This window comes from Plectropomus leopardus, chromosome 13 (assembly GCF_026936395.1).
Source record: "Plectropomus leopardus strain MGB_pleo_1.0 chromosome 13, ASM2693639v1, whole genome shotgun sequence".
Classification (NCBI taxonomy): Eukaryota; Metazoa; Chordata; class Actinopteri; order Perciformes; family Serranidae; genus Plectropomus; species Plectropomus leopardus.
Genome location: NC_142188.1, coordinates 26,765,219 through 26,890,417, shown reverse-complemented (window position 1 = coordinate 26,890,417; position 125,199 = coordinate 26,765,219). Strand labels below are relative to the sequence as shown.

Sequence of the window (125,199 nt, the reverse complement as noted above, 5' to 3'; positions counted from 1 at the left end):
AATACTGTAGTAATGCATTTTTTTGTCATTTTTTTGACAAGCTAAATTACGATGTTTTTGGCCTTTTTCGGCTTTTATTTCCACTTTGTATACTATGACACATCTCTACATGCTATAATATGTTGTTTTCAGCCATTTTTAAGTCATGTCAATTTTTGACATTTGTCAACATACTACATTATGGCCTTTTTGGCTATTTACTCAACATGCTAAATTATGATGTTTTTGGCCTTTTTTGGCTTTTATTTCCACTTTGTATACTATGACACACCTTTACAAGCTATAATATGTCATTTTCAGCCATTTTTAAGACATGTCAAAATTTGACATTTTTCAGCATACAATTCTATTTTTGGTCATTTTTTCAGCATGCTAAATTATGACGTTTTTGGCCTTTAATGGCTTTTATTTCCACTTTCTATGCTATGACGCATCTCTATATGCTATAATATGTCATTTCCAGCCCTTTTAAGACGTGTCAAATTTTTGCCATACTATAGAATGGCTTTTTATGTCATTTTTTTCAACATGCTATTTCAAGGTATTTTAGGGCATTTTTGCAGCATTCTGTGCTCTAGTGTACCTCTACATGTTATTTGAAGTGGTTTTCAGTTCTTTTTAGCCTTTTTTGGACGTGTCAATTTTTGACAAGTTTAGCCATACTATAGCCTTGCCTTTTTCTGTCATTTTTTTCAAGATGCTCTTTCAAGGTGTTTTAGGCCATTTTTGCAACATTCTGTGCTATGGCGTGCTTTTGCATCTTAGTGGAAGTGGTTTTGTGCTGCTTTTACTCTTTTTCGGAGCTGTCAGATTTTGACATTTTTTGACTTACTATAGTATACCTTTTTTGATCATTTTTTCAAAATGCTATTTCAAGATCTTTTAGGCATTTCTTGCAACATTCTATGTTATGGCGTGTCTTAGCAGGCTGTCTTATGCTGTTTTGACATCTTTTCAACTGTTTTTGGGACATGTCATATCTTGACATTTTTGCCATACTATAGCCTTGCCTTTTTCGTCATTTTTTCAACATGCATTATTTTGGTGTTTTTGTGTGTTTTTGCAACATTGTTTGCTGTGGCGTGTCTCAGCAGGGCATTTTATGTTGTTTTGAGGTGTTTTCAGCTGTTTTGGGGACATGTCATATTTTGACATTTTTGCCATACTATAGCCTTGGTTTTTTTGTCATTTTTTCAACATGCATTTTTTTGGTTTTCTTCTCTGTTTTTGAAATATTCTTTGCTTTGGCATGTCTCAGGAGGCTATTTCATGCTGTTTTGACGTCTTTTTGACTGTTTTTGGGACATGTCATATTTTGACATTTTTGCCATACTATAGCCTTGCCTTTTTCGTCATTTTTTCAACATGCATTTTTTTGGTTTTCTTCTCTCTTTTTGAAATATTCTTTGCTTTGGCATGTCTCAGCACACTACTTTATGCTGTTTTGAGTTGTTTTCAGCTGTTTTTGGGACATGTCATATTTTGACATTTTTGCCATACTATAGCCTTGCCTTTTTCGTCATTTTTTCAACATGCATTTTTTTGGTTTTCTTCTCTGTTTTTGAAATATTCTTTGCTTTGGCATGTCTCAGCACACTACTTTATGCTGTTTTGAGGTGTTTTCAGCTGTTTTTGGGACATGTCATATTTTGACATTTTTGCCATACTATAGCCTTGCCTTTTTCATCATTTCTTCAACATGCATTGTTTTGGTTTTCTTCTCTGTTTTTGAAATATTCTTTGCTTTGGCATGTCTCAGGAGGCTATTTCATGCTGTTTTGACATCTTTTTGGCTGTTTTTGGGACATGTCATATTTTGACATTTTTGCCATACTATAGCCTTGCCTTTTTCGTCATTTTTTCAACATGCATTTTTTTGGTTTTCTTCTCTGTTTTTGAAATATTCTTTGCTTTGGCATGTCTCAGCACACTACTTTATGCTGTTTTGAGGTGTTTTCAGCTGTTTTTGGGACATGTCATATTTTGACATTTTTGCCATACTATAGCCTTGCCTTTTTCGTCATTTCTTCAACATGCATTTTTTTGGTTTTCTTCTCTGTTTTTGAAATATTCTTTGCTTTGGCATGTCTCAGCACACTACTTTATGCTGTTTTGAGGTGTTTTCAGCTGTTTTTGGGACATGTCATATTTTGACATTTTTGCCATACTATAGCCTTGGTTTTTTTTGTCATTTTTTCAACATGCATTTTTTGGGTTTTCTTCTCTGTTTTTGAAATATTCTTTGCTTTGGCATGTCTCAGCACACTACATTATGCTGTTTTGAGGTGTTTTCAGCTGTTTTTGGGACATGTCATATTTTGACATTTTTGCCATACTATAGCCTTGCCTTTTTCGTCATTTCTTCAACATGCATTTTTTTGGGGGTTTTTTCTCTGTTTTTGAAATATTCTTTGCTTTGGCATATCTCAGCACACTACTTTATGCTGTTTTGAGGTGTTTTCAGCTGTTTTTGGGACATGTCATATTTTGACATTTTTGCCATACTATAGCCTTGCCTTTTTCGTCATTTCTTCAACATGCATTTTTTTGGTTTTCTTCTCTGTTTTTGAAATATTCTTTGCTTTGGCATGTCTCAGGAGGCTATTTCATGCTGTTTTGACGTCTTTTTGACTGTTTTTGGGACATGTCATATTTTGACAATTTTGCCATACTATAGCCTTGCCTTTTTCGTCATTTTTTCAACATGCATTTTTTTGGGTTTTTTCTCTGTTTTTGAAATATTCTTTGCTTTGGCATGTCTCAGCACACTACTTTATGCTGTTTTGAGGTGTTTTCAGCTGTTTTTGGGACATGTCATATTTTGACATTTTTGCCATACTATAGCCTTGCCTTTTTCGTCATTTTTTCAACATGCATTTTTTTGGGGTGTTTTCTCTGTTTTGAAATATTCTTTGCTTTGGCATGTCTCAGCAGGCTATTTTATGTTCTTTTGAGGTGTTTTCAGCTGTTTTTGGGACATGTCATATTTTGACATTTTTGCCATACTATAGCCTTGCCTTTTTCGTCATTTCTTCAACATGCATTTTTTTGGTTTTCTTCTCTGTTTTTGAAATATTCTTTGCTTTGGCATGTCTCAGGAGGCTATTTCATGCTGTTTTGACGTCTTTTTGACTGTTTTTGGGACATGTCATATTTTGACATTTTTGCCATACTATAGCCTTGCCTTTTTCGTCATTTTTTCAACATGCATTTTTTGGGTTTTCTTCTCTGTTTTTGAAATATTCTTTGCTTTGGCATGTCTCAGGAGGCTATTTCATGCTGTTTTGACGTCTTTTTGACTGTTTTTGGGACATGTCATATTTTGACAATTTTGCCATACTATAGCCTTGCCTTTTTCGTCATTTTTTCAACATGCATTTTTTTGGGTTTTTTCTCTGTTTTTGAAATATTCTTTGCTTTGGCATGTCTCAGCACACTACTTTATGCAGTTTTGAGGTGTTTTCAGCTGTTTTTGGGACATGTCATATTTTGACATTTTTGCCATACTATAGCCTTGCCTTTGTCGTCATTTTTTCAACATGCATTTTTTTGGGGTTTTTTTCTCTGTTTTTGAAATATTCTTTGCTTTGGCATGTCTCAGCACACTACTTTATGCTGTTTTAAGGTGTTTTCAGCTGTTTTTGGGACATGTCATATTTTGACATTTTTGCCATACTATAGCCTTGCCTTTTTCGTCATTTCTTCAACATGCATTTTTTTGGTGATTTGGCCGTTTTTGCAACATTCGATGCAATGGCGTGTCTCAGCAGGGTATTTTATGCTCTTTTGAGGTGTTTATAGCTGTTTTTGGAACATGTCATATTTTGACATTTTTGCCATACTATAGCCTTGCCTTTTTCGTCATTTCTTCAACATGCATTTTTTTGGTTTTCTTCTCTGTTTTTGAAATATTCTTTGCTTTGGCATGTCTCAGGACGCTATTTCATGCTGTTTTGACATCTTTTTGACTGTTTTTGGGACATGTCATATTTTGACATTTTTGCCATACTATAGCCTTGCCTTTGTCGTCATTTTTTCAACATGCATTTTTTTGGTGATTTGGCCGTTTTTGCAACAATCGATGCGATGGCGTGTCTCAGCAGGGTATTTTATGCTCTTTTGAGGTGTTTATAGCTGTTTTTGGAACATGTCATATTTTGACATTTTTGCCATACTATAGCCTTGCCTTTTTTGTCATTTTTTCAACATCCATTTTTTGGGGTTTTTTCTTTGTTTTTGAAATATTCTTTGCTTTGGCATATCTCAGCACACTACTTTATGCTGTTTTGAGGTGTTTTCAGCTGTTTTTGGGACATGTCATATTTTGACATTTTTGCCATACTATAGCCTTGCCTTTTTTGTCATTTTTTCAACATGCATTTATTTTTGGGTTTTTTCTTTGTTTTTGAAATATTCTTTGCTTTGGCATGTCTCAGCACACTACATTATGCTGTTTTGAGGTGTTTTCAGCTGTTTTGGGGACATGTCATATTTTGACATTTTTGCCATACTATAGCCTTGCCTTTGTCGTCATTTTTTCAACATGCATTTTTTTGGTGATTTGGCCGTTTTTGCAACATTCGATGCAATGGCGTGTCTCAGCAGGGTATTTTATGCTCTTTTGAGGTGTTTATAGCTGTTTTTGGAACATGTCATATTTTGACATTTTTGCCATACTATAGCCTTGCCTTTTTTGTCATTTTTTCAACATCCATTTTTTTGGGTTTTTTCTCTGTTTTTGAAATATTCTTTGCTTTGGCGTGTCTCAGGAGTCTATTTCATACTGTTTTGACGTCTTTTTGACTGTTTTTGGGACATGTCATATTTTGACATTTTTGCCATACTATAGCCTTGCCTTTTTTGTCATTTTTTCAACATGCATTTTTTTGGATTTATTCTCTGTTTTTGAAATATTCTTTGCTTTGGCATGTCTCAGCACACTACATTATGCTGTTTTGAGGTGTTTTCAGCTGTTTTTGGGACATGTCATATTTTGACATTTTTGCCATACTATAGCCTTGCCTTTTTCGTCATTTCTTCAACATGCATTTTTTTGGTTTTCTTCTCTGTTTTTGAAATATTCTTTGCTTTGGCATGTCTCAGGAGGCTATTTCATGCTGTTTTGACATCTTTTTGGCTGTTTTTGGGACATGTCATATTTTGACAATTTTGCCATACTATAGCCTTGCCTTTGTCGTCATTTTTTCAACATGCATTGTTTTGGTGATTTGGCCGTTTTTGCAACATTCTATGCGATGGCATGTCTCAGCAGGGTATTTTATGCTCTTTTGAGGTGTTTTCAGCTGTTTTTGGAACATGTCATATTTTGACATTTTTGCCATACTATAGCCTTGCCTTTTTCGTCATTTTTTCAACATGCATTTTTTTGGGTTTTTTCTCTGTTTTTGAAATATTCTTTGCTTTGGCATGTCTCAGCACACTACTTTATGCTGTTTTGAGGTGTTTTCAGCTGTTTTTGGGACATGTCATATTTTGACAATTTTGCCATACTATAGCCTTGCCTTTTTCGTCATTTTTTCAACATGCATTTTTTTGGGTTTTTTCTCTGTTTTTGAAATATTCTTTGCTTTGGCATGTCTCAGCACACTACTTTATGCTGTTTTGAGGTGTTTTCAGCTGTTTTTGGGACATGTCATATTTTGACATTTTTGCCATACTATAGCCTTGCCTTTGTCATCATTTTTTCAACATGCATTTTTTGGGTTTTCTTCTCTCTTTTTGAAATATTCTTTGCTTTGGCATGTCTCAGGAGAGTATTTCATGCTGTTTTGACGTCTTTTTGACTGTTTTTGGGACATGTCATATTTTGACAATTTTGCCATACTATAGCCTTGCCTTTTTCGTCATTTTTTCAACATGCATTTTTTGGGTTTTCTTCTCTGTTTTTGAAATATTCTTTGCTTTGGCATGTCTCAGCACACTACTTTATGCTGTTTTGAGGTGTTTTCAGCTGTTTTTGGGACATGTCATATTTTGACATTTTTGCCATACTATAGCCTTGCCTTTTTCGTCATTTCTTCAACATGCATTTTTTTGGTTTTCTTCTCTGTTTTTGAAATATTCTTTGCTTTGGCATGTCTCAGGAGGCTATTTCATGCTGTTTTGACGTCTTTTGACTGTTTTGGGACATGTCATATTTTGACATTTTTGCCATACTATAGCCTTGCTTTTGTCGTCATTTTTTCAACATGCATTTTTTGGGTTTTCTTCTCTGTTTTTGAAATATTCTTTGCTTTGGCATGTCTCAGCACACTACTTTATGCTGTTTTGAGGTGTTTTCAGCTGTTTTTGGGACATGTCATATTTTGACATTTTTGCCATACTATAGCCTTGCCTTTTTCGTCATTTTTTCAACATGCATTTTTTTGGGTTTTTTCTCTGTTTTTGAAATATTCTTTGCTTTGGCATGTCTCAGCACACTACTTTATGCTGTTTTGAGGTGTTTTCAGCTGTTTTTGGGACATGTCATATTTTGACATTTTTGCCATACTATAGCCTTGCCTTTGTCATCATTTTTTCAACATGCATTTTTTGGGTTTTCTTCTCTCTTTTTGAAATATTCTTTGCTTTGGCATGTCTCAGGAGAGTATTTCATGCTGTTTTGACGTCTTTTTGACTGTTTTTGGGACATGTCATATTTTGACAATTTTGCCATACTATAGCCTTGCCTTTTTCGTCATTTTTTCAACATGCATTTTTTGGGTTTTCTTCTCTGTTTTTGAAATATTCTTTGCTTTGGCATGTCTCAGCACACTACTTTATGCTGTTTTGAGGTGTTTTCAGCTGTTTTTGGGACATGTCATATTTTGACATTTTTGCCATCCTATAGCCTTGCCTTTTTCGTCATTTTTTCAACATGCATTTTTTTGGTTTTCTTCTCTGTTTTTGAAATATTCTTTGCTTTGGCATGTCTCAGGAGGCTATTTCATGCTGTTTTGACGTCTTTTTGACTGTTTTTGGGACATGTCATATTTTGACAATTTTGCCATACTATAGCCTTGCCTTTTTCGTCATTTTTTCAACATGCATTTTTTTGGTTTTTTCTCTGTTTTTGAAATATTCTTTGCTTTGGCATGTCTCAGCACACTACTTTATGCTGTTTTGAGGTGTTTTCAGCTGTTTTTGGGACATGTCATATTTTGACATTTTTGCCATACTATAGCCTTGCCTTTTTCGTCATTTCTTCAACATGCATTTTTTTGGTGATTTGGCCGTTTTTGCAACATTCGATGCAATGGCGTGTCTCAGCAGGGTATTTTATGCTCTTTTGAGGTGTTTATAGCTGTTTTTGGAACATGTCATATTTTGACATTTTGCCATACTATAGCCTTGCCTTTTTTCGTCATTTCTTCAACATGCATTTTATGGTTTTCTTCTCTGTTTTTGAAATATTCTTTGCTTTGGCATGTCTCAGGAGGCTATTTCATGCTGTTTTGACATCTTTTTGACTGTTTTTGGGACATGTCATATTTTGACATTTTTGCCATACTATAGCCTTGCCTTTTTCGTCATTTCTTCAACATGCATTTTTTTGGTTTTCTTCTCTGTTTTTGAAATATTCTTTGCTTTGGCATGTCTCAGGAGGCTATTTCATGCTGTTTTGACGTCTTTTTGACTGTTTTTGGGACATGTCATATTTTGACATTTTTGCCATACTATAGCCTTGCCTTTTTCGTCATTTTTTCAACATGCATTTTTTTGGGTTTTTTCTCTGTTTTTGAAATATTCTTTGCTTTGGCATGTCTCAGCACACTACTTTATGCTGTTTTGAGGTGTTTTCAGCTGTTTTTGGGACATGTCATATTTTGACATTTTTGCCATACTATAGCCTTGCCTTTGTCGTCATTTTTTCAACATGCATTTTTTTGGGGTTTTTTTCTCTGTTTTTGAAATATTCTTTGCTTTGGCATGTCTCAGCACACTACTTTATGCTGTTTTAAGGTGTTTTCAGCTGTTTTTGGGACATGTCATATTTTGACATTTTTGCCATACTATAGCCTTGCCTTTTTCGTCATTTCTTCAACATGCATTTTTTTGGTGATTTGGCCGTTATTGCAACATTCGATGCAATGGCGTGTCTCAGCAGGGTATTTTATGCTCTTTTGAGGTGTTTATAGCTGTTTTTGGAACATGTCATATTTTGACATTTTTGCCATACTATAGCCTTGCCTTTTTCGTCATTTCTTCAACATGCATTTTTTTGGTTTTCTTCTCTGTTTTTGAAATATTCTTTGCTTTGGCATGTCTCAGGAGGCTATTTCATGCTGTTTTGACATCTTTTTGACTGTTTTTGGGACATGTCATATTTTGACATTTTTGCCATACTATAGCCTTGCCTTTGTCGTCATTTTTTCAACATGCATTTTTTTGGTGATTTGGCCGTTATTGCAACATTCGATGCAATGGCGTGTCTCAGCAGGGTATTTTATGCTCTTTTGAGGTGTTTATAGCTGTTTTTGGAACATGTCATATTTTGACATTTTTGCCATACTATAGCCTTGCCTTTTTTGTCATTTTTTCAACATCCATTTTTTTGGGTTTTTTCTTTGTTTTTGAAATATTCTTTGCTTTGGCATATCTCAGCACACTACTTTATGCTGTTTTGAGGTGTTTTCAGCTGTTTTTGGAACATGTCATATTTTGACATTTTTGCCATACTATAGCCTTGGTTTTTTTGTCATTTTTTTAACATGCATTTTTTTGATTTTCTTCTCTGTTTTTGAAATATTCTTTGCTTTGGCATGTCTCAGGAGGCTATTTCATGCTGTTTTGACGTCTTTTTGACTGTTTTTGGGACATGTCATATTTTGACATTTTTGCCATACTATAGCCTTGCCTTTTTCGTCATTTTTTCAACATGCATTTTTTTGGGTTTTTTCTCTGTTTTTGAAATATTCTTTGCTTTGGCATGTCTCAGCACACTACTTTATGCTGTTTTGAGGTGTTTTCAGCTGTTTTTGGGACATGTCATATTTTGACATTTTTGCCATACTATAGCCTTGCCTTTTTCGTCATTTCTTCAACATGCATTTTTTTGGTGATTTGGCCGTTTTTGCAACATTCGATGCAATGGCGTGTCTCAGCAGGGTATTTTATGCTCTTTTGAGGTGTTTATAGCTGTTTTTGGAACATGTCATATTTTGACATTTTTGCCATACTATAGCCTTGCCTTTTTCGTCATTTCTTCAACATGCATTTTTTTGGTTTTCTTCTCTGTTTTTGAAATATTCTTTGCTTTGGCATGTCTCAGGACGCTATTTCATGCTGTTTTGACATCTTTTTGACTGTTTTTGGGACATGTCATATTTTGACATTTTTGCCATACTATAGCCTTGCCTTTGTCGTCATTTTTTCAACATGCATTTTTTTGGTGATTTGGCCGTTTTTGCAACATTCTATGCGATGGCGTGTCTCAGCAGGGTATTTTATGCTCTTTTGAGGTGTTTATAGCTGTTTTTGGAACATGTCATATTTTGACATTTTTGCCATACTATAGCCTTGCCTTTTTCGTCATTTTTTCAACATGCATTTTTTTGGGTTTTTTCTCTGTTTTTGAAATATTCTTTGCTTTGGCATGTCTCAGCACACTACTTTATGCAGTTTTGAGGTGTTTTCAGCTGTTTTTGGGACATGTCATATTTTGACATTTTTGCCATACTATAGCCTTGCCTTTGTCGTCATTTTTTCAACATGCATTTTTTTGGGTTTTTTCTCTGTTTTTGAAATATTCTTTGCTTTGGCATGTCTCAGCACACTACTTTATGCTGTTTTAAGGTGTTTTCAGCTGTTTTTGGGACATGTCATATTTTGACATTTTTGCCATACTATAGCCTTGCCTTTGTCGTCATTTTTTCAACATGCATTTTTTTGGTGATTTGGCCGTTTTTGCAACATTCGATGCAATGGCGTGTCTCAGCAGGGTATTTTATGCTCTTTTGAGGTGTTTATAGCTGTTTTTGGAACATGTCATATTTTGACATTTTTGCCATACTATAGCCTTGCCTTTTTTGTCATTTTTTCAACATCCATTTTTTTGGGTTTTTTCTTTGTTTTTGAAATATTCTTTGCTTTGGCATGTCTCAGGAGTCTATTTCATACTGTTTTGACGTCTTTTTGACTGTTTTTGGGACATGTCATATTTTGACTTTTTTCCATACTATAGCCTTGCCTTTTTTGTCATTTTTTCATCATGCATTTATTTTTGGGTTTTTTCTCTGTTTTTGAAATATTCTTTGCTTTGGCATGTCTCAGCACACTACATTATGCTGTTTTGAGGTGTTTTCAGCTGTTTTTGGGACATGTCATATTTTGACATTTTTGCCATACTATAGCCTTGCCTTTTTCGTCATTTCTTCAACATGCATTTTTTTGGTTTTCTTCTCTGTTTTTGAAATATTCTTTGCTTTGGCATGTCTCAGGAGGCTATTTCATGCTGTTTTGACGTCTTTTTGACTGTTTTTGGACATGTCATATTTTGACAATTTTGCCATACTATAGCCTTGCCTTTTTGTCATTTTTTCAACATCCATTTTTTGGGTTTTTCTCTGTTTTGAAATTTTCTTTGCTTTGGCATGTCTCAGCATACTACTTTATGCTGTTTTGAGGTGTTTTCAGCTGTTTTTGGGACATGTCATATTTTGACATTTTTGCCATACTATAGCCTTGCCTTTGTCGTCATTTTTTCAACATGCATTTTTTTTGTGATTTGGCCGTTTTTGCAACATTCTATGCGATGGCGTGTCTCAGCAGGGTATTTTATACTCTTTTGAGGTGTTTTCAGCTGTTTTTGAGACATGTCATATTTTGACATTTTTGCCATACTATAGCCTTGCCTTTTTTGTCATTTTTTCAACATGCATTTATTTTTGGGTTTTTCCTCTGTTTTTGAAATATTCTTTGCTTTGGCATGTCTCAGCACACTACATTATGCTGTTTTAAGGTGTTTTCAGCTGTTTTTGGGACATGTCATATTTTGACATTTTTGCCATACTATAGCCTTGCCTTTTTCGTCATTTCTTCAACATGCATTTTTTTGGTGAATTAGCCGTTTTTGCGACATTCTATGCTCTGGCTCGTCTCAGCAGGGTATTTTATACTCTTTTGAGGTGTTTTCAGCTGTTTTTGGGACATGTCATATTTTGACATTTTTGCCATACTATAGCCTTGCCTTTTTCATCATTTCTTCAACATGCATTTTTTTGGTTTTCTTCTCTGTTTTTGAAATATTCTTTGCTTTGGCATGTCTCAGGAGGCTATTTCATGCTGTTTTGACGTCTTTTTGACTGTTTTTGGGACATGTCATATTTTGACAATTTTGCCATACTATAGCCTTGCCTTTTTCGTCATTTTTTCAACATCCATTTTTTGGGTTTTTTTCTCTGTTTTTGAAATTTTCTTTGCTTTGGCATGTCTCAGCATACTACTTTATGCTGTTTTGAGGTGTTTTCAGCTGTTTTTGGGACATGTCATATTTTGACATTTTTGCCATACTATAGCCTTGCCTTTGTCGTCATTTTTTCAACATGCATTTTTTTGGTGATTTGGCCGTTTTTGCAACATTCTATGCGATGGCGTGTCTCAGCAGGGTATTTTATGCTCTTTTGAGGTGTTTTCAGCTGTTTTTGAGACATGTCATATTTTGACATTTTTGCCATACTATAGCCTTGCCTTTTTTGTCATTTTTTCAACATGCATTTATTTTTGGGTTTTTCCTCTGTTTTTGATATATTCTTTGCTTTGGCATGTCTCAGCACACTACATTATGCTGTTTTGAGGTGTTTTCAGCTGTTTTTGGGACATGTCATATTTTGACATTTTTGCCATACTATAGCCTTGCCTTTTTCGTCATTTCTTCAACATGCATTTTTTTGGTGAATTAGCCGTTTTTGCAACATTCTATGCTATGGCTCGTCTCAGCAGGGTATTTTATACTCTTTTGAGGTGTTTTCAGCTGTTTTTGGGACATGTCATATTTTGACATTTTTGCCATACTATAGCCTTGCCTTTTTCGTCATTTCTTCAACATGCATTTTTTTGGTTTTCTTCTCTGTTTTTGAAATATTCTTTGCTTTGGCATGTCTCAGGAGGCTATTTCATGCTGTTTTGACGTCTTTTTGACTGTTTTTGGGACATGTCATATTTTGACAATTTTGCCATACTATAGCCTTGCTTTTGTCATCATTTTTTCAACATGCATTTTTTGGGTTTTCTTCTCTGTTTTTGAAATATTCTTTGCTTTGGCATGTCTCAGCACACTACTTTATGCTGTTTTGAGGTGTTTTCAGCTGTTTTTGGGACATGTCATATTTTGACATTTTTGCCATACTATAGCCTTGCCTTTGTCGTCATTTTTTCAACATGCATTTTTTTGGTGATTTGGCCGTTTTTGCAACATTCGATGCAATGGCGTGTCTCAGCAGGGTATTTTATGCTCTTTTGAGGTGTTTATAGCTGTTTTTGGAACATGTCATATTTTGACATTTTTGCCATACTATAGCCTTGCCTTTTTTGTCATTTTTTCAACATCCATTTTTTTGGGTTTTTTCTTTGTTTTTGGAATATTCTTTGCTTTGGCATATCTCAGCACACTACTTTATGCTGTTTTGAGGTGTTTTCAGCTGTTTTTGGGACATGTCATATTTTGACAATTTTGCCATACTATAGCCTTGGTTTTTTTGTCATTTTTTTAACATGCATTTTTTTGATTTTCTTCTCTGTTTTTGAAATATTCTTTGCTTTGGCATGTCTCAGCACACTACTTTATGCTGTTTTGAGGTGTTTTCAGCTGTTTTTGGGACATGTCATATTTTGACATTTTTGCCATACTATAGCCTTGCCTTTTTTGTCATTTTTTCAACATCCATTTTTTGGGTTTTTTCTTTGTTTTTGAAATATTCTTTGCTTTGGCATGTCTCAGGAGTCTATTTCATACTGTTTTGACGTCTTTTTGACTGTTTTTGGGACATGTCATATTTTGACATTTTTGCCATACTATAGCCTTGCCTTTGTCGTCATTTTTTCAACATGCATTTTTTTGGTGATTTGGCCGTTTTTGCAACATTCTATGCGATGGCATGTCTCAGCAGGGTATTTTATGCTCTTTTGAGGTGTTTTCAGCTGTTTTTGGGACATGTCATATTTTGACATTTTTGCCATACTATAGCCTTGGTTTTTTGTCATTTTTTAACATGCATTTTTTGGTTTTCTTCTCTGTTTTGAAATATTCTTTGCTTTGGCATGTCTCAGCACACTACTTTATGCTGTTTTGAGTTGTTTTCAGCTGTTTTTGGGACATGTCATATTTTGACATTTTTGCCATACTATAGCCTTGCCTTTTTTGTCATTTTTTCAACATGCATTTTTTTGGTTTTCTTCTCTGTTTTTGAAATATTCTTTGCTTTGGCATGTCTCAGGAGGCTATTTCATGCTGTTTTGGCGTCTTTTTGACTGTTTTTGGGACATGTCATATTTTGACATTTTTGCCATACTATAGCCTTGCCTTTTTCGTCATTTTTTCAACATGCATTTTTTTGGGTTTTTTCTCTGTTTTTGAAATATTCTTTGCTTTGGCATGTCTCAGCACGGTATTTTATGCTCTTTTGAGGTGTTTTCAGTTGTTTTTGGGACATGTCATATTTTGACATTTTTGCCATACTATAGCCTTGCTTTTGTCGTCATTTTTTCAACATGCATTTTTTGGGTTTTCTTCTCTGTTTTTGAAATATTCTTTGCTTTGGCATGTCTCAGCACACAACTTTATGCTGTTTTGAGGTGTTTTCAGCTGTTTTTGGGACATGTCATATTTTGACATTTTTGCCATACTATAGCCTTGCCTTTTTTGTCATTTTTTCAACATCCATTTTTTGGGGTTTTTTCTTTGTTTTTGAAATATTCTTTGCTTTGGCATGTCTCAGGAGTCTATTTCATACTGTTTTGACGTCTTTTTGACTGTTTTTGGGACATGTCATATTTTGACATTTTTGCCATACTATAGCCTTGCCTTTTTTGTCATTTTTTCAACATGCATTTTTTGGGGTTTTCTTCTCTCTTTTTGAAATATTCTTTGCTTTGGCATGTCTCAGCACACTACTTTATGCAGTTTTGAGGTGTTTTCAGCTGTTTTTGGGACATGTCATATTTTGACATTTTTGCCATACTATAGCCTTGGTTTTTTTGTCATTTTTTCAACATGCATTTTTTTGGTTTTCTTCTCTGTTTTTGAAATATTCTTTGCTTTGGGATGTCTCAGGAGGCTATTTCATGCTGTTTTGGCGTCTTTTTGACTGTTTTTGGGACATGTCATATTTTGACATTTTTGCCATACTATAGCCTTGCCTTTTTCATCATTTCTTCAACATGCATTTTTTTGGTTTTCTTCTCTGTTTTTGAAATATTCTTTGCTTTGGCATGTCTCAGGAGGCTATTTCATGCTGTTTTGACGTCTTTTTGACTGTTTTTGGGACATATCATATTTTGACAATTTTGCCATACTATAGCCTTGCCTTTTTTGTCATTTTTTCAACATCCATTTTTTTGGGTTTTTTCTTTGTTTTTGAAATATTCTTTGCTTTGGCATGTCTCAGGAGTCTATTTCATACTGTTTTGACGTCTTTTTGACTGTTTTTGGGACATGTCATATTTTGACATTTTTGCCATACTATAGCCTTGCCTTTGTCGTCATTTTTTCAACATGCATTTTTTTGGTGATTTGGCCGTTTTTGCAACATTCTATGCGATGGCGTGTCTCAGCAGGGTATTTTATGCTCTTTTGAGGTGTTTTCAGCTGTTTTTGGAACATGTCATATTTTGACATTTTTGCCATACTATAGCCTTGCCTTTTTTGTCATTTTTTCAACATCCATTTTTTTGGGTTTTTTCTTTGTTTTTGAAATATTCTTTGCTTTGGCATGTCTCAGGAGTCTATTTCATACTGTTTTGACGTCTTTTTGACTGTTTTTGGGACATGTCATATTTTGACATTTTTGCCATACTATAGCCTTGCCTTTTTTGTCATTTTTTCATCATGCATTTATTTTTGGGTTTTTTCTCTGTTTTTGAAATATTCTTTGCTTTGGCATGTCTCAGCACACTACATTATGCTGTTTTGAGGTGTTTTCAGCTGTTTTTGGGACATGTCATATTTTGACATTTTTGCCATACTATAGCCTTGCCTTTTTCGTCATTTCTTCAACATGCATTTTATGGTTTTCTTCTCTGTTTTTGAAATATTCTTTGCTTTGGCATGTCTCAGGAGGCTATTTCATGCTGTTTTGACATCTTTTTGACTGTTTTTGGGACATTAACATTTTTGCCATACTATAGCCTTGCCTTTGTCGTCATTTTTTCAACATGCATTTTTTTGGTGATTTGGCCGTTTTTGCAACATTCTATGCGATGGCGTGTCTCAGCAGGGTATTTTATGCTCTTTTGAGGTGTTTTCAGCTGTTTTTGGAACATGTCATATTTTGACATTTTTGCCATACTATAGCCTTGCCTTTTTCGTCATTTCTTCAACATGCATTTTTTTGGTTTTCTTCTCTGTTTTTGAAATATTCTTTGCTTTGGCATGTCTCGGGAGGCTATTTCATGCTGTTTTGACATCTTTTTGACTGTTTTTGGGACATGTCATATTTTGACATTTTTGCTATACTATAGCCTTGCCTTTTTCGTCATTTCTTCAACATGCATTTTTTTGGTTTTCTTCTATGTTTTTGAAATATTCTTTGCTTTGGCATGTCTCAGCACAATACTTTATGCTGTTTTGAGGTGTTTTCAGCTGTTTTTGGGACATGTCATATTTTGACATTTTTGCCATACTATAGCCTTGCTTTTTCGTCATTTTTTCAACATGCATTTTTTTGGTGATTTGGCCGTTTTTGCAACATTCTATGCTATGGCGTGTCTCAGTAGGCTATTTCATGCTGTTTTGATGTCTTTTTGACTGTTTTTGGGACATGTCATATTTTGATATTTTTGCCATACTATAGCCTTGCCGTTTTTGTCATTTTATCAACATGCATTTTTTTTGGTTTTCTTCTATGTTTTTGAAATATTCTTTGCTTTGGCATGTCTCAGCACACTACTTTATACTGTTTTGAGGTGTTTTCAGCTTTTTTTGGGACATGTCTAATTTTTCCATTTTTGCCATACTATAGTATGGCTTTTTATGTCATTGTTTCAGCATGCTATTTCAAGGTGTTTTAGGCCATTGTTGCAACAATATATGCTGTGGCGTGCCTCTGCATGTTATTTGAAGTGGTTTTTTGCAGTTTTTTGCCTTTTTTGTATGTGTCAAATTCTTAATTTTTTGCTATACTATTGTATGGCTTTTTCTGTCATTTTTTCAACATTCAAATTTAATGGTTTTTTGCCTTTTTTCTACTTTTATTTCCACTCTATATACTATGACACATGTCCACAAGCTATAATATGTCTTTTTCAGCCATATTTAAGACATGTCAAAATTTGAGATTTTTTGACATACTATAGTGTGGAATTTTTGGACCGTTCTTGACATGCTAAATTATGTCATTTACTGCCTTTTTTGGATTTTATTTCCACTTTTTATACTATGACATGTGTATAAAAGCTATAATTTGTCGTATTCAGCCATTTTTCGACATACTATACTATAGCCTTTTCAGCCATTTTTTTGACATGTGAAATTATGATGTTTTTGGCCTTTTTTTCCATTTTTTATACTATGACGCATCTTTTAAAGCTATGATATGTCGTTTTCAGCCATTATTTAAGCATGTCAAAATTTGACAGTTTTCGACATACTACATTTTGGCATTTTCAGACATGTTTTGGACATGCTAAATTATGAAGTTTTTGGCTTTTTTACAACATGCTCTAAAAAATGACCGAAAACATCATACCTATAGTATGTTGAAAAATGTCAAAATATGACATGCCCAAAAAACAGCTGAAAACTACATAAAATAGCATTTCAAACCAGGTCATAGTATAGAAAGTCAAAACACATCATTGTGAAGAAAGCCAAAAAAAGTCCAATAACATCATAACTGTTGTAGAACTGTTGTATGAAAGCAATATCACACTTGAGGTCGTGTTGTGCTGTCTATCCTCACGGCTGTGATTATATTCGCCTAAGACCGAATCATAGCCGTGATGATATACAAAAACAACGTCACTCCCTCTACTGTGATATTGCTTAAGTATGTCATGGAAATTATGACAGAGAATTCACAGAATTGAATTACATTAAAAAAAAAAAATAGCATGCTGTCCAAAAAAGTCATAGACATATAATAGTCATAAACTCTTTTGTCCAAAATATGCCTTTAAGTAATATTATAAAATGCCATCCAAAATGTGAGAAAAAAAGGCATAGTATAGTATGTCATCCAAAATATGACAAAGAAGTCATTGTATAATATGTCATCCAAAACAGCATGAAAAATTTAGTCGAATAGTATATCATCAAAACTACAAAAAACAACTCACACTATAGTATGTTATTCAAAATAGCATAAAAAAGATATACTAGAGTATTTAGTCTAAGTTGGCATTGAAAACATCATGTATAGTATATCTTCCAAAATGGCCTAAAAAACTCATACCAATGTATGTCATTCAAAATACCACAAAAAAAATCATAATATGGCATGTTGTCCAAAATAGTATAAAAAAAGTCATGGTATAGTATGTCATAGTATGGCATGTTGTAAGATATACGTAAAAAATGTCCTAGTATGTTATGTATATGTTGTAAAAATATCATTGTATTTCTTCAAAATATTGTCGCCATTATTTTTTTCAGTACTGAGTGTTTTTTTTTAATTCATAGGGCCATAGGGAGTTTTCCAGAGATCTACAAAACCACATGGCTCCATCCAGAGAAGATCGCAGATTAATACAATGACATTTACCAGAGATGAAAATAAGCCTGTCTGATTCCCAATTGGTTTATTTCGTGTTATTTTTCCTGAATTTTGATTTTTCTTTTTTTTCACTTTTATTTTCTATTCATGTAGTTCATTGTAGGAAGACAAATAATATAACTGTATTATGCCATTTGTATTAAATTAAACATACAAATGAGCTTGTAGATTCAAAGACGCTTAAAGTGTCTGACATTACATGTTTATAGTATAAATTACAGAACTCAAAGTATGTATCATCAAATCATGTGCAAACAGTGACAGAAATGACTATGACTTAGCAGCAGTTAATGCAGTCTTCTGTGAGTTTTATTTAATGGCCAAAATTTTTAAAATAAATCATTTCCTTGCAGTTTTTTTTTCTGTTTGAATTGTTCAGTTCAGCGGAGAGAAGGACGCATAACATTTCTCCTGCAGGGTGAGGAGGCCGAAAGACTATCTACAAAAAGCTGTAATATTAGCAAAAATATGGATTAAAAAAAATTACAGTACAGCATGAGATGCAAGAATAACCTGCTTTCATTGTGAGAAAAATAAAGCACTTCTTGCCGGATCTATGTATGATTTGGACAGCTGTATTCATCAAAATTACATCGCTAACCTCTGTGACTGTTCAGCTGTAACATCCTCTCACTATGAGATGGAATAACATTTCAAAAACATTTCCTGTCACACTGAAGCATGTAGGCACGTACGACAAAAGTATTCAACTCACAAATAAAGAAATATTAGAAAACTATTTACAAGAGTGGCTGTAACATTCAAACTCAGTCCAGTATTATTAGGAATCATAAAGTGAGTCATTCTCACCGGGCATAAATGAGTAATCTTATTAATTATGTTATTTAGACAATAATACTGGTCCTCAAAGACCTGATATCATAGCGCTGCATGCGAATAACACATCTTTGCTCCTGGCTCTTTAACTATTTAATCAGCATGCTTCTCTGTTGAATTCATCACTTATGAGCTGTCATCAGCACAGGAGGTCAGTGACTGATTGTCACATTAAACACACAAAAAAAGGTCCCTTTTTAAAACATTGCCAGCCTGAAACAACCTATAAATATAATACTAAAAGAACGGCTCCTCACAAAACTGCCAATACACTGACGTTCAACTTGCCGACAGCTGTCAGAAGAAATGTAACTGGTTCATGTGGGGACAACTTTTCTTTAACTTCCATTTCAACAAAGTGCAACTTCTTATTTTTCCTTTTGTACACAGTAAATAAATAGTTGGACTTTATTTTTTAAAATCCTTTTGTAACTGCTTTCTTTCTTTTAAAAAAGCCACTCTACAGTATTTGATTATGTTTGATATTTTGGGGGGATTGCAGAAATTAGCTGTAACAGCTGTGGTCACATTCAGCAGTGAAATGTAGTAAAAGGGATAGTTGAGACTTTTTTAAGTGAGGTTGTTTGAGGGACTTGTCCATAGTTAATGTATTACAGACAGTAGATGGCAGTCAGCACGCCCACCGGTTAGGAGAAACGCGGTGGAGTCCGATGTGAAACCTAAACTTTGTGCTGCTGTGGTTTTGCTGGAAACAAATCATATTTTAGCTACCTAAAAAAAAATTACACCCAAAACAGTCAGAATCAGTGTACACTATATTGGGAGTATTTCACTGCTTAACCTTTTCATCTGACAGCAATTTCCAATACTAATTTGCAAGCCGCTGTATCGCCCTCTTCAATGCCAGAGTCCATTTAGAAAAACAGTGATTTGACATTCCTAAAAGCAGGAGCTGTTAGTCTACTGCTACCTCAATCACTTTGTGTTACTGTGTGACTTTGGCTTTTAAATTGGCTAAATTAGATTGCGTTCACCAAAGTCACACAATAACACAAACTAACTGATAAAAGCAGCAGTAGAGCAGCAGCTCCTGTGTTCAGTGAGCCAAAATGACTGTTTTTGCGAAAGGAGTCCGGCTTTACAAAAGAACATAGTTGGGGAACTGAAGTTGTTTAAAGCCTCCTCACTGGGATGGGCTGTCTGATATTAAGGTAAAGCAGTGAAAATAAACTCAATATCGCGCACACTTAAACTGATATGCACTGTTTTAGGCGGGACTTTAAGGGGGCTAAAATATATTTTGTTGCTGGTCCTCACCCACTGCAGAAAGTTGCTCCGTTTCCATGTCGGACTCCAGCCTGCTTCTCTAACCGGCTGAAAACCAACTGACATCTACAGTCGGTGACACACTGATTGTGAATAAGTACCTCACATAACCCCAGTTCAAAATAAATCTGAACTATTACACAGAGGAGAAGGTGAAAATGGTGAAAACCTTTTGCATGTCAGGTGCTGTGTTTGAAGCCGGTGGGATGGCTTAGTGAGAAGTCGTTTCCAAAGATAATAACGGCATGCTTACTGAATTAAGTATGAATATGTAAAATATAATGCCAACCTAAATCCAAAGGATACATTACTTGTTTTACATAAGATTATCTGAGTCTTACACTGCTGTAGCTCTTCACTAAGAGTTGTACCGGGTTGTGAAATTTCACATTGATCAATGCTCGTTTTTGTACATTCATCTGTCTACAGCTGAGCTGTGAAATGCAGAAAGATCCGTGTAAACATGTTGTTGCTGTAGTGCGATAATAATGATGTCAGCACCTCACAGTCTTAACGTCGGAATGATGATGGGTGTGTAGAGGCTTACTCAGTCCTCTGTTTTGCTCTGAGTCTTGAAGGCTTGTTTACGTAGGTGAGCCTCAATCTCGTCTCGGAAAACCAGCATGCCCAGGTGAGAGTGGGACGCCTCGTTCATGGCTTTGGACTGGATGCACATGCGGTACTGCTCCGGCGTCAGCTCGTCCGCACACTGCTTCTCGTGCCACAGGTGGAAGAGACCAGACACCGGCGTCCGAATCACTATCAGCTCACTCCGGAGGTACTTCCTGTACAAGTGGACGTCTTCCACACCCCAGCCTTTGACTTCAAGATCAAACCCACCTGGAGGAATAAGATTCAACCAAAAATGTTACAGTTAATGTTAAAGGTTGCTTATGAATATTTATTAATATATTAATTACATAAACTGATCGCTGCTCACCAATATTTAGGAAATCTGAGCGATACTGACACGTCATTCCAAAGCCAAAGTCTCTCCAGAATCCAGCATCTTTTTTGTGAATCTATGTCAAAAGATATTTTTAATTACAATAAATAAAAAAATGGTACCTTCATATGTTTGGTGGAACTGAAATTAACTTTAAATGTTATGTAAGCACCTGTGTAAAGCCCTATTTCGCCCTAAAATGTGTTTTAGTTATTGTTCACTTCTCTCTGGTGTTTAGGCTTCAATGTGACACCAGAGCGCTGTGTTCACCTTAAAGGGACAGTTCAGCCCAAAACCAAAAATACACATTTTTCACTTTCATTTCCTCACTTCCATGGGTAGATGCACACTTTCCTCTGCGTGGTGATACGCCTGGCGAGTGTAAGTGCAGTAGAAAGAAAATATTTCCAACATGAAATTGTTCACAACAAGGTCTGTGGATTATCTTGAGTAACCAGGTCATGATTTTTGGAAAGAAACATTGTTACTTAGTTTTTCAAATGTATTTTTGGGCGCTCTGAGCACTACAAGCCTTCTACTGCCATTTAGTTTCATTATATTGGAGAGAAAGGCGGACATCTCTGCAGCCGATCTCCAACACTCATCAACTCACGACAAAACTGTCTAGATTTATGAACAGCACTACAGATCAGAGGGAAAACATGTATTTTTGATTGTGATACTGTCCCTTTAAATCTGAATTCAAGATGTGAATGATAAAGATGATTTTATTACATCACAAGTTTATAGTTTAGAAGAAAAATTACACAAGTGCAATGTGTAAACTTAAACCACCAGTATAAATCAGTGAGAATGGACTTTTCAGTGACATAAGTAACATCTCTGACCAGGAGTTAAACTTTTAAAATGCACGATATTTGTGTATTTAGAGATTCTAGATTTTACAATGCAGGCGAAAAAGTAGATGCAACTTCATTTTTTTTTGTGTGTGTGTGTGTGTGTGTGTGTGTGTGTGTGTGTCAAAGCAATATCAGATGCAAATTATCATTCCAAGCAGAATTTTTTATGTCCTAAAATGTGTAATGGGGATCTTTAACGAACACATATTAAATCTTTTTTTTTCTACAAAAACTCTTCAGAGTTAAGTGTTCAGTCCTCACCAGTTGGAGTTCAGTAGGTGGAGCCAGCTCCAAATTTCCATAGACTATGGCAGGATTGTACAGACTGAACACCACTGGATAGAAGACTTTCTTATCTACAAAACAAACAGTTAAGTACAACTCAGTCATTTGGTGACAGTCTACCTGTACACAAAAGTTCACAAAAGCTACTAACACAAGAATCTGGGCACTATTATGTGAAAACATACTTGGAGCAGCGTTGAGACGACAGGTGTTGAGGAAGTCGAGGGTAAAATGGATGTCAACGTCACAGAAAAACATTAAGACGTCGCCTTTCTTCCAGGCGTGCGCTCCGATATCCAGACCCCGACCTCGTGAAAACTCCTCGTCCACTGGGATCAGAGTGTAATTGGAGAAGTTCTCCTCCCTGAAAAACAATGCATGCAAAAGTTTTCATTGACATGACACAGAACTACCACGAAACTACTTCAAACACATCAAAAGCTCTTTCTCAAAGGACAAACCTTGACATTTTTTCCAAAGATGACTTCACCTCCTGTCGGCCCTCTGGCCCAAAATAAACCACCGTGAGATGTACTCGTCTGTCCTGTTGTATGCACACCTCCCTAAAAACATAATAGTAATGTTTGTGATTAATTCCAACATTAAGGGTGTATCTTATTGCACAATAACAATTAAACTCTGGGCATTGCGTCAACTGAATGCAAATTTGAAATGAGCGTGCTGGGTCACGTCTAACAGACATACAGACAACACTTTCTGGTTCATTCTCACCTGAAGTTGTGTAAGAACTGTGAGAAAGTTTCTACTCTGCCCGCCAGTGGCACGATGATGTTAATAATCATTCCTGATGTTTCTACAGATGTGCTCCTGACTTTCATCAAGGGACCAAAAGGTCTGAAGAGCGTGACGTGGCGGAAGCTGCTGGAATCCTCTTTGGCAAAGAAGAGTTCGTAAAGCGTCCCTTTGTCTCGCTCTGTCCTGTACAGTCCTGTGGAGTATGAAAAAACGATGCTAAACTGAAAAAACGCACCACGTGCAGTCATCATTCATCTGTCCATAGTCAGGCGGTGTAGATCTTACCTTCAGTAAAGTGACCCTCTGTGTAGGTTTGTCTCTGCATCGGCATGTCTTCCTCCACACCGTCCTCCTCATCAGGGTTATTAATAATGTCCAGCGCAGCCTCCATGACCTCCACCAGCTCGTCCCTGCGGTCTTTGCGGACAGGTTTCTCCTCTGGGTGCCGCGTCAGCCCCATCTCCAGCTGGTACACCTTGGACGAGGTAAAACTCTCAAAGGGCACCAGGGCATACTCGCTGGGGAGGCGTGCCCCCGTGTTGACCTCAGCCTTGTCGATCTGAGAGTGCAGGTACTCCAGCAGATCTCCCGGCTCTTGGTCTTTCGTCTCGGTCAAACCCTGCACCCCAGGGAGCTCCTTCTTGTCCTGCAGGAGCTTCAGCTTCTCACTCATTTCCTGCAGCTCCTGCTTGAGCTGGGCGATCTGGCGCTTGAGACTGGCGGCACGGTTCAGGTGGCGCTCCTCCTGTTCCTGCAGCAGGGCCTGGTAGTACTCCTTCCCGTAGCTCTCTCCTGCGAGGCCGGGCAGGGCCAGGCTGACGTCTGCCGGAGGGGTGCACTCAAGCAGGTATGCGAACAGCAGGAGCACCAGCAGCAGGAAGAGGCTCAGGAAGAGCCAGCGGACCCGGCCCTGGAGCGTCAACCCCCGCCTGGGCATCACGCTCACATACAAGCTATAGCTGGCAAGGCTGCATTTCCTTCTCCTTCTGATCACATTACTCACAATTTGCTCCTGCACGTCATCTTAGAGCTCTGGAAGGGCCTTTAAGGTCATTTTGTTGTGAAAGTCTTGTTTCTTGGTGTCTTCATACATTTGTGCTGTGTAAATCCATGCAATGATCACCTGGGAAAATCACAGAAATCCACAGTAAGACAACAAATCTTTTACTATACACAGACACTTTCAGATGACTTATTCTCCTTCAGATTTAAACATTAGGGATAACTACCAGATAACAACACAATATTACTTACTACTAGATAACAACACAATATTACTTACTACAACACTGTGTTACCGTTCAAGAAACCTTAGTATTTTTTAACAAAACTGGCGATTTTAATTTAATTCGGTCAATAAATAAAACATTTTTCTGTGATTACATTTTAATTATGTGTCCAACTACTAGGATTTGGCCTGCTAAAGACTGAAGTGAAACCTGAAGAAACGCGGAGGGCAGGAATTAGCTTCACCTGGAGGATAACACACGGCTGAGCTAAACAACAGCTCAGAGGAAAACTGCTGCGCGAGCTCCACAGCACGCCACTGAAGACTGACTTCCGGATAAACGGCTTTCTCTTCAAAATAAAAGCCCTACAATCTCCAGACCAGCTATGCAAAACAACCGTAGAGAGCCCAAGTGAAGTTTAGGTCACATGGATGATTAGAGGGTGGGATTTGTTGTGTATTTGATAGGGACAATGCAAATACACAAAGTACAAGCTGTAGTAACTGATGCTTCACATATAGAGATTATAACTTTTGCTAGTTTCCAACTCCAGTCCCTAGTTAGGCTTTTAGTGAAGAGAAAGAAGAGAAAAAAGGATAAGATATTAAGGTTACATACATACAATAACAGCTATGGTAAAAATAAGACAAAAAGTGAATATTTACATTAAGATACATACACAAGTACAACATACAGTTACAGTGAAAAAAGAAAAATAATAATAATAATAAGATAAAATAAATATATACAGTATAATAAATATATATTTTAATATTTTTAACACTTGGTTGTACAAAGATGCTTAATGCAGGCGTAATTATTGTTAGAGGGGCTTGGCTCCCCACTGTTCCTGTTTATTATGTGACTTAAATGCTAAAAAGATCTTTATACAAGACCAGACACAGGGCCCTTTACACCTCATCTTATACACCACATACCACACTCAATTTTTTCATGAAGGTCACACAGTCAAACCTTCAGCTCCAAACCCAAGCACACAATGTAGATGCTGTTTTTCTATCCTGACACACATAGTCTTCACCTGGTCTACAGATGTAAATCAGGCTCTAGACGGCTATAATGAAAACCAGCGGGGCTCCGAGTCCAAAGGCCAGAGCTGGAACCACTGCGATAATGTTTCAAAAAACTATGGTAGCAATCAAACTTTTTTTTTCTTCCCTCAAACATGTTATTTTTACTCTTAGGTTCCACTTTGTGTATCATCTCTCTGCTTGAAAATTACTATGAATTTGCAACACCACACAGAAATCCAGCAGTTTCATGTTTACATGCCATAAATCAAAAGTAAAACTAAAACATGACTTTTGGAGATCATAGCTCATTATAAACAAATATTCACAGAGGGCCTTTGCTGATTGACTGTCATGGATTTAACCAGTCAAAAAAGTGGAACCAAAAACAAAAACTGTACGTTGAGAACTGTTGTCTGATTTGTCTTTCTGTAGAATTTAACAGAGCAAGATGTTTGCCCCAAAGTTAGGTCATGAAAACAGAAACAAATACTAAGCTTACAGTGTGAACCTCAGTTTGAGAAATCTGAATTTACTGAGCTGGAACAATTTCATCGAATTCAAAGATGCTTTTCTTTTATATAAGACTCTGACTTGGCCCCTTCCTACTTTAGAGCTTTTTATAAAACAGTAAACAACTGACAATAGACACACAAGATCTGTGGCAATAGGGGATTGTGTAATGCCTATGAGAAGGTCCGCTTATTTTTGGACAGTCAGCTTTCTCAGTGAGAGCAGTTCACACATGAAACAGTCTGCCTAACCTAAAATAATGGCTAAATGACGTGTTATAAAGATGTGACCACCATACTGTGTAACTTATTCAAAAGCTGAAGTGTGCTTTTTTTGTTTCATGTGTTGTTCCTGTTTTCATGTATTTTATGCAATCTGTTATATGTACAGTGTTGCCATATTAAAATGTGAGAAACATTTATTACTGAGCTTTGTCACTTGTAAGATCTGCTCACATGCAAAGAAAAAGTCACAACAAACTCCTGCTAGTCATCACTTTGACATGATAAGAAATGCTTTACAGACAATGTCCTACATTTATCTAAGTTTTGTCTTTTTTCTGGCTGCCAGGGACTATGCTCAAGGATAAATGAAACACAGGAAAGTCTGAAACCTACAGTGCAAGTTTCACATTGATACATTAGTCTTGGTTTGGATAAACCTCATGTCTAAACTAACAGTCTTGTAAAAACCCATAAAAACTACACACTGGTATATCAACAGGGACTTGTAAATTCGGGTGAATGCAACTGTTACTAAAGAATGAGACTACCTAATCAGGTAAAAGTTGGTTGTGTTTACAGTATGACACTCTGTCTGTTATTTCTCAACATGTCTTTGAAATGATCGGAGTTGGTTACTCTTGTGTTTTAACTGGAAACAAACTTGTGACAGCAGCCTGGTGAAGTCTTGAAGAGCACTAGTTTACATTAAATTTTAATTTAAATTCGGCATGTAGATCGTGTCCTGCATGCACAACAACGTGCACTGTGCTAGCTAAAATATTACGTTGTGTTGTAGCAATTTAGCACACTGCTTTATAAAACCGTTGCCTAAATCTCAGCGCATTAGCCCGTGCACCTACTTTGAAAGCTCCAGGCCGGATATTGGCACGGTTCTGTAGCTAGCTTAGCGATGCTCGGAGCTTCACTTCGCGTTCACATTATTTTATGTCTCTCAGAGAGCCTTCGAAGCCGTTTTTGTATTATAAAACCAACTGCTCACCTATTGCCGTCTTTGTCCATTCCTGCCCGCGTTGAAAGCTGCGGTTATGTGTAAATCCAGCAGCAGCAGGTAGCCTGTGTTGCAAAATGCCACGGAGCACAGAGAAAAGAGTGGGTCGTAGTCTACTTCCGGTCAACAACTAACCAATGAGAGCTTTGCTAACCAGCGTCGTCATCAAACACGCTGAGGCTTCTTGGTCATAATAATAAAGCTTTAATTATCAGCAAAATCTACATATTATTATTATTATTATTATTATTATTATTATTATTATTATTATTATTATTATTATTATTATTATTATTATTATTATTATTATTATTATTGAAAGCTGGACCATGTATTGTTATGCCACTTGTTTATTAATGCACGCACCGAAAAAAACAATGTTTTTGTAAATATTAATTACAAGTTCATTATTTAGTGGGGTTTTTTTGTTCCTGTTTTGTATTTCTCTGTCCCAACTGGTAAATAAAACCTCTTATCTGTGATGATAAACTTGCTGACATCTCTGAATTGAATTACTACTGAAGTGGGCCCTAACTGGAGACAGATCACTCGTTTAGTGCTCAAACATGGGATCTGTTATCGCTATTGTGCATTCAGTAAACAAGGAAATGTTCGTATGAGGTTCTATTTTTAGTCATTTATTCATTTCCTTTACTAATTCCCATTAAGGGTGGCAGCAGTCTGGAGCCTCTCCCAGCACACATTATGCGGAAATCATTGAGACACTGTGAGCAGGTCACCAGTCTGTCACAGAGTTATTTTAATCAGTTTCTTTCTTTTTTTTCTTTTGTGAAGGATGCTGTGATGGTGTTTTAGTCACAAAGGAGTCAACCAGCTAATTCAGAACTGTAGAATTAAGAGTTTCAAAATTCACCTATCATAAAAACTACAGAGCATGGTCAGCACTGAGATAAGGAAGAAAGGGGTTATATGTATAATGTTTTGCCTACATCCTAGAACCAATATATCACCCTGTCTACTTCAGACATCCTTATTAAAAGCTTTATTTTAAGTTTTACAGTGTGCTTTAAAAAGTAAACGGGCTATTGAATTTTGAGCTGAAACTAAACTTGAATACAAATTTCTTCCTCCAAAACCCAACAAACTAAAACCTTAATCAACACCTCAATATAAATATTTGCTTACAGCAAAGCCAAGAGTGGAGACTCAGGGGTAATAAAAGGGCTCACAAAGTTTGCATTATACTGTGACATTGAATATTTACACATGAAAAGGCATCTGAGAACAAATGTTTGCCAGAACACTCCTGCCAATATTTAATAATAGTAAGTCAATATATCTTAAAACTAGACTGCATAATGAACAAATTATGTCTGGAGGTAAACTGAGACTCAACCTAATATCTACGATCTATACAAGCAACAAAGTTTCAATGTGGGCACACAAGATTTTCATCACCAGTTCAGTATCTGACCAAATCTCATCTGCTCCTGAGATATGACATGCCTGAAAAGTGTTTTTGTAGCCCAATTTGACCTTAGACCTTTTGGATATAAAATGTCATCACTTTATCCTTTCAGACATTTGTATAAAATGTTGTTATATTATCAATTAATTCTTAAGTAATGGCCAAAAACATGTTTTTTTGAGGTCACCGTGACCTTTGACCACAAAAATATAATCAGTTCATCCTCGAGTCCAAGTGGACATTTAAAATAAATTGATTCTAAAGATGTCGTGTTCACAAGAATTAGACAGATGATGTCACTGATGATTGTCTCAATGCGTTCCTGAAATATCATGTTCACGAGTGCAGGATGGAAGTTAGTGAACAAAAGCTCACTATCAATTTGAGAGAGATGAGGTGAAGAGACATACTGCACATTTTCAACGTTTATTATTAATTGGAACTTAATCAAATAATAACAACATAACAATGATAACACTCATTAGTTTACATAATCATATTTTTTCCACAAAGATTGCCGTTACAGTGAATCCAAAAGTGAGTTTTAGTCTGACACGGGACATGGTCACAACTGACATTAAGTCTCATGTCATTACACTGGAGTAGCACTTACTAGTTGATATTTTTCATGTAAAAAAAATAAAAATAAAAGCAAAAGCAAATAAACTGTTCACTGAACATGTCTGTGTTACTTTTCTTTGGCAAGAACAGTTTTTAAAACATCTTGTGGGAGAAACACAAAATGGGTCTTTGACATTTCGAGGAGCAACAATCCTCTAAAGTAGAAAATGTACATTTTCAGAACAAGTTCAGCATTTCGCTTCTGTCCACTCAATCCCAGCTGTCTATAACAGGTGATGGTAAAGACGTCCCCTTTAATTCCTGGGCTGGAACAAGATCTTCACAGTCGCACATTAATAATCGGAGGCTATTGTAGAAGCGGCACAGGCACTTAAAAGACATCAACAACTGGCATACAATCTGGTACAATAGTCATGCAGTGATACAACTTGGCCAACATGACCTGTGAGGTAATAATTAACATACTGAAGAGCTGAATGAAGCGTGGTCTACATTGATCCTGCCGCTTTTGCAGCAAAAAGACCCCAGTTTTTAAAACGTTGAATACCCGTGCAACAGAAAGAAAAGGGAACCAACTTTAGCATCAGATTGTATATGTACAGTCTTATAGAAATATACACATCTACCAATTAGTCATCTTTTTCTACAGTGTTGGTTTGTCTTTAGCTATCGAGCTTGTCCACAGCTTTTGCGGGTGAAGGCAAAGCCATCCAGTTTGCATAAACACTATCATTGGCATATCTTGTAAAGACTGGATTAGTGGCATCATGTCTGTTGAGCGGTACCGGGCTCTTCTCAGGCCAGTTCGGGTATGACATGCCTAAAAATGAGAACATATCATTTTTCTGCACTCAGTGAAAGATAAACAGCGTGCAGACAGTAAGGCTCTCAAATCAAACTCTGTAGTGCCCGTCTCTGAAACAAGTCCGGATTTGACTCTCAGAGGTGTAGAGTTATGGCTTTGTATATGTTAGATGAAGTAAAATAGTAAATATTGTATTATTTATTGAGTTTTTTGTAATGTATCAAGGCTATAATGTTGCTCATGCCTCTATATTTAACCTATGGCTGCCTAACTGTAAAGAAGTGCAGATTAATGTCACCTGAGAGTTGTGTTCAAAAGCCTTACTGTTTCTCTGTTCAGCATTGTCAAATCATTAAAGATCAATAGCTAATATACATTAAAAAGTCAGGAAATTTAAGACAATCTGGAATTTAGAAAACACAGTGAGTGATTGATTCAGCAAGGACCTGTTTCAAATGTTACACACTGTTCCTTCCAATGCAAACAAATAACGAGACGATGACAATGGAGATGGGATGGAGTGAAAACTATCTACAAATGAAATGCAGACGAAGCATGAGAATGACGTGCCATATAAATAAGAATGGAGGCTATATTCAGTATTTACAAATGTATTACTTTTTGGTCAGCATTCATGTACATTAGAAGCAGGTCCAAGTCAAAACAAGAAAACTCAAGACACAAGATCTTCTTTTTTTTTTCACTGAGCCTCTCATTTACGATGAAATGGGAGATATGTCAGCATTAATCAGCGAAAGGCATGCCTAGATCACAGTCACGCACACTTGACTACGGAAAAAAAGCCAATCACAGCTTGCCAAAAAAGAGAGCTTGTGTTGTGTGTCCTGTTTCTAAAATCTAGTAAATGCATGGGAGATTCTACCATAGAGCTTGTTTTCAATCCATGTGGAGGGGAGGGTTCGAGGGAGAGGGGCGTTATTACAGTCCACTAGTGGTGTGTCCTCTTCAGAGAGGGCGTCATCGTACAGCAGGGCGTCGGCTGGCGTGGACGCCGCCAGGTCCAGGTAATCCTGACAAAAGCAGATGAAGGTGTGATTACGCTGATTACTGAGGTGAGGAGTCACAGCACTCTAAAGCTGAGTGTGCTAATGGCTAAAGGTCAAATGTGCAATGCAGTGAAAGATCCTGAGTAAACGGGTCCAAAATTTACTCATATCACATCAAAGGAAGCTTCTTTTCTGATAACAGGGAAGAGCTAGCATGCTGTATTCTGGGATGTCTGCATTCCCCTGCCCTTGTATGTTCTATATTTAGCCTCACTTCAGCAGCAGGAGCTTGACTGGTATGCTCTGTGATTATGCTGCCCAAGGCCACATTTTAGGATTGCTTTTCAAACACTAATTATGGTATCTAAAGCATTTGGGGAGAGTGACAGATCATACGCTGAGGCAGCGTAATGGAGCATGTGTGTATGTGACTCTAAACAGCACAATAACAGTACATGATGTCCCCCAGAAATGACATTCTGCTCATTTCTGGGGCCAGCTGCAGATCCAAAAAGGAGTGGAAAGCAAAAACTGCCAGATCTCAGTAATGCATCACTAAAGTTTTGTCAAAATTGCGCCAGTAATGCACGGAAAGAAGCTGATTAATAGCTTCCTCCCACTTCTTTCCTGTGGAGGAATATGAATAAGTTATTATAATGTATTGTATAGCTTCACCATACCCGACTTTTCACCATCATCTTTTCCAGTTCTTTGCTGATGTCTGCGAACGTCTGCCTCTTGTCTGGTTCTTGTTTCCAGCATCGAAGCATGAGGTTATACCTGCAGAGGGGGAAAGTTTTACAGTGGGTGAGAAGAGGTATCATTTCACACTCCCAGCGGTCATTTTCCATGACTGTCTTAAGGCGCTGGAAGGGAGTTATTGCACTCAGTGGAGATGACGAGATGCTCTTGTGTAACAGAGTGGGGCTCACATTTCCTCTGAGCAGTTTTCTGGTCGCTCCATTCTGTAGCCGGTTTTGAGCAGGTTAAAGAGGCGTTCAGGGGCGATACCTGGGTATGGATTTCCTCCCAGTGTCACTATCTCCCACAACAGCACACCAAAGGACCAGCTGGAAGAAAACACAGGAGCTCATAAGAATATTTCAATATACAGTAAACAGAATAATCTGCATAAGTGCTTAAAGAATTTGTTTAGCATTTTAGGAAACACTCATATATGCTAACTCCTGGCAAAAGAGCAAATAAGTGTATTTCCCAACATGACAAACAACCCAAAAAATGGCAAGAAATTAGTAAGAATTAACACAAAAATTACCTTAAAAGATTTTTTCTTTTTTTCAAAAATGACAAAAAAAGAGAATTACCTGAAAAAAAAGTGCTGAAAATTGGAGAAAAAAAAACATTTTTTCCTGTAACATGATTTTAAATATAAAATAATAAATATGATTTTCTGGATTTTTTTCGCCTTTATTTTCTCTTTTTAAATGAATTAATTTTTAGGTAATTTTCTTGTTACCTTTTACTACATTCTTGCAATTTCTGGGACATTTCTTGCCAGGTTGCTCATTGCATTTTCCCCATGTATTCAAAAAAAAAAAAAAAAACCAAGCCAATTTACTCAGGTTTCAAAGGGTTAAATAGTTTGTAGAAGGCGTCTGAATGCAGCACAAGAAAACAGGTTTGAAAGGGTTAAATTGTACTCACACGTCACTCTGTGTTGTGTAAATGTGATCAAACAAGGATTCTATTGCCATCCATTTAACAGGTATACGGCCCTGGAAAAAGTAGAGAGCTTGTTCATTTTTATTCAAAAGATTATTATTATTACTCCAAAATGAATTCTTTTCTGTCTCTTTTCTTTACCTTGCTCCTCTTAACGTACGAGTCCTCTTCATACACGTCTCTGGAGAGGCCAAAGTCTGAGATCTTCATCTTTCGCCCTTCAGCTACGAGGACATTTCGCGCTGCGAGGTCCCTGTGAACAAGCTGTTGGACAGAAATGCTCGTTTAAAGTGCCTTTTAGTGCTTACACAACCAATTGAAATTTCAAGTGCGTATAGTACACACGCTTTAAGTGGATAGAGTTATTACACTTCAACTGAAACTTTAACCACATTCGCCAACACACTTCAACTTCATTTAGCCCTTACACTGAAACTTAAGTTTGCTATTTTTTAACCTGTACCCTATCTTCCCATGTTTTTCTGCTTAAATGACTAATGGAGACAATTTTTTTTTCAAATTTGTCCAGTTTTGAGCGAAAGCCCTGCAGACAGCAGCAGTAAAACAGGCTGCAATGTAACCACTCGCTGCATGTTCACACTGTCAATATACAGCCACTAAAATTGCTTGTTTTTGCCACTGACAGGTTCAGATGATCATTTTTGTTAGACACTTGCCTAACAACATTAAGAAAAGAATCCCTGCAGAGATAGACTTTTTTGTTAAACAGGAAGATCGTTTTTGTTTGTTTGTGTTGTTTTGATTGTTAAAACAGTGAAATACCACATTTTATTTTGTTTCTGTCAACTCTGAATGAAGTGTGGTTTACTACGATATCATACCTGTTTATTTAAAGGGAGTTTGGTGGGTTTGGCAATGGGTTGCTTCTGGTTAAACAAAAGGGATGTTGCACTTTAACAAAAAGGTTGACTTCTGGAGATCCTTTCCATAATGTTGCTAGTCACTTAGAATAATAATCTGAGCCTGTCAGTGGCAAAAACAAGCACTTACAGTTGTGGATGTTAATTGATGCTGCAGACATGTCCAGGTTGGCTACATTGCAACCTGTCCCACTCAATACTGGGCCGATTTCAAAAACTGTTGTTCTCATTAGTCACTTAGACACAAAAAAATGGGAAAATAGGGTTCAGGTAGAAAAATATCAAATTTACCCTTTTTAACTAATGTCTCTTCGCACTTCCATTTCTATTTTAGCTTCTTACAGTATTCTTTTTATTTTGCTGCAATTGCACTTTTTCAGGTTTTCAACTACTTCAAATGTTTCTGCAGCAAGTACACTTGCATGTTCTTAACAAAATTAAGGCTTTTCCACTTTGTCAAATACCTTCATTTCAGCCAGATATTGCATGCCTCTGGAGATCTGCCATGCAAAGGAGATCAGGTCGCCCATGGTGAGTGCCCTGTCATCTGGGTTCTCCAGGTAGCTGGAGTTTCGGTTGGCGTCCCTGCCCATGTAGCTCGGGCCAACTTTCCGACTCTCACGCAGGAAGTTACGGAGCGACCCATACTTGGCATACTCCACGATCAGATACAATGGACCTATTCAGAGAAATGTAGCACTTAGTCTCCATGTACAACACACACACACTGAGAGAGCACTGCAGGAGGAGTGAGGCCTTACCATCCTGGCTGCACGCTCCGTACATCTTTATGACGTGCGGATGGTTGACTTGCTTCAGTAAAGTGAATTCTGACAGCAGGTCACGCAGCTCACTGTGGGAGGCGTTTTCTGTCATGGAGGGGAAAAAAGGGATTATAATGATGAAACCATTCATCTCTGCAGACATTCACTCCTCGTATATCAACATTTCCTCCTCAACTTGTCAGGTCTCGGGCTGGCTTGTCTTACCTTTAAGCATTTTCACAGCCACAGTGGTGTAACCGGCTTTTCCTTTCAGCCGGAATGCAGTTGCCTTGACAACTTTCCCAAATTCTCCTTCTCCTAAAGTCTTGCCCAGTACAAGGTTTTTACGCGGAAACTCCCACTTAGGATCCTCCTGTGAATCAAACATATAATATTTTTGACTTGGTTCAGCATACTATGATGAGGAAAAATGTCTGAGAGAAGCAGCTCACAGGTATTTTAAAGGTGTCCGTCTCGATGGATTCCTGCGAGCCTCGGCGTACGTTGTTAGCGGGGAAGCTGATGGGGTAAGCCTGAGCTGGCCGGCGGAAAGTCATCTCAGCAGAGGCGATCGGGGGCTTGGGCGAGTTCTTGTGGTAGCGGTGGATGAAGTAGGAGGACAGGAGGATGGAGACGATGAAGGAGAGGAGCAGAGCCGTGGCAATGATGGTCTTACACATGTCGTCACATATCGCCTCTGGAGGAGAGTGTGTTGCACAATGCTGTCATTTTTCAAGAAGGTAGCAATCCATTTCTGGTTTGCTCTTCAGAGGACATGAATAAGGACCCCTCGGAGATAATATTTCACTTAACAATCGACAATTTTGTGCAATTTATGTCAACTCACCCTCGACATCTTCCTTCTCGCAGAAGCATCTCTCAGAGTAGCAGTAGCAGGTTCCATAGCCAGCCTGGATCCCGTTCCTCAAGCCTCGTTCGTGACCTCCTGTAACACTTTCCTCTTCACAGACAGATAAACAGTCAGAATGTGCTTACCTGCAGATTTATAAACAAAATGTGCTGTGTGTGTGTTTGCATGTGTCTCTTACTTGTACAGTCTTGCGGGCATATTAACGTGTCTTTGCTTTCAACTGCGTCACAAAAACTATCAGGACATGTCCGCAGGTCAGGGGAGCAAGTGGAGTAATTTTCAGATATTCCTGGAACATAAACACAAAGGAGGCAAATGCATAAGTGGGAAAACACTACCTGATGACAAACAGGTTTTAAAGTTTGCTCAGCTTGTCTTGATGTTGTATCTAAGCCCTCAACAGTGAAAAACATTGAAATTTAAACAACACTGTGGGGACATCCTTTAGCTGTCATGTGGTTTTGTCAGTGCTTGTTTAAAAAACTGAGACCACATTTTTCCATGACTTTTGTTGGTTTCTGATGCAAAAAGGATGTTACTGGGAAGGATACACATGTCGGTTTGGGTCTTTTAATTTGTTCCATTACCACCATTATGGAAAACATGTTCTCACCAGAGACCATCACATTTGGTTCTAGTTAAATTACTCTGAGGTCTCAAAATTAATATGGACAAGATTCAGTGATGTTAAAATGCATTCATTACAAAACGCAGCCTATAAATGTTAATTACAAGCGTTTGTTAAATGAAATGTACCTTTCTCAGTGCCTTGCCTCCACTGGCATCTCCCTGTTGTTGCCCCCAGGCCTCGGACAGACTCACAGTCTCCTCGCCGTCTGTTTTCTGCACAGGACAGGAACTGCTGGTTCTCCTGACTGGCCTTGGTCACTGTGCACAAGAGCCAAAAACAAAAACAAAAAATCTTTAAAAGACATTTGGGAGAAGAGGAAACTCTTGAAAAGAGTCTCCACATGTGTGTCTGCGGTTGTGCTGAATTAGTGAGGAAATAAAACACAAACTGTTTCCCAAATAGCAGCGAGTCATCACAAAATCCAAGGAAAGGTCAACTAATTTCAGAACTTTTTGCCTCTAAACATGAACATCCTGCATGCATATTACTAATGTAGATTAAAGGGTAGGTTTAATAAGCTTTAGCTTCAGCCCACACCTTTTTGGTCTATGTATATTTTTTTGTTTGTTTTCCATTTTGTTATTCATTTTGACTTGATGCCTTGATGTTGTTATGCAAATTCTGGTGAAAATCATTAACAAGGACTGAAATAAATGTCATTACCATTACACAGATATTATGAGATGATGGGCCCCTGGGCACAAACATGTAAAAGCCCCACCAACTCACCTACAAAGGTGCAAAACACTTGCAAAACACACTGTTTCTTTGTGGTCATTTTGTTTCTTTTAATCATTTTAAATCTATTTATAGTCATTTTAATCTCTTTACAGTTGCTTTCCATCTATTTGTAGTCATTTTGTGTCTCTTTGTAATTGTTTTACCCCTTTTTTGTGGGCATTTTGTGAGTGTCTGTGCTTTTTTGCAGCTGTTTTACATCTCTCTTTGGACTTTTGTGTCCTTTTGTGGTCTTTTCGTGTCTGTTTTTTGTCACTGAGTATCACCTTATAGTCATTTGATGTCTCTTTGTGGTCACTTTAAGTCTTGGGGGAACATTTTGCAGGTGAAGGCCAGGTAGGATCCCCTGATACTTTGAAGCCCCTGGGCCTGCGCCCTATAGGCCCGTTCAGTAATCCATTCACACACAGAATAAATTATAATGTGAAGATCAAACGCTCTCTTTTTAAACCTCATGAACTGTAAAGTGAAGCTTGAGTGTAACAGTCTCACCGTCACTATCTAGTATGATGTGGATCTGTGTGCTGGTCTCCAGCTGTGTGTGCTCCTCCTGGGCTACAACAACATACTGCAGGTCCTGGCACTCGGGCCTGCGCAGAGCCTCTGAGTCATTCACATAGAGCAGCCCCCACATATCATCTGAGGCCTGGGTGATGCTTATGGCTGTGTAGCAGGACTGCACATCAGCAGACACGTTCTTATCTGCAACCTCGAGCCGGTATGTGACCCTGAAGCCATCAAACTGTTGGCAGTTTTCCACACAGACTCTGCCAACCTGACAGGAGTTGGAAGAAGAGATTGAAAATGTAAAAGATAGAAGTTAATTTAAGCAAAAGGATTGCAAAGTCTGCATACCTTTATAGGCCCCTGTATTAAAGAGATGAATTACTGTTATGTTTTTACTGAGCCAGCAGATGGCAGTCTCACAACATATGGCAGAGTGAGTCAACACTTTTGAAAGGAACACTTCATCCACAAAATGATCATTTGCATTTGTAAAAAACTTCCATACATGAGTGAAGCACCTGGGTAAGTGTGTGTGTTTGAACTGTGTCCATTAAGCAGACTTGAGGTGCATATGTTTACCCAGGTGTGCAACTCATCCATGTGTGAGACTGTTTTAGTAACACTTTGGTGAAAATGCATGTATTTGGGAAGTACTGAGCATATCACTGTATAAATGAGATTTAGATTATGCTGCACAAGCTGTGTGAGAGTTTGTAAACAGTTGTTTTGATATAGTTTGGCTGTTGTTAAACGTGGCCCACCTTCACTTCATTTCATTAAGAATTTTCTCTGTTTTGGATTCTTCGTTTACATGAGGGCATGTAAGAAAATAACACTCCACAAATATTCCTTTAAGCAGCTGAATGGCTTTGGTTTCTATGTAGTGGATAGAATTACCACTGAAATATTTCAGAGTTGAGTCTTACTACTGTACTACCTCAGTGGCATCAAGGCAGGTACTAAATCTATTGTACAGAAATGTCCGATTAGATAAAATGGTGTTACCCTCTGTTTTCTTTTAAGCATATTTCATCATTGAGGTTTTGTTTTAGCAAGCTTAAATCCTCAGATGGACATCTTAATCTTACATCTTAATGTTCAAACATAGAGGTGTGATGCATACAGATGTGGCTCATCCTGCAGAGAACCTTTGATGTGAGTTACTGTGCGTGCTAAAATGCCTGAAACTGAACTAATATTGTTTAAATTATTAGGAAACATTATTATTAAGTCAAGTCATTTTTATCTGTGGTCTTTAATAGCTTTTCTTGATCACGTCAAGTATTTGTTACCTCAGTGTATGTCAATGAGAAATATCTGTTGGATGATGGCATTTTGCATTTACACTTGCTGACTAAGTGCACGCATGGCTCCAGCAGATTTAGGCAAATCAAGTGGATATTTTCCAAAGTTATAACATCACACTGGATCAAGTACCTACTATTGTTTATTGTAAGCATGATTTTTTTTCTTTGTGTGCTATCCATCAGTTACAGCTCAACAAGATAATAGTCTATTGAAACACAGGTGGATTTTTTAACTAAAAAGTCTACCTTTGGGAGATGCTGCCTTGATTTGTATTTTGAGTGTTGACGCCTGATATCAGCTTGGCCTGAACTCGTGTTTGGACAGGATTTCATCGGCAGTTTGTTGAAGATGAACAGTTACAGCAACCAATAAATCTTTCAACGTACACATGGGCACATGAATAATTTTATAACTGACTTGAAAACATGTCTAGCTGTTCTTAAGAGAGAAGCAGAGTAAACAGAGTTACAGATGTGTATGATGACTGGTCATGAGTACCTGAGCATAAACAGAGGCTCTGCGAGTCAGTCTGAACATCTGCGTGATGTTGGCGAATTGGATCTGGACGGGTAAGATGGTAACGTTGAAGTGCAACTGCACTGTTCCCTCGAGACCGGGGTAGGTGGTGTCATTAACCAGGTAGTCCAGCTGCAAGGTGCGACTCTCAGTCACCAACAGGTTCCTCTTCAGGACAAGCTCTGAAAACGAGGGGGAAACATAAAACTGTAGATTTCTAACAGTGTTTATAAAAACAGATGATTTGTAGATGCCCCTGAATTACTTACGGTAATCATGGACAGTCTCTCGAATTCCTCCAATAGCTTTCTTTTCACTGAAGGTGCCTTTTATGTCAAATGTGTCTTTCATCCATGGGTCGTTATTGAGCAGAGTCCCCACATACTTATTATGAGTCTGGTCTATGGGATAGATTGGCGTTAAATCCCTGTCAAAGACGAATATGGTGCCAAAAGAGCCACCCTGTGGAGAAAAAAATGAAAAAAATGAGATATTGTGTCTTTAAAATAATCAAAACAGATCAGATTAGTTTTTTACTGGTCTCCTCACCTTTGTCCGATTGAAACTGATGACAATGTCCGCCGTGTCTGTTCCATTTACATACGGTGCATTGTCATCCTCATCATCGACAAACACATCCAGTGAAGTGTCCACCTTGGTGACGACCGTTTCTGTCCGGACTGTGCACACCAGCAGGAGTCTGTAGCACTCGCTCTCTTCTCGGTCCAACGGAGCCGTCACCACCAGCTCTGTGGTGTTCTCATTTACAGCAAACGGTGCCGGGGTATCTGTAGGCAAGACGAACAACCAAAACAAGATGTATATGTCTCTACAGCCATCGTCTGAATGGAATACACACAGAGTCAAAGTCAGCGATGGTATGAGTGTGACATAAAGCTAGATTTTAAAGGTAAAAACTGTTGCTTAACAGTTGCAACTGTGGCTAAAAGTAACAGTGATAGAATAATAGCATTTAGTTAGCAAATTACCATTTGTATATCAATTATTAATTTGTCATGATAACAGTTTTTCTCACATGCCTGCATGGTGAACAAATAATCCAAAAATGGCAAACATCCTTGATGAATTAGAGGGCAAGGAGTCAACGGCAATAATATGTCAAAACATCTGTTCACAAAATCTCATACAACTCATGCATAACATTAATATTTACAGCATTTCTGCATAAACAGTGTTACGCAGAGAAAAGTAGCGCACCTGTGCAAGCACATGCAGTTGAGCTGCTGGTGTATTCCATTAGTTAGAGTTGAGTGAGAGGTTGAAAAATTATTGTTTTGATATAGTTTTGCATTTGTTAAACTTGGTCCCCTTTTACTTCAGTTCATCAAGGATTTTTCTGTTTTTGGATTCTTCATTCATCGCGGAGGCATGTTAGAAAACCAATTTTCCTCACAAATTCAACATAATATAGACAGAGAAATTTACATACCAATGATCATTTTGTTAGTTTATTTCACAAATCCACAACATGGGGTAAGTAACTGATAAAAAATTATCCTTTTGGTTGCAATGTATTCCTTTAACAGTACAAGTGAAGAAGATTCAGAAAGTCAGAAAGTGATCAGGATTGCATTAGCCGCTATAAGCTTCTGGTAATACCTCACCAACAAAGGCTGCAACTATAAAAATCCTACAGTGTATTAAAGTATGTAGAGTGTAAAATTCTGTGGCATCTAACGTAGCAGTTACAGAACTGAAACTCCTTTCATGTGTCAAGTGTGTAGAGCTATAGTTAGCTGATAGCTGACGTTTAAACGGAATAGGCTCTATCTACAGAGCTCTGGGCTACTGTAAAAATAATGTGGCATACTTTGTGGAGAAAAACTTGCTCCGTATGTAGATATAAAGGGCTCATTTTAAGGTAACAAAAAAACAACAATTTTTATATTCAGGTGACAAGAAACTAATGAAAACATTAAGAATATTATTTACCATTTCTGTCAATATATACCCCTAAATCCTACACACAGGACCTTTAAATTGAGCAATGGTGCATTTTCTTGCCAACACATTTAATCTTTTATTTGCAAGAAGAAAGGGGTGTTATTTCTTTCAAACTTGCATGTGTCTAACCTGATTCCACATTGTAAGAGATGGTGTAGTTGGGGCAGACGTTGAGTCTGGTGAGTCGTCGGAGTTGCCGAAGGGCCCCGGGGAACCTGTTCTCCATGATGTGGGGGTTAGAGGTATCTCTGTGTGGGAAGCACAGTTCCTTCACATCTGTCTGAGCACACTGAGGCATCGTGGCATTGACAAAGTCCAGGGTGATTCGTGGGGAGTTTCTGGGGCACAGGAGCTGCTTGGTGACGCCCGGTAACACCATGGCATGCAGGGACAACTTCTTCACGGACCATACGTTTTGATCTGATGGGACATGCAGCCACAACAAACAAGCTATTTTAATCTCAGACAGTGCTCTTTTTGATGACTAAGCTCTTTTTTTGCCTGTATGCAATTACATTATCATCCTGAAGGGAGACCTGGACACAGAGCCAGAGCATTATTAGTATGCAAAGAGCGTAAACGTCAAGAAACTGATTTACTCTCATGTATAGGGGATACCTGGCACTGAGAGGAGACTGTACATTAACATTAAAATGCTCGCATCCAACTCACATGGCAAGGCAAAGTCGCTCTCCTCCAGGGTTTTGTTCAAGGACAGTATCCCAGTGTTGATGTCCAGGTTGAACCAGGAGCTGTGGGGGGGACGTCTGATGGTGCTAATCAAACACAGGTAGAAATGCGGCCGCTCGGTGTCACTGTCCAGCATGGCGTGGACCTGTAGGATTGGCGTCCCTGCCTGCTGGCCAACATACACCGTCTCAGTGTACTCATTCTGAGGGAAGTACAGTGCCGTTGCTCCTGCATAAAGAAGAAATAACCACATGTTAAAAAAAGGCAGCCAAGTGAATCACAGGGGAAAACAGTTATGTTGCCTTTAAGGAAAGCATTGTTGATATAATAAGGCCTGACAGTTCTGCTGAGTCTTATTACAGAGCAGGATAACAGCAGTTATCAGACATCTCTTTCTGGATATTTAACTGTGGGAACAAAACCCACTGACAATACCGTCTAGCCACTGAATGGAAATTAACACATACATGGAATATGACAGGTGGAGTTTTTTCTCTCCTCTGATACATCTTTCATCTCTCCCGGAGGCGGAAATTGAAAGGAGGGCTCAAATGACACTTATTCAGCTCTTTTAATGAATTTCTCATACGGTCAATAACGTGGTTTCCGATTCTCCTTGTGCTCACCTTGAGAAGTTTAATTACACAGGATAACATGATATGCAGGAGAGATGAATCATTACCTGCCAGAGAAGAGTTTGGGGTGTGTGTGTGTGTGTGTGCACATGTGTCAGGGAAATCCATAAAGAGCTATAGCAGGCTGTGTGTTTTACAGGAAAATGGAGATGTGAGTGTTCCTCCTGTAATTATATCCCTGTTATGTTCCTCTTTGACGACTGTAGGCGACCATTTAGGGAACGCACTAATGTCATTAGCAGACAGCAAAACTAGATTTTCTATTTCTGTTGGTGCAGTTGAGGCCTCGGCTCTGGTTTCAGACATTGATTTAATTTTGCGGGGGTTGGATGACAGGAGGCCAAGCTGATGGATAAAATGTGGCCGTCCTTCCTGAAGGATGGAGATACACTCTGCGGGGCCGCAGCCCTTTTGATTAAAAGCGTTCCTGAGACAAAAACAAACAGCAGGCCACTTGTTTGTTAATCCTGCTGGTATGGTGGGAGTCTGTTTCATGACTCACATCTTAGGGATGATTTTCCATTTGCTAAATCTATCACAGCCAAAATGGAACCATCCATGCTCATGCTTAAAAATATATCCTTGAGCCTTATCTGGCTTAGGTTTGCTGCCCTTTTTTTTTATAACAGATCTGATTATGGTTTCTTTTTTTTTTTATTTATTTTTATTTTTCTCACATTTCAAACAGTACAATTCCCCTATCTTGATTGCATAATACCTCAACATAATAAAATATCTTTGACAATATACTGGAAAAGACAACATAGGCAAAAGATTGATTCTTGAGGATTAAAAATATTGTAATAATGATACAACAGACAATATAAATTATCTTCACATTCTTTCATAAAAAGCAAGCACTGGAATATCTCACACAACATTTTTTTATGTTTCATGTAACAATTATTTCTAAGGGACAGTGAAAGACCTTGCAGAATCAGAACGCTGGGCAAGCTTCTTTTATTTTATATATTTCTCTTATATTTATTATATATATTAGGCTACAAGCAGGAACAAAAACTAATTAGAAATTAACACAAAAAACAGTAATAAATATTAAACATGAATGTTAAGATGAATGAATGTTAACATAAATGATTAAGGATGCAGTATGTAAAATTTGTAAATTTTAACCAATTTGTTTTTTTCTTTATTTGTACTGTGCCCTATATGATCTACCTTTCCGTTTTGTTTTTTTTTTACTTAAATGCTCTCCACATACACCTCCCGCCACCAAACCCCTCAATGCTCTAGCATTTTTTTAATTGATAAAAAAAAGAGGTGGGGAGGGGGATTGTGACATCCCCCTCTGGGTAGCTCCTTAGACAGCTGCCTATGTCGCCTTATGAGAAGATCCGCCCCTGCTGCGGTACTTCACTATTTTGGACAAACCTGAAAACCCATCCCAGAAAACAGATGTTATGGATGTGGTATTTACCCACAACAAACAATGAAGTTAATTAAATTGGCTGTGCTTGTTTCCTGAGTTGCACAACACGGGAATCCATTCAAAGTGAAGGTGTAGATTTCAAACCAGAGCAAAGGAGCATGAAAAAAGAAAGGTAATCTTAAGTTTCCTCTTAAGTGAAACAACATTTTTTCAGCAACCACCTGAGGTCATCTGATACCTCTGTGCCTAAATAGAAGCCAGTTTGGGCTCAAAAACTTGTAGTTTTTCGAATGTAATACAATGGTAGTCAGAAACACAATGGTTCAACATGGATGTACGGCCTTACTATAGCTGCACTGCATGGTATAGAACACAATAAATGTTAGAATATTACTCTCTTTAACAGGAAATAATTCATATAAGGGAGTTACATGAACAAAACAACTCAGATGGTTTTATGTGACAACATACAGGAAGTAAAATGCAAGAAATTCATGCAATCTCACTTTAGGTCTCCAACTATGTACTTAAAATGACCATTAGAGGGAGCCATTATCTCACAGACAGAGGTCCTAAAAGAGCAGAAAACTGCATCTTAATCATTACCATGATCCATTATTAGAATGATGCCTGTATTAATTTAATAAGATGCTAAAGATCCTGGATTAAATTGTCCTTACAAGCCAGGAAAAAATCTCCTTTCTGCAGCCCTTTATTATATAAATAAAGACAATTAATTTAATCTACAGATATCTCACACATGACACCAACATGAATCAAACAAAGCAGACGACAGCAAGCTCCACAAATAAAACCAACGGGTCCAACGTGTTAACCAGTGGGAGCTGAATGCATTTATGAATGCTGGTCTTGGCTCGAAGCCACGGCGGCTGGACCCCACGCAACACAATTTGTTTATATCATTCAAAATTCAATTTCTTTCCAGGACTGAAGCCAACAGAAAGCAAGCAGTTTATATCAAAACTAATTAATTGAATGGATCAAACAGGCCTCTCTTAGCAAATGGCATCTTTGGTTTGTGAAGCCATGATGATGATTTTCCAAAAGCGTGACTCATTAGCTCCCATAAGTCATGCACACGAATGTCGGAAATACACATAGTGATGACATTTCACCTCTCATGATGAGTTATGATTTTAAAAATAAGAAATGCAACACTGTTTAAAAAATATATATATTGTCTTCAGATTTTGACATAAATGAGGACAATAAGCTGTTTTTGGAGCAGCCTCGACCTCCCATAACTCAGAGTGTGTAAACATTACCACCATAAGCAGACCTTTTTACAGCCCTCAAACACCTATAAAACTGATGCTAAGCTGCCATATACAGTGTCATTTCTTCAAAAGCCGGAGTAAGTAATTTTGCAAACAAAGCCCATGTTTGAACAGGAGGACTCTTGTAGCAAAGCATGTTTGCAATAGATATCATGTACTGCTGAGTGGATAGTGAAATTGAACTTGCTTGAAAAAAGCAAAAACACTGAAAAAAAAACAACCCTCATCTGCACACGTATTCCTTTGATGACAGCGGCTTTCTTGAGTTAATTATGGCCTGTGTCAGTTTTGTCTCATATTTTAACCGCGGAAGGACAAAAAGGACATCATCACAAAATCTGAGACCATGTGCTCAGTCAGCCATAGACCACCACAGTGTGTCTAGGACTGGAGAGGGCTGATAGGGTGGGACGCCCTCTCCGTCGTCCCAGACAAAGACAGGAACTCAATTAGCTCAATGCGTGCTTCGGCTTGAAGATTTACCAGCTATGAGCTCATGTGTTAGACACAGGCTGCCTGAACATCCCTCTAAGTCTCAATGAAACAAAACGTGGATCTCCCACCCAGACGTCCTCACTTGTCAACAGCATGGCAGATGAGGAAAAGTGTCCCGGCTGCCGTATGATTCATTCTCTAACTAATCTTGACTATAGCTGTTGCCGTCTGGAATCAGCCTGGCGCCCTTTCTCTCCCAAGGTCAACGTGAGCTGCATCTGTCCCTGCAAACGACCCCATTGGACAGGCTGTGTTTCTGGCATCAGACCAATCAATAACCATACTAATCAACAGTGATGCTGATTGTTTTCCACTGATGAGACTGACGGGGAGAAAGGCTGCATGAGTGCAATCATCTCTGCTGCACGTAATACAGACCCACGTGTTTAGCTGCACGGCCACAGAAATATTACATCTGCTGCATGGGTTTCATTTCACAGCCACATCAATATAGACATTTTTAAATAATCCATCATCTATTACAAAGTAGCTGCAGCCAGCAGCATTAAGGAGCATACGCTTGCTTATATCATGGTGATATAAATACAATAACTTTCATAATTACTCTGAAATCATGATGACTCTGCTTCCACAGATGTAACAGTTATGGGATTCAATTAACTAAAAAGCTGCACATTGAGCTATAATTCCACTTATGAAAGCTATTATTGATCATAATGTTTGGAAATCTCTCCCTCTTGGTTTCCTGTGCCAGTACGCCTGATTGCTTCATCATATCATACTGGAACCAGAACCTGGATTTAATATAGTCCTGATTGTGATGCTTTCAGTCTCAAAACAATGAGGCATAATGAGGAGAGGAATTCATTTCCTGTTATGATGACACAGTCATCAAACTTTTCATCACAGTAATACAATATCTGATCTCAGTTTGGAGGGGGGGAGTCAGGCTCCAGGTAGATTACTCAGTTTACCATGATGCATACCGTAACATAATAATCAATTACACCATAATGTAATCCAATTAGCCCTCAGAGAATACAAGAGCCGAGATCCAATGAACCATGTTCATCAGTCATCAAGGAATCTAATAGAGGATCTCCTCAGGGGTTAGCCGTGACTACAAATTCAGTTTAAGAATTCCTGTGGGAGTGACAGTGGCATTAAAAATTGAACACGTGGTCCATCATAGAGCTCCAGACTGAATCTGACGCAGGAGTCATTAGACTGCTTTGATAAAACATCCCTATCCAAATCACGGTGGCGGTAAAAAGCCATCAGATTAACTGACGTGTACACAGAGACAAAGACATTAGCTGCCTGTGGCAAAATACAGAAATTCAATTTTTATTTGCATAAATAGTTCCCCACTGAAAGCCTCATAAAGGTTTCAGCTCAATAGATGACTTAACTTTGAAAATCCAGGACTTTGACCAATCTTTACTTTTTGAATGTTTTATTTTTATATTGTCCCACTAACAGCATCCAGATTGAAATAAGCTATAAAACCATCGCCAAAAGGAACAGACCCTTTGCAATTTACAAAGCTCATGCTAATGCCTTAGTGAGGTTGTAGCCTACTCTTGCATGACAATGCTATGTGCCAAATGCTAACATGAACCACCATGACAATGCCAGCTGTGATGTTTAGCAGGATTAATACATACCATATCTACTATCATACTGGTAGTTTAGTGTGTTAGCATGCTAACATTTGCTAATTAGCACTAAGAACCAAGTACAGCTGTCATTGGGGCTGTCATTAGTTTTGCGGTATTTGGTTGCAAACCAAAGTATTAGACTAGCAATGGGAAAAGCACTTCTTTTCAGAGTACTGAACTACTTGAATCCATTCATTGAAAAAATTTAAAAAATGTGTTCACTGAATCGTTGAACAGAGCTTGGACTGTGTAATCCCACTCAATGAACTAAAACACAGCAAAACATTCAGTTCAGCTAACTAACTAGGGAATAAGTCACAGAAAATGTGATCGCTTACTCGATGAATCCCTGCACATCCCTGCACGCCTGCTCGCAGCTGAACTGAAGACTAACTCTTTTTCCATTCAAAGCTACCGTTGGTTTTTTAAACATGGCGATAGACTGCTTTCCCGCTGCCCATAGACCAGAACCATCTGCTGTAGCTGAGTATGCTTTTCTGTTTTGTTTTTTTCTTTCTGGTATGTCATGTCTCATGTCACAGAGAGGCCGGTAAACAGAAGAAAGTAGTATGGAGGCCAGTGTGAGTGGAAGCCAATGTGAGTGTTATGATGGTTACATCTTTTTTTAATCTCTTACTTGTTCAGTTTCTCAAACTTGATGCAGACATAATTTTGAATGATGTCCAAGTGCTGCTTAGACAGAGACTGATGCTTTTTTTTGTGGCTGCCAAAGATGCTAAAATAAGTTTGTCCACCCAGGTATCTTATTTCCATCGTTGCCAATCGGAGCTGATTGGAGCTAGAGCTGATAATGACCTATGACTTCTGCAGAGTCATTTGTCCTGGGCATGGAATACTGATTGTAATCTTTGCCATTAAATACAAAAGCCAGATGTTTGTGAGTGTTCGTCGGCTTTTTTATCGAGTGGAAAAGGGGCTTGAGTGAGAGCTCAGCTGAGCTGAGAAATGAACAGATCGTTTCAGGATGTGATTCAGTTCAGTTCGTTCACCAAAAAGATTTGTTCTTTTGAACGAAACGTTTGTGAACGACACAACTCTGTGTTGGTCAAGAAACACAAATGTTGACCTGACATTATGATGATGTTAAATAAACAGTTTGTGGATCACTGTCATTAGAAGTCATCTTCTGGGGATCAAAAAAGTCTGTCCAAAATGTGACAGAAGCCCAACCGATAGTTGTTGACAGGCACATCACGCTAGCATGGCTAAAAGCAAGCATTCATAAGTATAGACCACCTTACACGTTGGTCATATTAAACTATTGTCACTGTATCAAGGGGTCAGTCACACTAAGGAAATAAACACTTAAAGTATCTAATATATTTAATATAAAATGTATTCCACATTATGTACTATGTGTAGCAATATATCATTATCAAATCTTTATCAATTTAATACTGAGATATCATTTAGTATCTAAACTAAAAAAAAGAAAAAACAGTTGAGATGACCAGTATTTTCAGCCTCTCCTGCTTGTAATATGGTGCGTCATCACATCAGGTTTCACAGTGAATCTGATGGATTACAGTATGGAAAGAAAGGGAGGGCGGCTGCTGGATGAGCATGGAGGACGCTGATCTTTCAGCACAAATGGAAGTCAAGCTCCCAGAGTTTCTGGCACTGGCAGGTGGAGGAAGGAGCGCCGGCGGAAAAACAATTTCCAACATGTTTACCTACTCAAGTAAAGTGAGGGAGCAAACAAATGGACACAGGGTGCGGCTGGAGAAGGGGGGTAAATTCTCTTTTTGATAAGAAGCAACAGGATTTAAAATGAGGCATGAATTTTGAAAAAAAAAAAAAAAAGGTAAATCTGTAGAGTGCTGCAGGAATGAGTCCTAAAACACAGAAATAAGTTCTTGCACCTCCATTTCTCAAAGTCAATAGGTTCTTTTGAATGATTTTTTTTGGTTAGATGCCTGAAATTAGGTCACAAGCTTAAGAGACTTTTAGGATTTGTTCAGTGACATAAAATATGTCGATAAATACACCAATCATAAATTTTGAAGCTTAAACGTGTCTTTAAAAAGGCGGCTACTGACAAGTAGCTGAATGGGACCATTGCCTCATTGTGGTGGCAACACAGAGGTCATGTGACCATATGTGAGCTTTTTATTTTTTGCAGCTGCACTTACACCTCAAAAGCATAAAAGTGGTGTGAGTTTATTTTCTATAATATCCCAAAATTCAATGGGGAAATCCCTTTGGCTTTTTGTCAAGGGACCCACTGTGACTCTAACTTCTGGGTTGGCCTACAAAAAAAAAAAAAGCAAAATATTACGTTCACCAACATGCAATTCTGCAGTGTCACACGGCCATGTGGAATCAAATGAGCTGAGTTCGCTCTTTTGTATCGTTCATTGTTGTAAATGATGGGTCAAACACTACGCGCGCCGCTGGGCGACTGGAAAATAACTTGTCAAGGCCCATGTGAAACGAGAGGACTAAATGCCCTGAGGGCGAAATTTCAATCAATGTCTCCTTGTCCTTTCACCACAGCAAATTAGATTCTACCCATGCATGAGAGGGAAGTGTGACCCTGAACTGACTAGAGGATCAGGCAGAGAGCTTTGACAGGTAGGAGCAGCATCCATGCAGCGCCAGCAGCAGCAGAAGCAACAGTCCACAGTTAGACGATGACACAAGACTCTCAGCTATGGAAGTAGGAACCTGATGTACCGAAATTAAAAAAAAAAAAAAAACACTGGTTCAGTTTCTTCAAAACCTAATGAGATGATGCATTTTTGCCAACATTTTAGTGATTAGAAATTGCAAGTGCTGGCAAAAGGAGGAGCTGTAATAACTGGAAGTAAAAATTACAAACTTTGAAAGCCTAAAACTGCTGCCTCACCGCTCTGATTCTGATCAAGTCTGGACGGATGATGCAACGTTTTACTGACTTTCCCTATACGTATATAGACACCACGGCATTCATTAGCTTCATTTTTGATTTCCCTGTAAAAGCGTCAGTAATTTTCATTTGGTTTTTTTTTGTCATTTATAGCATCATTGTCCTTTCAAAGACTGGGAGAATTGGGGTGAGATAGAAGGAGGGAGGCTGAGATTTAAAAGCAAAACAAAAAAAACCCAACAACAACAATGAATAAAAAACATCCAAAATATACCCCTGGTGCCAGTGTCACAGACAAGTCATCGAATGATTTCTTTTTCAGAGAGACACAAAGAGAAGCAGCGCTGTTCACACAATTTAATATAAAAGATAAAGTCTGCAGCAAACAACTCGTATCGTGATGTTTTCCAATTATCCTAAAAGAGACGTAGTGACAGCAAGAGCAGAAAACTGACAAGATTTATGATGCATCCATAGGCAGCACAAGACAGAAGCTTTACTAAATCATATAATATAATAAGGAGCTAAATCAAATAGCAGTATGTATCAAATGAGATTTATTGGTCTGGTCCTTCTCAAAAGGAAACTGATGAAAATGATCATTCTAATGCAAGAAGGAGGAGGAAGAGGAGGAGGAGCAGCTAAAGAGGCTGCAAACAGCGCTTCCTCTGGGACAGCGGGGTCATCACTGGAGATTACCACTTGGTTAAGGTTTCTAAGGTCACAGGGCAAAGCAGGGTCAAAGCTACAGTAGCAAGGTCAACGGTGGAGGAAAAACCGATCGATGCTTTTACGTGAAAACATCTGTGCCTCTTTATGGGGAAGTGATGGATTACACAGAAGTGTCTGTTAAGAGCATTTGGTTAATTACAATAAAGAGTTTCACCAGGTTAAATCATGAACCGTACTATTGAGTTTCAACTCTGATGTTTTTACATCTGCAGCTACCAGTCCACAAGCCCTCATTGTTTCTCTAAACTAGTCATGAGATCTCATCAGCCGGCCGCCATTATACTTCTTCCTGACATCAAACTGATGATGACTGACTGACCAAAAGATTTCAGTGCTTGCCAGACACCCAAACTTCAACTATCTCCAAAATCTCTAACTTCATCAGCAAAGAGCTACCTTTAATTCACTTTGATTTATTTCTTGAGCCGCTTTACTTATTCTACTTAACTCTGGAAGTGCAGGGCGACGCTGCCACATTTAAAAGTGCTGATTACTCTTATAGTGAACGCTGATTGCCAATTTTCCTTAGTTTGATTACCTCAGCAAGAAACACTAAACTAATGAGTTACCTGTAACTTGGAACAGTGATAATGAGAATTAAACACTTTTAATTTCTACAATCTAACAATTCTTTAGATTTAAACAAACCGTAAATGCGATTAGGTGACATAAAAAGAGCATCACAACATGATTAGATGACTTAAGTGATGAGCATTGGCATTTTTATAAAGCCAGTTTGGTGATTTCTGAACTTTTGAAGAAGTGTAGAGGGTAAAGAGAGATCAACAATACATCCTCAAGCATGAAACCAAACCATAAGCTTCAACATATACAGCAAAAATCAATCTGATGTGTCATTCTGAGGGCAGTTAACGTCCGTCGTGCAATCTGAGCGCTGTGTGCACTTGTACAACAGGCGATATACTTTCCTAAAGAAAACAAACAGCCAGTGTTTGCCCAGAGATAGGAGCAGCTGCTGCACACCTGCCTGCAGCTCGCTTCTTCTCCTCCTCTGAACAGAGTGTGGGTCTTTTGTTGCAACAAACAGGCAGGTGAGCGGCGCCGCGTTTACGTATGGGTGTAGATTTCAGCACCCGTTTAATTACCATCATGTCCTTGACACATGAAATTGAACTGGACCAACTGTGTTCATCTATAAATACCAGGAGAAACGCTCAGTGAACATACATGCAGGCCAAACCAGAGATGTGGATGCATGTAGGGTGTGTGTGTGTGTGTGTGTGTGTGTGTGTGTGTGTGTGTGTGTGTGTGTGTGTGTGTGTGTGTGTGTGTGTATGTGTGTGTGATGGGAGCATCTCTCAGCCCCTATGCACTGAGACTATCTGTCACAATGAAAAATAAGCAAGGAGCATTACATAAAACTGTGGCACCTTAAAATTTTCATTAATCATTGTAACAACACTACATAAAACTGCTTCCAAGGGCGATTACGTAGGCCTGTAGTTTATTGTAAGACCACTTTTGCAAGCTGACCCAGCTACATGGAAATTAACACCCTTTTCACATCTCAGTTCCACTAAAAGACTGCTGACGATGATCTAATTTTTACATCCCTGATGAAAGCGCTGATAGTAACCTCTGTTAAAACTAAGTCCAAAAAAAATGTAGGAATTCAAAACAATGGCCTATCTTTGTCCAAGCATCACACACTGAGATTTGCACACTCCTGAGCCATGAGAGACACTTTAAATATAGCTGGCATGGCAGGACAGTGTTGGTACAGTTGGGCTGTGGGGATTGTGAATGGGATTATAATATTATGATATACGGCTGTATTCATTTGACTCTAGGTTCCAGTGTGCCATACCACGCATAACAACCAGCACACAATGCAAGTATCACTTTCTGCAGCATGAAACAGTGCTGGCATTGTGTTCGTGCCATTTCAGATAGTTCTTGGAAAAAAGCCTTAAAACTGCTCTCCAAAATGTTGCAATTTAGCAAAGCAATTTAGCTTTACACATGAGCAGCCAATTTCATGTGGATCTGTCAGACTTCAGGTCCACTGGCTCTGTTTGTAGAAATCTTTTTTCTCTCTGTATTTCTCGTCATGTTTTTTTTTTCGCTCTCTTTGTGACAGTCAGTTTTGCAGAGAATCATAAATTTTGTGAATTTGAAGTGCATCCAAAATCAAAACATATTTTAGTCCCTGCTGTGCTCATACAAAAAAGCCTTTATGACTGACAGACAGGAGAGATGAAGATGCTTTAAACAAAAAATGATGCTGTCAGATTAATAGATAATGTCTCAAACAGGGCAAAGGATAAGAAAACAGTGTTTTCTCTTCTGAATTAACATTTAAGACTTCACTTTTTTTCTTCTTTTTTTCATAAATATCTTTGTTGTTGTTTTAAAATAAGGCACTTGGAAACACACTTTAGTGCAACATGAATTTGAAATAGTTTCCAACCTCATCTCCAGCATGTGTAACAATAAAACTGATGATGAGCCTTACCTTGAAGCAGCAGCAGCACCACAACGACGTTTCCCCGAGAGAAACCACAACTTGAGCCCATCTTTGCGAACCATAAGTGAAAGTTTCTGAATGAAAATAAGATTGGGAAAAAAAGTTCCTTTGAGCGACGAATCGAAAGCAAAAAACAAATAGATAAAAGAAATAAATTCGTTGTATAAACCAGCGTGCGTCCTGTGCGCGCGGCTCCGGGCAGCCAGATGAAATCCTCAGTGTCCCATAGACGGGCTGCAGTGTGCGGCTCCGCTGGCTGCTGCTGCGCTCACTGGCTGACTGGCTGACTGGTCAGGGGGAGGAGGCTCTCACTGCTTCACTACTCGGTGCCCCGCTGCTTCCGCAGCAGCAGGCAGCACAGCATCTACAGGAAATTTAAGAGCATAATTTAACAGCAGGTCAGTCACCTCATTAACACTCTGCGGGTAAAAAATTATTAACAATTATCATTAAATGCGTAATGGTGCATTTTAAACGCACAGGCACTGCTTTTAAAAAGGGTATCAGGTGTGTTCATTTGCTTCATTATGACAGACTTGTGATCATTTATGTAGGGATCTTATTTTGAAATCATTATTATTTCACATCTAACAACACCAGTGATATTTATATATTTACTTCAGTGGATTCAAACGTTTTTAAAAGGTGTCATTTAAGAGCAAGGTTTCAGCCAGTGACCCAGCATTACATGAACGCATGCCAATGGGGAGGTAGTAGGGGTTTTTTTTTGGGGGGGGGGGGCTAAATGATGAACTATTTCACTGCTGAGCTGCAGCCCAAAACACCAAATGGCAGGGCCGCATCTATGAAGTCAACACTTGGGGTGACCCAAATCTTGGGGCCCCCACCCCCCAAAAAATCAAAAACTTGAAAACCCATGTGCTACTATTTTATTTGTTTATTTAATTATCATTAACAACTGCACTTATACAATGCACTGTGCAAATATGAAATAAATGAAAGTTACTACTGTCTACATAAATCACAAATGCAGTGGCATATAAATGATTGACAATTGGCTCACATGTGCTGTCTGACAAATATAACTTAATATGATATATAATTATGAAATAACTTAATAAAGACATTCATTTTAGTTGAATACGCCCATGAGCCGTGGTCTGTCAGGTTACGGCAACACCACTTGGACAAACCACACCATAAAATAAGAACCGGTGGTATTAATTAATTTCTCAAGTTTCGTTATGATTACATTTGCTTATTCGTACATTGGTGAATGGTTGCCTGTTGTAGAAAAGCTTGTTTTTTGATCATTTTTAATACATATAGGGGGGTACATTTATATCATTTTTGAATATTGGTAGGATTTGTCCTCCCCAATATAATTATGGTTACTTCCCTACCATATGGATTAACCATTTGAAACCAGGAGTGACATCACTTTTCTTAGGTTTTGAAGAAACTTTTCTTTTCCTTTCACTTGTGTTTCAATCTTTGAACCTGGTGGAACTTTGGTCTGATTTCTTTCAAAAAAGTGTAGGTTTAAAAAATCATTTTTGAAAAAGCGAGGGGAAAATATTTAGGGAAAAAATATTTTTTTTAATTAACATAATTACATATTTAAAATTATATTACAGAATTATTTGATTTTTTTTAGCATTATTTAAAAGTCTTGTTTGCCTTTTGCCTTTTTTTTGTTGAACACTGCCCTCCTCCAATGTGCTCAGGTTTCAAAGGGTTAATAACACTTCACTACTGACTAGCAGATAGTGTCCATCTGCTAATGATTTACACTTAAAGTGCCAGTTTTAAGAAACTAATCGGCTAACTGCAGTAAGACCAGCTGTGTGACCACAGAGTGTGACAACTGTGGTCACACTCTGTGGGACCCTTTCTCCTCTCAGGTCCTGAGCGAATGTCTGAGGCTAAAGGCTGTCGTTCAGTTGAGGGATCTCTGTGTGACTGCATGGTGTGGAGTGATGCACTGCTGCAGCCTCGGGGCAGGACACCAGTCACTCACACAGCAATCGCTCTCCAATCAATGTCTCTGCATGGAGCAAAAACACGGGAGCTCGCTCAGCAGCAGAGGGGACAGCAGGGCTTCACAGGAGCCACAACAACTTTACCAACTGAAACAAACCATTGCTATTATCATTTCACCTGCTGTCTTCTGTGTACTTAATTTGTCCTATTTGTATTAACTATGCTCTATATACAAAAGAAAATACTAGAGGAAACCATAGACAACATCTATGTATAAAGACGAAGAGAACTTCATGAGAAATCAGCAGGAAGTTAAAGAAAGATCTGGTGTCAGTAATGTGTATGCTTACATGATTAATTTGAGTTATGCTAACTTGAGACCTGTTGTTATACAGAGAATGCATGTTGAAGACCTACTACTATCCAGATTAGCTATTATATATTCAGCTCTTAGGAAAGTCTCAGCCACACAACACTGACTGAACTTTCACCACTTCAACCTCTACCTGAAACTCAGTCGCACTGAAACTTTGGGCCCCTGGGCCTGTGCCCAATCGGCACATTCAGTAATCCATCCACGCTGAAAAAGTTATTGCTTAGTATCTTCCAAGGAAAGCCTGAAATCTTCAGAATCTTCCAGATATCATGTTGTCTTCAAATATAAAATTGATGTCAATACATGCAGATACTCAAATGTTCACTTGCACTATAGAGGAGGATGAAGGTAATGCTGCTGGCTGTATCGAGGGACAGTGTGGGGGTTATTATGTGATATAAGAAGCTGAGTGGTCTGAATGAGAACATTGTATCTTGGATAAAGTTTCCATATGATAGACTATAGGTATCCTGAGACATACGCTCATTGAGAATCAATAAACACAAGGAAATGTTGTGGTGTAGTCATGCTATGTGGAACCACAATGCTATATTATGGGCATTTTCTTCCAATATTCTGTGGCATGGGTTCAGCAGAAATTCAATCTGAAACATAAGCAGAATATTCCTTATCTTGGCAGTCTAGACATTTGTATTTGACCCTTTTGATCTTCATCAACAGCTCCTTGTGATATTTCGAAAGGCTTTTTGAGCTCATTGTGCTGTTGTAGTTCCCGTAAGCTGCTCTGAATGAGTCAGCTAAACGCTTATGTTTAAATACAACGCTTCATAATTGCACAAAAGATATCTTTAGACCTCTGTGGTGAGTCTGTATTGATTTCATTTTCATCTCAAGAAGATGCAGCTATGCGTTTCCATTGCTGGCACGGTAGTTTGGGGAAAGCAATTATGGACTTGAGTCCTGTTCAAGAAGACAGGATGCACCTACAGGGATTCAAACAACAACTTCTGTTCATAAGACAATTACCAAAACCACTACACCATATTACGCAATGTTATTACGGCTACTGAGCAGTAATGTGATTTCACTGTGGAGGAAGAGCACGATGCTGTTTCATTTCATTAGCTAGATGGTCGTTTCATGATGTACACACCACCTGACCTGATGCTGAGGGCACACTGTTCAATACAGTCATGTATACATTCTACAGAAAGTGTCAATAAATCAATTGTCAACCATGTAGAAATATTATAATCCAAATGTAAAAACGAACTGTTTCAGCATGTGATTAGCTTCATGTGTTAAATATGTAAAACATGTAACAGGCTCAGGCTCTTTGAGGCTCGTCATTGTTCTCTGATGAATTGGATTTGTGTAATTTCCCTGATTTCCTCATACAATGAGTGCAAGAGGTGTCGGTCCCATTACCGACACTCCTTTGTGAGCTGCGCATCTTGACCCCTATTAAAGTACTGTCACTCGGACAGCAGATGGTATCCACGCACACACACACAGATGGAGGAGGAGTGGCCATGGCAACAGACTCATAATAGCGGGCCTGGTGTGTTGTGGAATCACTCGGCCTAATTTGTTAAGTACCACCTTAGTATATTTGATTTAATCAGTCTATTCAGTGCACAAAACAAGTGGCATCAAATAAATCCTCAGCTGCCCACACTGACGGTGGATCAGACATCTTCTTTAGAAACTGGCTGGTGATTTAATGGGTTTCATGGATGAACATTTTCATACTTCTCTCGCTGTGCTGCAGCTTGTGTTTGAAAAAAAAAACTTCCTCTGAGCTGTTTGATTTATCAGGTGGCTTGGATATTAGCATCGATTCACTGAAATGTACGTGGGTTGGCTGTACATCCCCTAAAAGTAAACTGAATGGATTAAGCCAAGAGCAGCAGGCCAGATTATTCCCGCATATGTTATAGTAATCTATATAACATAACAGGAATAGTCTTTGTTTGGAATTTAAACACATGATAATGGTATCTACAGGCTGAAAAAGGGGACAGATGATCATATTGGTTTATATTTTGAGGAAGAATTTCTTCCTGTACAGCAGGTAAGCGATGAGCACCCACAGTGCAGTTGCCCACAGGCTTTGGAAGAGCCACTCCCAGTGGCTCTCCTGGAAGCGCATCTCCCAGCTGAACGGGAAGTAGAAACCCAGGAGAGAGTGGCCAACATATACAAAGATGGAGTTCATCCCTGAGGAGGAGAGAAGAGAACAACACCAGATTTTATCAAACAGGACTCCTCAGCATTTTTCAACCCAGGTGTTATTCATCATCTGTCATGCTATTGCACTCATCACCTCCATGAATTTGGACAAAGCAAGTATATTTAAGCAAGCAGTGCGAACTTTGAACCGCTTTGAAAATATGCATCAGTTATATATTAGTCACTTCATACCAACCTAATAGTCAAAATAAATGCTGGCATTGTACAATTCTGCAAACCACCTATGTTATTTTTGTGAATTTCATATTTAATGGATATGTTTTAGGTTTCAATTTGTAATCTAATTGTTATTTACAACATCTATTGCACTTCTGTCCGTCCTGGAAAAGGGATTCCTCCTCAGCCGCTCTTCCTGAGGTTTCTACCATTTTTTTCCCTCGTTACAGGTTTTTTCAGGTCTTTTTGTCCTTAAAAAGATACCAGTTTTTGTTGCTTGTTGGTCTCCAGCAGTGGTCTGCTGCTGTATGTTGCTGTTAGCAGCTGTCCTGCGAAGATTTTACATCATAAACCAACCCCTCCTCTTCCTGATGAGGAGACCAGCATGTTTAAATGTAATTTGAGCTACTTAACTTTAGAAATGCTGATATTATATCAATGGATTGTACAAATTTACCATATCCATGGTTTGCAAAAGTGTACAATACCAACATTATATTCTGGTGACTGGGCTGTTCAAACACTTATCTCTGAGTCTGACAAAGAGCAAAAAAATAGCTTGCAGAAGAGAAAAGGCAGCTATTTTTCTCTTTTTGTCTATTTTTATCAAAGTGTTGCTAATAACCTCTTTAAGAAACAATATGTATTTTTGAATGTGGTGAAGGTGTGCAATCATTTGCCAATCATGTTCTTATTATAATTAAAGGAAACACACCCTTTTAACACAGTGAGCACTTCAATTTGTGAATGAAAAGTACCTGGGTATATGAACGGCTGTCCGCCCCACCAGCCTTTCATATCAGTGACAAAGTACATGCCTCCCAGCAGCAGGAAGGAGAAACATCCCATGCACATCACATAGGACAGCGACCTGGAGAAACAGACCATCAGCAACAATTTACAACAACATCAACATTTTACTCCGTACATTCGGGCATCACTAAAATGTTAGTGGCGTGAACAAGGGTGTAAAAACACAGAGTCTATCAATGCTGTACTGCAGATAAATAACACCCAGGGGTCTCGAGCCAATCCAGCAAACCGTGGGACAGTTTGCTGGATTGTTCTAAAGCATCAGTGGTGGATCCTTGGCACGTGCCCCGTGGAGCCTTGCCAGCCAGCCATGTCCCTGTCTGTTCCTAAGTGCAAGAATGTTTGATGTAATATCATCTGAAGTAAAATGGCTGCCTCCTCCTGGAGCCTCCTTGCAGTGGACCTTTTTTTTAATTTTTTATTTTTTTTTTATCTCAGCTGAAGTGGGGCCAAAAAGGACTCTTAGCTGGGAGTTAATTACTTCTAGACATCCAGGCAGAGACTCGCACTCAAGAGCTCAATAACCTGTGTATGATGAACTGCCTATAAAAGCCAGGCAGGTAATGGCGAGGGATGAGCGCAGCGTTAGCGGGGGCCCCTGTGGAACATCATGAAGAATTTGCTTACACATCACAGATGAAATGGTATTCTTCCTGCTGCAACATTAAAATGATTCACGTCATATTAAGGGGAATGTGGGAGTGGAACAAATGCACAGGTCGTAAAGTAATCTACGTCGGGGGTTGCAATTGGGCTGTATGTCATGCAAAACCATTACAAACATTTGTCAAGATGCCGTGCCTTGTTTCACCAAAAAGGCATGTGAGAGTTTGGGAGAGGTTAGACTACACTGTACAGACGCTTTTCCCAGAGCCCGATCCTATTCCATCTCACAGAGCTGGTAAAATGTGTAGCGAGTGAGTGGACAGGATAAAGCATCCTTTATTTTCCTGGCCGTAAGGAAGAGTGATCATGTTGGGGAGGATGTATAACCGCTCCACCTCACACTCCCGACAGCGCGGGTGATTATTTACAGTCGTAGCTGTCGTTGGAGGTAAGTAAACGCGTGTTTTAGCAGCCTTGATTTGTGCCTGTTGGAAAACCATCCTTTCTTTTGTGAGGAAAAGTGGCTGGATTTAGAGGGTCAGGAAGCACTTACCAAAGGTTTTTATTGACAGGTATAAATCCTCCGTCTCGTGTGCACTTAGAAAGGATGGCCGCAGAGATTCCCTGAGGGTGGAAATGAAACAGATTTTAAATCGATGGAGGGCGATATAGCGAGCAGTATTGGGCTGCTAAAACGTGAGACAACAGAATCAAGCAGGGCCGGCAGATTAACCGATTATTTGGAAGTCAGATGAACAAGGTGCCTCAAGTCACAAACACAGTATCGTACTACAAACACACAATCGTCAAAGAGCGCCCCTCTGAAGTCAACTCCACAGCCTTATTAACAAAGGACCTGTGTATGATCTCATGAGCTCTTTATCAATAAAAGCTCTTATTGTCTCATCTATTTACCTTTACGTATGATTTAGATACTTGAGGAAACATTTTGTGCTCCAGAGAGAAACCCAGGGCAGCGGATCAGAATCCGAACATGCTTGTTAGGTGGATATCCATCATGTGTATAGATGACAGAATCGATGGGGTGGAAATAGCCTAGCCGGGGCTGGATTGAGTCTCCAGGCTATCCAGGCAGCAGGATGTGGGCCGGGGCTGGTATGTGGGGCAATCGCTCAATTTCAATCTCTCACTTCTGCAGCCTGATCGTTGGACTTTAATTAACAGGGGCTGTTGTTTATTAGGAGAAAGATGCATTGCTGCCCCTGAATATCAATCTGCCACAGAACTCACACTACAGTGAGCTGTGGTGTCAAACCTGGCTTGTCATTTACTGTATCAACATTTTTTGGTTCTACGTGAACCTCCTGTGCATAATATCAATCCTGTGGTTGGGTGCCTGCAGAAATGAGCTCCCTCCTCCACTAAGGAACCCGCTAATGTCAAGAGCACATGTCTGAAACAAGAGGCAGTTCAGCTCTGCTTACCGCCTCCCCTCTGAGGCAAAATCATATTAGAAAAGTCAATATCAAGAGCAGGCCAATCACTAAAACTAATTTTGCTTTCTTTGTTGGTGAAAGCATTTTGTGGGGCTAAAAATAGGTTTAGCTACTGAGATTAAGGAGGAAATCAACATACACAGCAGAGCAGGATCACATGCTGTATTCAAACTGTACACATGGTCTGTATCTCTTCCCAGGATCAATTAAAAAAAAAGCCCAGCGCTCTCTGTCAACCATTGCAATGTGAGGAAATCTATTTTATTGTTATTCTCTGTTTCAGTTAACCAGGATCTGTACTGATTCATCACTAAACACTGTATGATTGTGAATATAACATCTCCAACATCATAATCTTGAGCAGCATCCACATTAGCTGTGAAGCATTAAGCGGTGGACCATGAGCTACAGTGGCAAAACATAAAAGCCTAATGTTTATTTATTTCCTCATGTGTTACTTCATCACTCTGTGCCTCTGGGAGAAGCCGAATGGATCTAATTTATTTCACCTCCCTCCAGTCACACGCTCTTCAGTGATAGTCAATAAGATTCAACACCAGGAGACATAATGGGGAGATTTGTCATTTAAGAATTGAGGTTAATGACGTTAAATTCTCACAACAGAATTTCAATTGATTCTCACATATATGAGCAGGATTCTTCCCGATTCACAAACACAAAAGACCCATTTCGCCGACTACTGGACTTCTTATATTGGATTTACTACATAAATATTGAACCTATTACAACCTTATTGGAATATACTGTTGTTGTATTGTGTATAACAACCTTTGTGTTTCTGCAACAGCAGTGTCCATCTGTCCTTCCACCACTTTGGTTCAGACTGAATTATCTTAACATCTACTGGATGGATTGTCGAGAAAAAAACGTACAGATCTCTCCGTATTCTCTTAAGTAAAACTTGCAGATTGACACTTTCACTTTCAAGGCAAAGTCTTAACAGCTAAGAAATTTATTGGCATATAATTTGTTACAGACATTTATGGTTCCCAGATGATGAATCTTTGAGAGTTTGGTGATCCCCTGACTTTTCCTCTGACACTACCACAAGGTCAATTTTTTTACTTTTGAGTAATTGTCTCAACATCCACAGGGGTGGATTGCTATAAAGGCGAGGACCTACTCATTTCTTAAAAAGAAAGTTGCTCAGCGGTGCATGAAGCCAAAGAAGTTCGACTTGCCCGGTGCAAATTTACCCAGATCTTTCACATCAGTGGGCCCATATAGAACAAGTGCAATAGAATTTCATCAGCTGAGGAGAATCTATCTGGTTTAGTCCTTCACCAACTTGAATGAGGATGAAATTATTTAATCATGGGGCTCTTCTAGACTTTTGAAATGTCATCAAATCAAATCATTTCCCTGGGCTGTGATGCTAAAAGAAAATTATCCACTCATTTACAGAAATCTCTTTTACAGTGCGAGTATGGAAAAAAAGTCTTTTTGGGCCCCATGTCATCCCATGACAAACCCCAAAGTTGTAATTCTGTGTTTTAACCACTATGGCAACCGGCTTCAGTGCATGGCACTGGCTACGGTTACATGCACACCAATATTTTCCCATTATTCCCAATATGACAGTATTCTGAGTTCGATGTGGGTCATGTAAACGGAATATTCAGTTTAAATCTACTGAATTCTTTTCTAAATTTAGCATTTTCCGATTAAGATGTGGGATATGCCGGTATTATTGGGGTTTTAACAGAATTATTTAGACATGTATAGAGCCAATTCAGAAAATGCGTCTCAGTTGGGGTTTTTATTGCAGTTTGTGAGACACGGCCCCTCTTCTGTTCACAGTTGGATTTGTGCATTGTCAAGGATACGTTGTAAACAAACCAACTCTTCAACAATTTGCAAGGTTGGGGTAGAGATGCATGTAGAAAAGCCCACACTTCTGGTCAGAAGAAGAAACAACTTCTTCTAAACATTATGAAAGATTTGGATATCGACACATGCACAAATATTGCAGCACCGTCCTTTTGAAGAAGGGGGTTGAAGAAAGAAAGAGGAAGGCTGAGCCTGCATGGTCCAACAAGTCACACTTGTAGGAAACTTAAAAAAAAAAAATTTGATGCAAAGACACAAAATGACAAGTAGCTCCAGCTCTTCTACTTTTTCGTATCTCGACAAAATCAAAGAAATGTTTGGACACATTAATCAGAGTATGTGTGGCTGCCTGTAAACAGGAGTGTTAGTGGAATACTGAATTTCATTAGCCATGTAAACAGCTTAGTAGAATATAAAGTATTTTTCAGAATAGGGGCAAAAAGAAAAAAGGTATTTTGTCCATGTAAACATACACACTGTTCCCGGGGGCTTGTTTGTTACCAAATACCTGCTAAACTAATGACTTTCCTATCTGCCTCGGCTGCACTTTGTATTTAGTCCTAATTAGCAAATGTTAGCATGCTTAAACTCTAAACTCTATAACATTGTTGCTGTGAGCATATAAGTATGCGGATGTTAGAATTTACCTCAAAGCTCAAGGCTGCCTAAATGCAGCTTCACAGAGCCAGCAGCATGACTGTAGACCCCTTGTCTTGTTTCTTTTCTTTTCTTTTCTTTTTTTTTACATGCTGATGTATTTTTTTTCATTTGTAGAAAGCACGGTCTGGAAAGAATACACTGCTATCTTGGGCCTCAGAGAGTGAGATATTGCATGTGATAATAGGCTCCACAAATAAACCTGACTTGCCGTGAAAAACCTATATGGCAGATGTAGTACTGATAAGACAAGGTTAATGGAATAAACTGTTTACTTAATTTAAGAAATTTTTGTGTGATTTAATCCCATTGGTCAAACAGTTACACATGCCAGTCTGAACGACCATCATATTTAAAACAGCAGAAAAGGCACAGTGGCATAGAACAACTACATAACTTAAAACTAGTGGGATCTGTTACTTTATTTTTTTTTTTGTCTGTGTCTCCAGTCCTCCTGTTTTCATCCTGCTCAGTTTGATTTCAAAGGCTGAGTGAAGCAGCCAGCTCCTCCAGCTCCATCATCGCTTCAGGTCAAACCGCTGCCAGTTCAGGATGTCTGCTTCCACAGCATGCAGGCTCCCACTAACCCCATTTTGCACACTGGCTACATCTCTGCAGCATCTCACTGTACATATATATATAAACAGTGGCCAAGCACTGTTTGGCAGGGCCTGGTCTTTCTACATGAATATCTGTCAATCTCGTTAGAGCAGACTAACAGCCTCCTGTCGCAGGTTTAGAAATGCAAAACGGGCTTTCTCATGTAACACTTGGCTTCTCCCTGTGGGACACATTCCCCCTCTAAATGAAATAGAGGCCAGCTTGCCGCTTCTTGTGTTTTGAGACCACCCAGAATGAACAGATCTGAAACAAATACAACGTTATATGCTATTTGAGCAGATTTATGGAGAAATATATATGTTTTTATTCTGATTTCGAATGGACTTTAACGTATTTCTGTTATACCACTTCATCCATACTTTCTTGTGATTGTTGTGTAAATGTTTGTTGAGACTTAGTGTGCAGGTAAATGAATTAATCATGCTTTTCATCCAGTGCTCCTGATTGCAGCAGACTGTAAGTAATATGCACAGCACTTCTCATCTAAACCCACATATGCGGCAGTGAGAGACAGTGTGTATCCCCCTGAGGCGCTGGATACCCATGTCTGCCCGGAAACACAGCCACACATGGATGTTGTTTAATTGTACTAAGATCACACACATGTCCTCTACTAAGTCCTGCTAATGAATGGCTTCGGCAGGCTATGACTAATACCCGAGTGGCTGGAAAACAGTTTACCTGCTAGGCGAAGTAAAACAACCAGGCCATAAAAGTGCTAAGCACTGTGAGTCATACAAGCAGGACAATGTTTTAAGTGATTTGTTGTCTTGGTTTTAAATTATCAATTGACTTTTATACTCGCTTCCCTCACCAGCTGTGTTTATAACCTCCACATGATGTAACATACCAGGATGACGGCCCACACTAGGAATCGACAGAGGATGCGGGTGTTCATTCCCTTGTAGAAAATGATGATTTTCCCAGCCTGTGGAGAATGAGGCCGAGATAAGCACAGACACCACAACTCATTCAATCCAACATTTAATGAGAAATACCACATAAACATCAATAACCGCTGTGTACATGCATTTGCCCTTGGGTAACTGAATACGCCTGGGATGTGGGTGTCTATGTCCCTGACGGGGCGGTCACATTTCTGCTATCCTGTTGAGCCAGATGTGGGGTGTAAGACATCCACACCCTCTGATTAATTTGGTGATGATGAATATGTTTCAGCTGAGGACATTAGCACGGGCAAGCACAGACGAGGGCAGCGGACACCTGCCGTGTCGCCTAAGACCCGCTGATGGAAGGGCTCAGTGCTAACCGCCCACCGGGAATTGAGCAATGCGGCTGCTTTTGCGTGGTAACTTCCCACAACACAAATGGTTAGAAGTGACACACTCGCCATCAGAGGCTCAGGTCTAAAGACCAAACGCTCTCTCCTCACTGTCTAACAACATTTTGTCATTAAAGCAGGGCAGCTGTGCAGATACAATTAGGCGGGAAAGTGTCTTTCACATAACCTTCGTTTAAGTACACAGTTGACTGTCGTCTCGCTGTCTAATAAATGGTTGTTTTAACACATTAGCATTGACGAACATCACTGATTCTCTAAGTGAGGAAGTGCTGGTATAGAAATTTTGAAATATCCCTATTTAATCACACATATAAATGCTGAAGGGTTTAATTGTAGGAAATTCAGAATTCAGTCTTAAACACCTGTTTCCTGCATTTGATCAGCTTTCACTGAGTAAGTCTGACTCAACATTAATCAAAAAAGCTGCTGCTCTCAGCCAATCAGAGGCAAGTATTGTGCGACCTTAAGGGGCAGCTCATCCAAATCATAGATGATTATGCAGTTTTTTCTCACCTACTGCTACTTGTATCCGCATGACATATTATATGACCAGTATTTCACATTACAAGCTTTATGCTGGAAATTCACTGTACTTCAAAATAAAGAGTGTTTCTTTACCAATTTCAAGTGTTAACAAGTCATATGCGGTCCATTCAGAATAGACCCGCGACCCACTTTTGGACTGCAACCCACCAGTTGGGAACCACTGGTTTAGACTATATAGAGTAACAGCTTATTAGTTAAGATTCAACATAGAGTATACATTTGTGACAATTCATCAGCATACCTTCATATTCTCAGAATAATTTAGCTGAATTATTCCTTCAGTCTATGCAACATAGGTGAGTAAATAGTTAAATTATTCTGAGAATATGTGGTGAATTGTCACATATACTTTACAGAAAATCTGCTGAACATCTACAGAATAAATCTTCAGAAGTGTTAACGCATGTAGCATCATAGAGAGCATTATCCCTATTCCAGCAATAGGAAATTTAGAATTAAACAATGACAACAGAATAATACTGACACTGACTGACACAAAAAAGTCTGAAATATTAGAAATACTCTTGTGCCACTTGTTGAATCACACAGGAGAAATAAATGATCCATCTCACCTGCATCCCCAAGAATCCCATGACAACGGAGTTGATTGTACCCAGAACCCCCTCTGGGTCAAAGGGCTGCGTGGTGTGATACATTTCCTGGAAAAAGCAGGATGAAAAGGACAAGCAAGATTGTTTCAAAGGCTTTAATTCCACCTGCAAGGTTTAAAGACAGATGGATAAAACAGGCTGCTAATGACTGGTGTGTGAAAAAGATCTTACTCTGCATGTGGGGTATCTGTACATGTTATCACCAAACATCCATCTATCAATGTATCCTGCTGCGCCTCCAGTGCAGTTTGGGTAAAGACCATCATCACCAATTCCACCAGCTCCCAAGTATCCACTGATAACAAACAACATAGTATAATATTAAAATATTAAAAGAAAAAAAGGCATTTTAAAGCATTGAAAATGTAAAATTAAAAAAAATAAAAAATTAAGGATCAAATGAACAAAAACAAATGCATGTCTCAAAAATGTTATTTTAGAAACATGACACAGATAAAAAGGAGGCTGAAGCCAATCACATGTTGGAATAAACATTATTGCTACCATTTGACCTCACACTGTGAACACTGAAGCCATGCAGGGTCACAGAAATGGAGGGAAAAAAACACACGCAAAAAGCAGCACTGAGCAGAAGACACAGAGCGAGGAAGATGGATCCTCTGCCTCCGCTGCTCTTATTGCACATGACAGACTGAGATTGGCTAATTATGCCCTCTGAAGCATCCACCACAGGCCCATAAATCACAGCGGTTCACAACACCAGCAACACAAGGTGCACACTAACACCTCTGCTGCATCCCAACAGCCCCAACAGCACCAACTGGAGATTATCCCAGCATGGAGAGATTTACACTTTCAGCATATGTGGATTACTGAGTGGATTGGACTGAGTCAGTTACATGAGAGTGGGAGCCTTGCTTGGACTTACGTGGGGCAGTTGGGCACAGGCATGAGCAGAGTGATGCAGAGCCACAGAGTCTCCAGCAGGATGATAATCAGCCACTGAGGCCAATAAAGGACCAGATCCTGAACGCAGTTCCACCAGTGATTCTGAAAAATACACAGAGCACAAATCTTATTTACATAAAATAGTATTCAGGTCCATAATTTCTTTTTAACATAAAACATTTTGGTGTACGCTTGGTGGGGCTGTACCGAACAGTTCGAAAACTTTAAAGCTTCATTCAAAACACTGAAATACAAATTCTAAATCAACATTCGAAGGCTGCACAGCTTTTTTGAGCATATATTTTCATTCTGTTTAAACCCAGTATTTCTGCACAGTCACAGAATTATTCCTGAGTGCCCGACAGCAGGAGCTCACAGCAGAAAGTACACTTGTAGATTTACAAGAATGATGTCCTACTAGGAAAGAGACTTGCTGGTTTTGCATTGAAATGTGTTCCCCTGTCGAAAAGTGTTTCCCTCCAGTAAATGCGTAGCACCTTACTCGACGGTTAGGGTTAGGGATAACAGTTTAGATAAGGTTTAGGCAGGGGATACTCATACTGACAAGGAAATAGTCAACACTGACACAGTCCCAAAGACGCAGCCTGCTGCCATGGATCAATCTCCAGTAAACCATGGTTTTGTCGTGATTGGTGGTGAGAACATAAAACAGCTCTGATATTATATGGCAGTTCCCATTGGCTGGTTGGCTCCCATGCTAAAAACAAGCGGATTTATGCTAGCAGCAGATCTGCTCGCAGCAGAAATGCAGTCTGGCAGCAATCTAACATCGCCATAAATTACATTTGCTCATTAATGAAAGTTGATTCAATAAAAAAAACACTTATTTATTTAGCCAGAATTAATTTTTCAAATTGAAGGTTGTTCAGGGTTTTTTTTTGGGTGATAATGTCATAAAATATGACGTGATGTGATATGATTCCTGAAGCTGCTTTCAAAAACCTCAAGAGAAGATTTTGAAAAGCTGAATTTTGGTACAGCCTAAATGCTTGACCAGTTAACCCAGCAACAAGATAAAAACAGTGAATGACATAGATGGACCTAGACAGTGAATTAGCTGATTACAACTGTGTGTTTCAGGCTGGACTTTCCCTTTCTCCCTGGTGTGTAATGACAGACTAAAGTGAAGTTGACAGAGCTGCTCACCGCTCTCAGAGGGATTTCTTTCTGGCCCCAGAAAGTCTGCAGAAGAGAAAGGACAAAGTAGGTGAAGCCCAGACGCTGCAGCACTCCAGGGATCCTCAGCCAGGACCAGGACACTGAAATACAGACAACAACACACAACATGAGCCCTCATTCTTTGATACCCAGTGATAAATATATGACCTTACAACTCAGGTACAAGCACAGATATAACTCAGTGTTGTAAAGCTATTCCTGCTGATCTGAGCAAATTATAAATCAGGAAATTGATAATACTGGACATGAGAGCATCTTTTCAATCATTCCACTATTACGACTTCCTTGAGGAGGATGATGGACAGTGTGACACATGGGGAAATGGTGTCTGCCTTCAGGGTACGGACATGTCAAGAACGTGAGAAGCTAATCAAAGATTCCCAGTTATCTCTTTGTCTCGACAAATTGGGGAGGATAAGATTGGCTCATGGTTGAGAGATTGATGGTAATCTACACATTAGTTAATTGAAAACCTCTTTGCCGCACAAAGTGCTGTGAAAACAGCATAATCCCAATCATTGATCTGGTCAAATCAAATAAGAGGCGGAAATGTCTCCTTTCACAGGAAGCTCTTACTTATGACACATTTGTTAAATCTGCCGGTTACACCCCCACCAGGATAATTTACTGTTTTTGTCCCCCCATACAAGTGTCACTTAAAAAAAAATTATCACGGAAGTCACAGTTTTAAGGTGAACTGCAGAAAACAGTATCATCTTCTATTTCACTTTCTGATCAATTTATGTAGTTTTTTTGTGGGAAATTGAGACCCTTTTTGACGTTCAATATCATTTAACGAGTGAAAGCTCTGCTGTCTGCTTCCCATCTCTGAGCACTTTCAGTGATAGATTGAATAAAATAACGATTTCATTGTGGAAGTGAGCAGAACTGAAAAAGCCATCGAAAAGTAGAGCAAATAGCTTGAGCCGAAAACTTTTCAAAAAGAGGGCTATTTCTTAATTGAACATCCTCTGAAGGCTACTCGACAGCAGGGGTTCAAATCTGACTTTCCCTGACTGATCTTTTCTTGTAACTTGTCAATATCCCAAAAAGAATAAACAGAGTCAGATGGTCAGATAAGATTTTGACAACAAACTGTCGCCTGAAGCAAAATAATGTTTTTCTGTGTCAAAAACTTCTAAGCAATCACGAGAAAGAGTTATGTTTTTAGCTTTATAATCATCTAAACTAACAAAGGAGTGTGTGAGGGACAAAATAAAAATAACCAAAATTGTAGTCTCAAGGTCAGCGCTTTCACAACAGTTTGGACATCTAAGTGTAGCAGCGTTTATTTGAAATGACTCATAGTTTCAGTCAAAGGTGAACACCTTCTTCTGTCTCATCTGACATTGAAATGGTTTAACATATTGAGCCAATATGACTCCATTCTCTTATTAGATCAAACCCTGCGACCGAACTGCTGATGACGCCCTTGGAGACAGAGGGCAAAGCTGCAGTTTATGGTAAAAGTCAGTGCTGTTATGATCAGCTCCAGCAGCAGCAGCAGCAGCAGCCTTCACAGCAGCTGCATGGGGCTGAGGAGTGTAACACTATCTGTTTGTAATTGTCCATTACCACAGCGGTTTGTTTTTGCTCAATCTGCCTCTGTTAAACGTCCCCTGGTGCTGGATTTTGAGACTGCACACACAATAACAATATTTTTGTTAACCCAGTTACACAGACATCCACCCAGGAAAGTCCATTAGCACGGGGAAAGGCTAATGTGTGAAGGGCGCCCTGTGCATCCCCAGGTGGACCATGAAATGGGGATTTTCAGCCCGCTTCCCCTAATTTAACCCCTGTAGCTTTGGCTTTTATCACAAATCTGGATTTAAACACTTACAGCATCTCTGTCTTTGTCACCTGATCAACTGCAATTAAGTATTACCACAGCTTTTAGTGTTGTGGATATTATGAATATGCCAATTATAAGCTGTATAGCGCTGCAGCTAGTGATTATTTTAATAATCAATTATTCCTACAACCTAAACTAATGTCATATTTTTTTTCTCCCCACAAACAGTCAAAAGCCCAAAGACATTAAGTTTACTATAATGCAAACACAAGAAAAAAAGGCAAGTTCTCACATTTGGGAACATTCAATGTTTTACATATTCTCTCTTCTATGATTTACAATGGTGCACATTGACATTCATAGGCCAAACAGTAGTGGTAGGAGGAATAGAGGTAGTAGTACTACTACTGCAAGGCTGCAGGAGTGGATAATAAAGTGGGGATGCTGATTTATAATGTTCACGTGCTCTTTAAAGTTGCTCCTCTGATCTCTGTATTCAACATTCATTGGCCAAATAGCACCAATAGTATTAGCTGTAGTGGTGGTAGTAGTAGTAGTAGTAGTCGTATTTGTAGTAGTATTATGGCAGACAGAAATGAAAGGAGCGGTAGAGTAACAGCCACAGTCTGTGTTTTAGTCATCTCCTCATTATAGAACAGTGAGTAAAGAATAAACAGGATTTTGTTTATTGAATTTTTGTTCCGTTAACTATGCACCTACATGGTCCGTCTCTTGGAGAGTAGTTGAGGAAGCAGAAGCCAAGCATCAGGAGAACAACTGTCCTCCAGGTGATTTTGCGCAGCAGCTGCGGGCAGCTAACTCCTCTCCTCTGCATGGATCTCAAAGCCAGCACCACTGAAGTCCCAATAATAAACACAAACCTGGAATAAACCACAGTATTATGCTATTAGGACACATATATATTCACACAAATATGCATATTTGTATGGATTAAAATAGGACTGAAAATGTCTGAAAGTCCTCTTGCGCCAAACCTACCATGGCATGACGAGATCTGCCACAGTTAGACCTGCAACAAATCCAGAGGCATATATTAATATCAATAGACACACAGAATTTGAAGTCATTATATAGAGTTCACACTTCTTGTCCTTTTCTAATCTCTGCAATTCAAAAGGACTACGAGGTGAATAAGGAACAATGTTATGTCCTTTAAGTGCTGCTTCAGTCATTAACTTTCCATTTTGAGAGGTGAATAAGTATCTACAGTCCTGTGACAGCAGCAAAGAGAAGATTAATCAAACCACCCCTGAAATCAATACAGCCCCGAAGATGTGGTAAAGAGGCTATTATAAGATTTAAATTGAGAACACCCCTTAAAAGTGATATGGATTTAATAAAAGTTGCAGTAACGTTTTCGCATTTTTGTAAACTTTAACCTACCGAGGGGGAAAGGGGTTTTTCACTTTTTAACTACCACTGTCTCTTTGAGTCAGAGGCGCCTTGCTCCTGGGCACTTCAAGAGCAACTGCTGCAAGAGGGAAGAACAACTCATTCACTGCCTCCTCCCATTCGTCCCTCCTCCCTCTCGTCTTCTCCCTGGTTGTTAATAACAATAAAAATCTATGGATCGTGCCTTTGATTTGGCTCATATGAGGAATGGCATCCTGTGTGTTTGGTTTGAGCACACGTTTATCATAATTACTGACAACAGGTCAGAAAATGCTGCAGACGTGAGTTCACATTTTAATTTCATATTTGACGTAAGGTGCAAGGACATACATGAAAGGAATGGCTCAGATTGTTTTAAGTGGGGTTATATGAGGTATGTATCCACAATTAGTGTATTAACAACAGTAGATTTTCGGTCAGCACAGCCCCAGTTTGGAGGATAAGGCAGGATTTCGTGGGCCACAGAAACTAAGCAATGTACAGCTGTGGACAGGGCTGCAGCAAAAACGTGTTTTACCCACCTAAAAACACACAGAGAAAAAAAATCAATATCTGTTTAAGTGTATGCTATAAAAATAATATATTCACAACTTCAGGGGGAACTGAGGCTGTTATCTATGCTCTCCTCAAGCCACCAGACTCCACTGACAAAAACTGTAATTGCACCATGCAGAACACAGGAGCTGCTGGTCTACCTCTGCTTGCATCAGTTAAGTCTGTTGTGTTAATATGACTTTGGTGAATCCAAGCTAAAAAACACCAAAGTCACACAATTACACATTAATCAATCGCAAATCGGTGGACCAACAGCTCCCGTGTTCTTTGAGGTAAAATTACTGTTTTTGTCAAATGGGTCTGGTGGCTTTTAAAAGACAATAATAACTTCAGTTTACCATCAGAGAGGGCTGTCTGACGGCAAGGTAAAGTGATGAAAAGATTCTCAATACAGTGTACACTTAACTTGACACTGATATTTTAGTGGGCTAACTTACATTTTGCTGCTGAATATGTCTACAGCAAGTACAATGTATATCCTCCATGCCTACTTCTCCAACCTGGGGACATGCCGACCAAAATCTAATGCAGGTAATATGGATAATAAGTACCTTATACAACTTCAAAAAATCCAAACCTTTAACATTACAAGTGTCGGCTCCTTCAATGAAACAGACTGACCACTGTGAGCTGCTGGTTCTTTCAGACATTAAATCTGCTTGTATATCAGGGGAAAGACAATGAAATAGGAGTTTAAAATTGCTATTGCTGCAGTTTGTACTATAAAAATACTATATGAGCTGTAGTGGTAGTCTTGTACTTCTGTGCATATATCTATACCATTATACTGTACCATTCCATGGTGCGTGCTGAAAGAACCAGTATCCTCCTCCTCCATAGTTGACAAACACCATCACTGTCAGGGCAAACCTACAAAGACAGTTCAATGAGTTCACACTATAGCACACACTTTAGGAAATCAGTAATAACTGGATTAACCTTCTTGCAGTGGAGTGAATAATGCAAATATGGGTTACTGTTTTAAATCTATTATAAATACATGAAATTCAGAATAAAGCAATCATATCTATGTTTTCTTATCATCTGACTAATACATCTTATACAATAATAAGTTCTGAATTAAAGTTAAAGAGGCCAGAGGCGGGGCTTTTTATTCTGTCACACTCCAAATGCAAGGTAATGCAATCTAAGCATTATGAATCACTCAGGAAATGAACACTTGTCCTCTGGATCTCCTCAAGCAGGAGTGCTGACTAAAGACTTTGCGTCTAATATATGATACACTTTATATTTTAGCACCGGCCAAGGCTGCTGAAACACAGCACACGTGATGGAGTGCTCCACTGAATCAGACACTGGAGGGAAGAGAGGTGTTTGCGTTGCATGTCAGAAAATGGGTGGGGGGCGATTACACAACACAAACTCACAGGGGAATGTAAATGGTTGCATGGTCAAGCGGCTACAGTGGTTTGCTCCGAGGCAAATTCAATTTTTCACCATCCTAAATACGCGAATGTATGCTTTTATTTCATGTTTTATTTAATCAAAAATATATTTTTTAAAAATATCATCAGAGGGTCTTTAAGAGCCATAACATAATTAGAACAACCTCTAAGAACAAGACTCTGTGATAAGATGCACTGTATCTACCTCTGCCTCCTCTTGTTTTTCTGCCTAGATTTAATTAAGAGGTGCACCAAAGCCATTACTGCTCTTTTAGCCCCAACCTGCTGATACAAGATTTTAATCGGCCACTATCATCTCAAAAGGGCTATTAAAGTAGAGTAAACCCTGCTGCATGTGTCCATGTACTCTCTCTCTCTCTCTCTCTCTCACGCAGGCACACATATGCATGCAGGCTATCATTTAAATTTTGACGAACATATCCATTAGTCGCCATAGTGATAAAGACAGAGGTTAAATCACAGGCCAGATGAGACCCAGTGAAAATCCCTGCAATAATAGGACAGGCTTATTAGACACCTTTTTAATCACAACACTGTCTGTCTGTCTGTGAATAAGAGCTTCATTTTAGGCAGATTACAAACACCACACACATGTGACACTAATGGTTGCTAATTATGATTAAGGGAAAGTGCTTAAAGAAGTATTTCACTGTTAGAAAGGTGGTCTTTTCATAAAACTATTATGTCTATGCAGTAGAAAGACGCAAATTGTTTGAAATTGGTGCTACATGACCACAGAAAACAGAGTAAAAGGACTGTGGCATTTGCTCAAGAGATTAAAAAAAACCTAAAACTGTAGAATAATTCACTGCACCACACTGTACCAGTTAGCACTCCTGCTGGTGGATGAAATAATTAAATCTCATCCGTTTGACACAATGGCATCCATCTGGTTACAAACTGTAAGCTTAAACATGTTTTTGAAAACTTTTGAGGCAAAAATACAAAATAGGAAACAGTATGGCACCTGCTTCTTCTTCACAAATGTTTGTATTACCAAACAGTATACTAAATTATGTGTATGAAGACATTTTAGGCAAAAAAACAGGCAACATAATAAAAGAATAATGGTTTATATATAATCAGCACCGCCTAGTTTTACTGTTTGATCTCAATTTTTTCAGCCTCCATTTTGTGCAGAAAACTGTTTGGGACCCACTTCCTGTTCACAAACTCTCACTATTACAGCCAAACAGCGTACTAAAATATATTACTGAAAGCATTTGTGGCCATAAAAAGGCAGTGCAGTAACAAAATCTTGGTTTAAATTCTGTAAGCACTGCCTAATTTTACCATTTGATCAGAGTTTGGTCTGAGTTTGAGAGACAGAAAGCGGGAGAGGCAATAATATTTTTTTTGTTCGTACTAATAAAGCTATTTAAATTTGAAAAGTTTGAAAGGAGAGAGAGAGGGGTGGGTCTGTCTGTTTGTGTCTATGATGGCGGCGTGGGTGGGCGGGCAATACAAAAATGTGAAAGCACAGTCGATAGATCAAGCAGCAGCCTGAGAGCCTGCAAAATTTGGCCGGATGGCACAAAATGTGTCATCTAGCAAGGTTTAATACTGGGAGTACTGGAATACTGGAAAGATGGGGGGAAGTTTATCACACTTCATCTACACAGACTACCTACTTTGTTAGGTTGAAAATTGGCGCAGCATCCCTTTAATTAATATGATATGCACTGAGATCACTTTGTTTCATGTTGCGGCAAAGTTAATACAAGATAATGTCCAGGTTGAAGCACCACAGGCTAGTTTCTAATCAGGTTGAAGTTGTAAATATCCCTGTGAAGCACTCCAGTGAGCATTTGTCACTTCACTAATAGACTTAATTCACGTCTGGGAATCAGCATTCATGATTTATAGCTAACAGATTACACACAGACGTGTCTGTCGTGCAGTAGTGACAACTGGGTACGACTGGCTGACTGACGCTTATGGACTTCTTTGATTTGAATCACTGTACATGCATTACCAATTAGAGTGTTAGCTTAGTACATTTCCCCGTTGCAAATGGATAGTTACGCTCTATCACTGCAGAGTATTGAGTTACCTACAGTGCAGGCCATATGAAATACACGGATATCCAATCTAGTCATAATAAATTACTGCTTGAGTCGAAATGCCAAGGTTCCTTTTTTTTGTGTCCAAACATGAGAGCATATCTGAAACCAAATCAGAGGAAAACTTGGAGCTTAGTCAAAATAAGGCCCAGAATGAGTCAGCCACCTGGTGTTATATGCGACTGACAATCCACTGTATTGCCGTAATAGTTGTTCCCTCTGTTGTATGGCACTGCTAACTACTGACAGTGCGATTTTCAACAGAAACCGGCGACAGGCTTTTAGCAGTGCGGCACAAGATTAAAATCCAAATCCTTTTAGAAAAATTAACGTGCAACCGTACCCCACCGTTCTCTGTATATCACGTCAGTGGAGCCTGAGCAATGATCAGAAAAACCTTTCAGCTCAGAAGAAAAGCCTTTTGCCTTCAGAAATGCCTCAGCATTTATGGTGGATGATGTGTCTGTTCACTATAGAAAGTTGTTTGTCAAGGAGTATGGATCATAAGTCACAGGGCGGAGGAGGCACGCGCAGAGTTAATCTTGAGCGCTGAGTCACAGTTTGATTAAGTGTGTTGACAGGTATGAGAATTTCCAGTATTACCTATCAGGGCATCAATATGTGACAAGTATCTGTAACCTCAGAGTGACATTTCAGCTAATAGGATTGAACAGGCAGGCAGAACAGAAAGGGAAAAGAAATCGAAGTTTAGCCTTTCCTTGAACCTTTGCAAGTTCTAGTCTAAGTGTACTCAACCAATTCAGCTCCCACACTAAATAAAACTATGTGGTATTTTGAACTGAGCACATATGCACAGTGGTTTCAGATGGCTCTTCATCCAAAAGGAACCCACAGATGGAGAAGATGCCAATTGTCTGCTGGATGCTGCTCTGTGCTGCTGGACTTCCTCTCGCTCTCTATTTTGGCAGGAGATCTATGGCCGTGTGGATGTGTGCTGATATGTTGACGGTATTATTACATCAATTATTTGGCAAGGGGGAGGTCAAAGCCACACCAGCATCCTGTTTCCAGAGAGGCGTGCTTTGTGTCTACCCCCAGGCCACAATTAAACCTAGCAGGGAGCCCAGATTCAATCACATGCATCACTCCTGTCCAACAGAAACACACTGTTCCAAACCCGAGACACTCTGATATCAGAAATCATGCCCAAAGCTATACCGCCTGATAACAAAAGCTTGGGGGAGCGTGTGGCCAGACTGTGACCCCTGTAATTATTCATTACGTTGGGCCTGTAGATCTTCATCATGCCTGAGACTGCTCTAAAGAGAATTAGCATGTGAACGAGCCGCATGTGGTGATAGAGTGATAAACAGGATGGTTGTTGATGGTGCACATACCCTCGGAAAGTGTCCAGTGAGCGCAGACGTATTGGTTTAGCTTTAGTGGTGTTTTGTTCAGCCTCACAAGCCTGTGCTTCGGCCTGTAAAAACAATTAGAAGATGGACAAAATCATGTCAGAACTTTGGCTGTTAAATAACTAAACACTAGTTTGGCTCATACACAGCTGTATGAAAAGTAACATCATAAATTATAGTAAGTGACCATTGTGTATTTATGTTGAATCCTACTGTTTCAACTTGCAACTGCTTTCTCTTTCTGTTGTTGCAGTTAATCTGTTAGATCACTTGTTAGATTACTCAAGATTATTCAGTTTTAACGTATTACAGCAATAATTGTTTGGCCAGATAGAGGCACCAGAACACATAGTAAACACTGAATGTCTATTGCATCATAAATTTAACAAGGCAATAATATTAGCAGACATGGAGCGACACTATTAATCACTATACTATAATATACTTAATTGTGTTTCTTGTCACTTGATGAATTTAAGTCCAAAATTCACTCTGCTTTTGGCTGTTTTGGTGCCCACCACCTGAAAAAGATACTAAGCTCTTTAGTTGCTATAAAGGGGTTTCCATCCACATAGTATTGAAAATTTTAACCAGACAAAAGAAAATGCCAATATATGTGCTTTTGATATGCAAATAGTAAGAGTTTATTACGCAAATTGCACAATAAATTGTGCAAAAATGCACATAACAGGTGGATGGAAACACACCTTATGTTCACTATCTTGCTGCTAACTTTGTCTTTTGGTGCTTGGTAGGTATTGTGCTATGGATTTATTCGAGCTTTTTTGCTCAGAACTACTCCCTGCTGGCTGGAATCACAGTTGATGAGAACAGAATTAATGAACCAAAACAGTTAAAACCAAAACAATGAAAGTTTCCAAAATTATCGTTGCAGGGAACTGCAGAGTTAGGTGATAATTCTCTGTAGGTTTTCCACCCTGGATGAACCCTTTCACATTGCATGCAATAATTTCATCCAATGTTAATGTGAAAATATTGATGAGTGCAGCTAAACTGTAGTTGCCTCATATTGCTTCCAATGTTTATATAATTAAGTGCTGATTACAAGACCTGTTTTAAAGTCCTGCTAATTAGCATTATGTTTGAAATAACTCTTCTGTACCATTGATGAATTATAATGCCTATGTAATAATTGAAGTTCTTTCTCTCACAGTGGTTCCATTAGTTTGTATACTCTCAGTACTTTAACTTTCAGATTTAAAAAAAGTTGTGGTTGAAAACAGCGGCGACTCTATTAGAACTACTATCAATACTGTAGAAACCACAAAATAAACATACATGTAATTCGAACTTATTTGAGGATTGTTACATAACTAAAATTGTTTTGGGATGTAAAAATGTTGACAAAACCACAAATCCAAATTGCCACATGGGTCATTGGCCATCTCTCTATCTTGGGTCATCCTCTGTGCTTGTGTGTCGGCGCCTCTTTTTCCCCCTCTCTGTAAAGGCAGCACTGAGATGACTCTGGCCTGTTGCCCTCTCAGTTGGATTAGCCTGACTCGCTGGCCTCCATGCAGTGGTTTAAAGAGCCAGAGCAGGAAGACACCAGCACTAATATGTGATGATTGATCTGCATGCCATCCAGGCAGCATATGGAAGACAGAGACATCTTGCTTGGAAGAATGAGAGGAGCCATTCATGCTCACCAAAATTACACAGCAGCTCTTGCCATCAAGCTACATGATTGGACGGATACGATGCTCTGCCGCTTCCAAGTAAGTCTGCTGTACAATTGGCTCCGCTAACATTTGTATCAATCATTCCATTAGTGTCTCCCAAACGTCTTGATGACTGGAGTCTCAGAGCCATTTTGGTATGCATCTCAGGCTGCGTGGTTAGCCAATAAAAATAATGCAATGTTACTGTTGGATTAAGGAAACTTTAATGTTCAATTACAAAGGAAGTAAATGATTTTCTGTGGTGAGGAAATAAAGGTGACACAGCTACTTTGTGTTGTGCTCTTTTAAATGCTTCAAAATCTGTGAAATTCTGGGAGTTAAGGAACCAAAAAGGGATATAAAAATTATTTTAAAAATAAGGTTTCCATACATTTTTCCTCATACACACAATATCCATGGGAAAAAAACGTGGCTTTGATCATATTGAGATGTTTAGTATCTCAACATTATACAGTCTATGCCGATGTGACTGCCACTCATTTGATGGAAATCATTTGATTGGTTTATGATTGATCTAAATGTAATCAATCAAGTCACTTATCTATGTTGTCTCATTGCAGTTATTAAGATATTAATAATCTAATGCATTCATCAGTAGCAGCATTTTACTTACATTATCCAATGAGTACTGCCGGCTTTGGCAGCAAATGGTCTTCATAAATTTTGATGTACAACGCCTCCTGAAAGTGGGACAACAAGTCTAAGCTGCCTGGTTCTGATGGAGATGGAATCAGTGCAGGATTTTCATTGAGGATGATGTAAAAAAAAAAAGCACATGTACCTGTAGATGTAGGGTGCCACAATGAATAAGAGAGTGATTAGAGCCAGTAAGAGAGCTGCCACCAGAATGGCTGCAAAATAACAAAAGGAAATGTTTACAAATGGACATCGGATTGGACCAACTGACGTCATAGTCCCTCTGTCTGGAAGTCTGTGTCAGGACCTTTATGCTGTACATCTCTATCAGAATAGGATCTGACTGCGGATAAAAGGCCTGATATGCAGTCCAAACTGTCTGCCTTACTCGCCTCTGGACTCCCTTGTGGCTGTCTGTCAGTCAACCAGTGTCAAAGGGGATCCCTCAAGTGACAAACAAGGACCTAATGGAAAACTCTTGGTCGATCCATCTGCGTAATCTAACCCTGCAGGCGTACGAAAAGGAAAATGTAAGGCTACACTGGAACAAGGAAAATAAAACAAAGACAGAGGAAAGAGCTGGTCTGCCAGAGGGCATCATAGATGGGAGAAGGGTCAAGATGAGGTTTACAGTATGAGAGGGCACATACACTGCAACTGAGGTGTCTTTTGTCTGCTCAATAAATAATTAAATCTATCAAGATCATAGAGCGATGACTGGGGTAAAGATTATGAATTCATTGTTTATAGGCTCAGTTTGTAGTAGTTAGGAGCATCTATTGGCAGAAATTGTATATAATATTCTTAATTATGTTTACATTAGTGTATAATCACCTGAAAATAAAAATTGTTGTGTTTTTGTTACCACAGAATGAGCCACTTATATCTACATACAGAGCGGATCCTCTTCAATGCTGTTTCTACAGTAGCCCAGAACGGACAAACCAAACACTGGATTTCTTTCTACCAAACTACACCTGCCAACTGCATCAATGTGAAGAAGGAAGTATTCATCCACTGCAAGTGGATACCAATACCAATTAATCTAATGTTTAAACTTCTTTTATGCAAACAAAAATGCATCTACATCATTGCCCACCCATAAGCACCAGCTGCTTTGAAAAATCCCTGAGACATTTTACAGCTGTGCTACTGATTATAAAACTATAATACATGGGCTCAGGAGACATCAGTATGGTCTTCTTGCGTCAAAGCACAGGAAATAAGGGGGCAGTACATGCTGTGTTTGTCTTCAGTGGAAAAACAAACAAAAAGAAGCCATTTTAACCTGAGCTTAAATCCACACTATGACATCCACTCTGAACAAAGAGTGGTCGCTTAATCACCTCGGAAAAGTCCTGGCATCTCCGCTGTCCACTCATAAAAGCACCATAAAGCTCTCGGCACATGAAGTGAAACAACACGAGATCTCTGCAACAGAGAGCCAGGTTCGCTCTGTTAGTTACTGTCACAATAAATAGTAGTGGACGCTACAACTAGATTAAGTTCCATTCATCGAAGTGTCCGCTACAGTTGAACAAATACTTGACAGCAGTCGATATTCTGGATTTCTTTGTGAGAATTAAGGCCTCGGCAGGTGACTTGTGGTTTGTGGTACAATGCAGAATACAGTACTAACATGATTAAAGGGTGGATCTGATTGCAGCTGCACAGAAACGTATCCTCAAAGAATACCGCACCCATCGAATGACCTCATGAAGCCACGTGGGCGATCAATCTGAGACGCTGAAGTAAACTTTGAAATGTCCTAGCAGGGCAACTCTAACCTGTCTTGAGCTGCTGACCAGACCACTACTTAAGCTGAGCAAGTCCTATGGGGAGTTTGTATAATCATTGGTCTGCGGAGCTAATGGAAGCTCATCATACTGTGAGGGGTGCCGTCACACTGACCATATATCTGCTGGGATAATGGCTACTTGGCCTTAAAAGTCTGATCTACAACATAATCTGCAATATTGTTAAGTAGAGTGTACATTATGGAGAGAGACGCTTTCAAAATCCCATTACGCCCTAATCCTTCCACACTCCCTAATGTATTACCCACAATCCTCCACGCGTGGAGCCAGGCCTTCGAAACAAACAGAAAAGCTTTTCTTTTATCCCTTTTCAAGAAGGCATGTCTTATCTGATCAATACACATCATGTCCCAGGAGACAGATGAGTATTACTGCTCGGTAGATGTGGACGAGCCGAGTGATTCTCCGCTTTGCTGACTCAATTAAGTAGAGAGTGGATCAAAGGCTTGTCCTGAGCGTGGACGCAGGTTCCTTTACTCTTACTGCGTCTCCCCCTAAAGCAGTTGCGTTTAACTCTCTCAAAACTGTGCGACTGATTTCTGAATGTCATCATCGGTGTTGTGCACTTACGCAGGTATGCATTGTTTGGTCTTTTATCCACAGCGTAAGTGCAGATGGCTGCCTCGGACATCTGGATCCAAACAGAGTAATGACCACCTTCTCCATATGTTTGACTCCACCTGCATCCAAAACAGTTAAATATTGACACACACTTCCTGTTAAAGCACATAAAACTACAGGTTGTTTTTATTTGATTTTCTTTGAAATGCTACTTCCTTAAAAGCATGCATTAAATTACTTTTTTTCATCCAGTTGCTGTTGCTATAAAAAAAATATCCTTTGATGGTTTTACACCTATGAAGCTCAGGAGCACCACCTAGTGTCCGCAGACTGAAAGTGCATCCCTCCGTCCCCGTCATCTCCAGTTTCAGGCCCCAAAAACATGCATTACACACTAATATTGATCCACTGTTGGGATGACATACTAGCTATCACTTGGAGTGTTTTTTCAAAGGGGAAAAGGAAATCAATAGCAGCACAGTCTGGTTAGAGACCTCAGCATTGATCTAGGAAGCCTCAGAGCAGACCTCTGAGAGGGCGAGAAAAAGCATCAGAGGCTTGTCATGTTGCAACCGAATCTCTGGCACCATGTTTACAGGTGACCCCCGGATGGAAAACTCTGCCCTGATGTCTTGTCAGTCCTGATTGTTTATAAATATGCCGACTGTCTCCTCTAGTTAACATCCCCGCTGAGGTTTCCGCAGGACGAGCAGCTTTGAAGCTTTAATGAGCTCTTTTCATCAATATTGGAATGTCAGGTCTTATTAACCCCAAAAAGGCTCCTGATCGATACCCGGGGAGGTGGTTTAAGGGAGGGCATCAGTCAGGTCCAGAAAGCAGGTCAGGATTACTCCCCCAGCCCTGTAAATAATCTCACAGACTGCTGATGCAATCATCGGATGCCTCCGCACTATATCATGGCTGCAAACAAGAGCGAGGCACTCCCACAGGCAGTTAATACATGTAAGCAGGAAACAAATCAGCATTTTTTACCTCTTTGGATTGTGGGGGGTTTAATGTTATTGATGCTTTGTTAGATTGTTAAACTTGTTACCTGCAAAGAGTTGCATTCCTGATCTGTGACTCCACTTGCAGAGTCAGAGTGAATTTAGTGCTGATCACTGCAGATGCATTGTTGTTGTTGGGCTTCACCGTGACCAAATGCTGGTACACACACTGAGGAGGAAAAAAAGGGGGAAACACTAATGTACTTATCACAGGACACTCAGGACAAATCTGATAGAGTGACGATGATTAAAGCTATAAACACCCGGGGATTTTAAGGTTTATTTGTCAGAAATAACAATAACTTATGTAGTAGAATGCAATCTGGTGTGCTCCTGAAGGTATGACTAAGGATTACCAAAATTAATTAATTAAAAAGTAAGGAACAAAAAATGAAGAAAAAAATATGTAAAAAGTAAAATGTAGATATATTACAGCAAATAAATCATATGGATGCGTAGGAGTACTTGAGAACAAGATTTGGCTGGATGGATTTGGATGTCAGTTTTCATTCAACATATAAAGTAACTGCATTTTCCCCTTCTTTGATAAACAAAATATTTAATAAATACAAATGTAAATTGACTCTGTTCTATATTAAATGTTTGATTTATTTTGAGGGTATGCAGTGATACAGCTGCTATTTATTTATGATGTATCTGCAAAGATACATTTAGCAAAAAGCTACTAAAGGCAGCTAGAGATCCTCTGCACTAAGCATCCCATCCAGAAACAAAACGAGTGCTAATGATGCTACGATCCTAATCTGCAATAATACGAATATTTTTAATTTTACAATGCAACATCGTAAAAGAATCATTAAATCCTACTTCTCAACATTTTAAGGCTATTTGATGATTGCTTTCAAATAATGTAATAATACTTAAGGCCTTACATTAATGGTTGCAGTGCCTTTAAGAATCTATGGTAACCCTGTTTATGGAAAATGTAGGAGCCATTGTTTTTTAAGCTTGACTAAAAGGACTAAAAGTCAGGATATAACAGATTTTTTAAATCATTTTTTAAAGAAATGTTTCTCATATGAGTCCCCTAACTTCAGGAGGGTCCAGAGCTACATCACTAGAGTAACCTTTAACCTTTCTGGAAAGATCTGAGTGAGAATCATAAATGTCAAACTTGAAACTGACTTTAGACTGACTTTTTGTTTGTGCATTTAAAATTGACAAATGAAGAACTTTAGTAATTTTGCTGACTTATTTAGCTTAAATAGAGAGACAGAGGGACAGAGGGAAGGAAGAGACAAAGAGATAGTTTATATTCTTTACCTTGTAGCAGTAATCTGACGTGTAGTTGACCTGCACTTCTTCTGTCAGCTGATTATGAAATGTTAACACAGCCTGGTCCATTTTCAGCGTAGGACCTGCAGAGATTCAAAGCAGCACTGATTTATTATGTACATACCATCACTTTCTGTACATCATAAACAGAAGATAGCAGAAGGGTGTTTCAGATCACTATCCCTATCAGGATCATAACACAAGTCAATACTATTGACAATGTTCCCACACTACTGACAAAACCTTTTGTCATTATGAATGTTAACTTTGTTTATGGAGACCAAACACTGACTCTCTCAAAAGATGAAGAGTGCAACTGAATATTTTTGAAATGACATAAAGTGACCAATCACTCTTTTGTCAAATCTTTCGCTGCTTCAGACTAAACACCAGAATGAATCACAGAAGACTCACCTGATTTTAAGTGTCCTCCATAGCTGTTAGTTACAAGGATCAACAAAGCCAGACTTGCTTGTAGCGGCCTCCTGGGCTCCATGTTGCTACTTGAAAACAGTCTCTTCTTCCACTGCTCATCTTTACAACACTCACACCAATATAAAAAGCGGTCAAAGGGCAACATGCATGCGTGGTAGGTAGTTCCGTTAAACTAGTTTTGATGCGTATGTTTGGAATCATGTTTGAGGCAAAACCAGTTTACAATTTTGTTGAAGAGATGATGAATAAAATAAAAAATAATGATGAAAACAAACTTTTTTTTTTACCAGTTTAAAAAGCTTACCTGATTTCAGTGTGTGTATTAATGTAGAATGCAGTCAGAAGGATAGGATAATTTTCCAAATACAATTTATACAACCAGTTGACTCCAATCTAATGAATTTGCTCTAAATTGCAGCTCTCCTGTCCAACAAAAACACCATAACACATTCTCATTTCCCCACTCAGCCAGCTGTTAAACGCTGATCACTTGTCACATCCTCTCCCTCTCCTCATTTCATTAACCAGTTCATTTCCCTGAGCGCTCGCCGTGACAGATGAGTTCACCGGGGCAATCTTACAGGAGCAGCTCATTAACCTTTGACATGAACTCCAGCCAGCTGAAGAGCAGCGCTTATTTTAAAATCTGCTGTCGTGTTAAACAGAGACATCATTAACAGTGTCCTGTTAATCTGGAGTTTAAGTTCATGCTTAATATGAGTGCATATACAATACAGAATAAAAATGGGGAAGGTATGTATCCTCCTTTCATCAAACAGCAAACACTGGCATTGTAATCCTGCTATAATAGCTGGCCTCATACATGCCTTGTGCAACAGATGACAGTTTATGATTAAACCCATGCTGACAGATGGCTGAGTAGCCTATCAGCAGTGAGGATTTCTGCTCAGGCTCCAGCAGGGGCAGCTAAGCAGGACCTACGGCTCATGTGTCAGATAGATTCACTCCAGTCGCTCTCACTGGCTGCCACAGCAGATCTGTGCAACAGGGAGCTACAGCTGAACCTCATCTGTGCATGAAAACACTGCAAACATGGTGAGTACACAACCTCTCTGCAGTGTGTGTTCACTCTGCCACACAAGGCGACTCACACACTTGTTGCTGTTTAGTCTCTCATAGTTTACAACTCCACTAGATGATGTTTTATTGCTGTCTGACAAATGCAGGAAGATAAATTTGATATCAAGTTTTATACGTGCCAGTTTGATCTTGCATGGATACGACTGACATAAGCACATTTCCTGTCTTTGTGTGCGCATTAAGCCTTCACACGTAATGAATAGATGAGGTTTAAGCCAGTGGCTATTGTCTGTGTGCTGCACATTCGCTCCACTGATTAGAGGGTTGCTATGATACCTGCTGATGTCACTGCTCTGCTTCTGGTTGTTGTGACATCTATTTGCTCTTACGGTGTGCGAGCATGACTGCTCATCTGGGGACAAAGACTTCAAAAGTCCCTTCTTGATTGTGTAATAAAATCAGGCATCTATTTGGGGAATGTTGTGAAATGTTGACAGTGCAGTTTGGAGTCAGGGTCATGAGGGCTGAATTAAACAAGTTTAAGTAACTTAAACACCCGTGTGACCCTGAATCATGTGTCAAGATTAGGAACTGAGTGACTAAAAGGGAGCCTGACCCCCTCCCACCAACACCACCTCCACATACCTTTGAACCAGCTAGTTTTTTAAACCAGGAATGCAGCCTCTCATTGTTTCCAGATGGGATCTCATGCAACCAATCAGAGTTTGTGTTTGTGAAACTGCCCCTCTCAGATCTGTTGCCTCTGCTCTTTCCTACCAGGCTGGTAAAATTCAGAGTCTGACTGAGGAGGAGAGGACCCACCTACTCCCCCTGCTGCGCAACGCTCAGTGGGTTGAGGTTGTGGGACGGGACGCCATTTACAAAGAGTTTATTTTTAAAGACTTCAATCAGGTTTTTAATATCACAATTAACTCACAAAATTAACAGCTTCTGTACATTATGTATATACATGACTGCTTGACTTTAGTATATGATGTTCTTACCTTTCAGGCTTTTGGTTTCATGTCCAGAGTGGCTTTACAAGCAGAGAAGATGGACCATCATCCTGAGTGGTTTAATGTCTATAATAAGGTATAAAATACTAATATTTATTCATGCAAAGCAGCTTACAGTCTTGCAGATAGTTGCATTCTTGTTGCATCAGTGAATAAATTACAACCGGACTTGATCCCAATTGTCTTTTCTTAATCAAGAAAAGTCTAGTATTGCGAACATGTACAGAAGCTTCAAATTTATATAACATAATCTAAATTATCTGCAAAATCATAAGCAAAAGGGTTCTTGTATTAAGACAGACAAAGAGGCTCATTTGCTCAGTGGATGAATGCCACTAAGTACATTTTCTCAAGTACTGTACTTAAGTACACATTTGAGATATTTGTACTTGAGTATTTCTATTTTATCCTACGCTGTACTTGTACTTCACTATATTTTGGAAGCAAATGTTGGTCGGTATATATATAAACTATTCGCCATTTTTCTGGAAACACCCTGCAACTCCCTCAAGAACCCCTGGTTGAGAATCATTGGATTAAACTACCCAACAGTTCATGCATATAAAGAAATTACAATTATCCACACCATTATTAGCTAGAACATTAAAGAAATTAGCACAATAATGCTTAGTAGTTATAATCCAATAATATATCATTCTGAAATGGGTCATTCTGCATTAATGAGTGCCTTTACTCAAGTTTCTTTCAGATTTTTTCATGCTAATACTAGGTCTTTTACTTGGGTACAATTCTGAATGCTGGACTTGTAACTGAATATTTTTACATTGTAGTATGGCAACCTTTACATCTGTAAAATCTCTGAATACTTCTTCCACCACTGTAAACACAACTGTCTGCTGTCACAAAGCTCACAGGTGCACATTGTAAAGCTAATGAGACGACTGTTTTCCAGGTAAAACTGCCAAAAGCTACAAACTTTTATGCTAGCTAACCGTTACTTTTTTAGCACCAAACAGCAGACGCAGTTAGCTAGCTACTTGCTAGTGACCATATTGGAGCATTTCACAGCTAAAGAGGCCAAAACAGACCTAAAAGAGAGCAAATGTTAGACTTACATTCATCAGGTGGTCAGAAACACGACCGCAAATGACTGCTAACGTTGTCACGAGACAGCAGGCGACTATTTGTTGACATGCTCCACAGATGCATTATAGGCAAGTCAGACATGTTCCCGTACGCGATATCAAGTTGTATCGCGATATTCAGTGTTGCGTTAGAGCTTGTTGCTACCCTCTAGATGCCAATGTAGGGGGTAGCCAAATAAATAAATAAATAAACCATATTTAAAATTTTTAGTTTTATTGAAACATAGCCCCAAATATCTCTCCAGGCAAGCAATGCATTAATAAAATATTTACATTTACATTTAGTCTTTATTTAACTTTTTTAATCAAACTGGGTTGACACTGCTTTCATCATTTACTTTTAACTTTTTAGCCTATGCATTTCAATTAATTTTACTGTTGACTACACCTGAACTGACATTTTAACTGCTGGCTTTTCTTAGGTGCCAGGTACTTTTAATGGTTGCCTTTCAATTTTACTTGTTTGAACATAAAAACATCAAGTGACACTTTGCACATCTGCTTTCTGCTTAACTGCTTTCAGGGCCTTTATTTTAGCCGACACATAAACCGCTTCAATCACAACTTCAGTCTTTTAAAGATGGAAGGGAGGCAGGGATAGATATTTGCTTTATTTTTTTATTTTCTTTACTGTGAGAAGGAAATAGTGGGTGATGCCATTATTAGGTTGCCTGCTTTGCATTCTGAGGGTTTCTAATTAAAGCCCTATCTTTTTTTCTACTGTAAACACATTTACTTGGGAAAGCCATGCCTTCTTTGGTGATATGATGAGTCCCCTGCTTCATGTTCCTTTGTTCCTACAGGTCCAGATTACTCTCAGCACACATGACTGTGGAGGACTGTCCCAGCGAGACATCACGTTGGCCACATTCATTGACCAGGCATCATTAATGTGAGCTGCACACACTACCAGTCATTTCAACAGTGGAAACTGCAGAGCTGGAAGTCATCGCTCTTCATTTATACTCCACTGAGAAATTTGAGGATGTGATCTGTGAACCCAAAGAATATGAACCACTGTCTTAAATGAATTGTGAAAATGTAGCTGTAGGTGTTAATCTGCAAAGGGTCCAATGCATCTTTAGAAATGTGCTGTTGGTTTCGCAGTTGGTGAATAAAAGAGATTATTAGCCAAAGGTAAAAAGTAAAATGTTTACACATTTAAGTAAAAAAAGAATCCAATCAATTCCTCAGCATCAATTCCACAAAACATGTGTCTCTCTGTCACAACTGTGTCTTATGTGCCAATGTTTTTGTACTTTGCTGTCAAGTAAATGCTATTTTTTGTCAAACTGTTCTTGTAAATGAAAAAAAAGACCAAAAAAAGATTTTCTCATCAGACTGAATGCATTTTTATTGAAAACACAATGCTGTAGACCATCTGCTGTGGTCAATCAGAGTGTGACTGTGTTGGCAGCTCTGACTGAGTTAGCAGTGTTTGCTCGGGGAGACAAGCAGGTGCTTCTGAACTCAAAATACATCTGCTAAAACAAGGATGCAAATCTTTAGACCTTGTACATTCAGAACCTCATGATGACATAGCGTACAACTTTGAACAAGTCAAATCACCTCGGTCCCCTGTTATTCGTCCACCCTGTGCATGTTTCAAAGACCAGTAGATCTTAATGATGTTGCCATTATGAAGCCAAATCCCTGAGGACGTTAGAGAGAAGATCTGCTATGACGTCATGAGTTCAAACCTCTGAAGGCACAGAGGTGAACACTCATTATTGCTACGTTGCCAAATGCAACAACACAAATTAGATTTTCTTCGCAGACCTCTAATTAATCTGTTACAGTTTGTAGTCACTTAAATGCTTAAAGAGGCATTTGCATGAACAGTTTTTATTCAAAAGAGATTTCTTGGCTGTTCAATCGTCAGAATTTTTGAGGATATTTCTCCAAAGCAAACAGGATGATTCATTGTTGGAAAGTCTTTTTTGTTTTTGCATGGGCATGGGTTACCACACCCTGTCACTGGGCACACTGTTTAAGGATGGATGGATGGACATATGATTATAGTATGAGCTTCGACTGTTAGTGGGGACATTGTGTCCTGTCTGTCATCAGTCTTTTAACTACATACTGACTAAAAGACAGAGAAGAACCTAAATACATTCATGTGTAATCTCTTGAAAACTGCTCAGTATGTAAAAATACAAACGCTCACAAAGAAGACTTACAAATTAAGTGATTAATAAACACCCAGTGGTCACACAAATGCTTAAATTACACTAACAATGCCAATGTGCTGTCATTCAACACTATGCTTCTAAAACATTTATAGCAGAGCATTCCCCTTCGTTTCACTTCATAAAAGGAAAAAGTTAGATATTGCACAAACATGGAAATAATTTCATGGAAATACACAATGTCAACAAGCAATATTAGGGAAGCAAAGAGAACAAGACAAGGTTGTTTTGGTGTTACAGAATGCATCGTTAAGTTGTCAACCTGTTAGTAGATGTGTATCCTGCTGAGAGGATATTTACCGAAAAATATCCACATCCAGACAGGGCAGAGTGGGTTTCTCCCAACATGAAACTCTCAAATGTATCAGTCTGTGGATCAATAACCACCATCACAGTGGATCTGTTTTCTTTCAGTATGTCTAAGAACACTTTATTACAGTTTGCCCTTACACGTTTATAATGTTAGCAATTAATAGAAAAAACAGTGGCCCTGTTAGATTGGGTTTCTGAGGATGAAAAATGACATTTGCATCAAGTAGAAACTGAGGTAGATTGAATTAGGAGACAAATGATTAAAACAAGGTGGTACACAGGTGAGTCTACAGAGGAAATATTACGGGATTTTTTTGCTTCTTGATAACATACAGTAGACAAGAAATGGAATCAGCCTTCAGTCTCGTCTATTAAAAGATGATACATTTCATTGCTTTACTTTACAAGCCAGCTTCTGTGTAGATTTTCCAAATTTGAAAAGCAATCCCAAAAGTAACCAAAGTGGCAATTAAGATTTGGATTCCACTAGCTGCTATAATGGCCTGGTTAAAATTTCTCCCTTATTTTAATTTAAAAGACAATTTTATTTATTATTAATGACATTAAAAGCTCCCACTATCCAAATCCAACCACTGTAGATGGACCACGAATGCAGACCTAACACAAACTGAGTGTCATCATACTAAGTGCTAACAAAGACATGCATGTTCATGCTTACAGACAAACTTCAACTATAACATCAGAACTGTTGTTTCAAGTGATTCACAGATTAACCTGATTTGTTCTCGTCAGGGCATTGCAGTGCTTTTAAGTTAAAAATGCTGTCTACCAGAGAACTGCTACATGATCATGATAACTTTCACCTTCGACCGGTCTCCACGAGGAGCCAGTCTAAAGCAGTACATCAGGTTTCATGCTAGAGGGCGGCACAGCGTTTCTAACAAGCTTTCAGTGGTCTGTGTTTTTGCCAAGTCATCACAGATAGTGAAGCAGTGATGGCGAGAGGCTGAAATGTTCTGGCAGTAAAAAAAAAAACAAAAAAAAAACGGAATGGTTTTTGCTTTGTGATCAGTAGAGATTATGACAGACGTATGCATTTGACAAAAGCTAAAATTGAAATGAACTTTGAAAACAAATAAAATAACACATATACACACTTTCACTACATTAATAAAATCAAATGAAAAGACTAAAACTCGTTTGGAAACCATCTTTTTTTTTCTTCTCTGAGCCACTTAGGCAAAGTGATTCCCCTCTGGGCTGATTAAAATGACGATGGCTTGTGCTTCAAAGAACTTTGCAGATGTTTTCCGTATGGTGTAGGGATGCAAGATAAGGCAACCGTTGAGCTCTGGGAGGAGGCGAGCGTGTTTCCCTGCGTGCAGTGGGGTCGGGCCAGTAGGGCCCGGTCCTGCCTCAGTGGGCTTTGCCGTTGCCGTTCATGTGGCTCGTGTTTGACACCTCAGTGTTGTAGAGACAGTCCAGGAAACCTCGGGAGATCTCTGTGACCATGGATCTGTCTGGGATAGACTGGGCCATGCCGTAGATCGCTCCCTGAAACAGGAGGAAGACACAAGTGAGTTCATAAGCACACATGAGTAAAAGAAAAAAGAAAAAAAGAAACTGCTTTTACACCAGCAATTATCAGTTTCTGGTTTCAAGAGCATTTCAGGAAATACTTGACTGTTTACTTTTCTTAAAAAGCTTCCTCAACTACTTGCACTTCCTTTGTTTCCTACATCTCCCAACATACCTTTTAACAACCCCAAAGAAAACACTTCCTCTAATCTGTATATACTATAGATGGTATATATTTTCAATGTCTGACACAATGAAATTCCTCATCGGATGAACTCCACAGGAAAAAATAGTTAATATTCATGGCTTGACTCCTGATGTTCTTGTCTTTATTAGATTATTATACTCGTGAGTTTGAAACTGCAGTTGCCATAATGCTTCGGGTGATGCAAATATGAGGTGTCATATAACGATGAAATTAGTAAGGTTGAGCTTATAACTTGACACTCTTTTTTTATCTTTATCTGGTTACATTTTACAATTACCACCATTAAAAGTATGCAGAATTAACATGTAGGAGCAAATGTATGTGTAAATGTATATATATAGAGAGAGATTTTATCTTATATAACTTTACATTATTTTATTTACTTTTCTAAACATGTTTTCTGGTTTAAAAAGGAAAAACCAAAAACAAAAAGAGGAGCACTGATGTAATGCTGGTTTAAAACAGTTTCAGTCACATCAAAAGTGTATTACTATAACTTTTTGTAACCAACAGAACATAACTGTGAATGTCATGTGCAAAATAAAAAACTAAATAAGTAATTAAATAAATAAATAAGTGTTTGCAGTGTATCCATGATGTACAGACAACGATTTCTGGATTACTTTGAAAATGTTGAAACCTACCTTCTCAAGCAAATTCATTTTTTTCTATTATTTCCAAGCATTTAATGGATATTTAGTCCAGATGAACATGTATTTCATAACCCTGTGTTCAGAGCTGACTGACTGACATTTCAGAGAAAGAATAAGATTTTTGAGATAACTAGCAATCAGGTGCACACGATACCTTAATTTTCTCTGAGCTGGGTGTTTGTCAAATCAATAATGTACTAGAAAATAGTAAATGCACAAAGACATTTAAAAAAAACTCTAAATGTCTCAACTAATTTATTTTTTGTATTAGCAGTGTTTTTATATTTCACTGTAATCTCATGTTTTTTTCCCAGTAGGGTTGTGCATGTATGGCCTTTGTTCTCATTTCTGTTATTCTACTGAAGGTGACGCTTCACTCACAGGTGTGCTCCTAACAAACCGGACTGGCACAGAGGGGGTTTGTGCGTGCTAGATGGAGTTTACTCTCAATTTAAAACTGACACACCAAACAGCAAGTGCAGTTTGTGTCAATGACAGCTTGTGCAGAAGAACAACAAAGTGCCACGTGTACCTACTGCAGTATACAAAATAGAGACTGGAAAAACATATTTCACTTTAATTGTAATCCTGCACTTGGCTTAATGATAGATGGAAATACACTATCGGGTTTCTCTCCTTTGAGTTGTCAGGTTTCCTCTTTCAGTCCAAAGATATGTAGGTCAGTTGGAATGGAAACTGTACTGTTTATTGAATTTATTGATGATTGTCAGTGTGGCAATGTGTTACTGCAAAATGTAACAAGACTCAACATGATAAGAAACCTGCTCTTGAATGAATGAATTCAAGAGCAATGTACTAATTAAATATTGTGCTGTATATTTAGTGTATGAATGCGAATTGAACAAGTCTGTGTAACTAGAGCCAGCTCACCATCCCTGTGGTTTTCTCTTTGGGGTTCTCGAGGATGATGGTGACCTGCTCTTTGACATCACGGACAAACCGATCGGCGACGCCTGGCTGTGTGTGCAGAACTGTGCAACAAATGTGAATGCTGTAAGAGAGAAGATCAACAGTTGTTACATTACTGATTATTTATCATCATTATGACATTTCTTAAACTGATTTTTAAAAATTGATGTACCTGGATGGGAACTGCAGTGTGTTCAGATTCCAGCCCTTTGACGTCAGCGCGTTAGACAGACGGAAAATATCAAAAACATCTGAGCCCATTGCCACCACTGACACCTCCGGGTCCCCAAACACAAACACACCTTTTATCTTGCTGATTCTGTTGGTAAAAAAAAAATGTACATGTTGGAGGTGATAATTAAATTATGCACATGAATCAAATCTCAAGCGCTCTTGTCTGTTAGTGTCAAAAAGCATAAGTGTCTTACTCTTTTTTGATTTTGCGTGCTGTGCTGATGATTTTCTTGGTGGCGTCTATGTATCCGTTCTCTCCCATGTGCATCATGGTCGCCCAGCAGGCGGCGATGATTCCTCCGGGCCTGGAGCCTGCTATAGAGGGCGAGGCGTAGATTCCCCCCTGCCAGTCTGGAGCCACAAAGTACTGGTAGTGACGGTACATTTTATCACTGTAGAGGATCACTGAGGAACCTTTGGGGGCGTAACCGTACTGGAGAAGAATGCAGTGACACACACACACAATGCAGTATTAGAATAACTATAAAAATATGGCCTGGAGCCAGTTAAGACTGCACACTTGACGCTTCCTTCTGCCTGTTGACATGGTTAGCAGGTGTAGTTCAGGAAGATTATTGCTCACAAGATCCAAGGATTATCTTAAGTAATCGGATCATGGAAAAAAAATTGCTGTTGAGTTTTCAAGTTTTTGGGTTTTTTTTTTTTTAGGCGCTTTGAGCACAAGAAGCCGAGTGCCATCTAGTTCAATTATTTTGAAGAGAAGGCAGACGTCTCTACGGCTGACATCTCCAACACCCACAAACTCACACCAGAAGAATCTAGATTGATAAATAACACGTCAGCTAAGAAAAAAAATATGTATTTTTGATTTTGGGATGGACTGTCCCTTTAAATTCCATTGCAATTGCAAGTGTCTATTTTCTGAATTTATTAGATATTGTATTTTTTTAAACCTTGTGTATGTGTTGAATTCAGTTTGGAAAAGAACAGTCAAGAAGTTTGTATGTAAGTTAAACAGAAGCATGCAACAACCACTCCTTACCTTGTGGGTGTCTGCAGAGATGCTGGTAACACCCTTTACCCTGAAGTCGAATGGGGCGAGTGGGTAACCAGCCTTGGCCATGAAGACAATGAGAAAACCTCCCAGACAGGCATCCACATGCAGTGGGAGGTTGTAGCGCACAGCCAGCTGGAACACACCGAGGAAAGTGTCAGAGGTTTGACTTTCTTGTTTTCATTTCTGAACCTTTTTAGGGGAAAAATGTTTCACTTCTGACCTTGGCTACTTCCTCAATGGGATCCATGACTCCATGAGGAAACTGAGGCGCCGAGCACACAAGCATGGCGGTGTTCTTGTTGATGGCTCTCTTCATAGCCTTGAAAAAGGAGAAACAATACGGGAATTACTAATGTCTAACAATAGCAGTTGATTAACACATGCTCTCTGTCTTCTGTACCCTCACCTTCACGTCTACTTTCATGGTTTTCTTGTCGAGAGGAATGTGAACAAGCTTCATCCCAAAGTAATGTGCTGCTTTGTCAAAGGCTGCATGGACGCTCACAGGTGCAAGACTGCACAAAGCAGAAATACACAAAAATTATGGATGAAACTTCAGAGTGAAACACAATCAGGAAAAAGACGAGGTTAAAAAGTTAAAAATCCTGAAGGTTTTCATTTGAATAAATGCCTATTAAGTCTCTATCTATTGCCAAATGAGGAAGCACAATAGTATGTGCCTATGGGCACATGCTTACGCACGCACACGCACACGCACACGCACACGCACACGCACACACACACACACACACACACACACACACACACACACACACACACACACACACACACCGCATACACTAACATCAAATCAACATTCTTGACCCTTGTGGAAATTTTGTTAACTGACCTGTTTTTTTAACTGTTCTTATTTCATCTCATTGTTGTCATGTTGGGGTTTATTAGTTTTGTCAGTGTTCTGTCTTTTGTCTTGCAATAAAAAAAACAATATTGACTGACCTTATGGCCCACTGATTAAATTCTGCAATATCTGCATATATTTGCAGTATTGTGATCTAGATGTCTGAAAAAATGCTGTAATTAAGTTACTGCTTATACAAAGTAAACATTTCCTACAGCTGCAGCTTCACATTAACTAGAAGGGGGATTTGTTTTTCAGTTACCACTGTTGTTCAGCAAAAATGCATCTACAAAACAAGACAATGGTAATCTTCTGCATTTTTTTGACAGCTGATCAGTTTGAAATTTTACAGGGAGCAGTTAAAGAAAGAGGAGCAGCCACAGTGAGCTATTACACGAAGAGCTGCAGGCGACAAGCTGCAGAACTCCAACTTAGCGAGGTAAACAGCTGTCACTTTTACTGCGCTCTGCTTTCCACAGAAATCTGATCACACATGGAAAACTGGCCGATTATTTCCTGACTTCTTCAATTAAATAACAACAGTTTGTTTTGTGCCTCCAGAACTCTGTGACCTGTAGCATTAAACCACATTTGCTCATCTGAGATAACCACTTAAAAATGTCTTGGATTATTTTTGTATTCATTTTGACCATGATGAAGTGCAGTACTGAGAAAACCCAATGAAGCCATGGACGAAACGTATTGTTGGTACCGTTTCAAATGAAGACTAATTAAAAGTATTTCAGCTTTCTTGTGTGAGGTGAATCTACTTATTTACTATCAATCTGATTTTTTTTGCTGTTACCTGCACCAGGTTATAAGGACTGTTATTGCTGTGCATGGGGGACATGCTTTTTGAAACAATACTGCCGTAACAAGTTATTCAAGCTTAACAAGCACATGAAATGAGAGACGTTTTTATTTTGGTGTTAAAAATGGAGGAAGTAAGCAAAATGAATACAACATTACATCACTAATCTAAGGCATCAATGTCCGAGTGGACCCTGAATTTTGGCTTCTGGGTAACTTCACAAATTTAAACCTTAGCTTTGGCACAGCAGCTGAGTTTGCAGAAATCTTAATTACGGACTAAAAATGTGTAAAACTAAAATGGAAATCAGAAGACCCTGTACTTGTCTGAATGTATGTAGATTGTGAAAAATTAAAAGTCCGATACCAACACATCAACACACACAGCGGGACAAGATTTTGTTTTCAAAAGTGTACTGGTTTCTGTTTGTAGTCCGATAACATTTGAGTGGCATGTAAACAGTCTGCGCGGAACTTTTCAGCTATCATCTGATGACGATTAAGCTTTGTTTTTAAATTATTCCGTATTCATATGCAGATATCTGTTTAAAGAGAAAACTACCAGCCCATTGCCCTCACAGGCTTTATAGCTGTTAGCCGATGGGTTTCAAGATTGTACTAAAATCTGAAGAAGACAAAGGGATTTAAGACAAAGAGAAATCCTCAAAATTCCTCATTAACCATGTCTAATGAAGCTCCACTTACATTTCCGGGTGTTTGACACCACGTTCATGCGCCATGTCTCGGTACGCCTTACAGGCCATCAGTATGCTCTCAGTTCCTCCTGAAGTAACCTGGACACAAAGACAGAGATTTGCTCAAAGGCTTAGCATCCATCCATCCTTAGCTTAAACAATTTGTGAGCATATGTTCGTAATAAACTTACTGTGCCGCAGGCATTCGGCCCACCGTGGAAAAGTGTGCAAGACATTCTGACAACCTCTGCCTCCATCTTTCTTACGCCAGGAAAGATGTCTGGGTGAAGTGGGTTACTCCAAGCAAAATCTCCATATACCTACAAACAAGACAAAGAAGCAAAGATAAAGGCCAAATATTTACTGTGACGCACAAAGCAGGGTGGCAGTAATCTCTTTGAAAGGTATGACAAAGAGATGTTTGTCAGAAAATACAAAAAATAAACAAAAAGTAACTCAGTCCTGCTCACTGTAGCCAACACAGAAATGTATTCAAGTTCAACCTTGACTATTCATGCTTGGAATACCAAAGTCCAGAGAAAGATTCATACCTTCACCAGGAGATTGGTGAGCGATTCGTCTCCCCAGTACACGGCCCCTGAAACACATCCTTTCTCCCACGGCACCTCATCTGTGACGACACAAGACATTTCTTTTCAAAATGTAAAGACGCAACAGGTTTTCTTTTCACTAGTAATGACTGGAAAGTCAGCTGTACAGATAATGAAGCTGAGGAATGAATGACGACTTACTCAGAGTCTCGTACTCTCTGATTTTTTCCAGCACCTGGCTCTGGGAGAGGCCTTTGGAGGGCAGCTGTTTGGTGTAGCTCATCCCCTCCTTCAGAGTAAACAGACTGGCAGACATGTCGTCCAGAGCCTTGTTGAGCTGGCTCTGAATCTGTCATTAAGAGACAACACAGTTACTTTACAGACATCCACTGTCTGTGGACGCAGTGAAAACAGCAGTAAAGCAAAGCATGTTATTACAGCTTTGGTCAATGCTTGATTCTGATTGGTCAAATATGGCATTTTACAGTGTGTTATTTCTGTACAGCAGACTGTTGCTCTAAACACAGTTCTGATCATTGAGTCTGACGGGAGCAATAAAATCATTTTTAAATGAATGAAATGGTTTTTAAATCTATATTTTTTGTCTAAATTCTTAAAGACAAAGAAAATAAGATTAATCTGTTGTTGTACCCATGTATTAAGCGGGATAATGTACAGCCATAGCCAGTATAAAAATAACTGACATCGCTCCAGTGATGTCACCTATTGGTTTGTGGACTTTAAAGCCTCGAGTTTGATATTTTAATTGACACCATCTTGAATTTTTGGAACCAAAAGTGACCACATTTAAAGAGGGTGGAGCTTACCCTAAGCTAGCTGCTAGCTTAGTTAGCACGGTGCATTTATAGCATAGATGCACCATGCTAACTACATAACGGATGGAAAGATGGCACCTATTTGTGCTATGGAGCTGCTCAACTGAAGCATACGCCAAAAAAAGGTTTTCTTGCTTCAGAGTTTACTCATTAGGTATGCAGCCCACAAATACACGCAACAGTGTTTCTCCCGCTGGCTCCACCTCCAAGTTTGGCTTCAAGACTTTAAATTGTGATGATGTCATGGATTTTTAATTTTTAATCACTTTTCTCAGCTTGAGGAAAGTTTTACAGATTTACCTTCATGGCTCAAACATTCATCACAGAAAGAGTCATAACTGACCTGATTTGAAGTTTGAGTCTTTTACAATGGTGGGCTATGGGGAAGAACTTTCTGGGCTGAAGGTTTTTCTTTTTTTTTTTTTTTTGCTGCTGTACCATGAGTGGCCACAGGGAAAAATTGGAGGCAAGGCTGAGCGGCTTTCTTGGGACCCAGTTTACAGCAATAGTTAACTATAATGATGTTAACGCTAATTTTTGGATAGCAAAAACAGGCTTAAAACTATTAAAACTAAAAGTATTTTCCAAAAAAACATCCAACTCATTAGAGGGTCTTTTAGTGGCACTGAATATGATTTTTTTGGGTGACCAAAACGTTAGTTAACTTTCATGAACTGAAAACACAATTAAATGACAAAAACAACTACAGCTACACCTATACTCTGAATCTGAGGTTACACAATGGTTACGGTACCTTGCCAACTTTGTAGCCATGGTAGCAGCTTAACAATGGACAAGTGGCCAATCTATTTATTATGAGTGCCTTAGTCTTAATAACATTTAAACAGGTGTGTTCTATTAAAATTAATCTAGACTATAAACATGATTATTTCTGCATGAAGTTGGACTTTTTATAATGGAGGTTTATAGAGACTGGCTTGCTCTTGAGTGATTCAAGACATGCATCACCACCTCAGGGTTCATTTCGAAATGATGACCTGCATATCATCTCGACTTCTTCCCTAAAATAAGCGAATGTGAAGCAACTTTGTATCTGACTGAACGTGACAACATGTCCACTGTTTTATCTAAATTTCAAGATAAACCCTGACAGTGAGCTCTCAACTGGTGACATAATGACCAGAGGTAACCGAATGTTATCACCAGTGCGTGATGTTAAGTGTGCCAAAGGTCTGACCCCCCTCCTTCCCCCCCTGCACGCTCTACTCAGTCATCCAAGAATGACTCATAAGAGCTTAGACGCCAGAGTCAGTGCACATCTGCTTGGAAAAGAGGGAACACATTCACCACTGATACTTACTGTTGCGCCAACAAAGGGTATTTTCCTGATGAGTCGAAAGCACTGCTTCTTGATTCGGGACCGGAGACCTATTAGCCAAAAACACAAGGCAGCAGCTGTGGTGAGAGGCTGGCACACAATCAGCCACAAACATTAAACAGCTGACTATGACCTATAATCACGCGTCAAGACAAGACGTGCTCTGTGAAAATGGGAACCATATTCGCAAAGCATTTAACTCTGACCCTGAAAGCACTGAAGACGTGCAGTTTCCTTCAAGAAGCCTCAATCTGACCAACTTTCACTCTCTGGTAGATGCAGTAAGACGGGTGGAGCTATCCTTGTTGCTGAGGAATTCAACCACTGATTGAGTGATAGCAGATCTAGAAAGTCTTGTTGATTTAAAGGTATTCACTGAGTCAAACATACTATAAAAACTAGCAGTGTGCTAGAAGATATTAACTGCAGAGATAAACTTTAATTGCTTGGACCACATTTCGAGATACAATCCAGTAGATTATTAGCTAATCTGACGTTAACAGTTCACAGAATGGCTGCAATTACAGTGTGTCAGCCAAACTCACATACAGTTAAACTGTCCAAGCATGAGCAGGAACTTGAAAAGCTTTGTGAAAATGGCCTCAACAGTTTTAAGTTGTTAGCTCTTTTCATGTCTCATCACGTCTGAATAAGTCCCCCCCTGCTGTACACCCACAAATCACGTGTGAAAGATTACTTTCTTGCTGGAAGAGGAAGCCTTTGATCCAGACCGCTCCCAGTGTGGTGATGACTGTTGCTCCGATGATCTGCCACGGCTCCAGGTCCGCACAGCGCAAGTTGACCTGCTGCCGGCCCTGCTCCAGGTACAGCAGGACCATCTCCTTATACACCTCCAAGGCACTCTGGACACAAAGACACAATACTACCGTTACAAATCTTTAAGAAAATATTTTTCATCTTTACTGCAATATCAGCTTGTCTGATCAACTGTAAAAGACTGCTCTCCCATGTTTTTAGTTAGCTGAAAAAGCTGCATATCAGCAGAAAAGTTCAATGTGCTGTTTGATTAATTGTAGAATGTTATATACAATTTCCTTTTAATTTTTTAAAAATCAATCAGCAAAACTGGAAAGATGCGCTACTGGTGATAGAATTTATCATAGCATGTACGTCATTGTCTAGCCAACAATGCTGTGTTTCTAATATGCAGCTGGCCTACTTAGACAAGTCTTGCTTGGTTTAAATACTTATGGCTAGCAGAATAGTGAAAAGATAGGAAATAAGTGTCTTTCTGGCTATGCTTTTATAATTAGAAGAAGTCGTCTAAAGATAAGGTTTTTTTTTGGTAAAACTCCAAAATGGGCCATTTTGCCATTAGCTGCCTGTTTCAGTGACCACTGCCGGTGCAGGCTGTGCACTACACCACCTCAACACAGCATCTCTGCATCAGTTTAATATAAAGAGGTGCGTCTATCATTTTGACAGTATTAAAAATCATACCTTATACCTTATGATATATCATAATACCTTGATACCACCCAAGCCTACACTCTGGCATCTGATAAAATACTGTAAAATGAAGTTTTGATGTGAAATATGTTTTTAATTCAGTCAGCGTGATTGCGTGGCATCTCTGGCAGTGCCCTGTTGCCAGCTGAAAAACTACAGTAAAAGTATGTTTGATAAACAGTCAACTATAATTGGTCAAAGTAGGTGTAAGCAATATATCAATATTATACTGACATCATGACATTAGACTAGACGTCATCCTAGATTTTGGATATCGTAAAATCACAAGTCTTCTCCTGGTTTTCAAGGCCGAATTACAGTTAAGCCATGTATATTTACAACTTAACATACTATTTTAGCTCTTCTGTTATTTTTACCTCACCAACTTTGTCATTACATCCACATTAATGATGATTATTTTGAAAAAAATCTCATTGTGTAAATATTCTGTAGAAAGACCAACATTCAACTTTACAATATTGTTGCATTATCGATATCAAGGTAATATCATTAATGTGACAATATTATAGGTTTTGGGGGTTCAGGAAAGTTCAGAAAATGAAATCACATTACTGTAATAAGATATCTCATATCACGACAACAATGTAATATTGAAATATTGCCTAACCCTACCATAAAACAGAAAAATACTCCAACAACTCATTTTACGGAAGAATAACGATACAACTAGTTATTTTCAAAGGTAGGCAACTAATTTTTTGAAGAATCTTCCCTCAGCACCGGATCACAGTTTCACATATAAGTTAAAGATGTCCACAACACCAAAGGAATTATAATTCAATAACAAAACTCACTCGTACTGAGACAATTAAATGGAAAATGTTGAAAATCCAAGTATGATTACTATGAATATATATATTTATGCCAGTACCACAAATCCCAAATCTAAGTACTTACATCAGAAGACATTGTCAGAGCTACAGAGTTCAGCTCCCCCTTCACACTAACACTGTCAGCAGTCGTGTCTTCGTTCTCCAGGTGAGAGTGAGACAACGCTCTCAGCTGCCTGCACGACTATCAGCAGACTCCTCCCTGCAATCAAAACCGGCACCAACACATCCAGCCAGCGGAGGGGATGTTTTGCAATCAATCCCGATCAGACAAGAAGACAGGAAGTTCGTCTCAAAACAGACAGAACTATAAAATGATGATGCACATTTATTTCCAAGCGTGATCGCCAATAAATGCTCAAATGTTTGTTATAGATCTGAATGCAGCCTGAGAAGATCAAAGTGAGCCTAAATCGCAGCAATATCACAGCTACCGACATGTGAATGTTATTTCATAAGTGCAGCAAAATTATCTTTCCATTATCTCCCTCCCTGCTGGTGTTTTTATGACACAACTGTTTGATAACGCGGACCCTTGTTTCTTCACCTCAGCCACAATCAGATGGAGGAAAGCTTAAGGTTCAAAAGACAATATCTTAAGTAATCCCAGTCTGCTCCGCCTGATATAAACACCCCATAATAGTTCCCTTGTGCAAGTGAAACACTACGTTCATTGTGCAACTCAAAGCACCATCCGCTTACAGTGAAAAATTCATACATAAAAGAGTTTTAATGATGAGAACATCAGGTTGTTTGCAGTGACTGAACTTCAGTGGAGGGCTGTCAGTGAGCCGCAGGAGTCCGCCCCCCTGCCCACAATGCAGCTGCCATACCTGCCTGTTTGGATAACATGTTCTGATACAGGTTTGGCCAGATCAGCTGCATAGAGCCAGGTGGAAAGCAGCGGAAAATAAGCCATTACCATGTGCTGACTGGGAGGCTTGACTTGAGTTTTCGTGACAGGGATCATGTTTGTGCGTAAAGGCAGAGTTTGCAGGTGTAAAGCCAATCAGTGATCATGCAACTGTCATAAAGAACAGATTAAACTCTGTTATCGATCAGTGGTGCAAAAGGCAAGTCCCTTTAGATACAGGCTTCTATCTGTTATCCAACACTTTTCTGTCTATGTTTCTCCGTCAGGTACGCCCAAACCATTCAATTGCTATCTTTGTCAGAGGGAAACTTACACAGAGTCCACACAAAGACACTTGTCCCAGCATTGTCCGATTCATTGTTGAGGAGTGGACGCCCATTCCTTTGCTCCCCCTCATACAACATTTGACTATTCTGTAAGGAGAGCTTTTGTTGTCTCAAAGGGGAGGTCATGTTCTCATGGAAATGTACTGGGTGTGAGGTTGCAGCTCCTGGATACATCAAGGGACTGCGAGCACAACATCACAACAGCTTTTACACAAAGAGAGATGTAGAAATCACTCATGAGGGAATATTTACAGCTGGGTTTTTTTTTAACTTCATACAGAGCCTCAGGGCTGTTGTGACAGGCACTGAAATTTGAAGCTTCATCATAATTAAGCTTTTTGAGTTACTTCTTCTTTCTCTTCCTTGAATTGAACAGGGGGAGACCCTGTGACAGACAGTTTGGAGATAAATTTTGCACTGACAGCAGATGTGTGTCAGACAAGCTGCCCTCTAGTGCTGACTCTTCAGTCTAATACCCACCATCAACAAAACTTGATTCTGCTCCTTTAAGGAAAAAGCCACAAATCTCAACAGCTCTCTGGTGGCAGTACTAAGAGTAGTGCTTTGTTTAAACTTCCTGCAGGTTTAACATGAACAGGATCTCTAATTTTAAACACTGGCTGCTACAATAAACAATAGGAAGCAGCTGTAAACCTTAATGCCAGGCACCTCATCCAAAAAATACAACAGAAATAAATCTGATTTTGACTTAATGAAAGCAAAACATAAAGACATGTCTAAACAGCATCGCTGTGCTCTCTTTTATTGTCCTATTATGGGTGTGTGAAAACATACTGTGGCTCATTTTATGTAAAATGTCTCATTTCTGGAACCAAAGTATCAGAGGTGTTTCCTCAAAAACAGCTTTACATCTGTAAGGCCAGGCTCTCATATCAAAGGTCACAGTTAAACACGGTGTTTGTGGACTTGGAGCATCCCTGAGAGCAAAACAAGTCGGGTCATTAGCTCACTTCACTATTGATAAACAAGTCTTCGCCTCTTCAAGCGTCTTGTAGCAGCACTGCCGCCGTCCTGCGAAGAAAACAGACTAAAAGTGAAGCGACACCTACCCAGTAATCCATGTTGTCGAGGCAAACTCTCACCCGAAGTCCTCTTTTTGTGTCTGCTACTCAGGAAAGTCACCTCCAGCAGCCTGCTTTGAGTCTTCGGCTCTCATCTACATGCTACTATCAAACACAGCAGCAAGCTAACCCCGATTCAGGAAGTAAGCAGCACGCTCATAAAGCTGCGCGCGGGCTTAGCGTTTAGATCTAACAACTCTGTGGCCGAATCTGATAACGTGAAAGTGCTGTATACGCATGGCGCCGCATAGTTTGTAGATCTACCATTACAGAAACAAGCGCAGCACGTTTTGATGCTCACAAGTGGATGAGTTAGCAAAGAGCTTATGCTGCGTTCAAATGTTCGTCGCAAACTCCCAAGTACAGCCATGTCAGTGCATTCATGAAAATATGAATAAATACGTACAACATAAGGATCATAGCCAGAAACTTATATACTGAGGCACTGAGTCAACCCGCTGGCCTAAAAAAAATAAGTCAAAAATTTAGTAATTATAATAATCTCCATAATAATAATACAACAAATGTTAAAAAATAGATAAATAGTATTTAATGCACTTAATTTATGTGTTCATAGCAGCTTCTCTATGTTGTCTGTAATGTCTTTTTTTAATTATTTATTTATTACTTATTTATTTATTGTCCAACAACAGTTTGAAATGCTTTACACTATCTGAAAATCTAAAATTAATGATGTTTGGAGATTCATAGTTTTTCTTTTTAAGACTACACCACCACAAATAAACTCTGTAATATATTCTTTCATTCTGTACTTACTTATTGGCTTTAAAGTAGTCAAAATTGAAATTTTTGGAATGAGAATATAACATAGGTTTAGATCTCCAAAGTTCTACAAAGAATATTTGGCCTTAAAAGTAGCTTAAACTCTGAGTATAACAACTCATGTGATGGTAGCCTGTAATTGTTATTTCTGATGAATCAAGTGCTATTGAGCAACTCTCAGTGACTCGTGGGTGTACTTATGAACCAAGTGCTGCTGGACTGAATTGACAGCTATGTATCTGCGATGAACTGCATTTGAAAATAATGATTTTGTGACACACTCATATTTACAGCTGTATTGTGTTGTTCACCTTTAGTCTACTTATGGTTTCCATATTTCCAACGTTACGTGAAGGCATCGTTTGGTCTTGTTGTTTTCTTCATATGAGTGGAAACAGCGCCTCAGTGCGGCCGAGCACTGCACCGCAACAACACCTCCAACGACAACCTAATGAGAGCACGTGCTGCAGATACGACTCTTTTCTAGCTGATAGATTCAGCTCTTTAAAGGGGAATGTTAGGTATTACTCTGTTAGGCAAATAATCATTAATCACCTATGTTTACATTGTAATTGCTTCACTTGGCCTATTTCTTTGAGAAAAATAAGACGTTTGTATAATCATTTAATTTTCATAAATCACTGAGATATGGGGTCTGACTGTCTGAAATGTCTTGATTTGGCACCTATCAGTTTACTGTAGTAACCGTTGGGCAATGTAGGGTTTTGAATTTGTTTCATTTAGTCAAAAACAACTCAAAAGTAAAAATAAAATTTAGAAAAAAATAAATAGTTGAATTCTACACATCCAAAATATACACAATCTATACCTTTGTCTTGTTTTGTCTACTTTTTGTTGAATTGTAACAAGGTGAGAACTATTAAAAAAATACTGTCCCATAACTCTTGGGTAACTGTCCCAATCATCCCAGAGAAAACAGACACACTTTGGACTTCTGTCCTAATTTTCAAATAATTGCTATCAAATGATAGGCCAGAAAACCAACTTTTTAAATTTTTTTATTTTTATTTTTTATAAGTAGCTAAATAAAAACAGTATGGTTGAAAAAATAATAAAAGAGACTTTTTTTTTGCTTTAAACCTGCAAATAAATGTGAGAAATAGTCAGAATGTCTTCACTTTAAAGTTGAAAGTGATAAGTGTGTGGCTGAGTGTGAGTATGGTGAATGGTATAGTTGCTTCCTAACTTGCTAAAAAGACACTGTCCTTATTGTCCTCCTGTACCAACCGACCCCACTCTCCCCTATATAGGCCTAGTCAACACTGGTTAAATTACCCTTTATAATTAGTGCAGCACTGAGCTCCGTTTGAACACTTAAAAATGACCGAAATTAAAGATTTAATTTGTTAGATATTAATTTCCCCTATAGATGTAAATTAAGGCAAAGTATAACTGCTGAAGATGCATCACACTTCAGAGTGGGCTGCTTAATTGTTCTGTTGATTTCACAACATTTTAATCCAGAAACATGGCAACAGTTAAAGGGACCAGAAAAAGTATGCTTGCCAGTCAAATCAATTAATATTTGTCTATTATCGACTTATTCGGTGGCAACGTAAAATACTTAAATACAAGATATTTAATGTTTTTTTTTTACCAAGTATTTTCCACAGGGCAGGAAACAGTTTCACTTGAGACTTTCAAATCAAAAACCCTAGAAAAAAGAGCTCCCAATAAATGCAATGCAATATATAAATATACATAAATGCAATATATCAATCTTAAATGGCTAAATTATGAAATTATTTTGAGAAATTAATGTAATCTTAATGTCACGAGTCTTGTGAGGATTTAATCCATTTGTAGAAAAATCCACACTCGTTCTTTTTGTCTAGAAAGAGCCACTAATTAATGAACACAGGGTTTAACATCGTAAACAAGCCATCAGGAGAAAGAAGAACACATTCTGCATTAGTTTGTGGGGTAAAAGAGGGCAGCATGCAGCCATAGCCCCATTCGTGCTTCAAATCCTTACAAAAAGACAAACTGTGTCCATAGGACAGCTATTCCACTATAATTGGTGTACACTGTCTTCTAAAGCTGAGGTGAGAGGTACAATGCAATGCCTGTGAAAGGGAACTCCAAAGCACATTAAAAGTGAATTACTTCTTGTGTAAAGTGTGTTCGGGGTCATTCTGGTCACGACGCGCGCACCTCTCCAAAAGCGCACACGTCTCCAAAGGCGCACTCCATACTTTCTAAAAGGCAGTCACATTGTTGAGGGGTTTCACAAGAGGTGTACATATGGCATCCGGGTTGCAATTAAATGTTTTTAAGATGTTTTTTCTTTCTTGAAGAAGTTTCCCTTTTTCTTTTTTCCCCCTCCCTGCAGCTCTTTGCCAGAAAGAAGAAGAGGAGGGGGGCACATTGAATGGCTCCGCTGCTAGTTTGGGATGACAACAATCTGGTCAGCGAGTTGTTGGACTTTGATTGCCCCCCTCAAAACGTCCTTCAAACAAAAAGCTGAAGACGAAAATAAAGCCCCACCTGGTACCTCTGTTTGCTAAAATAATAATAAATAGATTTCGTTTAATAAATAAGCAAAGGAGACTGTAAAGTGAAGTAGTAGAGGAAGTATTAATCAGGAGCATCGGGCAGGTATCACCTGCTCCGGAGCTTGCTTAGTTTATTGTTAAATATTGTTAAATCACTTTTCGTACTAAGTCTGCTCCGATATCTGCTATTTCCACAGCAACTGGCCGCTTATGTTTGCCTACACTTTGCATAACAAGCAGGACACTACAGCACACTGATAAAAAATCAAGGAGAGACACTGACAACTTCAAACCCACACCTGTCCGAGATATCCCAATATGGATTTGGCATCAATGAATATTTGTAAAGTGGTAATATTCAGTTTACTTTAGACTTTTCGTGCCTTTTATAACAGCAAGGCACCATCTCGTATCTCACGGGTGTATTTGTCCAGTTTATTGAAAGCATATGGTTATCAGATTGTTCCCAAAACACATATTTAGACAGAAAGTTAAGGAGAGCTTTTTGTGAGCCTTTGTTGGCAATTGTAAATCATGTTTGAGCTCTGCCACGCTCCCCCTCACCCAATCACCACAGCTGACACGTTTCTGCATGTTGTTGACATATTTTACTAATCTTTAACTCCCTAAAAGTAAAGTTACTTTATAAAAAGCAATGCGCTCTTGAGTTGTGGCGATAATGGACGTGTTTTTGGAGATGTCATAGCGCACACTTTTAGGCTCACATTACAGAAGAAATCGAGCTTTTATTGTTGTGACACACAACAAGACCCTTTGTACTATCAGTTCACACAGTAGGTTTCACCCTCTCAGATGCTCTGTGTTAGGGGGCCCCATGCGTAATTGTCTTTGCCCAACTACTTGAGCTTTGCGCTTTAACGCATAAAGTAAATGTTTGTCCGGATATATGTGGCATTAAAAATGTCATTTTCTTTGGTGTAAATCATATTTTCCGAGTTACCAAAGAGATAAGCTACTCTCTGAAATAATTTAAAGACCAACTTGAAACAGATTAAAGTTCTTCAATGACTACATTACCAGGTCATGTGATATGGGCCCAATCAAAAATACGCAACAGCATATTTCATAATGAACAAATTATTGAAAGATATCCCCGAGATAGTATTGTTTTTACCTCAGTTTTAAGTACTGTGGCGGACTTTAAGTTGATTTTAAAAGCCAGTTTGCCAAGTTACCATAATCACTGTGTAACCTGAACGGCACGTGCCAATATTATGAATGGCAAAATGTGGCATGGCAAGTATCCTGAAAGATAAAAAAAATCTTAAAACATCTGAAAAAGAAAACTCACACATCCTGCAAAGAAATCTCCCTGAAGAGGAATACACAGGTATATATTGAATGTCTCCTACGATTCCAGCATTTGCGCACAAAAATATTACACTCAGCGTGACTTTCTTCCTGTCCAGCGTTTCTTTATGAACACAGAGAAAGTATTACTGATGAATAAGAGGTTACTGTCTGGCCTTTAGAACTTCCAGTGGAGCTGAACACTTGCCATCTACATTCGTGTACCAGGTCTGCTTGGTTGTGGATAAAGATTTGTTATGCGTAAAAATATAATAGATATATTAAAACATACTATTAGTGCATGTGAGCGCTTTTTCTTTTATGCCCGGAACTCTCCAGCTCTTTCACTCTGAAATCTAAATGGTAAAAATACAGTTCAGCTTGGGATCTCAGAGGTGTGATGATACTACGTTGTTTGTCAGACAAAAGCATGGCCTAATTGAACCCCAATGATAAAGCTCCAAATAATGTTTTTTTCACCCAGAAGTCGAGCATAGCATGACTGACAGGATGTTATTAGTATATAATGAACATTATATGAACAGATACAATAAGACCCTCAAAGAAGCAGCAGTTGTCCTAAATTCTGCCTATTGTTTTTAGGAAAAGTCCAGAGAAAGTCAGGTCAAGCGAATGCAGTTTGATCATAAAATGTTTTTAACCTGGCATACATAGGTCTGCTGCACAAGCCACTTTACCAAATGCATGTATTTTACTGAAATTACAAAGAATACATAAACAGATACACCAGTGTGAAGACTAAGGGAGAGAGAGGGGGAGAGGGTGAAGGACGCGCTGCCTGGAAGCTGATTGGCCCCTTGACAGGCGCTGTTGATTCAGGCGCCCACCGCGCAAAAAGATAAGATAAAGGCCATATAAAATAGCAGAGATGCGCATCCATCCCTCACTGTCAGCTGCACATATACGGGGTCTGCTGCCTCCTCCAGCTACAAAAGGATTAACAAGGACAACGGGCTGTCCCTTTACGCAAACATCACCTGTCAGGTAAGTGCAAATAAATGCATCCATGTGAAGTTTGTCAAAATCTGGTATTTGATATTTTGAGACAAAATTGATTCTTTTAATCACTCAACTGAGAGGTAAAAATCCGCACTTGAATAAATCTGATCATTTAAGCAGAGTTGAAGATAATAAACATATTGATGACGTATGGAAAAGATTTTCAGCTCTCAAAAAAAAAAAAAGATTTTTAGAGGTAAACTTGGTTAAATTACTTTTTTTGGTGATTATTTTCTTATTGCAAAACATGCTGTATATTTGTGGTTATACATCCGTGTTTTTATACTATAACAATTATTTTTCAATTGCGCAGGATGTCTCCTAAAGTACCGTGCGCCCCCAGTCACCTGCGCGCATCCAGAGACGCAATGACGCACAGCAGGCTTTCTCCAACTGCTCGCAGCCCTTTGAATAAGGGTGGTGATACTTCAGAAAGCTCCTGCGACAAAACATTGATCGAATCCTCCTCAGTGAAATATCTAAAACCCCAAAGCAGATGTGAGCAGTCTGCACAGCGTGGCAGGCGCAGAATGAAGGCAAACGACAGAGAGCGCTCCCGGATGCACAACCTGAACTCCGCTCTGGACGCGCTGAGGAGCATCCTGCCGGCGCTGCCCGAAGACGCGAAGCTCACCAAGATCGAAACTCTGCGCTTCGCCCACAACTACATCTGGGCTCTGACCGAGACTCTGCGCATGGCCGACCAACACGGACACGCGCCAGAGTACCTGCCAGCAGGATCTGATCTGAGCAGCCCAACAAGTGTTTCATCTGCGGAGTGGGACTCAGCATCAGCCGCAGAGTCCTGCTGTGTGACCTCAGCTGGCTTTGACGCAAGACACTGTTACACCTCCGCTCATCAGATGAAATGTAAGATTTTATCAAGAGATCAATCAAGTGTTTTCCCCGTCGCCTTTTATTTCAAATCATTCTGTGGTGAAAATGGTCTAAAACACACTTGGCAATGTTGACTTGTGTTTTTGTGAGCAATTCTGAATGACATTTGTCAAGGGCCACATGGATCAGGAAAAAGCTGCTGCACTCATCTCAAAGGATGAACACATTTCATGATCAATGAATGGGTTTGGTAATTTATTATTTTTATTCCTTTAACACTTGAATAGACATCAGTTTTCCTGTGCTGCATTTGGATGTCTCTCACTGGAATTTAAACCTCTGAAAACTAAGGAAAGGAAATTGGTGTGATTTCTTTAAAAACAGGAAAAAACATGATGAGCATCTTGGCAAGAAATGCCCTATATACATATATATATATATATATATATATATATATATATATATATATATATATATATACTTTCCTGAGGTCATTTTTTAAAAACTTTTTTTTCCTTTTGTGCTTATTTTCAGGTCATTTTCTTGGAATTATCCACTAATTTCCTGCAAATTTTTAGGCCATTTTTTGTTGCTCGTCGCCCTGCTGTGATGTTTTCTTAAAAAAGAAATCATGCCGAATTGCTTAGATTTCAAGGGGTTAAGGAAAATGTCTCCAATTTCCTCTTTTTAAATGTGAATATTTTTCTTGGTTTCTTTGGGTTGTGGATGAAACAAAAAATTTGAAGATGTCATCTTGGGTTCTGGGAAACACTGATTGACATTTTTCACCATTTTCTGACATTTTATAGTCCAAAGAACTATATCAAGTCATCAAGAAAATATATCAGACAGAGATAAAACGACAATGAAAATAATTGTTAGTTGCAGCCCTAATGATCAGTGATGTCACAGCAGGTGTTGACCATCAGAAATCGGGCAAAACATCTGCAGTGACGCCATTGATTGACATCCTGTTTGTCCAAGAACAAGTGCAGCAGCATTTTCTACCTTCAGTGCAAATTGATTCTTTAAAAGCACTTAAACTGAGTTCACAACACTTGGAAATTACTGTTAAAAAATATTTAGTAATTTATTTGGGGCCATTTCTTTGTTCTAGAACACAAATTCACTGAGGTGGCAACAAGTCAAAGTTTTGTAAGTCACAAGTAACTGTCTTTGCCCTCAAATCCTCAAGTCCTTAACTTTGAGTCCTGCAGAGGTTATTATGTGTTCTTAACCAGATTTAATGACATTTAACAACAAATTAATAGTATATTGCGTTTACAAAAACCATGATTGCTTTGTTAAAATGTGCATTTCTTTGTTACTGTAGTTCTAACTTGCACATTCAAAGCGTTTAGCACCATCAACCAGTAACCACAACAGAATGAGTTTTGTGAATTGTGTGTTTGAAGGCAAAAGTCATTGTTGTAAAAGTCTAAGAACAGTTGAAGTCTTTGATTTTGTCAAGTCTAAAATTATCAGATTTGTGACTCGAGTCCAAGTCAAGCGAATTGAGTCCACACCTCTGCAATTTATGAGCATGTTGCACTAATTTACTCCCAGTTCACTAAAACACCACAAAGCACAATCAATGATTTGGGAGGACGAGATCATTTGTTTAAGCTAAAAATATTTATTAGGTCATGATACTGAAATGTGTTTTTGCTTCATAAAAGTAGGTCTATTTATTTAAAAATAAAACTGTAGAAAACATGTGTCTTGGGGTGAAATGAAGTTTTTCACTGTTTCCATGATTCAAAAGAACATCAAATACAAAGACAAGTATGACTTAAACACAGTGGCTGCCATTAAAATGTTTGGGGATTTTTTGGGGGGAGGAGAAAACAAAAAAATGCCATCTTATAGTATTCGTTAATTTTCTTTTCATAGAGGCCAAAGTTAATGTGCAAATCAACATTTTCAGAGATGCAGTTCTCTACTGTCCTGCCTACCGGTGACTATACTGAAGCGTACTGCGAGAGAGAGAGCAAGAGTTACATGTCATCATGTGTCGGGTAATGTCATGGTGTCCTATAGTGGCATGCAGTCCGAGGCTGAGCTCAGGGAGCGCTCTACTTGGGGAAGACGGTGACCACGTCGTAGCCTTCGGGCGGGGTCACTCGCTCGCGTGCGTGCGTCTCACAATAAATCTTGTCCTCCACAAAGAAATGTCCCAGCCGTTTTAGGTTGACGTTGCAGTCTGTGCAGGTGTAGCACTCGGGGTGACGGAACTTGTCCCTCAGCTTTACCACCATCCCCCTGAAGAAGACATTTAAAGATCACATTTAACCCCGAGGAACTGTTTGGTGTTTTTAATGCACTTCACATTTGATCATTTTGGCAGTGTTGATGCATATACCTGAAGTTTGGCAAGATTGTGTATTTTTGTTTAATCTTGGAATTTCCAGCTCAGCTTGTTACATTCATACTGTTACATGCAAAAAAAAAAAAAATAAAATGCACCATTGAGACTCATTCAAGCTGCAATTTTTGTATATATTATATGTAATATATTTTTCATATATAGTTTTATGAAGGGGTATCTTTTTGTCTTTTCTTTCTTTGCCTTTGAATTTTTGTACATTTTACTATCTTCCTCCTGATGATGTCATCTTTTACCATATTTGGCATATGGAAAAAATGCATGCTATTTTCACTAGGTGCAGTCACAATCAGCGTTGCTGCAGATCATATACATATCACAGACTGTGATAATCAAAAAAAAAAAAAAATCTACTTTACCAGCCCTAAGGGTTAACATAATTGAGACAAAAAAGCATGTAATTTATGCAGACACTAACTCATGACTCATTTGTGTGCACTGCAAAAGCTTTGGAGCTACACTACACTGACAAAACTATTTGGACGGCTGAACATCACACCCATTAGTAACTGTTGAATATCTCATTCCAAACAATGAGCGTCAATCTGCTGCTGTAACAGCTCCCCCTCTTCTGGGAAGGCTTTCCTCAATAATTCTGCACCTGGCTGCAGGGATTAACTCCCATGCAGCCGCGAGAGAATTACTGAGGTCGGTCAGTGATGTACTACGATAAGGCCTCCTTCACAGTCGCTCTTCCAGTTCATCCTAACAGGCGATGGATGGAGTTTACTCTGAGCACCAGTCAAACACAGAAAAACATTTTTGTGCATGAGAGCACTGTGACTTTGAAACAGGAGGAGTGCTGCCACAAAGTTGCACATGTTCGTCTAAAATCCTGTTATGTCATAGTGTTAAGATTTCCTTTTACAGGAACTGAGGTGCATAAACCACAAAAAATGTACCAAACCAAAAGTAAATGTATGTGAGCAGGGTTATGGCAGGGGACAGAAAAAGATGCAACAAAAGTCACGGCCATTCTGATTCTCATATATTGCTCACTTTGAAAGATAACTGTGCATGAAAAATAAGTTTTAAAGTAACAAAACCTAAAACAGGGCTGATATATATTTCTTACTTACAGACGCTTCATGCAATCAGTTTAAGATGCAACGATTATTAGGTAATTATTTTTGTTAATTTCAAAATAGCAAAGTCTTGAATGGTTTTGAAAAAAAAAACCTTAACCCAGAGGGCGAATTTGGCTTGTTTATTTCATTACATAAAAGTTGCTCTAAACATCCTGCTGAACCCCGTTCAAACTCTCAAACTCTTTGTGGTAAAAAATAAACAAATGGTCGAATGTTCGTAATAAAAATCTGAATCAAATTTGGCTAACATAATTTGTAACACATTACCTCATATTTCAAATAAACATCAACAACAAAACTTTGTAAACTTTAATAAAAATAAGGGTTGTTGAGAGCGTCCTGTCACATAATTAACCCCTTGAATCACTAAGTGGATCTCAAATAGACCTGACATGAGTAAAAAGCCCTTATTATTATCTGCTGAAAAACATCCGTCACAAATAACTACACATACTTTTAGGATTCCTGAATCCAAAGCACTAAAGTTCACTAAAAGTTTTTTTAAAAGGTCTCAAGAATGTATTTTGGGGGTGAATCCACTAACATAAGCAGATGCTACTGCAGCCACCAGGTGGAGACAAACTCCAAACAGAGACATCAACACTGCGGGCCTCTAAGTGTTGCGTCACTATGTGGAAGTTTTTGGTGTTAAAATACTGAGAAACAAGATAAACAGCAGGTGTCACTGAATCTGGGCTGATGTTTAGGTATGAAGTCATTAATGGCTCTGGTACGCCTCCCAAAGTGCTGCAAAAACAAACACGTCATCTATTAAACAGCACCGAGGAATCATTGAATACTCACACAATCCCAGATCCACATTTGTCGCAGGAGGGTAACTTCTCTGTGTTCCCCACTGATGATGCAATCTTATTTGAGGGTGCTTTGACACTCCTGAAGCCTGACGGTTTATCAGGGTCAACTGCAAACAGCAGACACACAAAATAATGATCTTAACATGCTTTGAGCTTCACTGGCTTTGCACACATCTATAATTGGGATTTCAAGTCATCAGGAATGAAAACAAACATAACAGTGTAATGCTTGACTGCTCTTTGAGGAAGCTGTGAGCTTCGCAGGATCCGTACCTGTCTGAAGGATCTCCTCCAGCACTTTGAATGAAGTCGACTGCCGAGGAGGCTCATCAGACTCTTGGTTCTCCTGCAGCATCTTGTAAACCTCTGAATCCGCTGCTACATGCGTCCGCTTGCATGTCTGCGATGGATCTGATGGAGCCCTACAAAGCAAATGTTTACACTTCAATCTGTCTGCAGGAGCCACGGGATGCAAAAATGTGAAAACAAAGTCAAAGGGCCTTCAGCAAAGGAGGATTAAAAGAGGAGAAATCAAATAGTGTCACAATATTGGGGTGCAACACATGTACAGTGAATCTGGTCGACAGTTGCTGAATGACTCAGTCGCGGGTGCATTATCTTCTAGTTCTTTGTTCTACGAAAGTGCGCCACCTATTGAGCTAACTGGCAACAGCAGACCAGGTATCACTGTGCAGGGTGTAGAAGACAATGTTTTACCTCACAGTTTTAGTTTTATCATGTTTTATTGTTTAATCCTGGTCACAGATTAAGTTCTAGATGTTTTGTGCGACATTTGCTTTGTGCTGAGACAGCTCAATTTCACACGGATTAACAGACTCCTGTGTGTAATTCTTGACTTCTCAACCAGGAAGACAGTCTTTGAGGTGTTGAAGGGATTAGGATAAATTAAATCAGACTGTGCTGAGAATAATTCAGTCGAGGGTTTCCAAGTTCTGTTCACCTTTGCTGTCACTAAAACATCTTGATTAGTTCAGCACACAACCCATTGTTTCAGGTTAGGCTTGACATGATAGAGTTAAACTTTGCTGTGAGTGTTGACCTTTACATGACATTTACAGGGGAAGGACTGTACCGCTTTGTTGACAAGTTTGAAACTGTGTCTGTAGTGTAGTTGTGACGTCATAACTTAAGTCCTGACAGCTCGTTTAAAGGCTCAGTGGCTGAATGTGGACTGTGAGCATCTTTCTGTGGATTGAGCCTTTTGATACTTGTAAGTATTTATATTATTTACTATACCTACTTTATAGACAAGAAAGACAAGTTGTTTTTTTTTACGATAAAGGACCTTTAAAGGCTGCATTTAGTGATAAAACTCTCGAAACCATTTTGACTATAGCTGTGTGAACACCTTGTCATACCCACATTACTATGACGTGTAAAGACATGTATCACCCAGCCCTCTGGGAGCTGGCCTAAATTTTACAAGCTCAATTTTTGCTGAGCAAACAAACAGAAATCTACTGAGTATAACCTGATTCCAGCAGTTAGAAGCCAACCAGCCCCTGAGCTACGAGGGAGTGTTTTCAATCAATAAAATGATCGATTTTTAGATGCATTGTGTTTCTTTATAGAAAAACTCGATCTCGTTGATCAAAGTGCTTTTGAAATGATTGTTTTTCATTGCAGTGAAAATGTGGCTTCGGTGCTGAAGACAAAAAGTACTAACATTGCTGGGTGATGGTTGATGAATCTGTTGGGGGTTGTTTCAACTGTGACACATGAGAAAATCACAACAATAAGAAGCGTGTGAGCGTTGAGCTAAAGCATGTTAGCAACCTTGAGTGCAGTGGAGCATGTCGTTAAACTTTAACCTGCTCTTTCTGATTAAATGGTGTGTGCACACACTTTGGATTTAACACAGTAGAAGAGAAACTAAGCAGAGTAAGAACCACAGAGTGTGTATACTCTGTCATATATGACAGTATTAGATATTTTAGAAACACAGCTTACAAAGCAACCTGTAGATGTCGATGCCAGATAAACACACGGTTAGGGGTCGACAGTTTATTGGCCTGGTTGATTATTGGGGCCGATATTTGGCATTTTGCTGATTATCTGCATGAGCATTTTATCCTAATGATCGCAGATAAAATTAATTAATTAAAAAGTGCAAAGAAAGTGTCAGTATGGGGGGAACTTTTACTTTGTAAAACCTCAGAGAGCTACTTTTATTTATACATTTTTATTTTCACTTGACAAGTAGCTGGGAACTTGCTGTATATGATGTTGAAAGTTTCAGTTTTTGATTATATTCCACATTCTAGATACTGACTGAAAGATTTTCATGTTTATTGTAAATGTATATCGGTTCCAAATATCGGTGATCAGTCTCATTAACTAGTCATAATCGGGATTGATTTCGGCCCTGAAAAACCAATAGTGTTCGACCCCTTCACAGAATTCACTTTAAAAGCAACAGTCCAACCTGAAATAGTGAGTCAAAAATATTGTTCTATTTTGTCGATAACTCAGCTGCGATGACTCTGTAATCCTGTAACAGTCTACAGTGTGATCAAAGTTCGATACTGACCGGCACAGACTGGGAGGAGAAAGGAAGCTTGCACTCTCAAACCATCACAACAGAGTTTCCCACATATTCATGTATTTGCGTCTGCCTGCCATAATGAAAACATCTGCCGCAACGTATTGATTTTATATTTTTGTAGCTGGGTTGTTTATCATGATTCTCTGAACTCATGATGAGTTCTACCTGCGCTGCGCTACAGACCCGCAAAAATGTCCCCATTTAGGTAAGGGACACAATGATTAGGAAACAGATTTTAAAAAACGCCATCCGAAACTACAGCCACTCTTTCTTTTTCTGTGGGGAAATGCTGCACAGGCCAGAGCCTCTCGTTAATGAGTAGATGAACACTTCCTTCTGAGATTTGGTCAGCGACTTAGTTCAGTAGAAATAAAACAGTTCCCACATGAAACTGCTCACAACAAGGTCTGTTGATATCGGCCGATATCTCCAACACTCTGCTACTCACACCAAAACAATCTAGATTGATAAATAGCGCTATAGGTCAGAGGAAAAATCTGCATTTTTCATTTTGGTGTGTACTGTTCCTTTAAGGTCATCATATTACTGCGTTTTCTTTTAGATCTGTCTCGACTAAAGCGGTGTTGTCTGTGATTCATCTTACTTGTTGTCGGGCTCATTCGCTGTAGCACTGCTTTTAACAACATCCACGGCTGCGTTGAAGTCCTTGATGTTCTCTGAAGAGTAGAGACCAGAGGGGTTGTTGTACGTGTTGGTCGCAACTTTGGGGCCAAAACTGGAGAAGGGCAGAGCGCTCCTGTTGTGGGTCGAGCCTATGTGCTTCACCTCCTGTAAAAATCAAAGTTGTCCCCGTTAAAGCTTTTTTGTGAGTAACAAAGCAAAAGGTGCTGAGTGACAGATTTGTGAAATAACTGGCACGCCGTCCGAAACATGCAACTCGCAGTGCACACTTGGTGACGAAACTTTTGACGTCTTCAGACAAACTATAATATAGATTGTGTTTTATGAGCTTGCACGTGTACAAACGCGCAGCTGATATCAAGACAGTTAGGAATATTACTCAATGTCTGAAAACACCCAGCCTCTTGTGTTTTCAACTATGGATTCAATAATGCTGCGACTGCACACTTTGAAAACTGATTGTTCCACTGAAAACGTCAAAACAGCCTCATATTTGCGTCTCCAGCTGCTGCTTCTGGTTTGACTCAAAGTCACACATAATTTAGCAGGATAATGTATGACTGGATTCTGCCTTAATTATAGCTAACGGCCTTTAAGAACAAACATGTCATGACACTGGCATGCCATGAAAGTGGGCGCATAAATGCCACTAAATCCAGCTCATGCTTCACAGTGGGAACACGGAAAAGTCTCCAAATATAGCTCATGCTTCAAGCTGACTATAACATAGCAGAATACCCCAGAGTCTCTGTGAGCAAATAAACGTACATTAAAAAAAATAGCCTAAAAAGTATGAAGCAATGGTTTAAAGTAATAAACAGTGGCGAGACGTCAAAGCGACAGACTCCAGACAAGCACTTGAAACACGTGTTATTGTGTGTGTGAGAAAAATGCACAACATCTGTGACCTGTGAAACACACAGAGCCTGAGACACATCACACCGTTTCCTACATGAATTCACACTTTGGCCGCAACTTTCCACTCAGCGGGCAGGAACTGAGGCTTGCGTCAGAGTCTGGCTGATAAACTACCGTCTCCTAGGAAACCTCCTGTTGGGAAGTAAACAATGACTTCATCGTTGGCAGTGTAAAGAAAAAAAAAAACCCAACCCACACGGCTTTGTGGGCGCGGTGGGAAAGGAACATGCAGGCTTCCAGACGCTAATGGCTACCTGTAATTGTGATTCCCAGATTTCAAGCTAAATGAGTTATTTGAAAAGCTCTTTTGGTGTTGAGACCGCAGACACACACACACACATGCGCACACACCTTTGGCTCTGATGCAAGATTCATCTTGTACGGATGTGTCTTCCCTTCCTCAGACGACAGCGGCGACCACAGTTTAGTTTCTGACCTATAGACCAGAGAAAGGACAAGAATTCTTCATCAATATTGTTGAAAAATGCTAAAATCACAACAAAAAGAGGAGTATTGATGTAATGCTGGTCTTAAAAACAGTTTCAATCACAGTTTCAGCCACATGCTGGCTTTAAATATAACAAGCCTGAGGTTTTTTTTTGTTTTTTCATCTGTAGGTATGTTTTTTAATGCATTTTTGACAATTACTCCACCCCTGCATTCACTACATTCCCTCCTAATTTGAACAAACATAGTTGCTTTAACCTGCCTGCTGACTCCATTTCAACATCTCTGCTGCTTGAAATCAGCTACCAGAGAATTCTGATGTCATGCAAATGACACAACACAAAATTACAACAGAGCTTAGCGTACATACATGACTCAAAGTAAAGACTTCAGGGAAACAAAAGACCCACTCGTCCTGTAAAAAAACCACGAATAAACACATCACTTCCTGAACACCTGGATTGCGGCCGAGCGCTCTCGTATTACTCAGTGTTTTTCAGGCCTGCGGCTATGCAGATCAGACTGGCACATGTTGCTTCACACTACCTGTCTATGGAGAGCACCAACTCGTCTATGCACCCCTTGATCTTGTTCTGTGCATCCAAGTGAGTCATGCCCTCCGTCGGTTCTCCGTTGATGGCCAAGATCATGTCTCCCATACACAGGTTGGCCTGGGCAGCTTTGCTCCCGGGGGTGACCTACAACACAGGAGACGTGACTGATAAGAAGCAGCAGCTATTTGGACCGGAAGTGAGCTTGGATTTTAAGGTTTTAGGGTACACACATCCTGAGAAAAAGCTGTACCTTTATATACTTTCAAAGACCAGTCAGGACTTTTTCTGTAGCGGCTCTGCAGCTGATTAATCGCCTGCCATTACACAAGCTGAGACTGTGATGTTTTTAAGCTTAAAACTGTGTTTAAACTCTTATTCTGTTTTTTTTTTTAAACCTAAATCCTTGGGTTTGAAATTAGTTTTAATTTATTGTTTTAGATCTTCCCTTATTCATCTCTGCATTTTATGTCTCTACACTTCGTCGGGTGCACATACGTGTCTGTCATTGTGAAGCGATTGGTGCAAAACCTGTGTTGCTTTTGAAAGTGCTATATAAATGAAATACAAACTCTACTTTTGCAATAAAAAACAAAAATTGAATCATAAATATGTGGAAAAAACAAATTTGATTTGAAGCCAAAGATAAATGATTAATAAGTCTGAAAGTTTTATTTAATTTATATAATTTAATTTATTTATAATTTACTTCTACAGGTGTATTGTTTTAACTCTGACCTTCAAGGATCTTTACACACATTTCCATATTTACAGTAAACACGAGAGAGAGAGGTATTTTCAGGCGGCCGGGGCTCCCTGGAGTGCAGACACTCTATCAGAGATAAAGGCTTGAAGCAGACAGAGACTCAGTCCAGGAATTCCTAATCACTTTTCCATGGGTGGAGTGGAGCGACCACTGTAAAAACATTTACAACAGGAACAGCAGATGCCACTCAGGCAAAGTACACAGGGGAAGGTCATATTCTCATTCATTACTGTCACAGGAGTGTCACGCCGTAAAACATGTATGATGCAGAGTTAAGTTTTGCATTTATGTACACCATGCTGTTGTGAAGTAACAGAACGGGCTGCAAACACTGTCAGCTTAGACAAGGAGGACACTCAGGGATGTCAGAATAAAAAATGATTTTTTTTTTGCCTGTACATTTTGTGCTTTTAATTTAAAGTTAGGACTAAAAGAGATCAAATATGTAAGAAAGTCTGTAGGCGTTAACGTTGAAAATGGTAAGCCCTTTCATTAATTGATTAAGGCTAAAATTACCGATCATTTCATCAAGATTTTTTTAAAAAAAAAAACTTTGCTTATACCATACAATAACACATTTTTTCCTTAACATGTGACATGCTTTTCAAAGTTCTGACAACCATTAATCAATCTTTGATTAATTGTTAACATCCCTAGTAGATATGATAAAATAATAGGGGTGGGAGAGAAAAAAATTGAAACAGCATAGTGTTGCGATATTATCGCATGGGTATTGATACACAGATGGAGTACGGATTTTTTAAATTATATAAAGTTAGTAAGTTTACAAATTCAAAATGATACTTTTGGTAGCATAGCAGACTAACAAAATCAATTGCTGTTATAGTCCACTGAATATAATTTGCAGCGATAACAATGAGTGAAGTGAAGTGATTAGACTGAAAAGTTCATATTATTATAGAAAACATGTTGACAAGGTTTTCCTTTGAGGACAGAATTTGAAAAAAGACAATAAATCGCTTTACAATTCCAATATGTGTTATCACAACACTCGAAATACCGCATCGCTTTTAATATTGCAAAAATATTGTATCATGACTTAAATATCGTGATAATATGGTATCATAGGGGCACTGCTGATTCCCACCTCTATAAAGACTGGTGTATCTCTGCTATCATTTTGTTAACATTTAAAAATTCCTTTTAAATAATGTGGAAAATTTTAATTTTTACTAGTTATCAAGTTAAAAACGTGTCTTCATAATTATGGTTACAGTACATAACACTTTAAAATCCCTTTTAAATAATGTGAAAAACTTTTTTTTATTCAGGAATCAACCTAAAAATGTGTGCTCATGAATATAATAACTAAATACTTAATAACCATATTAATGAACACATGCGCTCTAATCGCTCATGTCAATAAAGTTGTTCCAACATTTTTTCCCCACATTATTTAAAAGGAATTTGTCCACTGTTAACTTGTACACTTAAGTTCACAGTTGCTTGCAGTTAGCATACATTAAAGAAATAAGATAATTATACAGCTTCAGTACCGAAAGAATTGAAATGGGGAAATGAAACTTTATAAAGGAAAGTAAAACACTTATTGTCATTAGCTTAGAGCTCGAGATGCCGACACACACTGTAACAATAGTTAGCTAACAGTTACAGTGATGCCACTTTAGCCTCTGTGAATTAACGTTAGCCTTTTGTTGAGACGAGCTAAAGTTACCTCACAGTCTGCTCTCAGGACAGTCGAGAGGAAACAGCGAGGGGTGAAAGTTTCGTCGGGACATGCCCAGGTGTAGTTACACTAAACTACACCGTACAGCTAACAGTAACACTTACCCGGGAAATTGTCAGCGGCTGGTCGAACTCCTTTCCCCCCACCAGCCTGAAGCCCCACGGCCCAGGACCCTGCAGCGCGACCCGGAGAGGCATCACGGTGATGTCGGCTAACAGAAACTAAACTGTCGTGTGTTTTATTTAAGGTCTGCCTCAGAGGTGACTTCCTCCTGCTCCTGACATGTGCCGCTGTCGACAGTCACAGTTTCAGGCTGGCTCTCAGCAGCAGAGCAGGGGGAGGACCCTCAGGTTACAGTTGGACGAATAGATTTTGAAGTTTCCTCGCTGATAAGTGAGAGCGCAAAGATCGTCTATTGACAAAATGGCTCACTCCGTAATATATGTGTGTGTGTGTGTGTGTGTGTGTGTGTGTGTGTGTGTGTGTGTGTGTGTAAAAGCTAATCAAGCCTACAGAAATGTGAGGTCATTTTGTCATCGTGGTTAACCCTTTGAAAGCTGGAGTGACACATTACAAGTGGCAACTCCCATCCTCTTGCTGAGGAATTTCAGCTACTACCCTCTGGGCGAAGGTTTAAAGTACCTAGGTGTAGGCCAAAGCTACAGGAATAGCTTTGTTCCAACTGCTATCATTCATTTAAATAAAGTTAAAGTTTTAAATAAAATAAAGTTTTGCTTTAGTGGCTTCTCTTGAGTCCTGTTTCTTGTAAGCTTGAGAGTACCCGATGTTTGCCCTGTCTGTTACGCTTGTGTCCTCTGTGTTTAATGTTGTAAACTAACATGGATGCTCTCTCTGTTATGCTGCAAAACAAATCTACCTACGGGTACAAATAAAGTCACCTCACCTTATTACTTTTCTTGTGCTGCTTTCAGATGCCTTTTACAAGTTTTGAAACCTTTAAACCCTGAGCAAATTGGTGGGATTTTCTCCCCCCCAAAAAAATGGGGAAGAAAAGGCAATGAGCAACTTTGTATGAAATGTTCAACAAATTGCAGAAATTAAGTAGATTTAAAAAAAAATATTTAAAAAAGTAAGGAGCAAATTCCAGGGGGAACAATTAATAAAAAACAAAAAAACATCCCTGCATATATTTCTAATTTTCATAGTTACATATTTGAAATTAGGTTAAATTATTATATTTTTTTAAAGAACTTTCTTCAGGTCATTTTTACTTGTTTTGTAACTTTCTTTTTCATTCCTTATTTTTTAAATTTATTTTTTAAAAACTAATTTTCAGGTAATTTCCTTGTACTTATTACTAATTTAATACTAATTTTTTGGTCATTTTCTTCATTTTTGTGTCATCAAGCGAGTTTGCTCAGGTTTCAAAGCGTTAAGTAACAATAGGACCCCGGGTCAAATTTTTTTTTTTATACCATTACTATAGTATACTATACAATACTATACTATATGATACTATACTAAGAGATCAAAACCAACAATGAATCCTACTAACCTGTATCCAAAGCCAATAAGCTTGTTCCTCTGTGGATTATTTACCAGCACATAAAATGTGTATCATTTCTCATCTTAAAACAGTTCCCAGCACATCTGCTACTGGTCCAGTTAGACTTGATAAAAACTGCAGTGCTGAGCAGATTTATGCCAGTGATGGTAGTTTTAGCATTGTTGGTACTGTTAGCTGCCAGCTAGGCCACCCCAGTGTTGAGAGCTGTGTGCAGACAATCCCAGCTCAGAGTCTGAATGGCAGATATGCTCTGAATGTTGCATACAGCTCCTTTAACATTAAACATATTCATCTGGAGAAAATGAGCTGAGAAACTCAGACAGGAGACGAAAGTCAGAAAATGATGAAATGCATTGCAGTTTTTGGTCTTTTCGTGATTTATTACTTATGGGAAAAGATAGAATGACATCAGATTTAACCAAAGGACTGAAAATTAATTCCTCCTGTCACACACATGTTCGAAACAAATCACACAGCTTTTGGATGCCGAACAAGACCGGTCTATGCTGTTCGAGGAGACGGTTTAATACAATTGTGAATTTGGAGTTTATTTTTTTAAATAGGCTACCAACCTTTCAAGAAGTTATATAGATTCCAGAGGTTTAATAGCTGGCCTCTGATGACTTAAACAAATTAAGTTTTCCCCTCAATAAAAACTGTGAAAACAGAGCAGAGTGATGCCTCTTGATATTTTGCTCCTCTCAGATGAGCTCCAGTGTTTGTTTTAGGGATGTCCGCCTGCCGGTACGTCACCGTGTTATGTGCAAGCTTACCATTTATGGTAGAGCTAAATCCCAGGATGTGGAATGTGCCGCTCCCAAAACTTGAATTCCTGCCAGGGGATCTCTGCTCCAAGTGGAGAGAAAAGTCTCTTAGCAGCAGACTGACCGAATGAAACACGTCCTCTCTTGTGGGATTTACATGCATCCCTCACAGGCCTTCAGGCAGCCAGTGGAGTCTGTAGGGCCTTTAAAGTGAGGCCTTTATAATGTTTAAGATCAAATCAAGAGGAAAGTAAATGAGCTTCTGACTGCTGAGGCTGTTCAAAACACATCTGTCAACATCATCACCTACAGGATTTCACTTATCTGACTGACTGTTGCTTTAAAGGCTTCACACAGCAGCCAAAATTAATGTAACATGATTATTTATGCAAACTTACTGACATTATCTAAGTTATCCTCTAAAATTTATTAAGCTATTTCCTCCCTGTA

The 125,199-nt window shown here is 38.8% G+C and overlaps 7 protein-coding genes across 12 annotated transcripts; 2 read left to right on the top strand and 5 right to left on the bottom strand.

Moving 5' to 3' along the window:
* Window positions 1-18,218: 18,218 nt before the first annotated feature.
* On the bottom strand, window positions 18,219-27,050 carry csgalnact2 (chondroitin sulfate N-acetylgalactosaminyltransferase 2). Of its 4 annotated transcripts, none has more exons than XM_042502479.2 (8): window positions 26,896-27,050; window positions 23,184-24,021; window positions 22,875-23,091; window positions 22,604-22,705; window positions 22,328-22,506; window positions 22,119-22,213; window positions 20,992-21,073; window positions 18,219-20,891 (listed from the first exon to the last, which is right to left on the bottom strand). In XM_042502479.2, the coding sequence occupies exons 2-8, from the start codon at window positions 23,833-23,835 to the stop codon at window positions 20,599-20,601; spliced, it is 1,620 nt and encodes a 539-aa protein (XP_042358413.1). In that variant the 5' UTR covers window positions 23,836-24,021; window positions 26,896-27,050; the 3' UTR covers window positions 18,219-20,598. The 4 variants fall into 4 exon arrangements, with proteins under 4 accessions (XP_042358413.1, XP_042358414.1, XP_087942836.1 ...); XM_042502480.2 differs by lacking the exon at window positions 26,896-27,050 and adding an exon at window positions 24,282-24,408; XM_088086710.1 differs by lacking the exon at window positions 26,896-27,050 and adding an exon at window positions 24,338-24,387.
* Window positions 27,051-28,743: 1,693 nt separating this feature from the next.
* Window positions 28,744-53,096, bottom strand: ret (ret proto-oncogene receptor tyrosine kinase). Its single transcript, XM_042502408.2, has 21 exons — window positions 52,980-53,096; window positions 52,799-52,884; window positions 41,264-41,509; window positions 40,721-41,011; window positions 39,176-39,414; window positions 38,896-39,088; window positions 38,609-38,808; window positions 36,788-37,070; window positions 35,683-35,814; window positions 35,105-35,215; window positions 34,903-35,016; window positions 34,508-34,752; window positions 34,281-34,428; window positions 34,053-34,160; window positions 33,756-33,970; window positions 32,552-32,674; window positions 32,393-32,463; window positions 31,660-31,797; window positions 31,408-31,507; window positions 30,604-30,751; window positions 28,744-29,735 (listed from the first exon to the last, which is right to left on the bottom strand). Exons 2-21 carry the CDS (start codon window positions 52,857-52,859, stop codon window positions 29,578-29,580), a joined length of 3,324 nt encoding a protein of 1,107 aa, XP_042358342.2. The 5' UTR covers window positions 52,860-52,884; window positions 52,980-53,096; the 3' UTR covers window positions 28,744-29,577.
* Window positions 53,038-84,954, bottom strand: LOC121955009 (heparan-alpha-glucosaminide N-acetyltransferase). Of its 2 annotated transcripts, XM_088086088.1 has the most exons (19): window positions 84,138-84,954; window positions 83,712-83,806; window positions 82,475-82,596; window positions 81,430-81,539; window positions 79,188-79,257; window positions 79,020-79,086; window positions 76,686-76,768; window positions 72,631-72,707; window positions 70,869-70,899; window positions 70,590-70,750; window positions 68,042-68,154; window positions 66,855-66,976; window positions 66,137-66,260; window positions 65,927-66,013; window positions 64,356-64,433; window positions 59,473-59,543; window positions 58,259-58,371; window positions 57,185-57,311; window positions 53,038-53,174 (listed from the first exon to the last, which is right to left on the bottom strand). In XM_088086088.1, the coding sequence occupies exons 1-19, from the start codon at window positions 84,301-84,303 to the stop codon at window positions 53,102-53,104; spliced, it is 1,890 nt and encodes a 629-aa protein (XP_087942214.1). In that variant the 5' UTR covers window positions 84,304-84,954; the 3' UTR covers window positions 53,038-53,101. The 2 variants fall into 2 exon arrangements, with proteins under 2 accessions (XP_087942214.1, XP_042358718.2); XM_042502784.2 differs by lacking the exon at window positions 53,038-53,174 and having other exon boundaries at window positions 57,120-57,311; window positions 84,138-84,953.
* A 114-nt stretch (window positions 84,955-85,068) lies between these two features.
* On the top strand, window positions 85,069-88,662 carry pcbd1 (pterin-4 alpha-carbinolamine dehydratase/dimerization cofactor of hepatocyte nuclear factor 1 alpha). The gene is made up of 4 exons (XM_042502431.2): window positions 85,069-85,214; window positions 85,980-86,111; window positions 86,211-86,291; window positions 88,125-88,662. The coding sequence occupies exons 1-4, from the start codon at window positions 85,212-85,214 to the stop codon at window positions 88,215-88,217; spliced, it is 309 nt and encodes a 102-aa protein (XP_042358365.1). The 5' UTR covers window positions 85,069-85,211; the 3' UTR covers window positions 88,218-88,662.
* On the bottom strand, window positions 88,650-104,251 carry sgpl1 (sphingosine-1-phosphate lyase 1). Of its 2 annotated transcripts, none has more exons than XM_042502131.2 (14): window positions 104,092-104,251; window positions 100,198-100,363; window positions 99,483-99,550; window positions 97,527-97,674; window positions 97,326-97,405; window positions 96,966-97,094; window positions 96,785-96,873; window positions 94,814-94,922; window positions 94,628-94,726; window positions 94,393-94,539; window positions 93,584-93,822; window positions 93,328-93,474; window positions 93,117-93,237; window positions 88,650-91,340 (listed from the first exon to the last, which is right to left on the bottom strand). In XM_042502131.2, the coding sequence occupies exons 1-14, from the start codon at window positions 104,101-104,103 to the stop codon at window positions 91,203-91,205; spliced, it is 1,692 nt and encodes a 563-aa protein (XP_042358065.1). In that variant the 5' UTR covers window positions 104,104-104,251; the 3' UTR covers window positions 88,650-91,202. The 2 variants fall into 2 exon arrangements, with proteins under 2 accessions (XP_042358065.1, XP_042358066.1); XM_042502132.2 differs by lacking the exon at window positions 104,092-104,251 and adding an exon at window positions 101,889-102,048.
* Window positions 104,252-110,047: 5,796 nt separating this feature from the next.
* Window positions 110,048-110,730, top strand: neurog3 (neurogenin 3). Its single transcript, XM_088086603.1, has one exon. The coding sequence runs from the start codon at window positions 110,048-110,050 to the stop codon at window positions 110,702-110,704; it is 657 nt and encodes a 218-aa protein (XP_087942729.1). The 3' UTR covers window positions 110,705-110,730.
* Window positions 110,731-112,186: 1,456 nt separating this feature from the next.
* pdlim1 (PDZ and LIM domain 1 (elfin)) lies at window positions 112,187-122,842 on the bottom strand. Its single transcript, XM_042502296.2, has 7 exons — window positions 122,562-122,842; window positions 119,979-120,130; window positions 119,337-119,421; window positions 118,030-118,214; window positions 115,133-115,281; window positions 114,849-114,966; window positions 112,187-112,832 (listed from the first exon to the last, which is right to left on the bottom strand). The coding sequence occupies exons 1-7, from the start codon at window positions 122,652-122,654 to the stop codon at window positions 112,646-112,648; spliced, it is 969 nt and encodes a 322-aa protein (XP_042358230.1). The 5' UTR covers window positions 122,655-122,842; the 3' UTR covers window positions 112,187-112,645.
* Between the last annotated feature and the right edge of the window lie 2,357 nt (window positions 122,843-125,199).

Bases quoted from the DNA above. Each gene is read 5' to 3' on its own strand.
- LOC121955009 (XM_088086088.1), bottom strand. From the start codon at position 84,303: ATGTTGCCCTTTGACCGCTTTTTATATTGGTGTGAGTGTTGTAAAGAT. The intron at 66,977-68,041 runs GTGAGCAGCTCT...TGTATTTTTCAG, and splicing joins AAGAAATCCCTCTGAGAGCG to AATCACTGGTGGAACTGCGT. The intron at 57,312-58,258 runs GTACTTTTCATT...TCTCCTCCTCAG, and splicing joins ACAGCCGTTCATATACCCAG to GGATGAACTCCATCTTTGTA.
- sgpl1 (XM_042502131.2), bottom strand. The intron at 99,551-100,197 runs GTAATCTTTCAC...TTTGGCTAATAG, and splicing joins CTTCCTCTTCCAGCAAGAAA to GTCTCCGGTCCCGAATCAAG. The intron at 96,874-96,965 runs GTAAGTTTATTA...CTTTGTGTCCAG, and splicing joins GGCCGAATGCCTGCGGCACA to GTTACTTCAGGAGGAACTGA.
- pdlim1 (XM_042502296.2), bottom strand. From the start codon at position 122,654: ATGCCTCTCCGGGTCGCGCTGCAGGGTCCTGGGCCGTGGGGCTTCAGG. The intron at 120,131-122,561 runs GTAAGTGTTACT...CCTGTGTTGTAG, and splicing joins AGCCGCTGACAATTTCCCGG to GTCACCCCCGGGAGCAAAGC. The intron at 112,833-114,848 runs GTGAGTATTCAA...TGTCTTCTTCAG, and splicing joins AAATGTGGATCTGGGATTGT to GGGGATGGTGGTAAAGCTGA.
- ret (XM_042502408.2), bottom strand. From the start codon at position 52,859: ATGGGCTCAAGTTGTGGTTTCTCTCGGGGAAACGTCGTTGTGGTGCTG. The intron at 33,971-34,052 runs GTAAGGCCTCAC...TTCTCTGAATAG, and splicing joins CGGAGCGTGCAGCCAGGATG to GTCCATTGTATCTGATCGTG. The intron at 31,798-32,392 runs GTGAGTACAATT...GTTTTCTTCCAG, and splicing joins TACACAACACAGAGTGACGT to CTGGTCCTTTGGTGTGCTGT.
- neurog3 (XM_088086603.1), top strand. From the start codon at position 110,048: ATGTCTCCTAAAGTACCGTGCGCCCCCAGTCACCTGCGCGCATCCAGA.
- pcbd1 (XM_042502431.2), top strand. The intron at 86,112-86,210 runs GTTTTTAATATC...CTTACCTTTCAG, and splicing joins TTTTTAAAGACTTCAATCAG to GCTTTTGGTTTCATGTCCAG. The intron at 86,292-88,124 runs GTATAAAATACT...TTGTTCCTACAG, and splicing joins GGTTTAATGTCTATAATAAG to GTCCAGATTACTCTCAGCAC.
- csgalnact2 (XM_042502479.2), bottom strand. From the start codon at position 23,835: ATGCCCAGGCGGGGGTTGACGCTCCAGGGCCGGGTCCGCTGGCTCTTC. The intron at 22,706-22,874 runs GTGAGAATGAAC...TTATGTTTTTAG, and splicing joins CAGTTCTTACACAACTTCAG to GGAGGTGTGCATACAACAGG. The intron at 22,214-22,327 runs GTATGTTTTCAC...TTTGTTTTGTAG, and splicing joins TCGTCTCAACGCTGCTCCAA to ATAAGAAAGTCTTCTATCCA.